General features: G+C 44.5%; 4 protein-coding genes across 13 annotated transcripts; 3 read left to right on the top strand and 1 right to left on the bottom strand.

Moving 5' to 3' along the window:
* Positions 1-26,573: 26,573 nt before the first annotated feature.
* HMGN5 (high mobility group nucleosome binding domain 5) lies at positions 26,574-35,765 on the bottom strand. The gene is made up of 6 exons (XM_075054123.1): positions 35,504-35,765; positions 33,996-34,025; positions 33,448-33,477; positions 32,466-32,516; positions 28,522-28,665; positions 26,574-27,253 (listed from the first exon to the last, which is right to left on the bottom strand). The coding sequence occupies exons 1-6, from the start codon at positions 35,516-35,518 to the stop codon at positions 27,206-27,208; spliced, it is 318 nt and encodes a 105-aa protein (XP_074910224.1). The 5' UTR covers positions 35,519-35,765; the 3' UTR covers positions 26,574-27,205.
* Positions 35,766-48,450: 12,685 nt separating this feature from the next.
* Positions 48,451-85,075, top strand: SH3BGRL (SH3 domain binding glutamate rich protein like). The gene is made up of 4 exons (XM_075054581.1): positions 48,451-48,644; positions 74,469-74,654; positions 77,935-78,015; positions 82,216-85,075. Exons 1-4 carry the CDS (start codon positions 48,600-48,602, stop codon positions 82,246-82,248), a joined length of 345 nt encoding a protein of 114 aa, XP_074910682.1. The 5' UTR covers positions 48,451-48,599; the 3' UTR covers positions 82,249-85,075.
* Positions 85,076-88,507: 3,432 nt separating this feature from the next.
* LOC142043105 (TLR adapter interacting with SLC15A4 on the lysosome-like) lies at positions 88,508-94,551 on the top strand. Of its 10 annotated transcripts, XM_075053849.1 has the most exons (4): positions 88,737-88,830; positions 89,463-89,612; positions 90,791-90,893; positions 92,830-94,551. In XM_075053849.1, the coding sequence occupies exon 4, from the start codon at positions 92,877-92,879 to the stop codon at positions 93,801-93,803; it is 927 nt and encodes a 308-aa protein (XP_074909950.1). In that variant the 5' UTR covers positions 88,737-88,830; positions 89,463-89,612; positions 90,791-90,893; positions 92,830-92,876; the 3' UTR covers positions 93,804-94,551. The 10 variants fall into 10 exon arrangements, with proteins under 10 accessions (XP_074909955.1, XP_074909951.1, XP_074909953.1 ...); XM_075053854.1 differs by lacking the exons at positions 88,737-88,830; positions 89,463-89,612 and adding an exon at positions 88,508-88,639; XM_075053850.1 differs by lacking the exon at positions 88,737-88,830 and adding an exon at positions 88,517-88,639 and having other exon boundaries at positions 89,463-90,893.
* Positions 94,552-107,112: 12,561 nt separating this feature from the next.
* LOC142043226 (sodium/hydrogen exchanger 2-like) lies at positions 107,113-137,760 on the top strand. The gene is made up of 12 exons (XM_075054128.1): positions 107,113-108,461; positions 109,442-109,905; positions 110,006-110,256; positions 115,118-115,335; positions 118,875-119,071; positions 124,028-124,117; positions 126,023-126,093; positions 127,253-127,417; positions 128,111-128,225; positions 129,550-129,684; positions 134,140-134,206; positions 136,243-137,760. Exons 1-12 carry the CDS (start codon positions 108,161-108,163, stop codon positions 136,377-136,379), a joined length of 2,211 nt encoding a protein of 736 aa, XP_074910229.1. The 5' UTR covers positions 107,113-108,160; the 3' UTR covers positions 136,380-137,760.
* The last annotated feature ends 411 nt before the right edge of the window (positions 137,761-138,171 follow it).

Genomic DNA, 138,171 nt, shown 5'->3' with positions numbered 1-138,171 from the left:
AGTTCTAGTGGCTTTTTGATAGTAACAACTCTCCCACCTTTCCAGCATTACGCAGGAGCCCCTGAAGTTACAGCACGGGTGCTTCCTGTGAGAGATACGGTGTAAAACTGCACTTCTCAAAATAAATTAGCAGCTAGGAGAAGAGCATGCTGATATTCACTACCCTTAGAGGTAATGTTTCTCCCACCTGTCTTCAGAACTGAGAATTGCAAGCTCATCTTTTTATGCATGACGGGAATGCAAAGAAAAAAACACGGGTGATGTTTTATAATATGCCCTGAAAGTACATATCAATCTTTCTGAGCTGAATAGAATTCTGTGTCAAAAGAAGACACATCACTGTAAATACTGCATATAGCACCACATCCTGGTGCATTCTAGTGCTAACAGTTACCTACTGTATTTCATCATGAATACAGTGTGTTTCCTTGGCACGTTTGGGTTGGTGCCTTACTGAATCTCTCTACTCGTGATTTGCTTTTATTTGAGCTTGGGGGTGGCAACACGTGAAGCTGCACCACCGCAATAGGCAGGATTATTCTTTCAGGGCCTATCTAGAGCCGATGGGAATTTCTACAGTAACTAAAATGGGCTCTCAAATGGAAAGCCTGGGATAGCAAATGCTCCCAAAGTAAGCTTATCTGTCCCTTGCTTGTGTCCTTCCCACATTCCGACTGGAAGCCTCGCCCCGTGCTGTTTGCCTACGTGCTTGGAAATACGCGACCTTGCTGCTCAACGCTCAGAAGCGCTCCGTGTCGCACCCTCATCGCAGCTCCCATAGATTCATGCGTCGACAAGAGAGGCGCAGCTCCGATAGATTCATGGGTCGACAAGAGAGGTGCGCGTTAGTAATCACCCAACTATTTGTTATGTATGTGTTGCAGAGTACAGGTACGATGGCTACGGCATCCTGCCTTCGGGTCAAGTACAAACAGAGCGTTAGTCATGCCCGAAACAGCCGTTGCGTAACGCTTCCCTCGGCCAGGCTCCGACAGTCGGATCGTGGCTGTGGTTTACTGCTCTGCGGTGACTCCCCAGCCTCTTCCCATGTTGCTGGTTCCCTGGCAGCTCACCTTCCTATCGTTAACATTTTCCCAGTTGCTTTGTTACTCCCCAAGGCTGCTGTCAGGACTGCGATCGACACCACTTCCCACTTCTCCCGGGTTTTCCCCTTAAGGAGTCACCTGTCTGGTGGGTAATGCCCGTCCTCGAGCGCGGCTTTCATTTCCCGGGAGCGCCGTTTCCACAGCACACTGCAGCCACACGCAGATCTTGCAGCTCCGTGACTCATCTCTTTCTGGATCCTCTGCATCCAAGAAGCAGCATGCTGGGGGATGATAGTAAATCTCCTAGTGAAAGCAGGATTTTATGGTTGTGCTTATTCATCTTTCTGCAAAGCAGAACTCTATTATGTAAATGCCAACAGAAGCAGTGGCACCGAGTAGTGAAGAAGAATGTACAAACTGGCGTGCTAATCTTCACTAATGAACAACAGAGGTATTCAGAAGCAGAGATGCTCTGAGGAAGAAGCTGGATTGTAACAGTTTCTTTCCATACTGCTCTTTAAGAAACAAATAAGTAAAAATGAAAGCCTTTCCAGGATTTTAGAAGTAGAAACCGGTGATACTCAAATACCCATCGCTTCCACCCACTTGGTGTTGTAGAAACCTCTCAGCAGTTAACAATAAACCATTTTTCAGCTTTTTGCCTCTTTCTGGTTTGCCCAGGGCTGCACTAGTGCTTGCACTCAGGGCCCTTTTCTTCCCTGGGTCACTGGCAGCCTGTACCTCCTCTGCAAAATGGTGCATCACATCCTATTGCTGTAGTTGAGAGTAAATGCAAGCCAGCGGAGTTCACCCCTGTTTAATTTGACTACAAAAGGAAATGAACTTCCCCATAGTCAGCTTGTAACACCAGGTAAATGTGTCTCTCTCATTTTATTTATCATTATGCTGTCCTGATGAGTAAAATTCTGACTTCTGCTTTAACGTAGTGTGAAAACATGACTGCAGTTTTTCACAAGCAGACAGAAATGTACAGTTGCAAATCAAAAAAAGACAGTTTAGAGTAGAATTGTGCAGGTATGCTGGGTTGTACCTGGATTGTACCTTTCCTTTTCAGTAAACGCAGGTGGGAATACGTATGTCTGAATCCATTTGCATTTAAACACTAAAGCAAGTTATGCATTTTCAGCTTTTTTTTTTGAGTCTTTTCCATGCACATTTCCCTGTACATCCTGCTCATCTTGAGCCTTTCATATGGAGCTAAATGGTGAACAAGGATAGAAATTGTTGCAGAAATTAAATCCAGTGTTTTGTTTAACTGACAGAAAAATAAGTGCTATTTAGAAGGAACTTAGGAATTGGTGCCTTGTGCTACGCAGTTGTAAGCAAAAGTCAAGGTTTACTTTAAGATGATCTCTAAATACAGCAACCTCAAAATTAAATCGTTGTATCATAGCTTATTTAGTCTAAAAAAAAAATATGAGGTGCAAAATAATTAGCAATAATTACAGTCATGGGTTTTGCTTGAGCGCAGAGCTCCTGCGTGCAAATCAACATCCTGTCTTGCGGGACAAATCTCCAAATTTCCACTCCTTCATGCAGTTTTCCCCCCCTTGATGAGAGCTGTTGAATAATAATTAAATAGCTGTTAGATATTCCACAAGATCTGCTCTAGGTTTTTTGCTATTTTTAAAAATTTAGTAATTTGCCTGCTGCATCATACCAATCTTTCCTCTAGATGGTGCCCGATACCCAAGAGTTGGGTGTAATACTATCCCATATGAAAGGCTATTGAGAAATAGTCAGGACGCCACTCTCCTTTGTTTCTAAATTCTCTCTTATAATAGTTCATCTAAGTTGATAGATTATGTGTTCTGCATGATGTAAACATGGTGTTTCTTCCTCCTGAGAATCTTAAAATGCATTCACTAGAGCCTAAAATGCCACCTGCCTGGAACAGTATCATCTGTTACTCCGTGGACCGATCCATATCTCATATTTCTTATGGCAGCCATTAACTGGTGTTAGCTGTTGATCGGCTAGACGGTATGTACATCACTGCTGCAATTGTGGGAACCGATTATTTGCCTCGTTTTCAAATAAATTAACTCTCTCTGAGTATTGTGTAAACATTCGTCTGTGTCTCTATTTTGCATAGAAATGCAAAATTTCAAATATGGATGAAATGCATATGAAAATGGGCAACAGTGATCTGTGTACCTATACGTGCATAGCTCTGTAAGCAGAAGGACAGGTAAATAATGTCGGTATTCCAGCATATATTCAGCATCGCTGAATTTCAACATTATACCTGAAAGTGCTTGTAACCCCACGAGCTGTATAAGCAGGAAGATTACTAGCAGTTGGAAGTGACAAGGTAGTTTTTGTTATTGTTGGTATTACAATTGCGGGCGGCTACTTCCCTGTCGAAGGGCCCGATTCTGACCCTGTGTCCCCAGGAGCCCCCTGGTTGGGATCGAGTTCCCTGTTCCCAACCTTTTCCAGCCGCCGAGCACGGCCCTTCGCGTGAGATGGCCGCGACCGCCGCCGTGGGGGCCGCGATGCACAAAGGGGCTCTCGCCTCAGAAATGCCACCTGATATTTCCTAGTGGGGCTAATTCAGCAACTTCAAATCTTGATAAATTTTTTCAAATAATCCTTTGATGTTTGGTTTGTGATTTGGGGGGATTTTAAGGCCCAGTCCTGCATTTTTCACTTCTGGAAGTGTCCGGTAGCCTCGCAGCCTGGGCACACGGTGTCCGACTGCGCCTGGGAATTCGTCACCTCTCTCCCCGCACAGCTGGACGTGCAAATTTTACTGGAACTCCCTCAGCTAAGTATATCATTTAAATAGAATTATGTCCCTGTGTATCCCATACCCTTTCTCTGTTAAGTTGTGAGGGGCTTTATCTGTTTTAATTCTGTTTGTCAGTTTTACAAAAATATTCGCTATTTTTGTGAAGGAGCGTGCAGGGTTTGCAAGAGTTTTTAAAAGTGCTGCTTTTTTGAAATAAAACGAAGTCTAAAAACAGTTTGAGGTATTTTTTATAATTATTGATATCTATAACATGTAGACATTGTAAATAAGCTCATTAATACTTTTTAAATACAGTCTTATAAAAAATAGAAATGAAATATGAATTACTGCATGAGGTGAGGGATTAGAAAACTATCTTGTATAAGTTTGCCCACAGGAGTGTGAGTTTATAATAAACTTTCTAAGTCACTAATAAAACTAATGCTCCAGTTTGATGATGAGGGAAATGAAATGGGCTCTGTGAGTCACGCAGTAACACCAAGATGACAAAACCAAAACCAAATCAAGGAGAAGTCGTCCCCCTTCACCTTGCTCTTTAGGTACCCCTCTCATATTCTCTTTCAGGCATCTCTTCCAAGTAAGAAAGCCCTACTCTATTCAACCCCACAAGGTGATTTTTACAGACCTCTACTCCCTCCCCTTGTGTTTTTTCCACTTTTTCTGGGTATCCATCCTGTGAAGAGAGGGTGGAAACACGTGGGCACACCACGGGCTCATGCAGTGCCATAACAGCGCTTGTTTTTATTTGTTCTCTGTGTCCTCCCTCGTAATTCCTTATGGTCTGTTTGCCTTCCAGCTGCCTCTGAGTGCTGCGCGTAGCTCTATGAAAATGTCAGCGCAGCAATGCCAAGATCTTCTCAGCGAGCGATAGTAGGTCAGAGCCCGTTCCTACGTGCTTGTAGTGATTTGCACGACTTTGCGTCCATCAAAGTTTAGTTTCGTTTGTCCTTCTAGTCCTTAAATCTCAGGCCTGATTTAGACAAGGGGTTTCAAGCTAGGGTTAAGTAGGCTGACCAGTTCACATTTGAGCACTTTTCTGGAACTCTCAAAATGCTGTCCCATACAGGAATTTTGTTCCCGTTACTTTTATTTATTCAGTTTAAAGCATCTTCTAGTGATCTTCAGCTTGAGATGACTTCTCCATCTTATACCTCATAAAGAAAGGCTTTAACGTGAAAACCTCCATAAATTCCTCTGTAGTAAACAGTGACCCACATATTTCATTTAGTACTCGTACTTCTATCATTTAGTGGACATACACATTCTCCTGTAGCCTTCCAGCTTCTTATCTTTGGGAAAGGCCTTCCCTCTTATATCCTCAGGAGTTCAGTTTTCAGAATCTCCCCTTTCTTATTTTTTTGGCCTTAACTTTTTAGGGCTTGAGATGTAGCCTGCTAGAATATGTTTTCTCTGTCATCTCCATTTGGAGATGACTTATATTCTTGGAAGGCCCCTTAAAGCTTTTCTTGATAGAAGGACTAATTTAATTTAATCTCTGGTGAAGTGTTTTTCAACACCTGCAAGTACTTGCCCTTTTGGCTGTTCCCTTTCATTTCTTTTACACCAGTAAAAGAGGTTTTTTTTAGAGTTTGTGAACTCCCCGAGTTCTGTGTGGCTGAGTGCTGGGCTGGTATCTGATGGAAAATAATACGCAAGGCCAGTAGACGTGAGGTGAAGCTGTGAAGGCAAATGGTGGCCATAAAGACAGAACTCTGTCATCGGTCTTTATTTTCCCATGGTGTTTCATTCTTATCGCTGGATTGTAATGAGATAAGCATGGAAGGCAATTGCGCAGACTGTAGAGGTGAAAAAAGGCATCTCCTGTTTATTCTCTACATTCTCCATTAAGTCTAAAGGATCCTGCCATTCTCCTGTTGAGGATACTCTTTTCTCCACGTGTTTTCTGGCGTCTCTCTGGACAACTTTCTCTCTTTGGTTTCTGTGGCAGTCTAGTAGATCTCAGTCTCTTTTTTTTTTCCTTTCTTGGCTCCTTTCTCCTCTTTGGGTGACTTAGTTTGCTACAGGTAACATCTTTCAGACCTTGGCCTTTCTTCCAAACCCTTCTTCCCATCTTGACTTTGTTGCTGCTGCCTATCAACTATACCAGCCACCCGTGCCCTTGTATTTGTGCTTTTTGTCTTTGCTGACTCTTTCTGATATACTTCTAGAGCAGCTGAGGAACATTTCCTTGGGAGATACAGTGCACCCTTAAATGGGAAAAATCCTATCGGGAGTGATGCTAACCTCTCGGCACAGGTTTTTTTTCACTGCTGGCTGAATGCATCAGGCTCGAGCAAACATCAGAGAGATGCCGGGAGCTGAGCACCGGCATAGGAATTTAAGGAGAACAGAGGCTCGTGAGATGCTTTGGTACCCTTTAAGAGTCTCATCTTTCTTACCAGCATGTGGAAAAACAACCCACGCTGCAGCACTCCCTCCCTGTCGGGAGAAGAAAGCGACAGGACAAAAACTCTTGCTGGAACTTTCCTCCCGTCCACCCTGAGGGCAGACGGCGTGAGCCACGGTCGTGTTTGGGGAGCGAGGAGGACCCGTCCTGCTGCATCAGCACCGTCCCACGGGGACGCAGGCATCCCTGAGCTGGGGACTTTGCTTTGTTCCCTGCAGCCCCACCCGCCTCCTCAGCCAAAAATGAGATTTTTCACCAACTGCGAAAGTCTCCTGCTCGTGGTTCAATATTAATTTTGGCAATTTGCACCCGGACTCTGAGGAGCTACCTTATCCAGGAATCCGTACGGCAGCCCTGAGGTCCAGCCCCATCTGGGGGGACAGAGTTTGTTTCGTTTGACAATATGGATTTAATGAACAGGCTGCCCGGCACTGGGAACCATTTCCCTCGAATAGCTGCAAAATAAATGATGGGACCTTTTCCAGTGCAATGCTGCAACCACCCAAAATACCACTATAAAATTCACAGACGCAAACCAGAGTGACTGCATTAAGCAAGGCTTAGGGGGATTATCGAATTAAATTGGTTGCCCCTTCCACCCTTCCCCCAGTCAAAGACATTAGAAATCTAAATACAAAAAAGGGTGTTAAAACAACACAATGGGCTTCGCTAAAACCTATAAAAGCAAAGAAACTCATTGTTAAGGCTGTTGCTTTATTCTAGGCTGCTATTGTGTTTAGGCACAGCGTTGTGTTTCAGAGGGTTTTCTATCGGGGAGCGGCGGAGCCGTGGGTAATCTTATGAACCGCAGAAACTGCCGCGGCTCTAATGCTCCCGGAATGGCTCTGCTTCGGTAATTCCCCCTGCGAAAGAGAGATGCAACACAACCGCGTACAGCGCAGGACCGTTGCCTCCGCCACCAAATCGTTCTGCCTGACTTTGGCACTCGTTATTTACTGCCCGCTATTCCCGGCTCCGTCCTTTTCCCAGGGACAGCAGCGTCACAAGCATCCTGCTCGTTTCGGGGAGAGTTTGTGCGATGAAAGCTTTAATCTCTGCTGGATTTATCCAGATGCATCAATCGCTGGAAGTCTTACATGGGTCTCAGGTCTTCTGCGTGCACGTAGCCTTGATTTGTTAATCTGGAAATGGTTTATTCAAAATTAAAACAAAGAGAAAAAAAAACCCCAAACAATCCTTTCAAACTGCTTTGCTTGAACGGCTTTGACTGTGCAGTGGAACAGGCGCCCAGGCTCTCAGTCACATATATGGTCTGGCACCCATGTAATAGGTTTTAGGCTAATATGTGGCACGCTGTGCCTGCTTTAATTAAATGAATTATAGCAAAAAAAGCATTTCCAATTTAAATTTAAAATTTTGAATATCTTAATGATATGATTTGTTTAAATATGTAATACATAAATATATAAAATTAAATATTCATTTCCAATACATTTGCAGAACCCATTCACCCAAGTGACCACAGTAATATTTCCTTACCAGGGAACCCCTTTTCTTTACATCTTTCTTAACGTCATTACAGACCCTTGTGTTTAAAGTCTTTATTTTAGTACAGCTCTCTTAGTAAATAAATATATTCATCAGGCTTGGGGTAAAGAAATGAGACACCTGGGTAGCAACAAATAGGATTTGCAGAGATTTTAAGCTCTTTGGGGCAAACAGGGGTTTGTACTTGCCCGCGCCAGAGCCTGGAGGAGGACCGCCGAGCACAGCGGCACCACAGCCAGATGAGTGTTGTTAATAAGTGCTAATTAGTAAAGCCACCGGGTTATCTTTGACCTTCTCAAAGTCTTATTGCGAGGGCTGGGGAGGAAGGCTAAGAAATGAGCAGAGGAACCTTTTTTTTGGTCCAAGATCTGCCCTGGTCCCGGCCATCCTCGCCCCGTGCGGCTCTTCCCTCTGAGGGTCTGGGGTCCCGTGTCCCCCCTCCTCGTGCCTCAGCAGAGAGCAGTGATGCTTCGTCGTGCAGATTGGAGCTGAAGTTTCAAGGTATTTTGCACCACCGTGGGAAGCCGCTGTCCGGGAAGGGGCTTGGGATGCTGACCGTTTGTGACAAGTCTAGCCTGGAAGAAAACCGAAACGGCAGTGGTTCAAAACCTGACTGATATTACTATGGCAACAAAATAACTCACCTTTAAATAAAATGTGCGTTGGAAAGCAACCTTACGCGCTCAGGGAACAGATAAAGAAAGATCCTATATTTTTTATATTTTTTTTTAGCTTCCTGAACTCTTGACCTATTACCAGACGCTGATGCAGATGTAAAAAAGAAATCCAGTTTCTATCAATCCGCAATGAAACGAAACTGAACGCAACCAAATCTCCAGCACTACAAGCAACTCCCCAGGGGATGCCACCAGTGTTATAAACTGGGTTAGTTTATAACCCCCCGATGCCTGAACTGCCCTTTAGCTTTATGTTCAGGGGGTGAGCGGGGTCCCACCTCGGCTCGGCTCCATCGCAGAGCGGGGCTGGCTGCGAGACCCGGGCATCCCTGAAGGAACAAAGTATTGCCTCGGCTGGATCTTCCAGCAAAGCACGTCTGTGGGAGATGGTTAACGGCCTGAGGCCGTCACCGTACCATTAACGGGAAAAGTGTGTTGTACTGGGCTGAAATAAAGCCAGAATGAGAGCAAACCCACTAATGAGGAATTTTCCTCCCAGGCTGGTGTAGAAGATCCCCTCGCTTGCTGATGGGGATGCTTTTCAATTAAGATGAAATGAAGGAAATCCCTGGGTTTTTTTAATAAGTGGACACAAGAGTGTATCCGAGCACTTTCTTTTTTGTCTTCAAATGAACTTCCCTTGCATATGCGAAGGATAGTATCTACTTCCATCTAGCGACGCTGGACACGGAGTTTTCTTTTTGCTCTTTCCCTCACCTGAGGTTTTAGGGAGGTAGTGGACCAGATGACAGTGTCACAGCAGGACAGAGAGTGACCTCGCATGTCCCCTGTGCTGAGCTGAGCCCCAGGGTCCCAGCGCGGGTGGGAGACAGCCACCAGCCCATCCCTGGGTGCACCCTTGTGCCAGCGCTCCGGACCAAACCGTAGTCGCCCACGGATCACGTGCAGATGTTGGGCTTTGAAGAGCAGCGGGTAGACAAAGCAAACTTGCGTTCTGCAATGAACTTCGCCAGTGAGGAAGAAAGCCAAAATCAAATGAAGTTTCTATCATTTCATATTTGGTTTCGATGGGTTAAATGTAAATAAATAAAGTTCATGGAAATTCATGAAACAATCCAATTACCCATTTTTTTTTTGTCTCAAAAACTCTCTGGGAAACCGATATGGTACGGAGGCTCACCAGCACAGATCTTTGTAGCAACAGAGAGGGAATAGGGAATAGATGTGCCAATACAACAGCCATAATTATTGTAGCAACCCAAAATAGGAGTATCTTGAGCGCACTCGGTGAAAGCCACAGTTAACAAGGAAGGTGAGCGTGGGAGACAGACGCTCGGCACAGCAAGAAATAGCATTTTCCTGGGGTTAGCGGATGCACGACCTCATGGCCGTACCTAGCAGCATTGCCTCGTTACGTTATCTTCACTCTGAAGTGGAAAGGGCTGTTTCTGGGGGTGAAATCGTGACCCCCCGGTCAGAGACGTGGCCCCACCAGGGATGTGCCAAGGCAGGTAATGCTGAGGACCCGCAGCTGATGGAGGAAAACGTCCTGCTGCCCAAAGGCCATTGAGCAGCCCATGGGCTAGTAAATTCAGCTCGTTATGCCAGGGCGGGCCTTGATTGTGCTAGAAATACCAGGTCTACAGTTTGTATGACATGGTGTAACTCTTCCAAACCCAAAAGAACCGCACCAAAGTCCCGTCTTGGCATCTAGCTCAACCCTAGCTTTGTGCCCGTGCATTTTGGTGTTCAACACGTGGTAGTGAGTTGGTATCTTTACGGCTCAGGAGAGGCTGATCTTACTTGTGTAGAGCATGTTGTACAAAGCCAACTTGCCAAAGGTACCTGATAAGCCGGGGAATAAAAAAGAGCAGATGTAAAGTTTTTTGTGAATTCACTGCAAATGCAGAGTTTCCAGCCCCGGAGTACAACCGAGAGGCGTGCTCCTCTTCTCGGTGGTCAATCACGGTCTTGGCTGGTTGGAGACCCAGCACAGACGTCTTCAGCTCCTGGAAATATGTGCTCCACCACCACAGCATCCCCACAGCATCACCGCAGCATCCCTGCAGCATCACCGCAGCATCACCACAATGTGACCGCAACATCACCGCAGTGGCTCAGTCCGTGCCCCTTGCGTTTTTTCCTCCTCAGAGGAGCACGTTGCGCCGACTTCAGTGATTTTCTCCTTCTTGACCCATCACCTCTTTATAAATACATGCTCTGTGTATTTATAAGATATGCCCTGTGTATTTATATATAAATATATGCTCTGTCTTTACTTTGCTTATCAGAATGCTGTGTAAGATGCTGTCAGAAACCATTCAAAAGACACAATACACTCACCGCTTCTCCCTTCACTACTGGGCCAGCTATCTTGTCAAAAAATAAATTAGTTTGCTTTGACAGTATTTATTCCTGACAAATCCACACTGCCTGCTATTTTATCATTTTATTAATCTCCAGGATCTCTGTAAGTTGACTGTTTAATATTTTTTTCCCACTACCTTCCCAGGTATCGGCGTTAGGCTGACTGCTCTGTAATTCCCCGCTCCTCGGTTTTGAAGACGGGTGCTGTGTCTGTCCACCCGAGCCCCTGGGACCTCCTTGTCACCTTCAGGTTATCGCAGATGATCACCATAGCGATGTCCCTGTCCGGGCGGCGATGCTCTCCGCTTCCCGCGCTCCTCCTCCTGCCGGTCCCAGGCAGAAGTGTTGCAGCTGCATCTCCTGATTTGCCCTCATCTTTTGTAGTCTCTGCTCCAGCTGAGATTTTAATCTCCCTCATGGGACATCTCCCATCCCAGTTTGGGAAGCCTCCCCCTGCATTCCTTCTGGAAAGTTTGCCTTTATCTCTGCAATCCTTCAGGTCATCCTGCTGCCGTCGGGCAGCTCGCTCGGCCGGTCCCCCGTGCAGACGGGATTCCCTTGCTGCCACCAGCTGTGTCCCTTCCCGATGTGAGCAATCGAGTCCCGAGGGTTTCTTACACCGGGGAAAGAAAGTGGGACAGATGCTGCGTGAGGTCCAACGCGCAAAGTCCGACATCCCTCGATGAGCATCTCTGCTCAGCATCTCTTTTCAAGCCCACGCTTTCTTCGCAAACATTTCTGCCTGTCCGTCCCCGGCTCTGCCTTCCTTCTGCAACTTCCCCAAGAGGCAGAGGGGCTCTCGGCTCCGTTCGAGCTCAGCCCCATCTCGGTGCGAGCCGGTCCCGTAGAGAAACCCAATTGCTATTTTACACCTTTCCTAAAGGAAAGGCGAGTGGCAGAAGCACCACGTTCAACAAAAAATTAATATCATCGTTAGGAATTTAGAGGGGAACTGCCCCTGATCTCTAAAACCCAAAAGGGGATGATTAAACTAATTGCTTTCCTGGCTTTGCTGGTGCAACTGCAAGCAGAGAGGAGAGCCAGGAACAAGTTGTGGGTCCTCCCCGGCCGGCAGCATCCCCGGCTGCGCTCGCTGAAGGTTTCTTCTCTTTTGTGGACATTTCTGTGGTGGATGCTGCCCGTCTTCATCGCGGAGCACACCTGGTCTGACTGCGAGGGCCAGGCTGGCAGCTGAGCTCTGCCTCAGTTTTCTGGGTCTTTTCTTATTTGTTTGGATTTTTAAAAAAATAACCTCGCGCACATTACCATTACAGGGCAGTTTTTTCAGCATAAGGATGGACAAGAAATGAGCGACTTAGCCTTCCAATGCATTTTATACCCATTTCTGAATAGCGTGATGCTAGCACCATTTTTGTGTTTAGCGTTAGCCTTAAATCACGCTTGAAATTTGGAGTTAAATCCCCTTTGTATAGTAAATAGGCTTAGTGTGGTGGTGCCAATCAGCCTGCCTGCCCCCCTCCTTTTTTTTTTTGGGAGGGGGGTATTTTTCAGGAAAAGAAAGAGCCCACTCATCTGACATAATTTGCTAAGATTCTCTACTCTAGTAACTGAAATAAATCGGGCTATTAAAACCATCATTAGGAGCAGATGTAGGCTGCTTTGGGGATAGCGAGGAGCTGCCGCTGGTTCCCCCCATCTGCCGTAGCACGCTCAGCCCCAGCCCTCGCTGCCGCTGCCCATCAGCTCTGTCTTTATTCTCCTGTATTAAAAAATCCCCATTAAAGACAGAAGTTAATATGCATTTGCTACAGAGCGAGAAAACCCTGTAGTTGCTGGTAACTAAAAGTTACTCTGACAGACGTGAGATCCTGAGTATTAATATCTGAAGCTCAAGGCAATGAGCAGGGACTAATGATTGCTAAATAATTTTCATGGACGTAGTGTTAATCTCTTTCAAACGGCCCCTAACAGCGTTTCTATGTTTGTTCGCTCCAGCCAGGTTTGTTTTGCCATCGTTTCTGCATTAAATAGGAGCAACGGGTGGAAATCCAGTGGTTTATCTGGGAATGCCAAACTCTCCCTGGCTCTTTTCATCCCACAAGCATCCCAGACGGGTTGGGACCACGGTGGTTTAACCACAGCGCTGCTGGTGAAATGTTCCCAAGTTTTCTCATAATCCTGGCCGCTTTTTAAACTGGAGCGCATAACTCCGACCGTCGCTATGTCAGGGAAACCTCAATGGGAAACGTGCCGTGGTGCGGGCAAGGCTGGAGCAGCACCGGCACCTCCTTGGTGGGTCAAACCCTGGCAGCAAACAGGAGTTGTCCTGGCGGGCTCCTCTCCTGCTTGTCAAAGGCAAAAAACATTTATAGGGTAAAACACAAGGCCATGGGAAAGCACAGCACCCCTGTGTCAGCCCTGCAGCAAGCCTTGACTAATCTGGTACCAAAAAAAAAATAAAAACAAAATAAAAATTGTCCAGCATTTCAGCTAAGAGGCAGAGATCTGGCGACGTTTGATTTTGAGATGATCCGGATGATACGCTGCAAGAGGTGGATGTTATTCTGAAAATCATACTCATCCCCGGGGACTTTGGTAATGATTCAGATGGAGAGATGTACCTGATGCTCCAGCGGGTGATGGGAGATCCGGAGCTATTTTAAGCCAAGCAGAAAGGCAGCCAGCGTTACGCAGAACCCGAGCGTTCTGGGTGTGTGTTGGGTACAGAGCATCTGACTGGAAATGCGTAAAAAAGTGCCGAAGGCTCCGCAGAGCCACGATTTTTCCTATTTGTTTGGCAAAGTTCAGCCCGTTCCTAAAATCCGAGGAAACCCCAGCACACCCTGGCAGGAATCGCCGGCAGATGCGGCCGCGTGAGCAAGCCTGCACTTTGAGTTTTTGCGGTAACGAGCCGCTGCAAAAATAAAAATATTTAAAATAATAAAGCTCTTCATCGATGCTCTGCTGCTTCACTTGGCTTCTCCCAGGGGAGAATAAGAGGATTCCTCCCGTCATCTCTCCCTCCCCAAAAAGCCACCACTCTTCCCGGCTTTCCCGTCCCCCTCCCCAGGTAGATCCAGCTCCTTTGCGGCGCTCGCTGCGCTCCTTCTCCTTCCACCGGCCTCCCCTCGCGCCTCGGGGGTTTCTCTCCTCGCAGCACCCCAGGCACGAGCACGGGTGGGTGCAGGATGGGTCCCATCGCCCTGAACACCCAGGAGTTTCCAACCCCACGGGTGCTTGCTGGAGCAGCCCAGCTCCTGCCTTTTGAAGGACTGGTCTGAACTACGGGCAGGAGCATCTCCCACGGTCGGACCGCGGTGGTGGGGGAACCGGGACTAACCCGGAGCGGGAAATTGGAGCGTCAGGATTTTTCCCAGCTGGCATTTAGGTCTCCCAAACAAGTCCGTCCTTTTTTCCCCGTCTGTTTGGTTCAGCCCCAAGGCTCGTGGGAGGGCAGCAGGGATGGAGGGGCTGCTGCAGTGTTTCTGTGCTTCCAAGGCACCCGCCGCGAGCCCCCCACCGTGCCCTTCGGCTGCAGCCCCCCGAGCAGCAGCGAGGGTCGGTGCTGGCAGCCCCGCGGCCGCTCCGGGACACCCAGCTTCCCCAGCTGGGCTCCAGGCGCTTTTGGAAGGAGAATTTTCCAAATGAGCTGGTTTGATCTCTGGGGAAGGTGTGAGGCCGAAGTTAGGGCTTGGGGCGCCGGGGGCTGCAGAAAAACTCTTCCCTTTGACTCCTCTACCACAATTGGCACTTTTATTCTGGAATACAAATGACTCTATTCCCGAGCACATACCCTGATTTTTTATTTTCTTTTTAAAGCACACCAATAATTTCTGTAGAAAATTCCTTTCCCCCCCCAAGACCGGGGGCTGCACAGCGGAACGCAGGCTGCAGGAGCCCCAGCAGGATGCGGCCATGGAGCATCTCCGTGCGGGATCCCCGGGCTGTGTCTGGCAGCAGCCCCGGCTCCATGCGGGACCTGCCCAGCTGGAGCATTCCCCTCCGCTAGACCAGCCCCGGCATTCGGAGCCAAATCGTGAGCTCCCTCCAATCGTGGATTTTAAGTTGTACTTTGGAAGAGGAAAAAAAAAAAGGAAAAAAAGTCAAATTCCCTTTTTTATTTGCTTCCTGAGCTTTGGGTATACTCTGGTGCCAGATTTTCCACAGAAAGCAAGAAGACTATAACCACAGTGTCTTTTGCAAATGGAACCAGATATCCTTAAGCAAGAACCTCCCTGAGCTTTACCGAGGAAGAGCATCGCCCTCCCGCTGCCACCCACCCTCCTCATCCTCAGCGCATCCTCGGAGCTGCACCGAGCCCCCTGCTCCATCCAGGGTTTGCAAAGCCCGGGGACCGCGCAGCTACTGCAGGCTCTGCTGGTGCTGCTGCTGCAAAAAAAGCTGTTCCCAAGGATGACACCGGAGAAAATACTTCGTTGGGCTTGGCAGGGGCTGGATGTGGGACCACGTCGCTTGTCCACCCCGCTCCGGGGTCACCGTGATGGGGAGCAGCGGCTCTGCGATGCTCCGCAGCCCGGGATGCGGGAATGCTGCGTTTTTCGAAGTGGCGATACCCAGCGACACACAGCTATCAAGTTATGGATTTTTCCCCGAGTACTCTTTTGATTACAGTGAATGAAGAACTTAAATATATTTTCATACTATTGTGTGTGCATTTCACTCTATAAATCCCGCTTTGTGAGAGCTTTGCACCCATTTCGACAGCAACAAAAATAATTTACTTCCAGCTGCTTCTTTCATAGCAAACCAAGGAACGTGGATTAAAAGAAATGAGGTTATATAGCATAACAAAGTACTCCAAAACAACTGAGGAGGAGGAAAGACAAGGTAGGGCTCTGACATTGGGCTAGTTCAAGGAGGTGCATTGAATAGTTAGGTGCCGCAACAACGCTAAATAATTGAGTATGTCACGTTTTAATGTCATCGGCACAGAGTCCAGGCGCTGCCTCTCTCCTTTCCATCAGTATTTCCTGGCAACGCCACATTTTATTTCATTTTATGCAGCCTGTGGTCATTTGGAGAACACGAAGGAGTAGCTGCCGTAGTTTCCCTGCTCCCCGGCAGCGCAGGAGGGCTGAGCGAGATGAAAATGATTTCCCAGCATTGATGTGGGGTCAGAACTGGTTCCAGCTCCGGCTCCAGCTCCGGGGCAGCCCCGCTCCCGCACCCCATCCCTGCCTGCTCTCCCCTGCAAGGACCCATCCAGGAAAAGTAATCACTTGCCTTACTTCCAGTTTTAATTACTCTCTGCTCCAGAGCTAATTAGGAGCGCGGTCCGTCCGGAGGTCGGGGACGGAGCCCTCCCTCCCGCTTCATGCCATCTGCCATTGCCATGACACTGGCTTTGCTTTTCACGCCTGGCTGGGTGCGCTGGATGCGTGGGGTAATGGGGCTATTTTTCCCCCCCTAGGTCTTTGGAAAGGAAATAATAAAAAAAAAAAAAAAAAAAGGAACGGTTCAAACTGCTGCGTGCTGCCCTTTTCCACTTTTTAAGCCTTTTAGCATACAGTTTTCCAGCAATTGGGAGGAAAATTGCCCTGAAAGAAAGAAATAAAAATCTGTCTTATTTTTTAAACAACCCCCCCCTGCACCACACAAGCAGCTGCGGAGAATTTCTCTTCCAAACGGATGATGTAATGGGCTTTGTCGGCCAATGCTGTAATGAATAAAAACCTAGACCCTAAATTCATCCAAGCTTTTGACGAGACTGGTAAGGTTCCTGGTGCAAGCCATCACCAAAATGAGCTCGAGCCGATGGTTTTGTCACACAGATCTTGACTGAAGCAAGAGGGAGAATTGAGGGTTTGGACCGGGCAATAACCAAAACCAATAACTGACCTCGGAAGGGGAGAGGAGAACCGGCGCGGGGCAGAGGCCGATGCAGCGGTGGCTGTGGGGGCACCCACCGAGGAGGGGCACGGCCCCTGGGGGCACGGACATCAAATAGGGCCTTCAGCATCCACCACAGAGTCACTTCTGCTTTAAAAAATGTCACCTACAACCACTATATATATATATATGTATATTCAATATATTATATTTATAAAATATTTTAATATCTATATGTATATTTAATATATTATATTTATAAAATATTTTTTTATCTTACATATTAAATAAAATATTGTAAATAACACCCATTGCTGCTGTACCAATGGGCACATTGTTGCTCTCCCAAGGACATCCCGGGATGCTGACGTCGGGAGACTTTGCAGCCGGCGCTGAGCATCCCGGCTTGGCTCAGGTCCCAGCTGGGGAGAAGACGGGTGCCAGCCGCGGGGAGCGAGGGCAGCACCCGGCAAGGCACGGCGATCCGTTAGGGACAGGGTTGGGAAGGAGAACCAGGGCTGGGAGCTGGAGGGGGGTTTGCTGTTCCCATGGTGCTGATGTTCCTGATGGGATGAGCTGAGGCCAAGCGGGGAACACGGAAACGTGATGCTCTGCAACGTGGGAGGGGAAATTGAAAAGGCAATTTTATTCTTTTTTTGCCCAACAAAAAGTCTGCCTAAACAAGTTCAATGGAAAATGGTCAGCGAGCGCCTGAGGTGCTCAGCGCGCAGCCCAGGCAGCTCCCGACTTGTGCAGCGTGCGGGCGCTTCTCCCAGGTCAAAACCAGGGGCGATAGCACTGAGTCATGTTTATAAAGTAATTTTAAGTCAGGACTGGAGCTTTCTAGGGATAAAAGGCGAAGCATTGCCAATCCACGTAACGCCGAGGGGTTTGTGACGCCGCGCGAGGCTCTCCAGGCGTATCTCCATCCCTGGCATAAACCCCGCTGCAAAGCCGGAGCCGCTGGAAATGAGGCACATCGTAGATTACAACTACGCGCTCTAATCAACAAGTGCACTTATTGGGGAACTTCTACAGCACATATTCCTCGTCTCTTGTCCTGAGATGGCTCGAAGCCAATTCGCGCTGCTGGCTGTCCAAACATGCATTTGGATCATTTTTAAAACATGCATCGCCTACCCCATGGCTTGTAAAAGATATATGGAGCAATTATTATCTGCTCTGTAAAATATATTTGGATTTTAGAAAACGTGCTGGTGAGATGCCTTTGTAGACCCATTTTAATTTATCGATTGGCACCGCAGCCATCGCCGACGTCCCCAGGAGCCGACCATGGCACGCAAGCAACCGCCACCGACCTCTGCACAAACTGGGTCCCCTTCTTGCAAACACCAAGCAAGACGCCTTCCAGTCATCGGCATGTGTCTCCCAACACCTTTAAACTGCTTTTTTCTGCATAACTTTTCTACCCCACATTGGTACAGACCGCAGCGGCGGCTCGGACCCAGCTCACGGCAGCCCAACGCCGGCAGGACGCCGTCCGCCCCAAATTCACCGCCGGGCTCGCAGCTGCACGCCGAGAGAGTTATGAAAGAAAGATGGTTGTTTTGTTTCGGTTGTTCGTAGCTAAGAGCACTAGGACTCCCAGTGCTTACTGCTCTGGGTTTCATTAGGCTGTGCTTGCAGGACCGTGTTCTCGTGGTATTTCAGCGCAGATCGTTTCCAGGCCAGTTTATGTAACGTCAGGCTCTTCTCGGTGCAAGAAAACCCATTAATTACAGCTTTGAATGCTCAGATACCAGACCGCGCATCTCCAGTTAGGGAGCTCAGTGCCCGCATACTTGTGTGTGTGTCCCGACTGTTCACCGTGGACGTGAAAATAGAGGCTCCTTCGCTGGAAAATGGGATGAATTTGACTTCCAAGATCAAAGGACGGCTCAGCAAGTTGGCACCTGCAGTCCATTTAAGGCCAAGATACGGATCTTTAAAATAAATTGCTAACACAAGATGAGCTATAGGCTGTCCTTTGAATGATTCCAACCCTGTTTTCATGTCAGACAGTGGAATTTCCCGTGACACAGGAGGCAGCGGGGCTGGACGTGCGAGAGACCTTTCTACAACAGCCTTTTTCTTAGTTTTTTCTCTTTCAGCTCGTGTATGGTCTCTCTGTTTTATTAGAGAAGTTTCTTGTATGCAAATCCTAGAAGATAAATAGGAGCTATACTAAATAAAAATAAATCAGCGAGTGCTATAATGGCTGTGTTATAGTGAACTGGCCCCAGCTCTGCAGCCAGAGCCCTGGGGATGGCAGAGGGTACGGTGCTACCCAAGTTTAACCAGCCAGGGCAAGACTGAGCTTTCTGCCTTGCCGTTGTCATTACAGCTGCCCACTGACTGAAAAGTCCAAGGAAGAAATTAAAACACATCTATTTATGAGACCTGGACTGTATGAGAGGTATTAGAGTTCAATCCAAAAAGGCAGCAGAACCGAACTGCCACACTTGAGGCAGAACCGGTAGATGGAGGACGATGCCGTACGACGCTGCCTAGATTACAACTAAGAGCAAATTCTAGGTGCTGCGTGGAAAACCTCTGGAAGAAGAGCGGGGCACCAGGAGGGCTTTGCTGTGCTTTGACTTCCATATCCTCCAGGGATGACCCTGCCGCCTCACCGGTCAGCTGGCCTGGTTTTCCATAGTTCTCATTATGAATTATAACTATCACCATTTATCCAGCATATCAAATTTATAGAAAGTTTTAGCAAATGAAATCCTCACCTTCATAAACTTGATGGAGAAACTTCTGTCGACTGCAGCAGAGCGATGGCCTCATGTTCATATCCACTTGGATTTCTACAAACTGCTGTTTCTTTTCCTCCAAGCTCACATACTTCAGTAAGTAGGACGTGCAAAATGAAACAAGATTACTTGCTTGCTTCTCATCCACCGCAGGACTGGCACGAGCCACCGTCCCCATCACCGCAGCAGCAGGAAAGCGTGAGCATCCCGCCGGGTACCCGCAGGTTCTGCTGCATCCCGTGGGAAAGCAGGCTGGCTGCCCAAAACTCGGCGGAGACCGGAGGATGGGGACACGCGGACCCCAAGTTTCCTCGCCGAAGAGGCGGCAGGGCAGGCAGGGACGAGCGTCCATCACCCCACAGGAGCTGCGGTACACGCTCCCGCTGCCAGTGCCGTCCCCCCCCAGCCAGCCGGTTAACCTCAAACTGACAGGGTCCTCCCTGACGATCGAGTTATGTTTTGCAGTGCACTTACACAAGAATACTCAGACATGACCACCACCTAGAGGCTAGAGCACTAAATGAAGCTAGAAAGATTTATAGCCAAGATGGGCCAAAAAGGGGGTTGGCAATATTTCATGAGCCCAAATCGAGCAACAGTGAGAGCTGGGTACCCGGACCACCTTCCTCCAACCCAGCGGTGCTCCTCACCTCAACTTCAGCCTACGCAAGAGCAGCCAACGGCAGCACCAAGCAAACCTGCCGCCCTGGGGGAACACGTTTAGGGAAGGAGTTTTGCAAAGAGCAGAAGAATGCGGTGCCCTTTTCTTGCACGGGGGCACGCATGCAGCAGCCGCATTCCTCGGCTTTGGCTGCCGAGAAGCCAAGGTCCAGCAGCACGGGGCTCGGCAGGGACACACACAGAGCAGCTCGCCAGTCCACGGTATCTCGGTTACGTCCACGCTGAAGTCACCGCTGTGTGTCTGTCCCCACCGACAGCCAGAGACACGTGCAGTTTGACAGCGGGCAATTTTTTTTCCTTTCGAGGTGCCAGGAGCGTGGCCAGAGGGGCTCCGACCAAAGGTACGTAGAAGCCCGTGTCCCCTTGCCTCCAGCTCCGGCCGGAGGTGACGGGGAAGGGCAGAGCCAAGGGACGGCTCCAGGTCCTCTCCCAGCCTCCCACGGTTTGTGACTTCGGCTCGTCCTGCACCGGGGACGCGTCTTTGTGTTTGACAGCCCCACTGGGTCGTCTTCCAAGAATTTGGCTAATCACTTACTAAACCGTTACGATTTTTGGGATCCATTTGGGCAATGAGTTCCGCGGCTTAATTACACGTTGTGTGAAATATGTTCGTTTTGCATCTGCCACTTGGTAATTTCATTTGGTGCCTCTTTGTTTGCTTTGTCTTCCAACACAAGAGCCATCGACCCCTATTCACTTTCTCTGTGTCACTGCATGAGTCTATACATCTCCCTTCTCCTTTTTTCCCCTGTCTGTCAATTCTTCGCAAGACAAAAAGAGTAATTTATGTAATTGTTGCTGATATAATGTGCTAAAACTCTCCTTTACCCTCCAACAGTTAATTACACTTGTTAATTATTTTAATTACTCCCAGGGTAATGCTCCAGGTACAGAGGAGGATCCCACTGGGCTACAGAGGCATAAACACAAGAGCAGAAAAGTCAGTGTTTACTCCAAAGAGCTACGTTGATATAACCGGTCTATAACAGCATGGGTGGTGAAACCGGAGCAGGGAAGGCTTGGCCTAGATTTGCAAATTTCTGTTTGCGGCATGGAAAGATTTATAGGAGGCGGCCTTAGGGGAAGGCAGATCCTGTAGGATTTCCCCTGGACTGGGCTGTTGAGGCTTGGAGATGCGACTCCAGCCTTTCCCTCCTGAGCAGAGATGATGCTTTCTGTGAAAAATGGAACCGCAACTTGGCGATGTAGTAACGGCCGGCACCTCTGTGATGGTAGAGACGGTTATGTGAAGGAAGAAATCAAATCAAGCAAACTTTCAGCCCAGCTGGAAAGCTGAGGCTCAGTCCTAGGCTTAGGGACAGCCTACCTCTAACTACAAGGCGTGGGCCTAGGGGAACAGTGGCCCCCGTATCAGGAAAACAAAAAAGATCATTTGTGGTCTCGCAGAGCAGCATCTGCCAGCACCCTCGTAGCCAGGATGAAATCCGAGAGTTGCCGCAATCTAAACCTTCTCCGCAGTTTCTTTTATCTTACTGGGGGAAAAACAAACAGAAGAGAACCAGAAAGCTTTGTGGCTAAGATGTCTCACATCTGGTTTTAGTTCCAAGAAATGTACTTCCACCCCCTCCCCGAATTGTTAATGTTAAACAAACAAAACCCCGGCGATTTTTCTGGGTTTTGGCTCTCAGATAACTCACAAGCAGCTTTGACTGCGAATTCCAGGCTTGTGCTACCCTTCATCCCTAATGAAAGCAACGCACCTCGCTTGGCCAGGAGGCAGGCATTTCCAAACGGCAAACCAAAAAGCCGTGCCCCGGGACTGCAGGCGGGTACTGGCACCCGCCGGCTGTGCGCTGGGGACGCCGACGCTAGGAGAAGTGGTCTTGACTGCTCTATTTTTAGGTTTCAGTGCAGCATTTTTGCCTGTGTTATTTATGCTTCCCCCCTTCTTTTAAGAACGTCTGGAAATGTTTAAGATGTGTCCGATTGTATTAACATGCCTTTGAGAGCTTTATGGTGTCAATTTTATTTCTACTCTTTTAGAAACAGGGCTTTCCAATTTGTGATTTTATTCCTTTTATATCACATAAGCACCTACTTCATTTCACTGCTTTCAGGTGTTACGTCAATCTGAAGTTCACGCTAATGCATTCGGACATCACTTACATATTTCCATTTGACATGTTTCAAGCAATTCCCCCGCTGGTGGCACAGGAGGAAGGTGGCGTTTTGTTCCTCCGAGATCCTCTCCCGCCGGCCCCTAGCTGTCCTCTTCCAGCAGCGTTGGCAGAGGTAGCTAAATCGGGGCAGATGAAGGGTGTGGGAGCAGCACACTGGTCGTCTCCCCATCGCCTCGAGTCAGCCCAAGCCCAATCCTAATCGCGCTCCTTCAAAAGCAGGGGACGGCGGCCAAATAAGACACCAACGACTCCTGTCACCCACCTCCACGCTCGCTTGCGACCAGCTCCCCTCTCTTTTGGGCACTGGGACGGTCTCTGGCCAGAAGCCACGTTAACATTGTTCTCTCAAAATGAGAGAGGCTCCTTGAAAGCCACGCAGCGGCGGGGCCCGAGGGGTGTTCTCGGCTCTCTGGAGCCCGTCCAGGGCATCAGGTTTCAGAGCAGGGGCTCCCACGCCAGCTGCATGGGGAAGGAACATCACCACTGGGACAATTAGAAAGAAGAGCCATCCGTTTCTATTCAGGGGATTCAATTTTCTTTCTACTTCATCAGATTAACACCAATGTAACTCCATTAACTACCAGGGAGTTGCTCTTGATCTGAAAATCAGACCCATCGGATTTTCTGGCTTTCGTGTGCAGTCACTTCATCCACAGGAGCGAAGGTGGATGTAGGATGTACCGACAAAAGTCCTCCTTGTATGTGGTTTGGGGGGGGTGGTGTTTTTTTTTCTTTCCCCTGTTGACCCTTTTTTTTTAAATCCCAAGGACCTCACTGTGATTTTCATTTTCTGCTTGCTGATGGCAGCCATGCTTTTTCTCTCCTGTTCCTCCCCCCATGCTGCTCCAGCACATTGCTGATGATGGACACCAGGAAGAAGTCTAGAGGTGATTCCTCTTATTTCAAACCTCACTTTCCAGGACAGTGAGCAGTGTTTTTCTAAGCCTTTCATCGTTCTGACAAAGCAATAAGTAAATGCTTGCTCAAGTTCTAGTGGAGGTCCTGTAAGAACATGCATTATTGCAAGGAATGGGAAGTCTCAGTACTTTCTCTGAAACTTTAAAGGCATCCTGAAGTTACCTCAGCTCCATGCTGCCCCAGGAGCCTGCACCCGAAGTTACATCATGAGTCATCTTAACGCACCAAGCCTGGCGAGAATGAGAAAACAAAAATCCTGGTCAAGAGCCGTGCTTTGTGCAATGATTGCTACTAAATAAAATCATTATGATGAACCTCCTTAGCAATAAGACAGGTCTGAAGCATTAACATGATCCCTTCTTCAGCGTTGCACTAAAATTGGGTCGTTGTTCACTGTCATCTCACTATATTAACCTTGACTCTACAGCTGTACGCTATCAGTGTTTCTATTTGGACAGGATAATGTGGCCCCAGACACTGATTCCCACTCAAACCACTCCACTATCCTCTTGACACCACCACACCTTCTGGGCCTGGCACTGGTCACTCAAATGCCCAACACTACTCAGCACAGCGGGACGTACCCACAGACCGCGTTCACCTTGACACACAGGTTTTCTTTGCGTGCAAGATTTAACGATTTGCAGGGTTCCTGCTAAGCAGGTAACAGCATCAGTAGTGCTCACAGTCTGCTTGTTAAACAGGATGTAAGGTTTGTCAAACTACCTCAAACAATGATGAGTATCTAAAACATTATGACCAGCAATATTGCCTCCTTCCACCAGGTTTCACTGCAAAATTCAACAGTTGTACATGTATGTTGTCCAGTAACTGAAAAGCTACACGGGCATCTCACCATTGCAAGTTGCTGCCAACCTCACTTTAAATCTCTTCCCCTAGCTAAAAATATCATTACGCCACCTCAGAACCATCACTATCTTTAGACTCATGAACCGGTTTGCCACGTCGCATCTTCTAAGGTCCTTAATTGTTATGATTAATAATGATAATCAAACTCCCGCAGCCCATTTTGCCTGCCTAGCAATTCTACGGATCTTTCATAACCAGTATCAGAATAGGCAAACACGTACTGCTTGCACCCAGAGCACCGCTGAACAGCCAGCCAAGGCTCTCAGTGAAGGCAGTTTCTCCACCTATTCCAACTAAACCTGACAGCAGGTATACCCAACTGACCAGTCACTGAGAAAGTTTTCTCCCTTCGAAAGCTCTACTTTTTGGACAACCATGAACTAAGCAAAGCTTGTGAGCTGACGTGGAGCTACCCTTTGATTCAGTGTCTAGACATCAGGACCAACAAATGAAGAGGATTTGGCAGAAGGCAGGCAATCTATTTAGTTGTGCAACTCGCTCAATACCCCATTGCTCAGAAAAGTTATGAATTTGAGCAAGGAGGTTTGTCTGAAAAGTTCTTAAGCAATTTTCTGTACTTATTTGAAACAGGAATCCGATTATAACAATAGTTATAGAATTAAGAACAACTCTCGCCCTGGCACTAGAAGAGGAAGAAATAAACAAAACCAAACACTCAATTGTATGTTTCTGTCTAACGACCTCCGTATTAAAATGGAGAAACATGACTTGACATACAGTATGACCCCAATTAGCATACGGCAGGCTGATTATACCTTGGCATATGGATGAGCCCTTTGCTAAGAAGAAAATATCAACCATATTCATAGTGGCTGCTGTTATTTAAATAACAATGCTTGAAACACTCAGTGACTAGAGGCTGAAGCCAAAGAGAAATGGTTCACATGGTACCAAGATTCGGAGAAGGAGCTCACCTTCCCTGCAGAACTAGATTTGCTATTTTAAGCCCTGTTAGAGAAACCAGGGGGGGCAGGGGGAATATGCAAGTATAAAACATTTCATTCCAATATGCATTTCCTCCCTGAAGCAGTACGGGCCCATTGGTATTTCTCATCGACTTCAAGCAGCATTCAGTCAGACCCTAAAAATGATTTTACCATGCGTCCAAAGCACGCTGCTGTGCTTGCTAGTCATCTTTCATTATTCAAAAGCAGGCTAAATTCAGTAAATAATTTTTACATGTGTCAGGATGACATTTGAACTATTGTTGGATCCTCTTCAAACTGGGGCATTCAGAATCTCTCTGGGTTTACCCCCATCTCACCACACTTCCACCAGGCAAGGGATTCCAGCTACTTCGCTCCATCAGTCTTCACTGCAGGAGAGACTATAGACTACGTCCCAAAGTCACTGTATCAAGGCTGTGTTGGAATAAGGGAATATACTGCAAAGTAAAAGGCCCCTAAATACTCCCTCACCTTTACTGCTGAGGAAGACCTAGCCCAGTTAACCCTGATGCTTTTATAGAGCAGCTCTACAGAAAGGTGGTGCAGCAGGAATAAAAAATCCCCAGCGCTTTAGGCCTTGAAAATTAAATCCACATTAAACATCATCTGGTGGCCGGTGCCCTGGGGTACTGATCCTGAAACACACATTTAATACAAGACACGATGCACTGAGATGCTGAGTTAGGTTTTGGATATGAGATAAAATATGCAAGCTCTTGGAATTCCACATTTCTGGGCTGCGAAACAATTTAATGCAAAAGATAAGGTTTCTGCATTGCAGACATTTTTCTTCTTATTAAATATATAATGTATTTGGTCATGAATGTGAAGAGACTTTATACAAAAGGAGGCTTCAAGAAGAAAACTTGAAGTGTCCTTGATAAAGCTGCATAGAATAGCTGTAGCAACAAAAATGAGGCTCGGTAAAACCAATACTAAACACCCATTTAACTACTGTCTGGTCTAGCTGTCATTTCCCAGAATAACGAAGCTTGCATTAATGGAAAGCACTTCTGTATACATACATGTTATCATTCTCGAAGAAGCTAAGCGAGTCCAAGAAAACATTTTGTGAGTAATACATGTTTAAAGAAGAAAACTATAAACAACAGTTATGGAAGTATGCACTTTAACCAGGACTATGAACATCCCTACACCAACAGAAAACTATTTTATACTATTAAGGGTTCGATGCAAACGTGGCAGTCTCTAAGCCTCTGCAATATTTCTAAGAGGAAAGAACCCCCCTCCAAATCATTATCAATTAATAGGCACATAAAAGAAAACCAGAGCATACACTTCAGAATTTATAACAACATCTGTAATGCTTAAGGCATATTGGACAACACCAAGTATCCCACCTTTACTTGAGTAAGTAACAAGAGTTTACAAGGTCAGCCTTCATCTGAAAGTGTTGGCTGAAGCTCCCAGCTGGTGTAAGCCAGCACGTTTCCTCTGAAATCATCTACTCTCATTTCGGCTGCCGAGAGGCTGGCCCATAAAGTCATTTTTGTTTACACAACTGAAGACGACAGGGGCTCAAACGCTAATCATGCTATGGCCCAAAGCTTCCTAGCTGCATAGGTTCTCTCCGCCTGAGGCCCTGAACTACTGCAACTCTTCTGGAATTTGGTAGCTTTCCAGCAGTACGTTTGCAGCACAAGCAACAAACCACAATCAGCTTTTGAGGAGTCTTTTTTATTAAGATAAATCCAGCAAAATTCCTAACAGTGGGTACATACAACCAACCTGCCCTTTTAAAAGAAATGTTTGTATTTCATTTAAAAACATGATTACACTTTTATTTATTTATTTTTTCAAAACTGACAAAATAAAATTACATTTGGGAAACAACAGATTTCCAGCTCTTAGGTTTTTCATGAAAATAGCTCACCTTCTTTATAAAAGCAACCCACAGAACCACTGGAATGTTTAACACGGTTATTTGTTTTGAGACCTCCCCACTTTAAGAAACCATACAACACATACAAGGGTAAAATTAAAATCTGAAGTCTGTAAGCATGACTTACACAAAAAGGGACACACTGACAGAAGTCAAAAGCTACCACCACTTATTCTTTCCATGTACCATACAAACTATTACAATCACAAAATTTAAAAACAATGATTTTTTTTTTTGTTTTGTTTGTTAGGGATTTAATTCCCAAGTAACCGAGATGAAGATGTTCCATAATTAAATTCATGCTAAAAAAACCTGCATTTATAAAATAGTTGATAAAAATATTCCTCTCTGTTAACAATACAGCATGGAGGTACGGATACCAAATGATGGAGATATAGGGCAGGGTTAACATTACTCGGACTTGGCTTCCTTATCATCAGATGCTTCAGCAGCTGGTGCCTATAAAAGTGTTTGGGAAGAATAGAAATATTATTCGTAATGCTAATCGGATTCCATTCCAACAAGCATCAAAGAGAGACTAGTTTGTTAGCACAGACATGGACAACATTTTGTGTAGATGGACAAGAATGCACAGCTACTACAGAAAATATCAACACAACAGCATGTCGGCTGGTAATTCTAAAAATTCAAACACAGATGAGTATTAATTGATGACCGAGTTAATTTTGGAATGTTAAGTGCCTCCAAAGAGGCTAGGGAAAGTTCAAGTCCTCATCTTCATAAGTCACAGGGAAGTGTAAGAATTACACATAAAAGCGCGATACTGGTCTACTGTCCGAACTTCAGGGAAATTGATTCTCACCTGTTTTCTATAAAAAGGTCCGCTATTACTTTTTAAGTCAACACATCAAAATTGCAAAACTCCTATCAAAGATCCTTTGAAGTACACTAGCCCCATATTAATTTTTAGCAAAGAAGCTCCTGAATTACTTTTAAAAATGAAAGAATAAACGACCCATTAACTGGATAATGATACTCAACACATGAAGAGAGATCGCCGTAAATCAAAAGTAACAGAGAACACAACAGGCTAGTCTGTGCCTACAGGGGCAAAGGGAGCCCATAGCAAACATTGCATTTCTACTACCAGCAAGGAAACTGCTAGGAAAAGGCCATCGGGAGCTGACTGAAGCTTGTAGCTAGTCCTAGAAAATGGCAGCTCTTAGGTAAGTAGCTGATACAGTAAGAACCTGTAAGAAAGAGGCTTGCAGATCAAGAGACAAGACCAAGTTTATTTTGCAGATGTCTTGTTGAACTGTTCTGAGGCGAAGAATTGTTTTAAAGAATTGTGTAAAACTTAAAACCAGATTTCTGGCACAGTACCAACCCGTGCTGAGCAGAAGAGGCAATCCAGCAGTCCAGAGAGGATATGCAAAGTCAGCTCAGGGTTGGATAGCAATCTTACTGAGCTCTATTGTTCCCCAAATATTCTGCATTGCTCTTGTGCCAACCCTGAGAGGGACACTACGATAGCACAGACCACCTGTGGAAGGGCTCTATCACATAGCAGGAATGAGTTTGAAGGAGAATGCTATTCTTTCAGGCTCTCCCTGGGAGTTGCCCTGTGCAGGTACTGCGGCTGGTCTGTCTTTACAGGATGGCAGTGAAACACACCACCTTCTGACAAGGAGGCCCAATCGTTGGCTCCTGCGGATGTATTACCAATACATCTGTGTTTATTCCCATGTTTACTGTAGCTAAAGTACCTCATTAGTTTTGGTATCTCCGTTTTCAGAGTGGTTTTCTTCTTTAGCATCCTCTTGTTTAGTTTCATCTTTGCCTTTGGCTCCTTTCTTCCCTTTTGTTGCTGCCTTTTTGTCCTCCTTTTTATCATTTGCTGCCTTTTCTTTCTGTTAAGAAAACAGACCGTGATATGGTAAACACTAATTTCCACCTCGTACATCTGCACACGGACATATTCAACTCTAAAACCGTCTACGCAACCTGCTTCTACACGCTGAACTTCCTATTGACAAAGATGAGATGAAAGTTTCCAGGGAGAAGTGCTTTCCTTCTATTCTGTCCTGAATGTGCTACTGGGAAGTGCATAATATAAAAGCAGCCATGGCTGGGGTTAAAAGAATTCCTATTTTAAATAGGCATTCAATTAAATTAGCTAAAAAATGTTGAACTGGCCTGTATTTCTGCTGTGCTGCTGAAAGGCATACCACAGAACAAAAAGAACATGTACAGCTAGTGGAAATAGCAGAATACTTCAGATGTGCTATTAATGCCTATTTAGAAAACTGTAACAAAGCTGTAGTCAAAGGACTTTCCCCCTTCCCTGCCAGAAATATTCCTTACTATAATAAACCATTTGTGTGATAGACAAGTTGAGGGCTCAACAGCATCACTTCAGTAACAACGTGAACTTTGCATGTATTATTTAAGCGCAGTTTTTTATATGTGGATCAGGCTAAACCAAAACAAAACTTGATGCTACAACTTCTGTAGTAATAGTTTTCTATATGGCAAGGTCAGACCCCCATACAGTAACAAGCATGACTCTCATTAGTTTCACTTCCAAGGATCTGCCTCTTGCTGCCAATAAGTAAGTGCACTAAGCAAACTAGCTTAGTTCCTCGCTTGATTAACCTAGTTCCAACAAAGGAACCATATATATCTGCAAAATTACTACTCACAGGTAAGTGAAGATAAACAGGTAATTACTGAAGATATCTCTCTCTCTACTCAGAAGATGGAGCTGTCTCAGTGACTAGAAGTTACAAAAGTATACTTTATTTCAACACCTTGCTTATTAGTGTACAAAATTAATTCACATTAAAAATGAGCTGCTACCTCAGGGTAAACTCAGATAGAGTATAAGGGGCAAAGTCACCTGATTCTTCAATGATACCAATGATTAAAAATTCACCAAAATTAACACCAACTCCTAAAACAATGTAGAAAATTTAAGGCAGGAGGTTAGTAAGAGAAGGAAGAGAGTCACCAGAGGAGGAAAGGGAAGAGTAAGCCTCCACTTGCTCTTTCCTCCTCTGTTGGCTGAACAGTCCTCCAACTTTCAAGAGAGGCAGCAAAAAGATAAACATCACAGTAATATCAGCACCCAAGTATTCTGGTACTGTTTGGCAGTAAGATTTAGAATTGCAATACTACTATGGTACTCATTTGCTCTCTGTCACTTGAACAGACCTCATCAGACCTTTGAAGCACATGTAAGTAGACCACTGTGAAGGGCTCCTCCAGCAGCACCAGTATGCTCCAAACTCACGAGCACAGGCGTGTTAGTCACTTGCTCTTCCAATGTAAGCCGTAAAGGATTTTTAAAGACTTGGGGTTGTTTGAAGAAGGGTATCTTTTCCCTTTACCCCATTAAAAAAAAGTCAATAAAGTATTAACAGAGCTAAAACTGTAATTCTCTGTAGCCCACTCTTTGCTGGTAAAGCCCCTCTTAAGAAAGCTTTCAAGGAGAATCCACAGAAACTGGCTTCCATGGCTGGACTGACCAGAAAGTGTCTCGCAGCACACAGCTGTGAGTGAGGATCCCGGGATCTCTGCTCTGTTCTGCAAGATCCGTGGCTTCTGGGGACAAGTGAACAGCTATTCTGTAAGGACCAAGCCCCCTTCCACAACCAAGTGAGTCCAGGGAAAAAAATACCCAAGGAGACGACATTATTTTTCAATGTCCAAGCTTCTCCCATCCTCTCAGCTAGTTCTGAGCTAACACCACTGTATTAATTTTCCTGAACAATTTTTCTATACAGATGGCAACATCAATTCAGTAATAACGTCGTGTGTTTTATAAAGTGATAAAACTTTTTTCCCAGCTCTATGTTTTTCAATATGGCCAAGTTTAGAAGGTAAAATCTATTCTGACACACAAAAAAACCATTTGAAGAACCTGAAGGTTACGTATTTGAGGGAAACCAGAATTAAAGATGCTTGCACAATGCTTATTACATCCCCCTTTGCACAGATATTGATCCAGTATTAGGAGCTCTAGAGAGCCAAAAATGCAGCTCAAGTATCCCGGCTTCAAACCAGCACCGCAGAAGCAAGAGGACCAACGCTTTCCAAGTCCAACTACGGGGCAATGTGCGGTGCAATGACCAAGGCACCGCTCCCAGCAGAACTAAACCGTGTATGATCCCAGAGGGAGGCCGCACCATACAGCTTGTGCAGGAAGGGAGCAAACTAAGTTTTGACAGTCACTTACAGTCCTTAACTTTTGAATGTTTATTTTCACAACTTTTAAGATTCGGTTAATGCAGCTTTCGTGTATAAATCCCGAGATGTTTCCATAAAAATAAAAAAGCAAACTTGAAAAAAAAGAAAATACCAACAACGTGCATCGTATGCAACTGCACTGAGCTCTGCATGGGTCATCAGCAGAGGCTGAACCCAGGACTTTTAGATCCCCAAGCCAGCTCTCTGCCACTTGGGCTGGAAGAGCAGCCACCAGCAGTAGGCTCTTCTCCTCCCAGGGGACCAGCAGACACCAGAAGGAGATGCAATCCGGAGTGTGCCAGCCGCGCGAGCACCACAGGAATGCGGAGCAGCAGGGTTCTGAGGTTCCCCTGCCGCTCCGGAATGGGATCTAGAAATCTGGCTGCATCACCAAGATGCAGATGCAAAAAGCTTGCTCTCCACACCACTGCAATTACAGAGCTGAGATGCAGGATCCCCAAACCGACAAGCAGGGTTCTCCTTCTTGTCCATTTCTCATGACATCTCTGATGCTCCATATAGAAGGACTTGGAGGTAGAATAGTTTTCATCATCTGGAAGTCTGCTGTGCCATATGCAATTGCAAGGCCTTTTAAACATACAGAAAAGAGCTCCTGGTTCCCAGCCCATCATCCCCTTCTGCAACTAAAGCATCTCTCGCACCTGTGTTTTGTCCATACGACCACCAAAACCACAACGGAAAATGTACGATTGGAACAGGTTAAAAAGACGCTAAAGTTTTGTTGTTGTTGTCTTTTTCCCCAGCTGCAAAATCCTAATACAATCTGAGTATTTACAGAGACATCTAAAAAAAACCACTGCAAACTGTGACCGCTGGGGCAGTCTGTGACAGGAAAGGGGTATAAAGAAATACCACATATGGACTGCAGAACTGTCCCCTTTTAAATTTCAGACTGTTACTCCAAAGCAAAAAGGAGCTTTAAATAGTTTCTTTTTTAACTATACTGTCAGGTATGCCAAGATTTCTGGCATTTCCAAAAATATCCAGCTTAAAGAAACGGGTACATAGAACTTTATCTCCACTGATTAAAATTTGATAAACTGATAACTAGCTGAAAAGAGTGCCTTTGAATGAAAACATAGTAAGAAACTGTAATTAAAAGCATGATTTTCAATATTGTCTCTGAGTCTCTGATCTCTATTCAAAGCATCGTTTTCCCAACAATGCATTACACAAAACTTCAGAATGGCCTTGCAAGGCAAGCAGTAAAGCCTCACCACAACTGATTTAAAATCTGTTCAGTTTCTCACACTCCTTCACTAGGAACTGGATAAAATGATCTTTACATCTTTCAGGTTCTTTTAACTCACATAATTCAATCTTAACCCTTTCAAGAAAATGATGAAAAACCAAAATGGTTAGTTGTGGATGTTTTTTTTCCCCTATAAACACCTTGAGAAAGAAAAGTATAACTTCAGTTCAAGAGATCTCGAAGACTTACCTTAGGTGCTGCCTTTTTGGGCTTTGGCTCCGGTTTAGGCGGAGCAGGTTTCTGTACAAAACATACATAAGAAACAGAGTCAGATGAATGCTATAAATGTTTTAGCAATATGCTGTTAACTTTTGAAAACTATTCAAACAAAAAATAGTTTAGAGCTGTCTGCTTCATTCTATAGTATAAAGAAGTAAACGTCAGAGACAGATCAACATGTTTCATTATCCAAACCCGCGTTTCCTCATGTATGTTACAGTGGCACAGATGCTGATAGGAGTAGTAAGTAGATCATTACTGTGTCTGGGTGTTACTGTCTGCTGTGAAGGCAAGTGTGTGTCAGAAATGAAAGGTATTAACATTTGGACATAACTCTACGTATGAATATGCATCTTAGCTTTCACTAAAATTAAATACTTTCTTTTCTAAATAGCAACCGTTATCCACTTGGCATTTCCAAGATGGCTTAAAAAAGGGCTGGGTGCACTATGTGTCTGTAGAAAAGGATGCCAAGAGCCTGTTTAAGGCTGCGACTTTGGGCTGAACCCTATTGCCCGACACAGATTTATACCCTCTAGGTCTCAGTTTACCCAACAGCTGGGCTGGCAAAATCAATGGGCAAATTACAAGTATAAGGAGAGAGCAGGCCACTTATAGACCTATGAGCAGGTACTTGTACAGAGAAGACCTACAGAGAACAAACGCATCTTGAAATCAATATTCCTTGACTCTGGATACTCATGCGTCCAGACCGCACATTAACTAACACAGCTGTTGCATCTCACATGAAACGTCTAAAAGTAAGCCTGTAATGTGTTGATACTCAAGGACCGAAAGCATAGAATGGGAATTTTACTTTTAAATATTGCAATACTCTAGCCATGCCTTTCACAATACCGGTGGGAAAAACCAAATAGTTTTTCTGTAACTGTCCCCTAGAACGTAACACCCCACGTGATGTAATATTAAGAGAGTAAATAAAGATACTTACAGCAGATAGTCTAGCTGACCTTCTCTTTGGCTATGTAAAGAAAGATGTGTCACTAAAATTCAGAGAGCATGTAAAGCAGTGCTTTCCCAGAACCACAACCCCGAATAACACGGCACGTGCACTACGCCATGAAGCCCCATACAAATTCGAGGATTTATGAAATTACGGGCATTATGGCGATGACTTCCCGGAAGTGCAGCATTGTTCCATAGTTCCCACCCTACGCTGCCGCCCTTTTACCCCACTGAGGTGGCAAGTGATATAAGTTTCTTTTACTTCCAGGAGTTGTGCCATTAAGGCTCTGCCACCGAGCCGTTGCCTGCGAGGCTCAAGGGGACACGTTCCCGTTGGATCCGATGGCCTCAGCACGGCAGAGTCGCTGCCTCCAGCCGGGACTCCCAGCGCCCACCTCAGGCGAACTGGCCCTGGGACGGGCCCGAGCACCCCAAACCCAGGCGCAGGGCCCGAGCCTGCACCCACCCCCGTGGGGGCCGCAGATCTGTGGAGCACCCTAAAAGTTCTCAGGAGGGGTGGGGACCGGCACCTACCTCCTCCTTTGCCTCGCCTTCAGCTGGAGCCTGCAAGGAAAGCCAGAGAATGAGGTGAGAAGGCGACGCCATCCTCTGGAGCCCTGCCTGAGGGGAACCCGGGGCGGCCAGCGAACCCCCAACACCACCCGGCCGACTAAAGCCGCCCCGCCCCGCTTCCCTTCATCCCCGCTCCCCCTGACCGCCCAGCGGGCCAGGATCGAGAGGGGAAACCCACGGCCTCATCACCCCCAACCCCAACCCACCCCGCCATCGCCTCACGGACTACAACTCCCACAATGCCCCGGGGCCGCCGAGGCGACGTCAGCGCGCCCGGCCGTCGCCGCCGTTTAAAAAGTTCCCGCCAATTTACCTGCCACAACAAGGTCGTCGCCGGCCCGGCGCAAGGACAATGACGGGAGACCCGGCCCCGTCACGGTAACGGCCGCCCGCGGGGCTTCGGACCGGCCCCGCCGCCCCCGGCCCCGCCGACGGCGGGGCCGGGGGCGGCGGGGCCGGTCCGAAGCCCCGCGGGCGGCTGGGGAGGGGGGAGTTTGGTGAGGAAGGAGGGGGGGGGGTGACGGCCGCGTCGCCGCCTCCTCCTCCTCCTCCTCCTCCTCTTCCTCCTCCTCAGCCGCGGGGTAGCCGGGAGCGCGGCCGTACCGAGCCTCGAAGGACCCGCGGAGGCCGGTTGCGGTCTCGGTGGCCGCGGGGTCGGGGCTTTGAGGTGTTTGGGAGGGGGGGAGGGGGGGTGTTGGAAACCCGCCGAGCTAAAGTTCCTAATTATGGTGGTGAATCCCTTCCCCGGTCTTTTTTTTTTTTTTTTTTTTTTTTCTTCCTTCAAGGACAGTTTCAAATTCTGCGCCGCCTAATGGCTCCAAATTACCATTGCACAACCATCTGGTATGACAAGAAGTGGGAGAGGGGAAAAAAAAAAAAAAAAAAAAAAAAAAAAAAAAAAGGAGAACAAAGGCAAACGCAGGAGAAAGAGGCACCGTTTAGACCCAAATCCTCCCGGGGAATGGCCCGATCCGCCTTCAAATGCTCCCGGAGGTAACCGGGAGGGTTGGAGCCGTTCGGCCCCGGGGTTTTGGGCGCTGGGCGAGCGGCAGAGCCCTCCGTGCCTAGCGCTGCCTGCCTGTGTTCTCCATAGGGGCAGCAGCAGCACTATGGCTGTTTGTAATCCAGCATGGAGACACTGCTCAGCCCTTCTCCTCGCAAACAAAACAGCCCAAAGTGAACTCACAGGCTCCCCTTGCCCGCGCCGAGCAACCCCTAAAAAAAAAAAAAAAAAACACCACACACGCCCTAACCCTCTACCCCTCCAGTCCCGGCTCCGCTTTTAGGACACGGACAAAAAATTAAAAATGCAAAAAAAAAAAAAAAAAAAAAACTCCACACACACACGCCACACACACACACGCGCGCGCGCGCGCAAAAAATTTACAGATAATTCTGCGAATGCCGCTTTGATCTCTCCCCGTCGTTCCCCATCTGTCTCCCCTATTTTTTTTTTTTTTTGCACTTACCTTTCTTTTGGGCATAGTTGCACCTTAATAGTTGATTGCAAAATATATAGATATATATATAAAAAATAAATGTAACCACCAAAAAAACTGTTTCAACCCTTCTGCAAAATTGCAAAAAAAAAAAAAAAAAAAAGAAAGATGTATAAGGGACCAAGAGTTAATTGCAGCAGAAACTGAACAAAAAAAAATCCCCCCCTCTTTATTGCAAACAGTAAAATACACCAACACGCAACCAAACTGCATGAATGGGGAGCGCGAGATGGGCCCAGCCGCCGAGTGACGGCCGCGGCGGCCAATCAGGCGGCGGGCAGAGGCCCGGGAGGCGGGGCGTGGGCGGAGGGGGGGGCGGGGCGGCGGCCGTAGCGCGAGAGACGCTCGCAGACGGAGGGACGGCGGCTTTACGCTGTCTGCGCAGCGGAGCCGGCCTAAAGCGCGCGGTGAATACGGCGCCGCCGCCGTCGCCGCGGCGGGGAGGGCGCAGCCGGCGGCCCGAGCGCGGCTCCGGGGCGGGCGACACGGAGCCAGGGCCGGGCAAACCGCCGGCCCGCCGCTCCTCCGAGCTCCTCCGCCTCGGCCGCGTCCTGCCCCGGCGGCCGCGGATCTCTCCCTCTCCTTCCACCCCGCTCCCTCCCCGCGTTCCCCCCCCTCCCCGCCCCGCCGCCAGAGGCCGGGAAAGAAACTTCCCCGAAAGTTACCACAGGGCCGCAGGACGACAACATGGCCGCCCACGGCGGCGGCTCTCCGGGCTCTCGGGCTGCAGGGGAGGGGGGGGGAAGGCCGCCATGCCGCGGGGCGTGCGTTTGCGGCCTGGCAGCCGAAGGCGGGCGGCGGGGAGAGGCCGGGACGCCGGTGGAGGGGCTGGGGGTCGCGGGGGGGGGAGAGCTGAGGCGGCCGTCACGTCCCGCCTTTGCGGTACCTGTTGGAAAGGGCCGTTAACCGCCGCGGGTTACCTCAGCCGGCGGGAGGGGGGGGGGGGGCTGCGGCCTTTGTCCTCTTCGGCCTCCCCCCGGGGTAAAAACGGGGTGCCCGTAGGGTGTAAAACTGCCTCGGAGGGGGGGGGGGGAATTTCGGGACCAGGTGGCCATTTGGGCTGTTGGAGCTCCAGCTGAAGCGCGGGAGATGTTTCTCGGAGGTGGGCCTGTGAGTTTTGAGGTAGGCCCGAAGGTGAAGCTTCGAGACTTGTTGAGGAAAACGTGGTGGTGTGTCCGTCCTCGCTAGCTACAATTTCCGCCGGGGTGTCCGCCATCTATTTCGTCTTGTTTCTTTGGGGAAAGCACAAGGCGTGCGTTAATACCACCTGTAGGACCAAAGCACTTCGCAGCTAAGACTTGCTGCTGCTCTGAGGTGTGACTATTCCTGCCAAAAGCCGGTCTAATCTCTTCCTAAAAACCTACGATAAAGCAGATTCTGCAGTCTCCCTAGACAGTCTGTTTCAGCACTCGGCTTTCCTTAAAACCACAAAGTTTTCCCCAGCATCTAAACCGTACTTTGGCTGCAAATTAAAGTTCCTTTGCCCAGTGTCTAGCAGATACAAAAAGCAATTCATAAGCATCAATTTACACTAACATTTTTAGATACTGTATCACTTCACATAATATTATCATATTCTCTCTTAAACTTTGTTTTTCTAGACTAAACAAATTCTCATAGCCCTCATGATCTCATAGGCAGTGTTTTCTAAACCTTTTACCATTTTTAGGCTGCCCCGGACTCTTCAACCTCGCATTCTTCCTTACATCTATATCCAATAATCAGGTTAATTAGGTAACCTATCTCAGCATGGCATTTGCCGACTTTGCGATAGCATCACCATGTTGGTTCAGATTCTTTTTCTGATCCCCTGTAATCCCTGGATCCCTTTCAGTGCTGCTCTCTGAACAGCTGTTCCTCCTATTCTTGACAAATTCACAGTGACTTCTCGATTTGTCACTTTTTACGTTGCCTCGTTCTCAAAGTGCTTAGATTTCAATAGTTTATTATCTTCCTGGGCTTTGGAGTTAAGCTGAGCAGTTTTCTACCCACAGGTCCATCTTTTTCCCCCTTCCTCCATCAGGTCAATGTAGAACCATCAAATGCCACGATATTTTGCTGATAAAATTCAAAAATGTCTGTGACTGGCCTCCTAAATACCAGGGGGTGCATTTTCCAGGCACTGCTGACTGCAGTGTCAATACAATTTGGTCTGTTCTTTCCTGCTACTACTACCTGTTGCTATCATCTTCCTAAAAAGGTTGTGCTTAGTAACTGGTAGCAATTGACTTTATTTGAAGGCTGAAGCAAAGAAGGCACAGCTTTTTTATTTTGTGCTTTCCTTTATTTGTTCTCCTTTTCTGTCAGTAGTAAGATTTTCTTTTGTTTTGCTCTTACTTCCAATGTGTATAAATAGAACATGTTCCTGTATGCATGGGTTTCTTTCTCTCTCATTACCTGTTAATCATGGCACCTTCAAGCTCTGCTGTATTAATCAAGATTTTAAATAGCGTTTCCAATAGTTTTCTCTGTCTTCTGAGCTAAAAATTGTCTGAAACACATTTCAGAAGCTCTTGGTCTTCTTTCAAGAGTCTCTGTCCGATAGCAGAATTTCGCCATTACCAGCAAGGTTTGTGCTTCAGTTATTTTTATCAGTTGCCTTGAAAGGTTTTGCCTGTCTCCCTGCGGTTATTGTTTCATTCTTTCTGTGTTCGGTGAGAAGTCTTTGTACATTTGTGGAAAAGGAACAGGAGTTTGTAGAAGAGTCTGTCAATATCTTCCCCTGAACAACTTGCATGACAAGCAGTTTGGTTGAAAGCTTGGATCAAAATGTGCACTGCAAATTAAGTGCAGATTTAAAATTCACTACTAATTTTTGCATTATATTTGCTATGCCTTCTTTTTCACCTTTATATTTTTTCAAACCTTTTGACTTTTCTAAAAATGTTCATTAAACCACAAACTGACTTAAATAATCATCAGTTAGAAGATCACTTCCTCTGAATAGATAGGATAAACCACTGTGAGATACTGTTATGCTGAAAGTATAAGTGGCTGTTACTGTGCTGACCAGTAGAAGATAACAGACCTGGTTGTAGCCTATAGATATTCTAAACACCCTTCCAATCAGGCCAAGTGGAAGGAGCAATTAAATATTCCTTTATGCAATAATAACTGGAAAGAATAGGAAGTCACCTATCAAACCATTGGGGAGGTGGCCATGGCTGGTTGAATTTTCTTCTAAATCACAGAAGTAGCTGTATGTTTATCTGTGACGAAAACCAAGCAGCAGGTAAAAGCAGCATTGATGTGCATGGCTGTGTGGTGAAGACCTTCTGTCCTTGCTGTTCACCTTCGGTGTTAAAGCAGAGGTGACCGTGGTTCTGCCGTCGCTAATACAGCAGCACAAATCTGATCCAGACGGGGAGCAGGCTCACTACGGTGTTAGTCACAGCACACAGTATGGAGCTTACAGTGGCTTTATGACTGTACAGTAGCTTTACATTGGGTGTGGAAAGACAAAAAGGATTTGATGACACGGTAGAATGGCATGGACTGATAGACCTAATCTGGCACATAGACTGCTGGTACAAAACTAACCAGTTAAACCTTTTGGGTAAATTAGGCCTAGGAGAATAAGTTTATTCTGGAGCATTCGTTTGTACCATGTGACCTTTTTTGGCATTTTTGCCAAAACTGGCATTTTTTTATTCAGTACAAAACCATATAAACCTGAATTTATGATATCATATCACCGGACTATGCCAAGAGTAAATCAAAGCAACAAGCCAGAAATTAATCTTTTTTGTGCTACTGTTTCCATGAGAAAATTTCATGCTAAAACTTCTATAAGCACAGGTATTCGAACCAGGATATTGGCTCTGGAGGTAAAAACATCCAGTCTACAAACAGAAACATATGACTATGTCAAAACAAAACTAACCAATGCAGCCAGCACTCTGAATAGTCAGTCTGAATGGCCCACACTAAACTTACAGAGCGATGCTCAAATGTTGAGAAATTTTTAGAGAATTGGGAAATTGCAGACAACCTAAGCACAAGAAAATACTTTCAGGCTGAAGCTATCACAGCTCGGTTTAGGTTTTGCCCCCTAATCTTTGCAAAATAGGGCAAGACTCGGTCAACTCGATTTTGATGCCTCAGTGGTCTGACCCCTGGTTGCTCTGTGTCTACTAACGAGTCACCTCAGGGATCCACAGCTCTCCAGCATCCTCCAAGGTGCTGTTAACCACATCTTGAACGTTGGGTGGTGTTCAGGATGTTTGCCAGTTCACAATACCATGTAGATATTCCTGCTGTTGCCCAAGGCAGGAACGTCCTGCAGAGGAGGGGAGCCTGTTCTTGATGTCAGAGAAGATCTGTAGTACTTGATGAATGTTTTCCTAGATCACCTTGAAATGAAGCAGATCAAGATACTCCTGAATAATGGCAAAATACACCAAAGTCGCCCTTGGGTAATTGACTTCTAGCCTTCCCCCAACAGGCAGTTGGGTATACCTTGCTTTCTCGTTCCTTTGTGCTACAATTCATGTGAGTTTTGAACATTAGGAGATTCCTTTCCACCATGGGATCTCGGGAGTCTTGCAGCTCTCACGGTCATGCTGTTCAGACCTGAGGCATTTTACTCCCTGATTCATTTGCCCGTAATGCGTAAAGACTGGGTCTTACCGAAGGTACGGTGATGATGCCGTTCTTCAACACCACTATCTGTGGAATCAGAAGGGTGGATGAGGCGCATCCACAGGTGCTGACAGCACGGCTGATGGCATGGCGAGGCTGCCATCGCTACCTTAATGAAGTCTGCTGTGACAACTTCTGCTAAACCAAAAGCAAGCGTGACACGGACTCAGGACACATTCAACTCCCAGCCTGGGTCATCTAACTGTGCAACAGCCCCATCATCATGAATTCAAAGGCAAGGGAAATGGGGGTTCTGTATGTGCTCATAGTCATGGCACATATGGCAAGTAATATTAACACATACATTGTTTTGTGGCAAAATATCACAAAACATGTTTGCATGTCATGTACCTGGCATTTAAAGTGTCCGTTGGCCTTATTTTACATAACTTTGGGGATGAGTGGGTTATCAATCTATAGAAGATGTTTGTGCTTAGTTAATTTTATAGTTTGTCTTGGGTAATTTTATGGTTCATCCTGGCTAAACATTGATTTATGTATCAAATTCAGTATTGATTGTGATGAAACATTTAGTGCTTATTAATTTGGGAACATGAGGGTGTAACCCTGTTGGTTGGTTCAGGATTCTCATTGAGTCTGTTTGTTTATCTTTACTTCAGTAAAACCTTTGGCTTAGCTACAGCTTCCTACCAAAGTAAACGCAGACTTTTAATAAACACAAAATATAGATAAGAAGAAATTTCAATCCATTGCAGTCAGACAAGCTGACTGTCAGTAGCAAGTTTGTCTTTTAGTTATTTCTTTCTTCCAGTTTTGGTTCTTTAAAAGAAGATGTAATTTGGAAAAGCAGTCAAAACTAAGACTACTACTAAAATGAAGCCAGAAAAAGCACAAAAGAAAAATGAGTAGTTTTTGCAGCTGATCAGTTGCCAACACTGTCTTTTATTTGCCTTTTCCTCCACAATTCTCACATGGCATGCACTGCTGTACAGATCTCAAATGTGTGATGACTGCCTTTACAGTAACAATTCTCTCTCTTCAAAAATACGAGGTTATAGTAGTGCACGTGAGAAGATAAAGGCACACTTGAAGGGTGGCAGCAGTCACGTGCATGGGCGAAGTGTTGCCAGCTCCTGGCCTTGCATGAAGCACTGCGTGGAGTCCTGTCCCCAAAACTGGGATACAACTTTACTGCAAGGTTGCATGGTGGCAAAAAATGCAAATGCCATACTGGGATGTGTAAAGAATATAATCTGCAAAACACGAACAACTTACAGGGAGCTACAGGCAGATTCATCTATCCAAAAGTAGATGCTTACATTTGAGTTAGTTGTCTGGACACCTTCTATACTCAGCAGAGAAAAGCAGGCACCTTTGGGGCCTGGTGTACTCCATTCTAGGACAGATGTTCAATCTGGCATTATAAACCAGAAAATACATTTCCTCACCTAACGCAAAGCAGATTATTAACGGGTTCAGTGACTTCTCAACATAGAAATAAGTAGAAATGTCTACTACCCTTGTAACATTGGATTAACTCCATCAGCTAACTTAACAGAGATGATGAAGATGAGGGGGGTGGCAAGGGCAGAGAACACAACTACAGTGGGAGATGTCCAATGTCTCAGTGTAGACCACATAGCTGTTATGTCTGAGGGTGAGTGGTTAGACACTAGTGACTTTTTATAGAGCAGCTGGTCAGGGAAGCTAAGAAAGGAGAAGCAACTCTTGATTTGGTTGAGGGCAGAGAACAGGACCTAACTAATCATTCTTTGAATCAGTGACCATTACATACTTAAGAGTCACCACTCTGATCGGAGCAACAAAAGCCAAAGAAATTCCCTGTTGTTCTTAATTTTGGAAAGGGGAACTCTGTAACAGTGAGAAGTCTTCCTGAAAAAAAGCTGAAAAGGGTAGCTGAAAGAATAAAAGGGTTTTATGCGGCATGGAGACTACTGAAATACATCACATTGGAAGCGCTGACCAAATGCGTATAACCTGTCAAAAAAGCACGTAGGAGGATCAAGCATGGCTAAAAAATCAAACATGGCTAAAAGGCAGGACATGGGAGGCTATCAGAAACAAGAAGGCATCCTTCAGAAAGTTGGATTTGTGTTTTAATGAGGAAAACAGAAAAGTTTATAAACAAGTGAAATGTAAAAATGGTTGTGTGAAAAACAGTTTGACACACAACTAGCAAAAAGACTTAAAAAGCAACAGAAGTCATTTTTCAGTCTCGTCAGGAGCAGGAAGCCTGAAAGACATTTTCTAGAACGAATCGGCTATTGAGATATAAAAGGAATATGTAGGAAAGACAATATTGGAGCAGAAAACCCAAATGAGTTTCTTGCATCTGCGTTTATTGTGGAGGAGGCTGGGGAAGTTCCCAGACAGGAACTCACAAGCTCGCCTGAGGATCTGTCTCGTGCTGAAGCATCGGTAAGGGTTAGAATAAATCGACAAAGCGAGTAATAACAAACTAACCATTGCCAGATGGTCCTCGCCGCACCCGCAGAAGTGTGTAAGCCTTCCTCTAAAGCTGCTTCCACACACAGCCTTAGGAGATGGCTGATGCTACCAGGTTTTAAAGTCTGTTCCTGGGGAGACTCGGCACCTGAGAGGGTTGTGCCCAAGTAAGCACGGTGAAGTTTTACAAAGCCATGCTACCTTTAGCACTTCTTTTTTTTTTTTAACAAGTCTTTCCAACAGCCATTTGAAGATGCTCAGAACACAAGGAGAGGGAAGGGGGAGAGCAAGCCTGTGAGCGGACCCTTTGACCCAAACTGTCTTGGTCCTAGGAAACCCCAAGCCCTTTTCAGCTGTGAATGTACTGATTATCTCCAAGTATGTAAAAACTTCTCTTCAAAAAGTGGCATGGCGGGCATGACGTACTGATTTGCAGCTCCACTCCTCCTTCTTTCAGCTTGCTCTGAGCTCACAGCAAGCAGGAACTGCAGGTTTCTTGCTGGACGGGCTCAGGGAAGGCAGGATTTAGTGTTCAGAGCACAAAGATGTGTTCTGTCCAGCCTGGGTCCTGAGTCAGTGGGACCCAGGGACCAGGCAAGGGTGTTGGCAGACTTCTGCCTTCCAGGGCAGCAACCCTCTGTGAATGCCCAGTTGAACAGACTGGCCTAAAACGGCATTAAAAGAGTGACTATTCCTGTTATTCTAGCTGAAATCCTGGTATCTGTAGTATTCCCTTCCATGTACTTCCCTCAAGTACTTCAGGATAACTAAGTGTACTCCAGGAGCATGCACAGGGCTTGTCAGAGCCAGGGCTGGCTGCTGGCTCGGAGCCAGTAGGATGGACAGTCAGTCCGGAGCACAAGGAAAAGGAGAGATTAAACCCGATGCCAGGAGCTGTGTATGGCCAACCCCTTTCTGGACAGAAGGCAGGAGAGGGATGGGAAGGTGTCAGGGGCAGGGAACGGTGACGATCCCCATGCCAGCTGCTGTAGCTGAGCCCTGTAACGCTGTCAATAATCGTGTTGCAGCCTGGCCGACTGTGTGTGCAGAAGCAGGGAGCGGGAGCAGGATCTGGGGTCTGGGCGCTGATACCCAGTGCTGGCTGAGCGGGTGATCCTGGCAAGGGCATAGTCTCTGCTGCGGTCTTACTACCAGTGCAAATGTGTTGCTGGAGCAGAAATGCAGAACCTCCAGCCCTTGGACTAGTTGGCACCTCTGGCTTCAGTTTAGTTGTTTGGTTTTTTTTAATGCGTAAGATGTACTTTGCCAAAAATAGTTGAAAGGGCTGTCCGGCCTTTGTGTTGGATAAGGCTTGGCACACCCGCCCAGATCAGTTCTGGCAGGTGGTGAGGTGCCATAGGAACAAACCCGTAAAGCCAAACAGCCGGCGCAGAGGACCCCCACGACACGCGTTTCTCAGCTGCTGCAGGGCACTGCGTGTGTACCCGAAGTCATCCTCCAGCTTGATTTCATCCAAACGCCGTGAAATGAGCCTGCTGCAAGGCTGGTCCACGGCACCAGCATGTCACAGCATGGTACCTTCTACTGGGAGAGTCTGTTTGAGAGCGCACTGCTGGTCCCAGCCAAAGCGCCCAGGCCCCAAAGTGGAGTTACGGTTCAGCATTTACAGAGCCCCAAGCAACTTTGGCCCTATAGATGCTGAACTGTCAGAACAAGACTGCGAAAATTAAAATCTAGGAAAATTGAAATCTAGGAAAATTAAAATCCCCTGTCCCCCCTTTATCTGAAAGCTGAGAATCAAACTGAAGGGTTAGGTTCTGCACCCCCCCTGCCCACAGCCCCCTCCTGCGGCACCAGCCCTGCTCCCTTTTCGCCCCAAACAAAATCCAACCTCCACAAAGGGGTCGGCAAACGCCGGGGGAACCTGTTGGCTGCAATCTTACGGTTCGCCGCCGGCTTCCCGGTTCACCGAGGGTCCCTCGTCCAGCCCTCCTCCTCCTCCTTCTCCTTCTCCCTCTCCCTCTCTCCTCCTCCTCCTCCTCCCGCGGACCCCGAAGACCCCCGGGCCGGGTCCCGCCGCGTTGCCCGCCGCGCTCCAGGAGAGGGCGCGCTCCGTTAGGCAGCGGCGGGGACCGGGCGAAGGCGGCGGCCGGCGGGGGTTTGGTCCGGTGGGGAGACCGCAGGGGCTGCGGGGCTTCGCCCTGGGCCGCCTCCTCTTCCCTCTCCGCTTCCCTCTCCCCTTCCCTCTCCGCTTTTCTTAGCCACGGTTCCCAGGGCTGCCTTCGTGATCCCAGCGAGCGTTAGTCAATCCGGGAGCGGAGACCCGTCGGCCTCGTGTTTTACGTCGCGCGGGTGCGCGTCCCTCCGTGATATTGGGTTTTAGCGCGGCTCCGTTAGTTCCGCCGTAGAGGTGATCAACGGGGCGAAAAGCAGTAACGGAGAGTGCCGCGTTCCGCGCGGTGTGGTTTGCTTCCTCACGCAACCAGCTGCCATGTGTCTTGCACAATTACTTACGAAAACAAGGAAACCCGGCCTTGCTCTGCTTCCAGATGAGGAGGAGGAGAAGCAGATCTCCTGGACTTCCCCACGCCCTTCCACAAAACATGTCGGAGCAGGGGAGCGGGGTTTCCACCCACCATAAATCAGCAGCGCGCCGGCACCGGCTGCAGCAGGACATGGCTCTTGCAGAGCATGGGCGAAGTCAGAAGACATGCTCTGAGTCACAGTTTGCCTTCTGGCTCCAATTATTGGCAAGCTTGGTAGGCTGGGATTGGAAATGAAGAATAGAGATTTCTTACGTCCTATTGAGAGCGCTGAGCTGACATTTCTCACCGATCACACGTCCCTCCATTTCGGGAGTTCAGACAGATCCAGATCATCTCCTCTAGCAATAGCACAAGCACAATCAGAGAATGAAACCTGCCACAGTCTCACGTTACTAGCCAAATATTTGTGGTTGAATTCTGGATGTATTTCTCTCCGTGGTTACAAAGAAGCTGTGGAGGAGCATTTGGAGCACATGTGCTTCCTGACCTTTTGTACAAGAGGGATTTTGCAGTTGATTACTGTAATATCTTTCATTGTGAGATTGTACTACATTTCTTTTTCTAAAATAGCTTAAATTGCCAGTACTCAGAAGCCCCCATGCTTGTCTGTGGTTTAAGAAAAAAGAAACTAGATCTTTGCCATTACCAGCAACATTTTCATCTGAAATCCCTGGATGACTTGGCAGTGGCCAAACCATTGGGCTCCCCATCGGGGAGCACTTACACTCCTGCTGCCACTGAAGTCAGTGCCAGTGCTGCTACTTACTCAATGTTGCTGCTTCATAATATATAAAATCATATAAACCAAAATTCAACTGTTTAGTTTCCCTTCTAGTGACAGTAATAAAAGATGCAGCCTGACAAGATGGCCTTGTACAAACACACGCTACAGCAAGCGCACAAAGGAATCGAGGAGACAACAGTCAGCGCTGAGAATTATATACGTACTGTTTTGTTGGCTGCACAAGAACAGGAGATTTTCCTCTTAGAGGCATAGTATCAATTTGTTAATTTTGTTGGAGGTTTTGGTCTACCTTGAGAAGGATAATTAAACACTTCACAACTGTTTAATAGTGAAAACAAAAATAATACCATGCATTTTACATGAGTAGCCTGGGAATAAAAGACATTGTGCTTTTCTGCCAACAGAGTAGAAAATTTACTATTACGAGTCAAGAAAACCTAGTCGTTTCAATAATACCCAATGCAAGTATTGCTCTTAACTTAATAAATCTTCTTTCATGAAGATAAAATGCTTTCTAAAGTGCACTTTTGAGAGTAATGATTATACCAGTTTTCTTAGTAGGCAGAAAGACGAGGTGCAGCTCACACCAGAAGAATTTCAACTCCGAGGAGCTGAAGTGCGTTACGAGGAGGAGAGGAGAGCTGGCCAGAGAGCAGGCGGCCAGCCAGCAGAATGACAAGTAGAGCCCGAAGTTCAAATACACCTATCTGTCCTCTTCTCCACCTGCATTTTTCCATTCTTTCTGATAAGCTGTGTTTTCTACCTCTAGTGTTCCTTGCCATGAATCAGATTACAGACTGGCACGTAGTGTGGTGCTTCGGAGGAAATGGGAATTATCAGTGCATTTCTCAAGCAGCTGTGAAGGGGCTGTACAAACACATTTGAAGAAACATTCCTTGAAGAATTTTAATCTCCTGGACTTAACTCGGTTTGTTTTAAAGAGATTAAAAACTACGCCATTTATTTTTATTAAAAATTGAAATTCCCTGAGCCAGGGCATTTTTATTGTGTACCATCATCCTAAATAAATTTTGGTTTATTGCTTTTTCAAAACATACATAAATCTCATGACCGTCCCAAAGATTCAGATAAGTATTGTAAGTAATATCAAAATTAGGCACATCATCCTCAAAATAGTTGTTTCCTCTTACTGTTGGAAAATCAATAAAACGAATACAGGTGACTTAATTTAATAGACTTTTTAATTCAACTGGCTTTTTTAAAAATCATGTCTGTGGTTAGAAAAAACACCTGATAATTTGAAACAGGAAGGCTTATTTTGTTTAGAAAAATCATTTCAGAAATACCCCCCCCACCTTTTTGCCAAGAGCAGAACAAACACCTTTCTTTCATCTTAGCTGGTAGGTGTTAAAATTTCACCTCGCGCTGTTTATCACCGTAATTATTTTCCATTTTCTGTGAAGTTGCTATCAGAATGTATAATAAAATATATATAAGGTAGTATTTGGAGTACCAGAGGCAAGTGGAAGACAGGTGCTGAATATAAATTTCCCTAACTAACGTGTCACCATGACTATAACAATTAAGAACTCTTCGAGGTCTCATCCGGTGGTCCTAATTAATACAGACGATGAAAGAGCGTGCCGTGGAATTGCAGTGTGTGATGGCTGGCAGCGTCCCTTCGGGCCTTTTGCGCAGACAGCCCCGGTATCCTGCATTAACCTAGCAGAGCCTGGAGTCCCCGGACACGGCACAGAGGGGCCACCTCGGCAGCGGGCAGACCTTCGGCAGCAGTGCCGATACGCGTTTCTTTGATGCTTTTATTTGTGTGGAAGATAAAATAATTATGGTAAGGCGAAGGCCTCGAGTGGATGCCCAGGCAGTCTTGTCCATTGGCATGGGCCAACACGGCACTTGGGCAGCGACTTTCACGCTGGAATAAATTTTCAAAGGAAATTCTTAATTCTAAATATCATTGCCCAGTAACATCTACCCAACCCAGGCTGCTTCTGTCACCTCTCCAAGCGGGAGCCGGGCGGGTAGGAAGCTGCAGGCTGGCTCCAGCCTCCCTGGGCTAACCCAGGTGCCGCCTGGTGCTCTCCCACCATGGGCAAAGCGAGGAACGGGGCACCCCTTCCACGGGTGAAGGAAAATGCCGTGTTTCCAGGGTGGAGGGGAGGCTGCTGAAGGGCGGGCAGCGGTAACGGCGGAGCCCGGGGACGGGTCGGTCGGCTGTGAGGGGAGGCGGCCGTGAGGGGAGGCGGCCGCTGCCATGGCGGGTCCGGCGCGGCTCCCGCCCGCCCCGAGCCGGGTCCCGCCGCCTCCCCTGCAGATGGAGGGGGACGGGGGGACGGGGGTGTCCGCCCCGCCGCTCCTCACCCCCTTCCCTGAGGCGACAGCCGCGCCCGGGCCCCCCGCATCGCCTCAGCGGGGCTTCCCGCCGCCATGGCGCTGCCGCCCCCCTCCCCCGTGTACGTCTCGCGTGGTTCGTCGAGAACTCGCCTCGCCCCTTTCTTTCTTCCCTTTTTTTTTTTTTTTTTCCTTCAAACCATTTTTCCCTCTTCCGGGCCGGGCGGCGGTGACTGCTGGGCCGGCAGCCCAGTGAGAGCGGCGAGGCGGGGCGAGGCCTCCCGCCGCCTCCCTCCCTCCCTCCCTCCCTCCCTCCCTCCCGCCGCCGCCTCAGCTCCAGCCCGCGTCTCTCCTCTCCTCACCTCGCCGTGCTGCCCGCACACACACCCACACACCCACCCGGCTCCTCATCCCGCCGCCTCCTCGACTTCCCAGCATGGTCATCAAGGTCTACATCGCCTCCTCCTCCGGCTCCACGGCGGTAAGGGGAGCCCCGGGAAAGTTGTAGCGGGAGGGAGGGCGGCGGTGCGGGGCTGGGGGAGCGGGCACCGGCGGCGGTGGTGGTGGTCTCCGGCCGGGCAGCGTGAGGAGAGGTCGGGGCAGCCGAGCTTCGCTGGACCGAGAGAAGCATCCAGGGTTTGGAGGGAGATGTGTGTGCGCTGCAGCCCGGCCGTCGAGAAGAAAATGTCATTTCCTTCGTGATTTCGCACAGCTTGTTCTGTGAGTTTCTGGGTGCTGCTCCCACGGCCGCGGCCGGGCTGGCTTCGGCGGGTCCGAGGGGTGGCACGCCTTCGTACCCCTCGTCCTGCGCTGGGATGGCAAAGCCAACAGTGTTTGGGGGTTGTTTTTTCTTTGTTGTTCTTGAAGTTGATTTCTGAATTGGGTCGCCCATCGTGTCAGTATTCGGTTTTGGTGAGTTTATTCCTCTTATCTCGAATCATTAATGGTGGCAGGCATGTGTGGCTACTGTCCGAGTAGCTGCGGTTTCTTGCCGTGTGGGAATACGGGGTTTCACTTCTGATGGCCCCAGTGTGTTGTGTAGGCAGGCTCGGTCAGAAGACTGTGTTTTCCCAAAACAAAATAATCAGTCAAAAAAACCAAAACCTGGGGGTTTGTGTCTAGGTTCAGATGTAGCTCAGAGTGGTAGTGTCCTCAAGATCATCTGATTTCTGTTTGATCTGTGTGAAAGATGCTCTGAGTCTAAAATCCAGGGGATTTTGTCACACTTAGTATGAATAGGCTGGAGACCTACAACATGCCAGAGACTTAGAAAATGCCAGCTATTGCAGTTAATCATCCGTGACTTTTACTGCAAGTAGATAAAGAGACTAAGCTGTGGCTATGCGGTGACCCTCCATGTCACTGTTAGGCTGTGTACCTCAGGTGCAGGTTCGCAAACTTTAAGAGGAAAGTGATGTACAGAAGATAAAAAAAGCCCTCACTGAATTCTCCTCTGGTTGAGTGCAGACACTGATCTAGGGTCTTCAGCAGATAAAATACCATGTTGATAGGCTTTGCCGTTGATAGCTGTGATGCTGTAACCCCTTGTTTAGCTCTAGTGACAGAGGCTGAGCCCTGTAGTGATGGAGTGCAGATGGCACAGGAGCGTGTGCCTTGGGTATCCCTGCTGTCGCTCTTTTCCTGTGTCATTTTTGTTAATCTTGATGTCAATGCTGACATCGATGTGCTGATGCTGATTGTGAAAAGCAGATGATTATCTGATGCTGATCTGGATAGTGTCTTGAAATCCTGAGTAGTTCATTCATAAGGGGGGTCCAAAGGGATTTCTGCTGGGTTTATACAAAATGATCATCTGGAAGGAAAGAAGTGGTCATTAGCAAATTGAAAAAGTAATTCTTTCTTTCTACTACAGCTGTTAATATGTTTCAAGTTGACTGATTCAGCTGCTATAGATTTTTATCAGTGACCTCTTAATGGCAGTTATTGATTCTGTCTGTGTGGTGATACTAAGCTCCAGGGGTGCAACCACTGATCTCAATCCTGACTATGTTTTCCTGTTTTTAAATTAGTTTTTTAATTATTAGCTTAGTGGTTTCTGCGATGCTGTCTCATCCTTGTGTGGATTGTAAATGTTACAAGGCTCGATTCTGACTTACTGCTGCCTTTTAGTCTCGTTTGTGCATCACTGTGGAATTTGAATATAGCGTTGGCGTAGTTGGTTTTTGTGGAATTTGAGTGTAACATGCACATAATTGCCAGTTTTATGACTTTTTTATATATATATACGTACACTCATGCCTGTGTCTAAAGCTAGCTCAAGTAATCTTGTGGTAATGAGCAGGACTTGCACGTTCTCGGTTTACTGAGTATGTTGAGGGTGTTTCTGTTGGCAGGGATCAGCCGAGTACCTCACCGGGTGGCTGTTTTCTTTCTAGTTTAAGAATTTTAATAGCTGTTTCAACCTAAAGTAAGACAGAGAGGCACCTATCCAGAGGGAACTTTGCTCGATGGGATGAGTCGTTTTCATGGGTCTTAAGCTGTTGGTGAGACAGGCTTTGCTTGGAGGACTAGAGGAGCCTTTCTGGGTGCTGAATTTGAAATAACCCACTCCAGGAATGGAAAATCCACATCAGAGGAGGTTGCTACAGAGAGATGGAACAGAGTCAAAGCTGTTTCCAGCAAAGTAACTGAACTGGCTAACATCAGCGCTGTAAGGGCTCTCACCCCTGCTAAGTCGGCTTTGTACTGTCAGTGACGCCTGGCACTGTGTTATTTTGGTTTCTAAAAGGCTAATTTGCTTGAGTAGAAGCAAACCAGAAATAAATATAAAATCTCCTCCTTCCTAGAAAACAACTGCCCTGTTTCTGTAAGTTGGCGAAGCTGTTGTGAGACTCTGGAAAGCATCATCTCCCACTGAAGGGAAAAGGGGTTTGAGATTGCTTCACACCTCTCAGCCTGGGGCTGTAAGTCTTGGAGGGTGCCCAAATTTTGTGGTCTTTTATTGGCAAAGTCATACTTTGTTATGCAGTATAATTTGCCACATCATAGTATATAAAATGTTTCCCCAAGGCACTGTTCTCCATAAAGTTTATCTTCAGTAGTATGTATCTGTGAGGAAGAAATATCGTATGAAGCTCATGTCTAAGCAAAGGCATTTTACAAGTATGTTTCAAGGGCTTTCTGGTGAAGTTCACTTACCTCCTGTGTACATGTGTCATTCAGGGTCTGGGCATGGGTGTTACAGCGGAAAGCGTGACTGCTGAGCTGCCCCTTGACAGGTTTTGCAGCACAAAGAGTTAGTGCTCGGTGTTATCTTTGGTGTGTTCCACTGGTTGCAGAGTTCTGTGTTTGTACTCGGTTATGGGGTTTGCTTTATGCTCTGTATGGTAAAGGTAAAGGTGACTTTGGTTTGGGGTGGTTCATTGCCATGGTTCTCATAAGCAGAGATAACTGAGTATACTGGAAGTTTATAATTAAGGACTCAGCCAAAGTATGATGATTGCAGTCTTGGTCTGGCCTCCTATTTGAATTTCACCCCAGAAATCATAATGTAGTAGTTACATTACCAGTTTCCTGCTGTATTTGGAAGTCTTGTACGGAAAGTTGCCCTTGCATCTTCCTCAGTGTGAATGTTGTACTGGTGAGTCGTGGGCTGGGGCAAGGATGGAGGGGGGATTGTAATTATGATGATGAGCTGCAGACACCAAATGTGGAAATATGCACGCATAGCTTCTGTCCAGGAGTCTTTCTGTGTGACATACAGTTGAAGTGAACAGTGTTACTTAGCCATGAGACAGTGTTGGAGGCTACAAGCGCAAAATGACAGATGCAAATGCCGCATTCAGAAGCACACAGGCGTTGACTCAAGCAGAGACTGTGCAGTCTGAGAGAGTGATTTGACTGTAGACTTGTATTCAGATCCTTCAAGAGACGAAAGGAGGAGAGGCCAAAGAGTAATTAGACTCTTGCTCCTGGAAGAAAAAGGATACAAGGAGGACAGAAGCTGAATTGCACAAGTCCAGACTGTGATTTTCTCCATTAGTATTTAGGTATTTTGTTGCTGTTGGGGTAAGAGATTGCCCCAGCTTTCCTGCAGCACCAGAAGCCCTTGTGTGCGTCTTCATGGAGGCAGTTGGATTACCGGTTTTATCGATCTCGTGTGGAAAGGAGCCAGCTGTTTAAATTCTTCTCGGTCTTACGAATGTGCACTTGTTGCCAACAACTGCACTGGTCTTGACTACGGACTTTGTCCGAGAAAATTGTGTTTTTTCATCTGACGTCCCCATGCAAACTCTAGGAGTATGGATGAAACCTGGAGGCTGTGGCTATGGAAGTGAGGTGCCAGCACTGGGTATGGTGGGCTGAGCTCTCCCACGTGCCACTGCCAGCACTGTGGGCTGTGGAAACTGCTGCAGGAAACTGCTGCAGCAAACCCCTGGTGTCCAGACCGCTCCTTGGAGCCAAGCACTTCGTGTCTGTGGTCTACAGCCCATGCTTCTGACTCTCCAGGCTCTCCCCCCTCGCTTGTTTTGATGACTGTGTGGGTGGTTTTCCTTCCTCGCCTCCTGCTGCGACTGCAGACATGGCAAAAATAAGAGATGATCTCCGGAATCGGTGTCAGAGTCCCATGTTCCACATCAGACTCGCCGCTGTTTAGGGATGGTTTTAGAGAGGAAAGGAAATTTTAGTTTATTTTTTCATTCGCAAAGTTAGGGATGTGGGGGGTTTCATGTTTTTCTTGTATTGTTTTCTTGCTTGGGAAAGGATCTAGGTCTTCTCCTCCCCACCCACCATGAAATGAAGAGGAAAGTGGCCTGTGGTCTGGAGAGCAAACATTTGCTCACAATTAGTCTTTTCTTTTCCCCCACGTAACCCAGCATGCACAGGAGCACTTTCTGGTGCTGCCGGGGATATATAGCCAGTGGCAAGTGCTTTCTAGAGCATTACGGGTTGCAACTGAGGGCGAACAGCTTTGCAGAAGAGTGACTGGAAATGTGCAGAGTTGCGTGTAGCCACCAGCTCTTGTCCCTGTTCAACAGCTCAGGGCTTTGGGAAGGCTGGTGAAGCCACTTCATCTTTCTGAAGCAATCTCAGGGAAGTAATACATGGAGAGGTGGAGATCGTACAAAAACAAAAAAAGTTTTGCATTTAAATCCCTCTAGGGCCTTTTTCCTCTGCTTATCACAATAAATGCAAATATTGCTGTCCTAAGATAGAATGAGTAAAGTCTGTGTGCTTTCCGTTTCTGTGGTGTTTGGCCGCTTTGAGGTTTCTGAGCGGCGGGCGCTTTGCTGCGTGAGCACCCCAGCGGTGCAGGGCTGTAGCAGGAGGTGGCTCTGTGCTGAGCCTTGCTGAGGGCAAATGCAGCTATAGCAGGGTGGTTCTCGGCATCCGACGTTTTTATCAGTGTGTATAATAAGTGTGCCTTGTTCCGCAGTCGCGTTCAAGGCTGCAAATGTGTTGTCAAAGCCCGGATGCGTGTGGTCATCTTTGTCATCCCGGAAGCCCTGAGCGGTGGCAGCAGACATTCTGGAGCTGCTAGTGAACTTCCTTGGGTCCAAATGGTGCTGCTTATCAGTGCAGTTAATACAAGAAGAAAATACTGATATGAGTCTTCTATAAATAGTCTTGTAATATGACGCAAGGTTAGATAAAACCACGTATTATGGAGAAAATAAACTGCATCTGTAGTTTTAAAAACAATCTCACGAGTGTATATGTATTTTTCTGGTACTTAGCTCATGCAGTTTATATACTGTGGGTAAAAACTGACTTGTTAGGCTTGGTATTGATTTTTAAACCTGTCTCTTGGGTAAACATAATAAGCATGAAGTACTTTTTTGGACACCCAGTGTTAACCAAACTTAATTTCTCTCAATAAAATGCTATGAATTGTTCTGAATTAGAGCTCTCGGGGTGGGAGACAAAATACGTAACACGAATCTAGCGAGGCAGTTAGCTAGGATGCATTCCATCTGCCTCATGGCTTGTTTTCTTTAAAGTCATTGTTCCAAACTCCAGATAAGTCAAATATTTTTCTTAAAATATTACATTCAAATTTTTAATAGAGCCAGAGATTAAATTAGCTGCAGTTGTTGCAATAGTTTTAATACATCAAAATAGAAAACATTCTACTGTGCTTAAATAAAAACAGTTTTCTGACAGCATGAGAAAGATGGGAAATTATACTCCACGGTTAAGGCTGGGAAAGGCTTTTTGCTGAGAGTATCTGTAGATTGTATATGCAGGTATGACTGTTTCTTTTGAGATGGTGCGTCAGGATTATGTCTTCTCATGCACTGCTTGGGGAGAAAAGGCTGACTGTGGGAAGAAGCTGAACGCCGTCAGCTTGCGCTGGCTTTGCTTGAACCCTGAACCGCAGCACTTCTCGAGATATGATCCATACAGTGTTGTGTAAGTGCTGAGCACTTTTGCCTTTTTAATAAATATTTGTAAAGTTGAGCGAGGAACTTTTCTTGTCCTGGGGCATTAAAGTTACACTCAGAAAATTCCTATAGAAGTCAGTGAACTGGTATGCCTGTAACGAGCAGAGGATGCCAAAACCAAGAGTCTCTGCAAGGTTATTCTTATTCCTCCCAGAAGAGGAGGAATTGGGGAGAGAGGAAACAAATGGAACTAAACAAACTTTGACAGATCTCAGCTGTTCAAGCTCAAAACAGAACTAAAATACTCCACTATATGATAAAAAAGAAGAGCTAAGGATGCGTCATTGTCGTAGCCAGAGATAGATGAGCTCTCCCATACGTAGCTGTTCTTCATGCTCCCCAACCCTTTGCGCTACTGCCCTGGAACCGCTGATCTTAGTTCATGGCACTAATCAGTGATCTAGAAACCTGAATCAAATCCACAACTTATATCAATATTATGCTATTCAAGAATGTTTCTACTCAAACACGAAAATACAGTGTTAATGACATTTGTTTAACCCCAGCCGTATTCAGGGGAGACCTCCAGTTTATGATTAAATTTAAAGTACTTTTGTTGGTCAGATACTTAATCAAGCCTGAAAGATTTTTAATTGTAATGCTTATCTACTATTATTTGTCCCAGAAAAAAGCCTCTGTCCAGGAGCATGTCCTTTCCAGGACAGCACTTCCAGCTGACTGTTAAGGCCCATTTTCTGAAATTCAGAAGGTAGTAAAGTGAGACCGAGGTTTAAGCCACCAGAAGAAAATGTGAAGGGTAACATCAGACTGTGGACTGACTGAAGTTAATGCTGTCTGGATACAGCTGAAGTAGTCTTTGCATCCTGACTTACAACTTCTTCCTGTTGGACTTAGTTTCCCCTGTGAGAAGTGGATGTGGTGATTTGATTTCTTCAATTAGCTATCTCAAGTTTAGTTTTATCGGGGCTATTTTTCCATGCATCAATACTGCCTTGCTTTAAATTTTAAAGGCGCTCGAGTGTAAAATTTTAACTATTACCTGTCGAGAGACTTACTGTTTGAATTGCTGTGGTGTCAGAGTGAAGAAAGGAGTCAAAGGCAGCAGTAGTTTAAAAAAGGATCTCGGGGAAACCTGGAAGTTAGGAGCTATCTTGATGTGCTGGACAAATTGATGTTATTCTTTGTTAGACTCTTTCCCAGCAGACATGGGGACAAAGACAGAATGGGGGGAAGAATCAATACTCTGTTGGAGAAGGAAGCTGTGCCTTGCAGCTGAGTTACCTGGAGCAGCCACCAGGCATACGAATAAAGAGTGATCCTTTAATATTGAATCCCTGGGCAGAAAGTTTTGGACAAGCTTTGGCCAGGTTAAAAATCTTTTTTTCATAAAGAAACTAAGCTGCTGTGGGATAACAGGAAAGGATTGGTTTTTTTCTTTTTGGCTTATGTAGTTGATTACACACCAGTTATATAAACCAGATAACAATCAAGACTTTGGAATATATAGGCAGCTTTTGCAATGTGCAGAAGACGCAAGGAGATCCTACAGAGATCTGTGCTGTGTACCCCAAGCAATCCAGAGAGAGTGAGGTGACAAGGCTGTTGGTGAAGTGAGGTTGCACAGTGTGAGAGCAGCCTGCTGTAGCTGTCCGTTTTGGGAAACTGGGAAGAAACAATCATCGTCGTGTGCAAGAGTGAGGTTTAAACTAGCCGATACTGTTTAGCAGAGAGGTCTTGGAGCCATACTAGGTAATTCTACAAAAATACCATATTAGTCGTCATAAAAAGCAAACAAAATGTCAGGAATTTTTAGGGTGGGAGAGGGCAAAGAAAAAAACCAACCCACCACCACTGTACCAATCTGTGGTGGGTCTGTATCTTTAATAGACTGGAACTGTTGTCTTTAAATGATATAAAAAAGTGAGAAAAGATACTAAATAGGGTGAGGTGATGACTGTAGGAGGAACAACCAAATGAGGTAGAATTCTGCAGTTGAGAAAGAAAGAACTGAAAAAGTATGAAATGTGATGAAATCATGTCAGGCATGGGAGAACAAATAGGAAGTGATTATTTGTAACTTCTTAATGCAACAACTCTGGGAGAGCAAGTGAGACTAGCAGGTGGCAGGTTCAGAGTAAATGGAGTACTTTGTTTGACAACATGTAGTTTAATGGAGAAGCTCACTGCCAGAGAATGTTGTGTATGGCAAAAATTGCGCAGGCCTAGGAAGCAGCGAGATGAATTAAGGGGGAAAGTCTATTAAGGGCTATTAAACATAATTACTACACCTCTGACTCAAAACTGCAGATTATTGGAGTCTGGGAAAGTATAATGTGGTGTAGCCCTCTGCGCTCAATCTGTCGGCGTTCTCTTCCCTGGGATCTGTGGCCGATGGAGACAGGGTACTGGGGTAGAAAAGTGTTGGATCTAACCCAATAAAGCTGTTCTGTTCTTGGATGAAATTGGTTCTGCTCCCAAAATGATATTAACACTTTGCATTTAAAAATTTAAGAACATGTTGTCCAGGAAAAATGTTTGATGGAAAAGAATATATGTGTGTGTTTGGGATGTATTGGTTTGTTTTTAATTTGGTGGTTATTACAAACGCCTGCAATTATAAAAGTATTAGAAGGTTCTGGACCTTTAGGTGTAATTAGAAATTTTCTCTGAAATGTAAACAGATTATGTATCTGTTTTGTATTCAGACATACCAATGCAACTGAAGTCTTACCTCTCTCTGCTTGCAAACTCTGACATGCTGTGAGAGACTGTATATATGAGAGGAACTTTTAACTATATTTGTCCCCTTTATCTTAGAAACGGGGGGGGGGGGGGGGGGCAGCAGGAGGGGGAGCAGAAGTTTATAATGATTCTTCTCTTGGTTTCCTTCTGAACAACTGCAGTTCAGTTCAGAGGCCGAGGACAAGGCTGTAAGAAATGTTGTGTGAAGCTACTTGTTATGCAGTAGTTGCTGGCAGGCTCAAAACTTTCTGTTGAGAGATAAACACTGAAATCTCAAGGTTTGGACATTGAGTAAGACTTTGCATAAGGAAGACTTGCCATTAGATCTTCTATTTTACATCTGATGAAATGCACTGTGGGATCCAGATCAGGAGTGGGATGTTAGTAACTGGGGGAGTTGGCATGAAGCAAGCCCTGCCAGGTGATACACAACCTCTCTGTTGTGCTCGGGTGTGACTGGGGAATGGTTTCCTTAATCAAAGCTGAAATGTCACTGAGTTTTCCTGGGCTCTTGGGCAGACAGGGAGATGTGAATGAGAGCTTACAGGAGCAAACATGGCTGTTCTTCATGTGTCTCATCGCTGGTCACAATCTCAGCATTTCTTACATATGAGAACCATAAGCATTTGGTGATACGGACAGCAGGTGATTCCAAACCCAACATGATTTTGCAGCACGAACAGCAGATGCTGATGTACATCATGTTTAGACCTAGGTAATAAGGTAAGTGTATCAGAAACCTCTCCTGCCTTAGGCATAGGTCAAAATAAACTGGCAAAGCCCAATGTAAACAGAAGATAGGCAGCCTCTGGGGAAATAATAATAGTTTTCACATAAACCCACATTTTTATGAGAGTAGTGGTTTCCAGGCAGGTTTAAACAGCACATCTGTATTCACCTCATGGGATCAACCTTTGGCTGTGCTAATGTCACTGGGAGTTTTGCCATGGACTACAGCAGGATGAGATTTTACTCCTTAGGAAATACTTAATGCCGCTTACCCAAGATCATTCCTGTGCACATGTTGCAAATGTACTCGGGCAGAGCAGCAGCTGCAGAGCAACTGGCAGAACGGAAGAAGAGCAGAGTAGCTACATGAATGAATTAAAAATATATCCCAAAACATTCTCACTGGACATGGATAGAAATGAAGTTCAAGTGAAGCTGATTTATGGACAATAGGTGTAAATTTATATTTTTTTTTTCCCCCTAGGGAGGAAATACAATGTGTGCGAGTAGAAATAAAAAGATAAAAAGGGGCAGGTTTGCAAACTTACTTGTTAGTGACCTGATAATCCTGATTAAGAACTGGAAATTCCTTTCCACCCTGTAATGCAGATAAGCAAGTCCCATGGTTCTGGTGGCTAAGTCCATGAAACCTTCGTACTTGAGCAGTCTTTCTTTAAATTTCTGCTTCCTTTCATCACATTAAAATGTACTGGGAGGTAGCTGTGAGAGCCTCCGTTTCACCCGCAGAGGACCAAGGTTTGAGTTGTGCGTGCTGTGAAAAAATCAAAGTAGGTCCATAAAGCTATCTCAGGGAATGTTCCTTCCAGGAATTTACACCTGTATAAACTGAGGAGCAGCTGGACAGACAGCAATGTTTTCCATGTAGTGATTTGGGACCAAAATTAGCAGCTTGGAAGGCGTTTGGATAGCCATCACCTCATGCTGCCAGCCGTCAAGCATTAGGCTGAGACTGAAGAACATCAGGGGAATGAAGCTATTTTGGCTGCTCGCCCAGGCCTGGAGAACTCCATCCTACAGCACATAAACAGCTGGGGGACTTAATATTTTAAAAAATGAAATGCAGTGCGTATTTGTCTTAGTTTCTGATGGTGGTATGCAGATGCTAACTTGCACGGAGGCAGAAGGAAGCTTGTGGTTTAAAAAAAAAAAAAGGCAGATACCATGGTGACAAAAGTGATCTTAGAAACTTAGAAAAGACAATGGGGGTTGCAAAGTGGCCTCTGGGTCATGGCTCTGTCAGTGGCAGGCGTGGGCAGCATCCAGATTAGTGCTTTTGGTCTTGGGTGGAAGGTGGCACTTCCCTTCAGGTTGCAGTAATACAGTAAGTATAGCTTGTTGATGGAAAGGACCTTACTGTGTTAGCAAATGCTCATTTTTTTTAATTCCTGCAAAGAGTGACTTCAGGATGTCTCCCAAGAAGTCCTCTTGAGAGCAAACCCCCAGGCGTTGGCCTTCCTGGCTACTGCAAGCAGAAGTTGGCCAACTCCTGTATTGCTTCAGCTACCAAAAGCATTAGAAACTGCAATGTGGCCAATTCTTGTGAGGTTTCTATTTATCTCCTTCTCTCAGTTTCTGAATTTACAATTTTTGTGCGAGTCTGCACTAAAATAAAGAGGGGATCTGGGGCCCCCAGGATGATGTACACTTGAAATGTTACCCAGGCAAAGTAACTGGTCAGAAAACTGGTGCCTATACAGACTTGTCTGCTAAATCTTTCATCTCTGGGATGTTTTGGTGTGCCTGTACTGACGCACTGTTCTATCCCAATACAGCCTGACTCTTTCTGGAAAGTGGAGGAAAATTTGTATTTAATCCATAGCTTTTCTCTTAATCCCCTTTTCATTTGTATTATGATATTTAGGTATTTTAGTTCAGGAAAAAAAGCTTTGTTCTCTTGAAAATTTCTTTGGTTTAGTTTTAGAATAGCAGTCATCAAAAAGACTCTTTTGCTGAATAATATCTGGTATATGATTTCTTCGAAGACAGAAAGTAATACAGATCAGAAGCACCTGGATTTAGCGTAGGATCCCTGAGGTCATATTATATTCTTCTTAAAGTAGTGGGTTTTTTAAAGATAATAAATGCCTGACAGTATAAAGGCAGTGAAACAGCAATTAATGCTGTAAACTTTTAGTCTTGTCAGTTAATTTAGTCTCTCTGTGTGCTAAACCATACAGGAAATAAACCTTCTTTTTATTGTAAACCACAGTAGCCTCACGAACACTTGTCTGTGCTTTTAACTCCTTACCTAACCAGAGTTCAGCTCCCATCAGACAAACAAAACAAAAAATATTTTTCCTCTCTACTCTCTTTGCCATGCAGGGCTCCTCATCGCCAGCATAAATCCACAGATTCTGAAAAATAATTACATTAGCAGCTGTTTCAATAAACCCCCCAAAGTATAGCACTCTGTGGTGTGTGTTGATCTAAGGCTATCTTTTCAGGCTGGTTCCCCAGTAAATATTGGCCAGGTGCTGTGCAGACAGTGGAGACTGGAGTTTAGGGTGGAACGAGGTGGGACCTGTTTCGTTTTAACTGACGTTACATGGCAGCCATCACTTTTCATAGGGTGTAGTTGCTGCCAGCATTTCATGGACTACTAAGACCTGTCCTGGAGCCCTCTATGAAAATGAAGATAAAGAAGGAATAATTCTTCTGGCTTTCAGAGAGAGACAGGCTGAAAAAAACGGACTCGGAACCTGACAATGGTGGTGAGGTCCAGACTTTCAAGACTAAAGCCCTTTTTAAAGCTTCTAGAGCAAGTAGTCAGGTTTTCAGTGGCACCCTCAGTGCCTTTTTCCCTTTTTTTTCTTGGCCACATTGAGAACTTTTGAATATCTAGGAATATGTCATGTTCCAGAGAGTTTTCTGCATCTCATGTGATACCAAGCCTGATTATCTTGCTGGAGATAAATGCTGTGTGTTAAATTGTGTTATAGTCAGTGCATAAAGCCTGTCTATGAGTCTGGGCTGCAGTGTATTTGGTACTGTTTGTAGAAACAACCAGAAATGATCCTTAACCCAAATAACAAAGTAAATAAGCAGTGATTTGAAAAAATAATTATTCCTGCTGACTAACAGTTTAGGAAAGGAAGCTTTGAGAGGCAAAGGGTGCATTCAAAATTGTTCAAGGAGTCTATGACAGAGGTAGTTTAGACTGAAGAACTTTTTTTTTCTTCCACATAGCAGAAGTTTCCGTTTCCTGAGACTGTTCCGTGCCTCAGATAAGAGAGTACAGCCTGATGCTGAGGCTGTAGAGACACCAGCAATATACTGAACAGTGGTGCCAGCAGAAGAGGCTGTTGCTGGAGGCTGCCCTCTGCTCAGGTCCTCTCTGAGTTGCCTGTTGTGCATCCCAGGGCTGAAGGAGGGCACGAGCACAAACAACTTCACCTTCCATCATGGCCAACCCAGCTGTCACTGCCTGGAAAAGGGGACATGAAGTGGTGACAGAGAGCCCGTGTGCTGGCTGATGGGTGGGCAGCGGGTGACTGTGGGGCTGCTCCCAGGTCTGGCAGTGGTGGGATGACATCTCCCTGTGCGGATGGACCAGGCACAGGCACTAACCTGAACAGCTTTGCTGGTGTACAAATAGGAACATTACACAAGGTTTCTTGAAGCTTGCAGTTCTCTGCTCTTCTGCCTGAGTTGTGCCAGACAACTAACTCTGCGAACTCTGCGAACGTCAGTAATGATTAATGAGGGAAAATTCAGAGCTGTGACAACAGGTTTGTCGTTAGATTTCTGCTTTCCTGCTAACCTTAAACCTTGCTCAGATAAGTAAGAGTTGCTGGAGATGTTCTGGCTGATACATCATGAATTCGTTCCAGACCCTGGGGCAGTTTTTGTTAAGCAGGCACTGGGGTTTGACCTTCCTTCTCCCTGGTAGTCTTGGAAGCCTGGTGTTCGCTTCAGGACAATGCAATGTGCCTTTGGTTCCTTTGTCTGCTTTTCCTGCTGCTCTCATGTTTGTGATGTTCAGGAATTATGTTAGTTTTATACTGGGTTTTGGGAGGAGCAGATCTGTTTGGTTTTATTTAACCTTGCTCAGAGTTTGGGTGCTGTGACGAGGCGCATGTTAGATGTCCAGGGAAATACAGCCTGCCAAGCTCCAAGTCTGCTGCAGGAAACAACTGTGCGTAATAAATGAGGAGTTCATATTCTGCTGCTGCTTATGCTTTGTTAACGGATAACCGAGATAATGGAGCCTGTATTCCCGCAGTAGGAAGCTGTCTCTCTGTTGGTTTTGGACCAGACGAGCAGTTTTCAGGCTTATGAAAGTCAAATGCCACAAAATTGACTCAGAAAATTGCCAAGGGTCAATTTATTTTGTATTGTAATGGTGGTGTTTTCCTTTTGATTATAACAATTCTGGGTGCTGCGATGGTTTGTGGACGGTGTCAGTGCACATGGTTAAAGCTATGGCTTTGCAATACATCAGTGTTTCTTTACATTCTCATCTAAAGCAGGATAAGGGGAGGCTTAGGTCTGGAAGCTTGATTTTGCAAGATACATTTATTTTGGCTAACTTCAGTAGTCTAGTCACAAAAGAAACTAGAAAAAAAACTAATACGTGAATATTTGCATTTGCAAATCCTTCCTGTTGCTGGACGAAGCAAAGGCCTGAGACAGGAATGGCCCGAGGCCACGGTTTGATATATGCTTTCAGTCGGTATTGCTGCTGGGAGAGGGAGTCCTGCATCTCCTGGCTCGTTTCCTTCCCTGCCCTGTGCCTTTCCTTGTGATGGCACAAGTATCCACATGTCAGCACAGTAAGCTGAGTTGAGGCCCCCCAAAACAATACTGCTGTGCGACGGGAAGAGTGCCTCTGGCTCAGACCTCCACATAGCTACGCCAAGGCATATGCTGGTGCAAGAACGGGTGAATACACGCTCAGAGACAAGCCTTCGGAGTTCAAGGAGAAGCTCGCTTTCCGTAACCCTGATTTATGCAGGTTGAGTATATATGGTCCCAGCAATGAGCCCTGCTTCCCCGACGGTCCCTCCTGGATAACCATCCCTGGACCCAGCACTAGCAGAGGTGAGGTCTGGGAGCAACCTGGACAGATGATGGGCAGGATTTTGATGCTTGAGGGGTCTGGGCATCTGACTTTCAAGCTGCTGCCAGCCAATGCTCAGAGGCACCAGGCTGCTTCACGTGCAAAGTTCATCCTTAATCAAACAGGGTTCCTGGTGGAGCTGTTTGCAGAAATCACATGAAGGGAGGGGAGAATCGTGTTGCTGTCACTCCTCCCAGGGCCGCAGGGGCCTGAAGACCAGCATGAGCAGAGAGTTAAGCAGTAGTCAGGCATCCCTGCTGTTTTTAAATCAAGCACAGATCCTTCCTTTTGAGAGAGGATAAGTGTAAGTCTGACACCTCTCCAGGTCTGAAACGCCTCACCCAGTGTTCAGCAGTTGGAAGCTTCATTTGCATTCCCTGTTCTTCTGTGCTCAGGCTGTTAGGTTGTCTACAAAAAGCATGCACAAAGGGAGGTTTGGTGCCTCTTCTAGCAACAGCTCTGGTGCTGCCAGCCCCTTCTTGTGACTTTAACTCCTCCCTTGCCCAGCTGCTGGGGATCTGGTGTTTTATGTGCACAGAAATACAGAATGTAAAACTGCTTCCTGCCATCCCATGAGTAAATATCTCTATTTTTTGGCTGATGATGGAAAGATATTTTAAATGTTAAAATCTTGCATTAAAATCCCTGAAAATTGAAGTTTTGGCTTTGTGGGATTGTTTGGTTTTGAAATCCAGTTGGGCATTGCTGTCACCTTTCACACAACTTAAAAAAAAGCAACAGGGGGGATCCAAACAAACAAAAAGCAAAAAGCTAATCTCTTGATGTATGGAGGGATCTGCTTTTGGAGAGGTGACTGATGGTCCCCTCAGGCACTGTACATCAGCCAGTGCAGTAATGTGCTCAGGGGTATTGGCATGCCAGTTTAAAAATCCAGATAATATATGGTAACTCTTCATGTTGTATATACATCTTTGTCTGAATCGCATGGTGGGGCGTGGGAGTTGTTCAGACATACGGTGCAGCCAAGGTTTTTTAGTTGTTGCACTTCAGTCACTAGTATCAGTCATTGGTCAGATGGAAAGATTTCTGTAGGAATGCCACTTACCTGCTGATTGAAAAGTAGTGGCGCGCAGGGTTTAGTAAATCCAGGTTACCAAGAACCATGATGTGGACTACACAGAGATCCCTGGTTTTTTCCCTCAGATTTAGAGATAGATCGCTTTCGAGTCATGTAATGTATAGTGATTCTTTTTCCCACAACAATTAAGCTGAAGTGCCACAGGTAACTAGGGAAAACCTGTCCTTAAGAAAAGCAAAACACGAGAGACATGCATGTTTATTGTAGCACAATGAATTAATCCATATTTGTGATAAAACCTTGAAATAATGTTTTGTATTACTTCAGTGCTTCTAGTCTTTTAACAGGCCATGACTACTATGGAGAAGAGTGTTGGCACCCTGACTTCTGCATAACTTTGATTTGGTAATAGTGACTCTTTCTAAGCACTTTACAGAATTAATAGAAGCATCTAAAACAGACCATAGAGGGATGTTTCTTTTTTTTTTTTGGTGAGGACACAGATATCCTGACTAAAGGCATGTTGCATATGATGTGCACAGCCATCCAGAACACTCCTGTAAGTTTTGCGCAACTGGCTAGTAGGCTTGTGGCTGAGCGGGACTCTTGGGCAAAACAATGAGGATGCTGCTGATGTGGTACGTGAGCCTTGGCATGCCAGGAAATACTAAATGAGTGACTAGAAAAAAAATATTGGGGAGCAGCCAGTAAGGAGGAGAGTTAAAGGAGAATGCACAATGTCACCCTCCTTTTCCTTGCAGCCAAAAGAGAGAAAGATTTGCCTCTGAATTTGGTGGCTTCAGTAGGAAAAGAGGTGTGTTTTCAGCTGACAGAGAACCATTTTCGTGTACTGGAACAAAATCTGAAGTTTATTAAATGGTACTTTTATACATTGTCTTCAGGTGTTGCTGATTATAAGGTCTTCTGCATGTTAGAAACCCAGTAGCACCTTAATAGTCCTTTGACAAGCAGGTATTGCAGGATGAATGGATTCACCCACCCGCCCAGTCCCCTAGTGCTTGGGTATTTGTTAAGACCAGAATTTTGCTTAAGTTATGTTAATACATTGATCCTTAAGGTGCCTTTCTAGAAAGTAAACTTAAAACACATTAAAAAGTAATCAAGGCTTCATTAGGCAGTGCTGCTACTGCTGTTTGCCAGAAGCTGAGAAGATATAAATAAGGAAATGTTACTTGTCCTCATACTTGACTAATGGGTAAAGGAATCTGCTTTTGGCCACTGCTGGAGGAAAGTAGCTAAACAGACAAACAAGTCAGTTCTGACCTATTTATGGCCTTTTAGTATCTTATTAGAATTTGACTGTAATAGAGCTTCAGTAGAATTGGCTGTATTGCATGTCTGACATGAAACTAGCGACATTCAAAAATCCTGCTGCAACATTAAACTGGAATCCTGTGTACATTTAAATGAAAGAAGCCATAACCATTTGAGTCCGAATATTTTTGACTGTTCATATCATGCAGCACTAACAGAGGTGAACTTCTTATAGATTTCGTTCTGTCAACTGCTTGTGTGATTATGCCCACAACATGATTAAGGGCTTTCTTAATGTACTCCAGCCTCGAGTTTTGCTAGCAGATGTCTACTTTAGTAGGTACCAAGTGACAAATACCCCAAATCACCATGTAGTATAGCTGTAAAGAGCCTTTGGAACCTATTTCTGAGCAGTTGCTTTCCATGACTGTTGCACTCGTGTTGCATGCTGTTCACAGCACTGCATTTACACCTCCACCTGAAGTGGTGTGACACTTAGTCCTCACCTGGATCTCCCCGGGGTGGGAAGTAACACTGTCCTATGTGCATCCAGTGGTGATGGAAACCAGGCAGTAGCTGTATTTACCCCATTACCTTTCCTAAATGCGTATCATAGTTTACAAGGTTCAAAAGTCCTTGCCTTGAGCATACACAGTGTGTGCCGTCCCACCGTTCAGGCATATACACGCGTGCACAGTGCATATACGCACATATATAGTGCAAAGGCACCATCCGGCTGGGTGCTGAGCACTGACCAAGATGAGCAGGCAGCTCAGCAGCCTTTCGGAAACAGCGAGCGTGCGTGGGTTTCTTCAACTCTTGATGCTATTTCACAGCATAAGTGAATACATGAGATCCTGTATTTAGTGTTCTCCTGTGCTTCTGAACAGAATAAGACTGAGATTAGTTTTCTAAATTAGTATCTTCCAAATGATGATTATATTACTTTATTCTTTCCTTTGGAGCAATAGAGAAAAGGGTTTTTATTTTTTCTTGACTAATTCCTTGAACTTCAATAGCAAGTTAGCGACAGAGCAATTAGGAACCTGCTCAGCAGGCTGCTTGACTGGGCTGTACCTAACAGAGGAGCCAGGCCTGTGTTACTGGCTGAACTTTCCAAAGCAGGCTAAAGGGACTAAAAGCCAAACTCCCACTGGAGGATTTTATTCTCTTTGCAGTCTGTGTCAAAGAGTAAATACAAGTGAGCGGGAGCTGGGTCCGTAAGGGCCTTGGGCTCCGTTGAGAATCCGGATCCCCAGGACTTTAGTACAGGGAGGTGACATTAACTTTCGTGTTTAGTTCTTCTGGTACAAAAAAAAACTTGTTGAATGCACTAGGGTCTTTTGTCTTCGGTTTTCTTGGTGTGGGATTTAAAAAATTTTTAGGCCTTGCATTACTGAATGAGTGCACTTATAATGGCATTATAATCCATAAGAGAAGCTTTTATTTTTGTTCTCACGAATCAGCTTTTCCATTTATGTAACTGCCTACGGTTTCTGGAGCAAGTTGTGGTCTTGTTTTGGGAAGTACAGACTCTGTCCTTTGTTCTAGCTGTATTTTTGGCTTGTGCTGCAAAATCTATCTGTGGTGTGGTACCTTATGCCTGGATAAAGCCCCACTGCAGCCAGACCATGTGCTTCCAGACATGATGCAACCTCCAAGTTAGATTTCGAAAACCTTTCAGAAGCCTGGATTTTTCCCCCAACCTTGCTCTTGAGTGGTGGTCCTTTTGCGCCCTTTCACCCCAGGACTTTTTCCTGCTTTTAAAAAGCGTCTTCCAGAACCATACGTGAGAAATGGGAATCGGGTTGCCGCTCTCGTGGCGAGCTGGAGCCCATTCCCTCCTGTCCTACGTCTCAGGCTGGCACATGGTGCTAATGTGGCCCAGGGTTGGTGGGTGCCCGGTGGCGAGAACCATGTCCAAATAAACAACCTTTAAGTTGTTGGGGGTAAACCACATCAGGATAGGGCTGCTGTAGCAGCTGAGCAGGATACATGTTGATATGCCATGGGCTTTCCCAAAGGGCCCTGGAGGGAGAGAGTAAGTACATATGGAGCCCATCTGGACGCTGCCTAATTTCTGGGGGAAAAAAAAAAAAAAAAAAAAAAAAAAAAAAAAAAAAAAAAAAAAAAAGAAGAAAGCTTTTCTAGCCTCCTGTGTTTGATTTAGGTCACATAAGTTCATGGTGGTTTTGCTGTGTTTGTCCTCAATCTCATTCCTTACAGACCAGAAACCAAGCATTGAAAGAGAGAATGATGACATTACTATGTGTAATGCTTGGCTTAAAATAGCCAGAACAAAGAAGTGGTTTGAGTTCTGTAATGATAATTGCCCAGACCTAAAAATAGGTAGATGTTCTACCAGGCAGAGAGAAGAAAGAGTGAGACACGAATCACTGGGAGACACCTGAGACAGCCTGCAAAGCTCTGATCAAGAAGGTCATTGTTGTAGGTGCCTACAAGCTTCTCACTCTTTGACCACCATTTCCAGTGGATAGTGGCCACCAGCACCACCAGAACTGGCGCCTCTGAATTTTAAGCTAATATGGAGGGTGGGGGGAAATCTGGCTTGTTCATAAAAACAACAAAACCACTTTAGACAAAAAAATGGCTCCTTGAATATTACAGTAACAGAGGCCAGGATCAAGCCTGCTCAGAGGTGTTTTGAGTCTGAAGGGAGTCCTGCTATAGTGTCCTGGGGGCAGAGAATAAGCTTAGGGGGGCCATCAGGGGGCCATCAGGAATCCATGACATTTAAATACATAGCTGAGCTGCCATGCTGTTTAACTCCTACAAATTATGTTGTACTGGGAGGCGAAATTATAAGTGTTTTGCAGCTAATTTGCAAGTATTAGCTTCTGCATTAGCAGCTCACATGAGGAAGGCATTATCATTTTAGAGATTAGATGAGAAATATTAAAAAAAAAAAGGCCAGCTTTTTTTTAATTCTAAAAAGTGGCTGTGAATTGCTATAGTGTTAGCCAGCCACAGCAGCAGAGGTGGTCAAGCCCTAAAGTCACAGTGTGCAGCTCAGCCTGCGGGACACCCTGTGGCAAGTTAATTTGTCTTGGCAGCAGCACAGCATTCCTCGTGTTGCCCTGCTCCCTCCGAAGAAAACCACTTTCTGGGTGTTTTTACCTCGGCTGCAGTGAGTGAAAGGATGGTGCTGCTGGCTGCCACCAGAGTTTGCTGAAGATTTCTTAGCTGCATTTTTCCCGTTAGCTGTTTAAATTTGAGCTTATCAATCTTCAAAAGGTACTGAACCATTTGAAGAACTGATGGTTACAAGTGTGGCTACAAACAATAGCATCATCTGGGGATTTGAACTTTTTCACCTTTCTGCACAAAGCAGATAGCCCCTGTGATTTAAAGAATTGCCCCTCTAATGATGAAACAGCTTGTTTAAAACCGTCAGTGGCTTAAAGTACAACCGCTTTAAAGATACAGTTGCTTTTCCTTATCTAGAACCCAGAAGGCTGGAACTGGAAATGGTAAAAAACCCTTTTAAAGCTGGTTTTGTCTTTAAACTAAATTGAGAAGTGTGCGAGATCTAGATCCGCTGTAAGGTGTTGCTTCTCTGCTGTCCTGGTGCTGGCTCTTGGCTGTGAAGGTGGGACAGGCAGCTCAGGCCACGTGTTCAGCAGGAGCTGGATGCAGCAAGTGATGATATGAACTGGGAAGTTCATAAGAAATCTCTTTAAAGTTCTTCTAAATCCTCACAACAATGTATGAGACATTTAATTGCATCTTTGGGGGGCGGAGTGGGGAAATCTGTGAGTTTTCCCAGACACAGAACCCACAGAAATGCTGAGGAACGGCCCATGCCGAGTGCTAGGATGGCAGAGCTGCCACCTTGTTATCATCACAGGGAAGTTTGTTGTGTGATCAAAACAGCAGTGCTCAAACTGTAAACTTACTTCGGGTTCCAGTGGTCCATAAATAGATTTCCAAAACATGTCTATTGTCCAATAAGGAATTTATTTATACACTGAAAAAATAACAAGACTTAAAAACCCCCTCTGCCAGCAGTGCAAACTAGGCTATTCTGTTGTATGTGTATGCCTGTGTATACCAAATAAGATAGAAACTTCTTTGAAGTTCATTTCAATAAAGCATTTAAAACAACTGTTTCCTTGCAGCAGGGTAGTGCTAAGAGAGGCTGGCTGTTGGACAGCCAGTTTACAGTCCTGACCAGTGCTGGGGATGGAGTATTGCCTGCTCGCTGGGCCAAGGTCCTGTAGCACCACACCTGCCTCTTTTCTGTTTGTTATCGGTCTTTTTTTTTTTCCCCAAATGAGTAAAGATTTGGAGGAGAAAAAAAATACGGAGTCTGAAATGTTGCAGCATTTTCTGGAAAGTTTTCTGCCCACTTTGGGGTTAAAGCTCCATTTTTGATGGATTGCGATTTGTTGGAAAATGTCACCTGTCTCTACTCTTGGCAGCTTTGACGTGGTTTCTCTTGCGTTACTGATGTCATCCACTGATGCAAGTTAGATCTTAGAACAGTAAATTTAACTTCTGATGTGTATTCAAGTGAGGGACAATATTTGTTCATAATCCTAAACTACTGATTTTCATAATGTTACTCAGCACATGCTCTGTTGAAAGCTTAATATTTCATGACTGGCTTGTAACTGGAAAGGAAGAGAATCTTGATACACAAGGATATCTTAAAAAAGTCTGTTGGAAGCATCATCTTCTACTGTTGCTTGTGTGGATTCTGTATGCAGAAGATTACAGCTTGGTGGTGAGACTTTGCTTAACCACCAATAACTTGCCATAAAGCTATTTCTGTCTCTGGAACAGACATTGAAAGCCAAAACTAAGTGAAAATAGATTCATTTAGTTACATGTTTCCTTTCAAGATTATCTTAGGAAGGTCAGGAAAAAGTATAATGTTTCCACTCACCTGAGTAATTTTAGATGTTTTTACCACAAGAATGCCCTGAGAAGAATGAGTCAGTGTGTTCAGGCTGAGAAACTAGGTGTGCTTTTCTGGGGATTGGGGGTAAAGGCATCTTTGGACAAAACTGGCTTTTGCAGGGACATTATTTCCCCAAGCAGGGCAGCAGTGAGCTCCAGCAGGATGTGGCCCATCCTCTCGGCAGTACTGCCTTCTGCTGCTCCCCACCCCAACCCTTCTCCTTCCATCCCTCTGTCTCCATGCCACCTCCACCCCTGGGATTTTCCCCCTGTCTCCATCCATTTTGCTCATTCCCATCTGCTCCTGCCTGCAGCCTCTTTCCTTCCTTGCAGTTGTCTCCCCATCCCTGTCCGCGATTTCTCTGTCGTTCTTGTGCTTTTGTGTCTATCCATGAGTCCTTCTGCCTCTCCGGTGCTGGTTCCTCAGCCTCAGGACCCTGCCCTAGCAGTGTTACTCTTGGCTCCCCAGCTCCTGCGCTGGCTGTAGGCACATTCCCGGCTCTCCGCTGGTGCTCTCTGCCCTGCAAAATGTGTCAGGAGCACTCAGTATAAACAAGGATTTTTGTGTTTGCAAACTGCAGTTAGCTGCAGCTAACAGGCCAAAATAGCTTTAGACATGACAGTTGTTTGCGTAGGATGAGGTGCAGTATCTGGAAAGGCGCTGGCTGGTGTCCATGCCTGGTTAGGCAACTGGGAGAGGTTTTTTTGGGAAGCGAGCGCTGCATGTTGACAGGCGCATCCTGAAGAAAGGCTCCTTGCTCCTTCCCAAACATGGACAGCAGGAACCATCTTCTAGGCTCTTGTCCTGAGGAGAGCGTGTGCCCTTTTGAGTAAGACAAAATACCCTGAAGCAGCAGCAGGCGGCTCTTGCTCTATTTTAGGCACTTCCCTCCCAGTGGTATTCCAGTGCCTGAGATTAATAGAAGTTTTCTAAATAAAATCCCATAAAATTATACTATCTGGCAGCTCGGTGTCTGTTCTCCACAGTGGTTGGTGCCATGTTTCTCTGGAGCTTTTAATGCTCTTGTGTAAGTGCTTTTCACCATGGTCAGAAGACTTGTTGAGGAGCTGGGAGGAAGACATTGCCTCTTAATCTTCCAACTTGTTTTTTTTCTTTGGCCAGAAAACTAGGGTTTCAAACTAATATTACTCATGCATCAACACCAGCTCCTTGCTTTTCTTTACAGTTCTTTAGAGAATTACCTCCTTTGACCACAGACAGACTGAGAGCAGCGCAGAGACCAAACTGCCGTGCTTGCCTTTCACATGGTGCCTTTTCTAGCAGAATAAATAAATTTCCAGCTTTGCTAGTTCTTCATAAAGAAGCAGAGAGGGTTGCCTGCTGTGATAGCCCTTCAGAGCTGTGATTGAGAACTTGGGATCCGGTTGTGCTACCTGTAGCTGAAAAAACAACGCAGAGACTGTCCTTGCTCCAGTAAGCTGGAAGAATGAGCGAAAATAGAGCAAAACAGGTGACGTGGCAGTGTACAGTGAGGTGTTTTGCATACATATGTCTAAGAGGAAAACTCTATTTAAGTTCATCACTATAAAATAATGGCAACATAGGGTAGCCGGAGGCGTTTTCTTCATGTTGAAGAAGCATCTTAATGGCTGAGATAGTCCAGCCCTGTCAGACTGGGTGCTGCATGAAAGGACTGGATATACAGAGTCTGCCTGTGAAGGGGTTGCACTGTGAGACTGATCTGAGATGCTGTGAGGAATGTGAGGATGTGTGTATGGCTAGGAGGCAATCTAATAGTAAAAATTATTTAAAAAATAAAGAGAGTTCTCAGGACATCAAAATGCTAATTACTGTCAAACTAGGAGCTCTTGTTTTACATGGCAGAGTGTATAGTCTAATAGATTGGGTAAAAACTTGGTTTTCTTCTTTTTCTTAAAAATTCTGGGGCATCTTAAGGTGTGTTCTCACTCAGCAGCAGATATTGGACAAGTTAAGGACCTGTGACTAATGAAAACTAGCTGGATCTGTAATTTACTAGTGGTGGGAAATGGTTAATTAAAACGTAAGCTCTTCAGGGAAAAAAAAATTTCCATTTATTCCCAGGTCAGTATGTTGCCTTAGATACTGACTACTGGCAGAAGAGTTTACAATTACAAAGACCTTTCCCTTATTTTAGTCCTATGGAATAGTTCATGAAGGAAGTGCTTGCTTTTTTTTTTTTTTTTGCTTTTTTTTTTGCTTTTTTCTGAGCTGTATGGCACTGTGGAGAAAAAGTTCCCCTGACTGCTCCCTCCTGCTGTGGCCCCTGTTATTAAAGGCAAGCAAAGAAATCTCTTACCGGTGGATTCGAGTCTGTTGAGGAATGTTTTTCTATACAGCCTGTAACATGAATTATTTCCTTGGGGTGGTATTAACTTGTCCATTTTTATTTATTTTTAGCCATGATGAAAATCAGCTAATGCCCAGCAATATTATTCTGTTTAAGGGTACAGTACTTGCTAATCGAGTTCAGCAGCTCCTCTGCTGACATGTTAGGAGGAATTACATTGGCTCTTGCAGCCCTGGGGCAGGCAGCTTCCCCGCTGAAGCTGGGAGCACGTTTTTCTTCCATCGGGAGAGCCAGGTTGGTCCCTTTGCAGTACACTGGACTGGATGCAGAAGGAGATCAATCTATCCATTTTCTTTTAAAAACAAACCACCCCACCCAAGATGTAGTTTAACCTGGACTGGTTCCCTGTCGTGGATTGTCACGCAGCCAGCAGCGATGGCTCCAAAGGGAGCTGCTAAAGAACGAGTCGACGGATGCTTAAAGACTGCCAAGGCATGGCCGTCTCCTCTTTGGAGACACCGTTCTCTGCTCTCCCAAACTCCACCCTTCCAGGCACCGCTTTTCCTACCGCAAGACCTCGCACCCTGCCTCCAGCTCCCGGTCCAGCTCCGTGCCCCGTGGGTTCAGGGCTGTGCGTGCCGGGGGTGCCGGCACCGTATTTGGCTCTCGGCTGGCTGTGCCCTGACCTCGGCGCTGCTGGGCCGGAGCTGCCTGTTTTCCCTTCACCGTATATGGAGAGGCTGCTCGGGGAAGCGGGTGGCTGACCTGAATTAGAAGCAGTGCAACATCTGTATGAAACGCTGCTTTTGTTGCACTGAGCTAATTAGGTTAGAGCTGGGCCTTGGACTGGTTTTGTAGTGAAGGGAGTGTTTTGAAGAGAACAAATTTCCCATTAAATCCCATTTTTTTATTGTTTGCCAGGATGCGCATGGTTGTAATTTCCTTTATGGTGGTAAAGTCATGCAGAGGAAGAACAGAGCATGAGCAGAACATCTCTGTATCAGGAAGTCAATAATTCATATATGACAGTAATAAAAACCACCTTTCCTGTAAAAAGCCAGCACAATCTTTGCCGCACGGATCCTGCTTTTCACTTGGGTGCTGTGCAAGTACACAGAGGACAGGCTGCATCAGGTGTGGGATCTCATCCAGCCTGTGCAGTCAGCCCCACGAGACTTCTCCTTAAGTTGAGCAAGGATGGGGGATGCAGGGTCGCAGCTCTCCAGAGACCATACCTGCTGCCTCTGAAACCCAGAACACGGCGGAAGAGGTTTTCTTTTTGTCCAAAGAAACATGAGCAAAAATTGCTTTGGGATCTCACTGTTAATGACGACTTCATGAGATCTCTGTTGGGAAGTCCATGCAGTGAGGTGCACAGCCTACACGAGGAGGACAAAAACCTGGACTCTGAGAAGGGTGGGTTTAACCTGTGCTTCCAGGGGCACGGAGGAAACAGGTTGTACCTCAAATGTCCCTCCAGCAAACTTCACTGCACCTGAAAAAACAGCATTCCCCTGAGTTAATTGTAAAACCCAGCCAACACAGCCTCTGTGAGGGCACTGCTTGCACCTTTGCTTTTGGTTGGAGACCTTTAAGGTTCACAACACTCACATGTATATAGGGCCAGTGTCTTTAGACTTCAGCCTGTTGAATTATGTAGGAGCCAAGTCAAGGCTCAGATATGACTCTTTAGAAGATGCTTTTTTATTCTAAGAATTTTCTTACCACTTCCATTTTCAACCTGTTTTGCACCCTCTTGTTTCTGCATTGAACCCTGGAATTGCATAATCCGCAGCAGAAAAAATGGTTTGGCTGATTTTGTTTGCTTTCTCTCCCCCCCCTCCCTCTTTTGTGACAGATTAAAAAGCAGCAGCAAGATGTGTTAGGTTTCTTGGAAGCCAACAAAATTGAATTTGAGGAAAAGGATATCGCCGCCAATGAGGAGAATCGGAAATGGATGCGCGAGAACGTCCCTGAAGACAGCCGGCCGGCAAGCGGGAACCCCCTGCCACCCCGGCTCTTCAACGACAGCCGGTACCTCGGGGTAAGGAATGGCTCCAGGTCTCCGTTGCTTCTCGTCCCAATCCTCTTACTCTCTGCCATAGTCTGTGCTTCACTGTTATATTAAGCAGGGAAGGACTTGGGCAGCTGTATGTTTAAGCATGCAAACTGTGAAGGGCGTGGAAGGTGTTAGACATTTATCTCTCTTCTTGGGCTTTTAATAGTAATTGACTCTTGAATATTCCAGTTCCATTATAAAGAAGAGATTAAAATTCAGACCTCCTGATTCCCAGATCATTGTGCTACTTGAATAAGCCTACCACCACCTTGCAGTGTATATATTATTTTTTTCCCTGTGGGTTTTTTCCCCTCTTATGGCTCTGAAAATTTACAGGGTTTTTTAATTCTCATATTCACCATGATTGTGAATTAACACTTCACAGAAATCTGGCACTGTTGCACCAACCTTATGTTCTATAGCAAGTTCAGAGAGCTGAGCTGTTCTATGTGGGGTTTGCCAATATGTGTGGAGCCCAGATCGCACTGTAGTCTGTTCATCTTCCAAAACAAGTGCTTATATGAAGTGATGTCTGCCATGATCACAAATCAGTTTTCTGATCCTTCTTGGGATCGGTTTTTGTGTACTGCTTGCAAAATGAAGGCTGTTGTGGTCCGCTTACTCCAATGCCTTGAATAGATGAAAACTCATGTTGCAAATACCATTCCTACTTGTAATTATTTTAATGCTTGACCAAAAGTAAGTTGCCCTGCAGCACTTCTGCTCAGCAGGCCATGCTTGAATGATTATTAGATTAACTGTTAATTTTATTTTTAAAATTTAGTATTTTCTGAAAAAAGGTCACAGTATGCATTCCTCTGGTGCTGTGTGTTGGTTTCAAAGTCGTTTTGCAGTTTGGTTCTGACCTGTGAAGTCTGTAAGCCAGAACCTGCCAGTTCTGGACCTTTGCAAGGCGATTCTGTGGCTACTGAAAGAATCATTCTCAATGTGCCAGGAATTTTTCTTGCTTGTAATAAAAGCGGAACTTGAAACAATATCCACAGTGAGCTAATGTACCACTTGGCTCTCAAAATGTTACTGACTGTGGTTGTGATGTGGAAAAAGGTTGGTTTTGGGAGACAAATGTAATGATCAATAGTTGTGTGCCCCTGAAAGCTGGGAAAGGGCTAGTCACAAAGAGCTGAAAATCTCTGTTCAGTTACCTGTCTTTAAAAACAAACAAACAAACAAAAGAGGCAAATATTTCTGTACCAGTAGGAAGCGCAGTTGCAACAGTATCTCCTTTCTCCCTTGGTGTACCCAGGCTTAAGGATGCAAGCTGATCACTGTGCAGTTGTCCTTTATCAGTGAAATGTTGCCAAATTTCTGCTGCATTGCTGCAGCTGTGCAGCAAAACAGGGCTTTACTATGCAGTGGTCTGGGACAGGAAGAGAAAAAGCTGTATGCACTTAGGTCTGGATGCTTGCTTATCAGAGATGCTTCTAATGTATCCCCAACTGCAGCCCACAACGGTTCTGAATACGGTAGTTTTGGGGAGAGCGGTATAGCTGCTTCAGACCAGTCCTTGCTATGGGTTTATTTCATCCCCAAAGTTTTGGTTGATGTCACTTTGAACTTTTGAAGTTCAGTGAATTTGTGTAGCTGCATTCAAATTACTACAGTTTAGCTTTCAGGAAGGTAAAAGTTAATTCCATGCCCACACACTTGAACCTCTTTATGTCTTTATCTGATTCATCTCAAGCATGAACTTCCCTGTATGTTTCATCTGATGCAGCATAACTGGCAGAGGAATGAGCAAATTGACTTTTATTGGTCTGTGCACAGCAGAAAGGCTGTAACTGTAGATGCTGTGCAAGTTGGCATGAACCTTGCTCTTTAGTCACAGGCATTCCTTTCCTGGTAGATGCTATGAAGCAGACTGCCAGACTATGCACTAGCAAGATAAACAACCCCTTTGTTATCAAGCAGTTCCAGTATTGTCAACAGAAGGGCTTCAGGGAGGATTTAACGTAATCATACACATTTTTATCAAACTAGCACCCAAATGCTGCATGTACAGATCGAACAATAATTTGACATCCCTGATGTCTAGGCAGTTTTATCCTCTGTTCCCTGTACTTTCTTCTGTTCCAGCTGCAACAGCCTCTTCTTAGAGCTGCCCCTGCTCTGAAGACGCTGCTATTTTCAAGCAGCATTTGCTATTTCTTAGGCTTTTGCCTAGCAGACAGACAGACATGCGAAGCAGCATGCCCTTAATGGCAGCTCTCTCCCTGACTTCAGCCCAAGACTGAGCCTGCTCTGAGCTGCTGTCTTGCCTTGGGTTTCTCAGCCAGGACTCCTGCATCAAAACATTCCCCAGTAAAGCTGGAAGAAGCTGGTACTGTTGCTTCAGTTAAAAAGGGAGAGAAAGAAAGTCATAGGACAGATATGTGCCGAGTTTGGAAATCGGAGCGAGGGAAGTATGTGGTAACTCGGACAGTGGTGGACTTGCACAAATCTGGGTTCATTTGGTCAGTGTTTGGCAACTGCTGTTGCTGAGACACACTGTGGGCTTTTGCTTGCTCTTTCCTAACTTAGGAGACAACTAAGCTGTGTTGTTTGTACTCTGTACAGCACTGCATTCTGCCTCAAAATCAAAAAAGGGCAGAGAAGGAAGCATTGGTATTTCTTTTATTATTTCATTGTTTTTACCTTAATTGTCCTGGGAAATGGCTGTGTGCATACTTAGAGCAACTGTAGTGCACTATGAGTACAACGAACAGTGTCACCTGATTTCCTTCATTTGTATAGACTAATCATTAATGGGAAATGTGATGGGAAAAGGTGTACTCTCAGTTTACAGGTTTAAATTTTAACTTTTAACAGGTTTAAGAGTTATGTCCGTAGTTGCACGGTTGCCATTACTAATCAGTAATTAGCAATGACAGCTGGGGATATCAGTGTTTCAGATGACAAGGTATGGGCTCAGCCCGCTCCTGCAGGAGGGACATCCATGCCAGACCAGTGACAACAACTACCTTGCTATGGAGGCTGTCCCTCTGGGAAAGGCAGAAGCACCTCACAGCAGCATCTTGTTGCTACAGATAGTGAAATTCCCAGCTTGTCGTTTTTCAGACAGTATAGTTTATGTGGTATTAGTGCTAATGATAAATATCTAAGGTGACACTCTGAATTTTGCATTCAGCCACAGGAAGCAGTTTGCTCGGTGAGGGTTGGGTAACACACCAAATTGAGCCGCGATTATTTCAGACAATTCATACTTCTCGCTTTTGTTTCCAACCCCTCCCTGACTCCCACGGTGAAGGACTATGAAGCTTTCTTTGAAGCGCGAGAGAACAATGCAGTATATGCATTTTTAGGCTTGACTGCGCCACCTGGTTCAAAGGTACGTGTGCATATTTCTTACAGTAAACCACAACCGGTATTTTACACCTTGTTCTTCTCTGCTCATAGTAGGATGTTTTTTGTGTTCTGTGATTGCCCCAGTCAATCTACCTGCTGGTCTGATACTCAGTCTCCAGAAACTAACTTTCAGGCTTCAACAACACAGCAACACACTGTTGTTACGTGCTGGTTTATTTGGAGGATGCTGTGTTCCCTGGAGGCATCTGCTTCCCCCTCCTTCTACCCAAAAAACTCAGTGTTTGGTACAGATGCTCTTTCGGTATCCTCACTGCAGAGCCACAGTGCTCTTTTTGAAGTTATTGGAAAAACTTTTGTTGCTTCGGAAAGAAGAGCTGGGTCAAGTTCTTCACTAGTAATAATTGTCTCTTACCATTGGATTTTTTTTATTTTTTTTTTATCGTACACTCTGGGAACAAATGAAAGAGTAGTTAATAGTTGCACTGAAGAATGCACAAGAAATCTAGATGAAAATAATTGTCACAAAACCAAAGAATTATTTCAATTCAGTGAAAAAAATTAATTCATGTGAAATTTTGATAAGATTTTTGTACTAGAAAATACCTTGAAACCAGAGTTATGTTTTTGAAATAATATGGTCTTGCTTCAGAGTAATTTTTTCCTCCAGCTTGTTATCTGAAGCCTTGTTTTCCTTTGCCAATTACAAACTGGGTTGCCGCTTTGTGGATGCAATGGGCTGGAATTCTCCTTTTGATTTTGATAGGATAGGACAAGCCTGCTTTATATGTTTCACTTGACAGCGGCAGGATCCTCCAGGTCACTTCCAGCTTTCTTGTTCCAGGGAATAAACACGATGGTTCCTTTCAACTTTATTCATGTAAGAGTTGAAAGTCATGCTGTGCATGTCACTAAGACACCTAATTTTAAAGGTGGATGATGATCCATCAGAAGTGAGCATTACAAGTTGTGGGTCAGACTGAAGCAGTTTTGGGAGCCAAAATAATTTCTAGCAGTATCTCCACTAATGTGAACGGTGCAGTGAGGAAAAACTCTGCCTCATACAGAGAGTTGCAGAGAGCAAAACCTGTGATATGTGCCCCAGCATCATGTGTCACTGGCATCAGAAGGCCAGCTGCACACAGTGCGATAGTCAAGTAAATCTTATTGAAGTTTCTTGGAACATCTGCACAGCGCTGTAGAAAAGAGTACGCAGGACGGAGCCAAGAAGTGAGAAAGCAGCCCTGACACCACGGGATGCAGAAAAGCCCGTGCGTTTCCCCTTGCAGCCGAGATCTGGGAAGCGCAATGGTACTGGAGAGCAGTTGCTGCCGTAATGAATCAGGTCATCTGTCTCTGTAACATTTATGAACATTGCTGCTTGCTTAACCTGCCAGGTTGCAGAAGCAGTCTGCATGGCTATTAGTTGCTCTGATTCTGTCCTAAGGGATGCTCTGATTTCGTCCTCACCTAAGGAAAAGGTGAGTTTTAAAAAGGAGAAATATAATACAGTTGTACTCTGCTGAATTTTTATATTGCTTGCTACAGCTTGGGGAGGGGCGTTTGAGCTGATGAAGATAACCTTTGCGTAAGTGACCTTGTATTTAGTGACTTTTGGTATCTGTCCCACAATTACATTATGTCAAATCAAGTTGATTGCCTGCTGCTGAGGAGGAGAAACTGATTTGTAGATGCTGAAATTGGCATTTACAGCATAGCTGCATGCAGCTTGGATATAATACTGTAGCTAATGACATTGCCTCTGCATATGTTGCTGCATAAGATGGAAGGAGTCTGGGAACAACCTGTGTGCGATTGCAAGAGAGGACCTTGACAGCAAACCTCCAGTAAATGTCATTATGAGAGATGTGGAAAGTTAGTTGACTCTGAACACAAAGGTCCGATATTAATGCTAAACAAGAAGGGCTCAGAAGTGAGCATGGGAGATGCAAGTAACTATTTACTGAGCCCTGGTGCTTTGGTTTGTGCTTTGGGCACCGAGAATACAATTGGACCTACAAACCCTGGGGAAGGTTGGCATTCAATTTATCTTAAATATCCCTACTTCAAGCAATACGGGTGGGTTTCAAAAGGAGAGGATTTTGTAAGTCAAAGGCTGTGATTAATTATTTAGGGACTGAGAGCATGCTGAGTGAGGGGCCTTGAGGGAGAAATAAGGAAAAGTATGAAAGAAGGGGTAGTGCCAAATCTGAAAAGCTGAGCCTTTCCCAGGTAATTTGCAGGACCATGCCCAAGGAAATGGATTTTGACCTTTGAGAAATAGGTTAGCATGTTCTCTGAGTTACTTGGACCCACTTTCCTGGGGATGAGGGAAATACCAGGAATCCTCTCCAGCTTACCACTGCCTGTTTTGAAGAGAAGTATTTTGTCTTGCACTTTCTGGGAAAAAAAAAAAAATAATCTAGATGTCACTTCTGTAGTGCCCATGACTGGTTAATGGAGTTGTTACAATGCCAAGGGAACCATCTCCTCTTTCTTACCGGTCAAAGAACCGTTTGTCCTTTAGAGAATATCAAACATCCTTGTTTTTTCCAGGCTTTGTAGTTCTTTTTAATCTTTCCTTCATTCTTCACCTGCCTTTTCTGCCACGAACGGATAGGATGCCCTCGCACAAGCAGCATGACTGCACAGTGACGTCCCGGTTCTGCTCTTTGACCCGTGACGTGCAGCCAGAGGAGCAGAGCGCGGTCCGGGAGCAGGGCAGACCTGAGCCAGCAGTCCAAGCGAGGCTGTTCCCACGCCCCTGAGTTAAAAGGCAGCACGATGCTAGGCGCTTGGGCAGATAGCCAGGAAAACCAGAGAGATCCACCATGTCTAAGATAAGGGAGATATGCGTGGTACTTCCTGCCCTGCAGGCTGGGGTCACCCACTGTGTCCCCTCTTTTACAAGTCTTACAGGCTTCTTGGAAATTCCCTTCTTAGTCCTTCCTCCTCTTGTTTTTTATTTGTTTAGCATACTGGCTCATGTTAACAACAATACTGTTTAGTCTGTTATCTTCAGTATTTCTCTGCAGTCACAAAAGCAAACAACTCCGTTGCATAAAAGTTGAGTTGAGCAGATGTCGAACTTTTCCCTTTAAAATAAACCATGCCGTCCACCCTGAAGTTCTGCAGTGAGAGCACTGTGCCTCTGTTCATCTTCTTGTAGACCATGTTGCTGCTAACAGGTAGTTAAATTCATCTTCAGTCGAAAGTACACTTGTAGAAACCATCTTCAGAAAAAAATTCCTTTTGCATTTCTTCTATTGTCATTTGTGACCACCTTACAAAGGCTGAAAGAAGACTGAAAAATGCACGCAATTGTTTTTCAGTGTTCCTTCTGAAACATACTGCGAATTGTTAGAGGTTAGCTGGTATGTCTGCTGAACTGCTTTAGCTGTTCCTTCACCTCAGAAGCTTCATAGGAATGTTTTCGTGTAGCCGAAGGTCCCTCGAAGAGGTGTGGGTTGGGAGCCCTGGGCATGGAGAGCGGGTCACCCAGGGAGCATGTCCCTGCTGACTCACTTCCCCTCCGGCAGCGGGGAGCTGGGATTACTCAGCAGTGCCGGTGCCAGGACAGACCTGCTGCCAGCCCCAGGACGGACCTCACGTATGGGTCTAGTGCTGGAGCAGCTCCGAGCTCTGTCGGAATAACGACTCGCAGGCTGCCCCGATCACCCTTCTGGAAGACAAAAGCTAAATGCTGGCTTTTTGTTCTTTGGTAGGGTTTAGTTCAGAAAGTAAATTGTGTCTTTGCTGAGACCTCTCTTGTTTTCCTCCCCCCAAGCCCCCTTTTGTTTTTTTGGATGTGGAGATGTTTATTAATTAAGAATTCCTTTTCCATTTAACCATAGTTCTTCAAATAATCTTTGCTCCCTAAATAGTTCTTGTGTCCTAACATGAAATGAGGGATAACTTGTTATATCTGATCTTCTTTGGTTTTAAACTTCCATGGTCAAAACTGGCTGTGGACACAGGTTGGAATATTCCTGCAGGTACTACCTGAGCTAGCTTAGAATTGGAGTTAAAGCCAGCACTGTATGGGACTTGTTTTATAATGTCGTCATAGGCAGCGAGGACTCTTTTCTTGAGTTGGGTTCAGTGCTGCTCACTTCTTAATCACGTACTGCTGCAGTTTCTGTTGTGTCATCTGCTAACACAGGTATGTGTAAGTTGTCACCTTTCATAAAGTACTAATATGTGTAATTCTTTTCTGCTATTTCAGGAAGCTGAAGCACTGGCAAAGCAGCAAGCGTGAATTTCAACTGCCTTAAATGTTCTGTAAAGGGAATTTCCACAGCTTTTTATAAAATAATACAATTGTCTCTGCTTCAAGAAATATAGATGTGATTTCTAACATTTGATTGGTGCTTGCAGCATTCACCGTACATAATACAAATTTGAACACAAGATGAAAATGTGAACATAAAGGTAGAGAGCACAGAGTGTATTATTGCAAAGTTGGAAGCATAGGAAACTGAAGCAATTGGACATGAATGATTTTCACATAGTTTAAACTGTCTTGGCAATTCGTCCATTTTGTGTGAATCTCAAGAAACTATTTTAGTACTAATAATACAGATGGGGTTATAGCTAGAGATCCAACTATTTAAAATATGGAAAACAAGCAACAGCATCTAAAACCTTATCAGATACTAACTTTAGTGCCTGAGTTGCCTCAAAAATGTTACTGAATTACACAGTAATTTTTCAGTGTCTTTTCTGGTTTCAGATGAAATTGTAGGTGGTATCGTGTAGTATAGCCATTGTAGTAACTTTTGAAAGTTGTGTTTGTTCTTTTGTAGAATGGTTATTTAAGATTTGTATTGTAACACGCTGTACAGACGATAAGAAAAAATAATAATGCCATGTATTTCTCATTTAAGTGATCAATGTGGGCTCTTTTGACAAAGAAAAAGGGATCTGGGCAATGGACAGCCTCTCCGTTGGCAAGTTAATCACACAGCTGCCTAAGCATGACGCGATTACATGTCTGCGTGCAGGATTCAGTGCACCTCAGTGACGTATGCGCTAATTCCCAGGCAACGTTGCAAATAAGCCAAAATGGCCAGAAATGGCATTTCCTTACCTGTGTAAGGGTGAAAGCCTTTAATGTATTTCTCTACAAAAATACCAGTTCACACTGCTTATAGCATTAGGCATCTTATTGCATGTTCAAGTAGTCATTAGATTCATATAGTATTTTTTCAAATGAGGAAATAAATGTTTGAATAGCAAGAACTATTGTAATTAAGCAAGACTTTTTTTTTTTTTAGGGTTTAAAACCTTTTTTTCCATTGTTATTGCTATATCATGAAGCTATTACAGGAATTGCAAATCTATTAAAGTGGCTTGTATTGGTGAAATTACTATGTGCAATATTAACCTGTCTGTTCTCCCAGTGCTCATGAGATAGTCTGTATTTCTTGGCCATGTTCTGCAAAAATACAAATAATTACAAGTGCCCTGAAGGATAAGAAACAGGTTTACAAAGTGTGTGGGTAATTTAAAATGCATTTTGCACCACATAATGTACTTATTCCCCAAAAGCATCAAAAGACAGTAAGAAAGATAATTAGTCCTTGCTGTAGTTAGAGGATCATTCTAATAGTTCTGCACACACACATTTTGATTTTCTTTGCTTTATGAAGACAGAGAAGCAGGTGGTACAGGTCAGCAAAAGGCTGCAGCATATCATCGCCTTGCGGTTATTTTACACTGATGCTGTAAAATGTATGCAGTGCTTTCTAAATACTTTCTGAAAAGGATTACAGTTCCTAGTTTGGAAGCCTGGAATTAGGAACAGGCTAAAAGTAAAAACTTACGTTTACAAAAATGTTCTGAAGTGCAGTAATTAAATACTTCCCTTACCAACATTTCTTTGGGGCTTTTTTTCTGTTCACTACAACTGATGGTTTTGTCAACATCTGTTAAAAGAGAAATGCAGCTAGTTGCTTTGGTTGGAGAGCAGCTCTGCTTCTAGACAGCTCATGATGAAACCTCCACAGATGTCCGAGTGAGCAGGATCTGGCATGGAGCCAAGCTGGTTAAAATGACATTGAATTCATGTTTTATCTTTTCTAATTTGGGCGCCTGGGAGTCAGTTTGAAGCTTGTGCTTACAAAAGCAAGCACAGTATCAAAAGGCATAGGGATAGATTAATGTTGCCTTACCTTCAAGATTAACACACGCATTTGTGCTTTTTCATTAACAGGCTTTATCAGTAATTACTGAAATTTTGTGAAACTTATTTTTAAGATCTTTTGGGGATGGAAGTTAGGTTATGTTTTAAATCCAGTGTCTGATGTTTGTTGTTCAGTATGATTTCATCTTTCTGAACAGAGGTGATTTTTCTTTCTTAATATTGGCATAATCTTTCCCTGTGTCTAAACTAGCGGTTAAATTTTGAGGAAGTATGTAAGAATACTAAGTGAAGTCTTGCAAAGAAAGTGGAATTTGACACACAAGCCACTATACTCACGCCAATTTGCTGTGTTTCCTGTGTAAGGAAAGTATGGTGTAAGTTCCATGAATTACAGTCATTATTTTGGAGAAGCCGTAATTGAAAGTTGCTGCCAAATTCTGTCGGTTCAGCGACCCAAAACATTCTGAAACGAGGTCAATCTCTGTTTCTGATGGTCAAGAAAATTGCCAAGTTTAAGAAAGCAAAGTCACTTCCCTCGTCTGGTCCCCTACCCTTGCCATATGGTAGCGTTCAAACTGTATCAGCATTCCTAAGCAAGCTCTGTTGAGACAGACTGAATTATTTCTTTGTCCAGGGAACAAGGCACCAACACAAACTGAAAAATACCGAAAATATCTCTTTGTTGTGGGACTGTGTGTAAAACTTGCATTCATTTTGATGCAGATATCTTGCATGAATTTAGGAGTGCTAGGAATCTGTTGCCTATATGCTGTTTTTCTGTTTCCCATACCTGTGTTAGGCTAATGATGGGTGCAAGAACTGAATTTGTTAATTTCTTTATTCTTTTTTTCCTATGTAGAAGGCAGGCATTGAGGACTTAACTGTATATTAACCATTCCTGTATCATTCCAATAAAATTGTTTTAGAATGCTTTCTCACACGATTGATTTGTTTGCATGTTTTGTTCACGGCTTGAAGTGGTCCCGTAAGTTGAAAGAAGTGGAGTTTTCGAATGAAAATACTGCTCTGTGAAAGTACAGGATCTGTACAACAAAGTGAACATAACGCATCCGCTGCCGCTGCATGTGAAGTCTGTTGGGTTGGATCTCACCTGTTGCAACTAATGGGTTTTAATTACTTAGGATACACCTACCCAAAACAGTCTTTGGAGGTTTGGGGGGTTTTAGGAGAGCACTGAATACGCTTCCTAATTAACCTGCTTTCCTACTCTTTCCCCAAGGCAGTTACAAATCAGAAGCGGACAGGGCAGATCAGCTTCACCCCATGCCTGTAGAGCTTGCCAAACAGTCGCAGTTGCTTTTTTTGCAATGTGTAATTAATTAGCTGTGTGCTGCTCACAGCAGGGGAACTATGTTATTTAATATTTGTGTTGCCAGAGGGCGGTGTAGGATAAATTTTTAAACTAAAACTATTCCCTTTTACCTTTTCTGTTTGCCTGGTAGACCCAGCAGGTACATTCTTTTAAGCTTTACATGCTGAAGTTTTGCACCACCTAGATGATCTTCTGTAGAGCTACAGAAGATGCATTCTCAGCCCCTAAACTGCAGTAGGATTTCCCCAAATCCCAGACTTCAATTCACATCCTTTGAAGGAAACCAGTAACTTAATTCTTTAAAGAGTGGTTTGCGAGAAGGCTGCTTGCTTGCCATTTATAGGATCAGCTTGTTTTCTGTCTGAACAACTAATGCACAGCGGAGAACCATCAGTTACATCGATGTCTTTTAATGGTGTTTATTGCTTGTCTCTCACACTTACTTGCCCTTTTTTAGTGTCTTAAGAAATAGTCCATAATGTAAGATAGGGAAAAGGGCTTTTGATGCTATTTCTAATTTACAGTGAATCTCATTTACTTTCCTGTATATACATTTCACTTGTATGACCCAGAAAAATCTCTGGTTTTCTTGTTTGTTCATAAAAAGTCTTAAAAAACCAAATTGTTATTCATTAATATAAAGCTCAATACAAATAGTTTTCAAAAATGTGCTTAAAAAAACAACTGCATGTGTGCATATAATGTTTACTTAACTTGCTGTTTCAGGTTACAATGGTGTGCACTGTAATAATAAAACTTTTCTACCAATTAATGTCAGATTTTATTCATTTCTCATTTAAGATCCTTAATCTGCATATCATGGAAAATTCTGTAAAGTCTGATATCATTCAGCTTGTGTTGCACATATTTTAAATACCAGAAATGTCTTGCAATAGAAATTTGAGGTGTGCATGGTAGAGATAGGTGCCTGCTAGTCCCTTACTGAAGGGTCTTCATTCAGAGTCAGTTCAGGTTAACTCTACAAAGACAAAGCCCAGAATGGATTAACCCGAGGTACAGTTGCAGTCAGCAGAAGTAGGTGAGTAAATGAATGGCTCCTGAGCAGCTCCATTACTGGTAAGAGACTGTGTATGTGTGTATATGTATACACTGCATACAAAGATCTGTTCTGCATCTTGGTTTTCTTTTTTTTTTTTTTTTTTTTTTTTTTAACCTGAGAAAAAGGTATTAGCTAGTCCTGTGTCCTTGGGCCCACAACTTGAGAAATGTAAGAAATGAAACTTACCAAGAACAACGTTATTAAGTTTTTGTCTAGATTCAGACTCATCAGTAACCTCTGTTAAGAACTTTATCAGACCTTTTCTCTCCTTTATTTTCCCCATTATGGTAAGAGAATTTTAATAGCCAATTTAAAAAGACACTGAGACAACTCATTACCTGGGAACAAGCCATTAAGCTTTCCTGACTTGGTGTTTTCCTCTTTTGCCAGTCTTGCTTTTTCAGGGTTTTTTGGTGATGTAAATACAAGAGTTGGAAAGTGTGTATGATAATGCCTAGAGAGAGGCATTCTGTGATCACATTTCCCTATCTCATGCCCAGCCTCTGATTTTGAGCTGATTCAAGGTGTAAGGGGAAAATGAAGGCCTTTACTTATTGCTCATTATCCACATAGCCCATTCTAGATCAGTGAATCCTATCTGAATAGATCAGGTAGCACTACCTAAACAAAATAATCCCACTCTACAAAAAAATAACTACCACGTAGTTATCTTTTAGTGAGTTCCCACACAAGCATGCCGTGATTTGTCCATATTATGTGATCGTGGTAGAATGTTTTAGATTGAAGAGTTCATTATTAATAATTTTGAAACGTTTATTATTAACAATTTTTAACTGTATTGGTAAACTTTTGGAAAAACTTTGGGAAGTGCAAAAGGATTCTGAAAGTCAACTTAAGGTGAAGTAGAAATGACCGTCTTACTACAGGAGGTGAGCACTGTGTCGCAGTAAGTACTGAGTACTCAGAGTGTTCCAGTATGCAAAATACATATATTTAGTGAGTTGCATTTGTGAAGTATCAAAATTGGTCCTATATACAGTAATTCCTTCTCTCACAGGTTTGCCTGTTGAAGACACCTTCAGGCACCTGGGAGACTTCTTCATTTTCAGCTGCTTGGAATAACATCTCAAAATCCTTAAAAAAAAAAAAAAAAAAAGGAAACAGGCACCATCATTAATACAATCTCAACTGCAATATAGTTCCCATCTGATTGAATTCCTTTTTGAGCCCTTTCCCAGCACGTAGGACAAGTTAGTTTTAGCTTGTGCAAACAGAACTTGATCGGATACACGGTTCCTAACCGCGAACGCGGCACTAAATCCACGTTAACTTTCGCCCACGGGCGGTAAACCCCAGCAACGCCACGCACCGCGGCTCCCAGCGCGGTTCGGTCCCTCTTCCCTCCGCTGAAGCCCGGTGTAAGGACAAGGCGGGGAGCGGGATGGGGCCGGGGCCGGGCCCCGCGGCTCTGCCCTTCCTCCGCCGTCCCCACCGACTACCGGGGACCGCCCGCCTCCTCCGGCCCTCGCTCACCGAGTAACTCCTCCCGCAGCCCGTTAACGGCCTGCCTCTGCCCCGCCTGCCGGCCGAGGGGCCGTCGCCTCACCCCGACCCCCCGTTTACCTACCCGGGCCCGCTCACGCCGCTGTAACGGACCGTAATGGCGCCCACCTCCCCTCAGCGGCCGCCGCCTCGCGCCGTTGCCGCGGCAACCAACCGCCACACAGCGACTGAGGCGAGCCTGCCCCGCCTTCCCCATTGGGCGTTCCTCTTGTCAGTCAGCGTGAAGGCCCGCCCCCTGCGGGCTGACGGAACCGCCGGGCGGCCTCACCCTCCGTGAGGAGAGTCCGCTGCCCGCCGCAGCGGCGAACGGCCCCGCCGTCAGGGCCCGAGCCCTCCGGGTCTTCTCCCCTTCTCTTTCCTTCTCCCCTCAGCGCTGGGGGTTCGTCCCCGGGCGCTTGAGCCTGTTGCAATGGTCCCGCCCGGCAGCTCCGGGCTCGGGGGCCTGCTCCGGGTGTCCGCTCGGGGCTGCGGGGTGAGCTCTCCTCCCACCCGGCCTCAGCCGTTGCCTTTGCTCCCCTGTGACCTCCCCGTGCCTCCTCTCCGCCGCTTCTTTAGGTTTAAAAAGTATTTCGGCCTACCCAGATAACGTGAGTGCCTGCCTGCTGCAGAGAGACCCGTGTGGGCCTGTGGCCCCCCCCGGTCAGTGTGGGCCACGGTGGGGAGGCGGGAGCTGTCGGGGGCGGGTTTGGGTTTTGTGTTTTGTTAAATCGGTCAGAAGAGGCGTCACCGAAGAGCTGGAGCGTCCGTTCGGGTGAAGGGGGAGCTGTTGGGCGAGAAGGTATTTGAAAACTCAGGGAAGTTGGGGTTGTTGAAATGAGGTACGGCTGGTTTAAATGGAAGACAGGAGACTTGCAACAGCTGTGCTTGGAAAAAAAAAACCACCCAAACGGTCAGCGTAGTCAGTTTCTATAGCACGTTTATATGCACATAAAATACATAGTCTGGGCTGAAATGAGGGACTTGGTTTATATGCTGCTGTAGCTCATGTGACATGATAATTGTGTATGGTGACACACAATGCTGTCTTATTTACTTTTTCCGTATAGGAATGGTACAGTCAAATTTATTTTTCTTTGTTTATACATTTTGCTTTAAGTTTAGCCTCGGGATTCAGATAAGTATGCTTGTCTTGCTGATTGTTTCTTCTGACTGCGGTCTGTTTTCAGCTTCTGAAATAACTTTGATTCTATCCTGTTCTGATTTTATTTTTGTAAGTATAAGGGTTTTTTTGTAAGATCTTATCGATAGAAATATATAAATTTCCTTGGATATTGCTGCATTTGACACCTGAGTACAATTGAAATGAAGGTGACTTGTTTTTAATCACTCAAGACTAATGACCTAACTTGATTTCTTCCTTTCTCTCTGTTACTTTTGTGTTTTGTTGAAACCGTCGCACAAAAAATACAGCTGCAGCTGGCACTAGTTACAAGCTCCGTGAAGGAGGCAAGGTTTAAAACTACATGGAATTTGAACCACCCTGTTTCCTGCCCTCCAAGACCGGGGGCACGAGTACTCTGTTGAAGTTACAACCACATCTACCATGGAGAAATTAGTCATGTAAGATGACTAAAATAAAGTAATTTTAAACAGCGTTTAAATATCAAATGAGTTTTATGTAAATTCAGTGGGAATAAAAATGGCTTTCATTCTGCCTCCATAAAAACTGAAGTCTTTTGTGAAATACACGTGATAAGGAGGGAACAGGAATAATTTTAAAGGGAATCCACTGGACCTTTATGGCCATAGTTACTTCAAACCTTACATTAATTCATTTCTAAGGCACATCATTATTTTACTGCCCAAACATGTTGTATGATAGGTTGCAATCAATATGTTGCTGTAATGTTATCTTTACGCTCTAGTTTTATTTTACATTTGTGTCTCGCTCCTATCATTACACTAAACAGTGTCTTTTTAAGATCATTTGTCCAGTACTTTGAGATTCAACTTCTGGGGTTTGGGGTTTGTTTTTTTTATCTTATGAGAAAAAGGAAATTTAGAAAAGGCCTCAAGAGGAAACTCTTGAAATTGTCCATGGACTGGATCTAGTGCTGGGGGAAGTGCTGTGGCTCAGTGCATGAGCTCGGTTTCAGCTGGAGCGAGAAGGACATGCTAAAAACACCATGGGGGCACCTCTGATGTGCCATTGAGACAGACGTAATTTTTGAGCCCAGAGAAAGTGGCTTTGGTCAGTGAGCGACATGATTGCCCACAGCTGTCTGATGGCTACTGCTTTCAGAGAGGCAGATTCTCATATTTGTGTTTTATAGACAAATGACGTTTCATCAAAATCTTGATGAAATGGAGTTGTCAACTACTTCCCCATCAGAAGAAGGTCACGAGACTACAAATTTAGCTGTTTGTTTCAGAAGGGGAAATGCTGTAAATCACATTGCCTCTGTAAGTTGGGTGGATGATAGAACAAAACTGAACTTCTGTAGATGGAAGCGTTTGGTGGAATTCAGTTTCAAGTTTGAACAGCCTGGTGAGGTACAGGCACTCTGATCCTTTAGTAGCCTTCGTTGTTTTTAAATGATGTGTTGTGGCAGTTAGCAACTCATCAGCATTGCACCACGGTCAGAAACATCTTGATTTTTTTTTTTTTTAACATCCTCTTTTAGAGCTACTGTCACTTTGTATTCAAAAACTGCGCACTTTTCCAGTGGGATCACTTCTGTTTTAGGAGGAGAAAATGGGGAACTAACTCGTATGTTCGTCATTTTTTTTCCACACAGACAGTAGTGAAGAAAGAGTATGTAAGAATCTATTCTCTTATAGCAGCTGTAGTAGGAGAGTTCTGGGCTATGTGATTATCTGCCTCTTACCCGACTAGGATCGGTAAGTCTGGGCTTTTTGTGCTTTTTTTTTTCCTTATGCTTTGTTCCAGAATGCAGGCACCATTTACTTTATTTGAAAGAGAGCAGTTTTGCTAAGATTACCGTATTTTAGCTCTACATTAGCACTATGAGCATTTTCAAAGCAATACAGCAACATTTTTTAGCACATAAGGATCTGGGTACCTGTGTCCTGTTTTTCAGAAGCAAATGAGGCGTGCAGCATTCCAAATTCCATTGATGTTCAGCAAGATTTAGACTGCCAAGTACTCTTGCCTCTTTTGAAAATGGCACTTGGTTTCCCAAGTCCCTTAAGTGCTTAAGAAAATGTTGTCCTGCTTTTCGCATATGTAAATGATTCTGTAGATAAAGTAAACAGTTATGCTATGTAACCAGGAGAAGGCATGGTGTACGGCCTTTCTTGTCTGCTTTGGTCTCACTTGCAGGCATATGGCAATTACAGTGTTGCCTTCAGCTTCGGGGGGGAACAGTGCCATTCAAGCTAAAAAAAGAACCCAGAAAAAATAAAAAGCAAACGGTTATACTGTAGCAGTGTGTATATTTAGGAGGGAAGTAAAAAATTTCCATCTCTCAAGTAATTGGAGTTTTAGAATAGCTTTCTGGAAGAGTACTGGGATTTAAAAAAGTGACCCAGTGTATCAAGTTTAATTTTAGAACAAGTAAGTGAGAGTATATGGTTTGGTTGCTGATAGCTAGAAGCAAATGAGTAGAGTGAGGAGGATCTTTCTGGTTGTATATCAAATATCGTATTAAATTTGCAGCGGTTTCATTGGTGTGGATAGCTGTCTAGTGACTTGCACGGCGTTACTACTGATGTAAATTGCCAGCACTGTGAAAAGTATTGAGCCTTAATTGTCCATGATATAAGTAGAATTTCTGGTGTATTTCAAACGGCATGACAGTATGTCATGTTCTTTGGGAGACTTGCTATGTGCTCTTCAGTAAAAGGGCCTCATCCCTTGCCTCTCCCCCCTATTTCAAACCATGAGCACACTAGAGGTGTGTAAAGGTAGTTGAATTATGCAGAGATTAAAAAGACATTTGAAGAACTGAGGGGTTTTCTTGTGTTCATCTTTCCCGGTCCTCCATAAGAGGAGTGGTGATGATCTTTTCCTTAGAGAGTTTAGGTCAGACTCGGCTCTAAATGGAAAGCTCCCCATTGATTTTAACAGTAGGTGAATTGAAAAGGAATGATAAGGCATCTGTAAATGTGGTACATTATCTTGAGACACGTTGGCTAGCTTTTAATTTTTCATGTGTATTTAGTAAAACTGTGGAGCTTATAGATACAGAAACGTACCACTCATCACTGTTGGGGAAGACATTAACTACTTGTATCTTTTAAAATCATCATTAAGAGGGACTCTAAAAATATTTTTAATTTGTGAACTGCATTTTGGGATGCAGTTTTATTACACTTGAAGAACTACCAGCATCTTTTGAAGCATCTTGGCACCTCATAGGAAGGCTCAGGCCAATTCAGAATCAACCTCTAAGTCTGAATTTGATCTTGATTTCCTTCTTATGTCACCTTTTAGCTCTTAGAAATTGTTGTCTCTCAGTGGAAAATGTTGATATAGACAAGTAAATAATTTTGCTGATTTTACGGCTCGTAAGTATGATCTATCTCAACTAGCCACAATGCAGAAGAGAGACCTAGGAACAGAAGTGATATCACAGATAAGAACCTGGTTAATGCTCTTCCTGTATCTTCAGAGTGGGTTTTGTTGACATGTAGAGGTTAAAACTGTAGAAAAGCATGCAGTTTACTGTTTACTAAAAATAAACATTCTAAAGAAAAAGAATATTCTAAAGAAAAATCACAGTCTTTATGAAAAGTGCATTGTTCATTTATTATTATTGTTCCTCTTTGTCCAAATAAGTTTGAGGTACTCTGCCTGTCTTTCTTTCACTCACAGGACTACATGGAACTCTGGTGATTAGACTGTTACTCACACTTGTCATCATGTTGGCAGAAGGCATCTTAACTAGACTCGTATATAAAGAAAGCTGTCATCAAGATAAGCCTCGCAAACCTCCTGCATCCAAAAAGGATAAAGAGGGAATCTGGAGACAGAAACTTGTAGACAACCCAAAAATCAAAGGCTTTGCTGATGGATATGAGAAGCAGGATGAGATCTCTGCTAGAAGTAGCAAAATGGAACATGGGAGCGGTCCTCAATGGAAATCCATAAAAGAGGTACCTGCAAAGGATCAGAAAACACTTGTTAAAGGAACTGTATCACCAGCTTTACATATCCCCAAAAGAGAACAAAATACTGAACAGGTGGACTTGTATAGATCCTGGTCATGCAACAGCATTTATCAAAACTACCCTGACTTGCATATCGGGGGAGACCATGTGGGGGACCGTATGTGTGATTCAGGTTGTGTTTTGGACCATGTGTGTGATGAACTTCCCGATGGCCCTGTTTTACTGTCCATAGATATTCCTCTAGGTCAGTTCCCTCTGTGTGAGCATCCTGAAAAGCCCAATGTAAAGTCCCTGTCTGGAGATGAAGCTGGAGAAAGGAGTAGTATCATGCTCTGTGCGGAGCCGCTTTCAAACTCTGTGCTCAACAAGTATATGGAAACAAAAGTGGCAGAGTTTTATAAACAGTTTTTTGAAGAAAATTTGACCAGGTGTGGTTCTGTAACAAACCTCCTCACTTGCAGTTTGATAAGGAATAACCTGAATCAGATAAGCTTTCAGGTATCACAGGAGCAGAATATAGAACCATCAAAAGCCAGAGAAGTGCTCTTGCACTCTTTAGCTTTGTTTAGTTTGCACAACACTACCAATAGAAATAGCTCTGAATTTAGTACTCCAGACTTACAGATCTCAAACCCAGCATGCATGAAAAAGAGCTGCAGGATGCAGTTTACATCATGACTGATCTGTTTAGCTGAAGAGATGAATATGATTCGGATACAAATATTTCATTCGAAGGATTAGGTAGGGAAATGAAAACACTTACACACTCCAGACTTTTTCAAATAAATATTTTTAAGCTTAAACCATACTTTGTCTTTGTTAGTGGAGGAAGTAAAGGTTATTGTTTTCTTTTTTTCTAATACAGAATTTGAAATTAATTTCTCTGTGAAATACTAGTCAACCGTATTTTTGCAATGTATATGTCCTTCTAAGACTCTGGCTGTATGAGTAATTGTAGTCACGTACCATTGGATTTACTCCTGCAAGAAAAATCAGTCAAGACATGTGCTGGTAAAACTTTGCTCTAAGAGACTGATCCAGCCAGCCAGTAAGTAAAAGAGTCAAATTTTCTTTGGTGGACTTTGGATTGGGCTATATAGTTGAAACCCGAGTTTTGGAAATTCGCATTCAAATTTTGCTCCTGCAAAGCTTGATCACAGTGGCTGAAAAAATATTTCTTTGGTTTGGAAATCTTGTCAGCAGATGGACGTGTTCAGGACTCTGGATTGTTTTGTATATATTATCATACACAGGAAATACATTGACATGGTACATGAATGAAGACGCTAATATTATTATTGCCTGTGTATGTTTGTACTGCATAGGTGGAGTGTGTGACAATGAAAATTAGGTGAAATAGTTGATGAAGGTTGTAAAAGTATTTAGTTTTCTGTAAAAAATAATAAATCCTTACCTTTTTGATGAAATCCACTCAGCTTTCTGTCAGTATGTTATTTTATGTACCATTTGCGGTTTTGGTAAATGCACTCTGCCTTTATTTCCTTGGAAATGAAGCACCTGCAAGCAACCTTGGTAAGCTAAGACGACTGCCACATTCCTGAAAACGTAGTGCAGGCTTTCTTCATCTTTGGAAATTTAAATGCAGATTTTGATACAGAAATTTCATTACTTAGCTTCCAAACCCATTTTCTTCCTTTTCTATTACTTCTTCTTAGTAAGTATTTCAACTGGAAATTAACCACTGTGTCACCATTGTAAAATGATAAATGAATTGGACTGTTACCTGGTCTGCAGAAGTTTTCTTCTAGTAAGGAAGCCTCTTTACTTGCATGATGACTGAGTATGGTCTGACACAGCTGCAGTTCTGGGTTTGCAATCATGAAACCTGAATCCAAAATCTAGCAACAAACTATATTTATAATACAATTCTAAGCTTTGTAATGCATACTCACGTGCTCGTTAAATCATTTTATCCAGTTCCTGATGTCACTCAATGCATAGGGATGGGATGAGTTATAAAGCAGAGCTTCTCAGTGAAACTTCCTATGAAACAACTAATGTAAACCAAAACCTTCTCTGAGACACATCTCTTAAACTCTGATGCATAATGTGCATTTTTTAAGTCTTTGTCAACCCTCTAAGAGAATGTGAAGGATCTTGTGATCTCTAGGTAATAATACATCAAATGCGTACATATTTGTGTTTTTAAATCAAGGCTCTTGACATCTTATCAGTCCTTTGAAGAGTTGTTTGCTGGGTCTCATTGGGGTTTTTTGCTCCACCCCGCTTTTTTTTTGTTTTGTTTGGTTTAAATCCAGCATCTTTAGTTGTTAGGCTTTTTTAAAAATCATCTCTGAGCTGGCATTTATAATGAAAATACCAGTAGGCATGAAAGAATGCCTCAGAACATTGAGAAGATCTGAGTTCACAAGGGATTCACCTTGAATCTCTTAATTCAAGTAATTTTGCTTATTAATTAGTTGCATTTACTGTAATAGAAGCTGTATGATGGGGCTTAGAGATAAAATTGTGCCTGTTTTGGCCTATACAGAAAAGGAAAATTGCAGAAAAAATGTATAATGGTCCCTTAATAAGCTGCGTCTTCTTGGCATGGGGCTTCTTTTGGGGGAAGAGGATGCAACCGCCGCTGTGTGCGTGATTGTGTGTGGTGTCAAACAGTCTGCTAAATATAGCAGCGTGCATAATGGAAAGGGAACTACAAAGCTTCTGTGTATCTTAAGATTTTTAACATTTTCTGATGCCTTGCAATGTCTTTAGGGTTGGTGGAACTTAACTAAAGTGCATGGCTCAATGAATCAATGTACATAATGTCTAACACACGTTTGGATGCCAGCACCTGGGTTTAATATGGTACGTATATTGAAAATTGAGATCAAACCTCAAAAGTCCGAAATGAAACATAAAACAAATAGTTGGCTGACAAGGCTACTCAATCTGATAGATTGTCTGAATGAGCCTATCTAAGCATCGAGCCAGTTCGGCATCGGAGCAGAGTGAATACCCCTGGTTTTGTGGTGTTTCACAGCTTTTTATACACTTTGACCTTGGAGCTGTAGGATGATGGACACTCTGCTTCTTTTGAATTGCCTTGAAAACTGGGTATGCCCTTCCCTCAGCTGCCTTTGAAAAGTCTATTCCTGCTCTTTGTTTCTCATCTTGAATGCCCAACTTGCAATCTTTTATGTTATTTTTGCAGGCAGTCTTCAATCTGGGGTAGACCTTTCCATGATAGCATCACCCTAATTCCACGTATGTCTCGTTAGTCTCCTTCTCAGCATTCGGAATCAAGGTAGGAGTCCTTTGGAAGAGGCCAAATGATTTCATTAAATTCTGGAGGAGTCCAGAGCGGGCAGTGCTCTAAAGTCTTCCTTGGTAGAGATGCAGAGAATAAGTTAACTGAGGGTGAGAGGAAGAATATTCCAAAGGTCATCAGTAACCAAAGGGTTTGCAATTAACTGTAGAAAAAAGTGCTCTGTGGCATTTGTGCTGCCTTGGTTTAGCCTTGGATTTCCCCTGGGATGTATTTATAGTTCAAAGTCTTGAAAGAAGTTAATTGCACAAGGTGGTTCTTCAGGAAATGTGGAAGTCAGAATTTAAAGCTGAGGTCCAGACTCTGGTTGTTTTTCTGTCCTTTCCAGCCCTGAGAAATGTGTTCAAGGAGACTCGTTCTTCTCTTCTGCTGACCTCAGAATCCTAGCCCTAGATATTTAAGTCAACTGCCGTTTCAACATTGATGTTAACAGAAGCAGCAGAAGCTCCTGAGCATCGTCAGCTGCTACAGTGCGAGAAACCCTGATGGACCTGCTTCTCCCATCACTGTTAAAGAAATGGAGGGGTGGAAGAGAATATGGAAGTGAATATTCTGTGTTTGGCAGAACCTGAGGTTACTCTGAAGCTGTGTGCATCCCATACCTTTCCAGGACTGGTTTCGGAGCCCATTTTTTAATTAGTTTGATCAAATACATGGACAATTTTAGCTAGAATGAAGAGAAAACACAACACAGCAAGCAGTGTTATGAGAAAAGCATGTTATCTGTAGCCTTTATTATAATTATAGCCTGTATTACAACCTGAGGGAGGCAAGAGGTATGTGATATAATTCATGATAGCAGCTATACCGAAACCAACCATATTATGGATGCAGGCGAAGAAAGGATATGTCTAACACCTGTAAGGATAATACATGACTTTATTGCAGGCATGCTTTGGGGGGTTGTTTTTCTAATAGAAAAGCATAAGGTGACTTAGGTTTTAGAATTTTAATAAAGAAACAGTTTGGAGGAGGGAAAATGAAAATGTATTTTCAGCTAATTTATGTAGGTACTTAGCACAGCAATGCATGTTTAAGCAGTGCAAATGAAGATGTAGATAAATGCACATTGTTAATGTACAGTACCACAGACTATATTTTGTTATTGATGCTATGCGGTTTTGCCCATGGAAGAGTATCATCTATGTACTTTTTCCACCCAGTATTTGTTACTCTGCTTTAATCCAAAATTTAAATAACTTCTCAAAATTAACTTCTCTTCGTAGGAAGAAAGAGATCTGTGGTGTTGCTGCAGAGTACATTTAAGGAAGAAAATCTGGCAATTTCTGGAAAGATGAGGCAAATACATTTATTATTCACTTAGGTATTATTTTTAGTTCGATTTTATTTTAATTGGCATGTTTCAATCCATGATATTTGGATTTATTTATATTTGAAAGATACCGAGTCATATTCTGAATTTAAGTGAGTAAAACTCCATCAGCTGCACTGAAGCTGTGCCCATTTTCACTAGCAGGAAAAATGGCTCAGTGAACTCAAACTATGTAGGGAAAATCACTTAAAAGGTGTGTTTTTCCAGACTGCTGAAGGACAGCAGATGTATTTTATTACAACTGAAAGCAGTGCCGTATTTTACAGGTCACGCACATAAGGCCAGATTCTGGCAGGCAGTTATGTTTATCCATGTGCCAGAAAAACCTGAAATTGAAGGAGAAATACTGGCAGGGAATTTTTGCTTTCATTTCCAGTTCTCATTCCGTGTTCCTACAGAGAAATGTTCATCAGGTGCTGCGACCAGGACCCTGGAGTAAACTGGGCTCTTTGAGTTAAATCTACCCCATTAACTGAGACCTATAGTCAGGATGTCATTCCCCAGCCTGTTACCTCTTGTGGGATATAAGCCCCTATAGAAGGAGACTTAATCTCCCTGGGTGCGTAAGAGGGATTTTTACATGCCAGATCAACGTTAACAATTTTTCTGATATCTATTAAATAGTCAAATGATGATATCTAGTGGTGGTTTCCTTTAGTACTTTTTAGTTCAGGATTCCTAGAGCTTTACAATCATTTTGCAAATAAATCTCAAAAGTCCACCTCTCTTTGGAGGATTATTTCCCACAAAAAGGCTGCCTAGGTGTGCAGAATAACAGCTTCCATCAACTGAGGTTTTTATATTCTGCAGATTAAAATCTAGAAAGATGGTAATGCAGTTTTCTCCTGCTAGTTTACAATTCTGATTTTTTTTTCTGTTTTGCTCCTGTTTTACATATAGGTTTCCAAAATTTAGCTATTTGATTTTAATTAAGCTTTTTTTTTTTCTTTACCAGAAGAACCTCACCACTTAATTCCTGCCTGCATCTCCTTTGAGTTAATTTATTTGTGATAACCCTATCAATCTATTGGGAATATAAATCACCTGTGTGGGTCAGCAGCCGCTGGGTAAATGAGTGCCCAGCTGCTAACAAACTCCACCACTACCACATACAACCTCCTGGCTGCCCGTGGGCTTCTCGGTGGAAATAAAAGTGTTTAGTATTGACCTACGAATCCTGAGAGGCCAAAGACCTTCCTTCTTCCCACGCTGGGGTTGCAGATATTCCCCCTTCGCTTGAGGGCTGGGCTCTGGGGAAGGTAAAAAGGCTGGAGGAATATTTGATGCAGCGGAGCAAGCCGGGATGGGGGGGATTTGTGCATCAGTCAGCAGCAGGGCTGTCTGGAGCGGAATTACTGAAAAATGTACAAAATGTGCTGGGGCTCTTTTGTGGACTGTGTCTGTTGGGACTTTATTTTGCTTGGGATGCTTGTTTGGGGCTCTCTTTCAGGGAGGAAAACGGCACTGCTGTTATGATCTTGTTAAATTGCCGTTTCTTGGAAACAATCTGGCATCTTATCGCTTTTCCTGGGGCTTTATTTGCTGATGTTTGTTTAAGTGCTGAAAGGCAGGTTGGCAAGGGGCTGAGGAACTTCACCTGGTGAACGATGACTGCAGGAGACCAGAAGAGCTGTGTCTTTAAAACCAACTGCAGAAGAAGCGCTAAGACTCACAGGGGTTTTCCGTGTCTCATTAATGCTGCTTCTCCTTGAGGGTAAGTGGAAACAGCATCTTTCCTAAATATAGCTCCAGTTATGTAAAATTGAAACATGCAGCTCTGAACTCTGTGAAACTCTGTTTTCTCTGTCCGTCAGCTAGCTGATGCTGCCTTACGTGTTTATTTTGGCAGCATCGCTGGAGCTGAATTAACCCCAAAGAGGGCTGCTAGCTTTAATTTCCCTCTGCTGTTTGTATGGGACTGGAAACACTGGCTTTGCTGTGAATGTGCAGTTCTATTCATCAAAGCTTAAGTTCTTCTAAGATACTTGGAATGGCTCTAATTGACTTCTCATGGTTTTGTATTAGGCTTTTCTGCATACTCTCAGGTCCCACCGTACCCAGCTGTAGGAAGCCCCGTAAAGTTCTAAGGCACAGCGTATGCTTAGAGCTCCCTGTGATAGAAATGCACCCACAGAATATTGCTGATGTGTAAGCTCTGACTTACTATTTATGATTCCTTGATGCTTCCCAAAAAAATTTCTTGTTTTGTGCAATAATATAATTTCTTAATGTGCTGTGTTGCTGTATTTTAGTTCTCATTTCCCCGTCTGTAGCGAGTAACAACACACTTCTGCTTTCCACTGCCAAATACGTAAGATACGCTGACCATTTATTTACTTGCTCTGTCCATTGGTCAACCATATAAAGTTGATGTTTCAATAATTAATTACTAATCTGAGATGTAACAGACATTAACAAAGAAGAGCGAGAGGAAATGCAGACTCACACCTGCTCTCACTCTTTTTGTGTACATAAACTATTGTACTGCTTTGTTTCAAATGAATAACATTTGTGAACTTAATGGAACAGAGAACATAACTGCAAACTGATTTCCAAAAAATCTTGGCTTGAGGTTTTAAATTAACAAATTTTGTTCATTCTTATTCCTCTTTCCTGTTAGTTGAATTACAAAAAACCTTTCCTGGAATAGAAAGTGAAAACATTAATGTCGCATATGCAAATATTGTGCAATTTAGGCTGTAAAATGATATGCCTGGATCTTTGCGCTGGTGGTGTTCGCATTCTCAGAAAGGCAATTGGCACAACTCCGTTTCCCTCTGCTAACCACGCACCGCTCGAGCCCAGCTATTAAACATAAAGTACAGGTCACTGATCACAGGCAATGCCATTGCATTGAAATGGCTTTTGGACAGGTTTATTGAATATTTTTATATAACAAATACATCCTGGGAAGTAGCCACCTGCTTATGTTTATTCCACAAAAAGAAACCAAAGGCTGCATTCAGCAGATAAAGGACTTCTGAGAAAGTAGGTATGTTCTAACAGTGCATCTCCAGCCCACCCTGGAGTACGTTGCAGTACGTGGGACCAGTGCGGGAGTGTCCAGAGAAAGCAACGTCATGCTCAGTAAGCCAATAAATGGGGACTGATCTCCACGCTGAGTCGAAGTCCCCAAATTAAAATATCCATGATATCACTACGGTTGGACGCGACGATCTTAAAGGTCTTTTCCAATCTAAGTGATTCTGTGATTCTAATTATACGATCTTCAGGAGCCAGGACGTGCTCACAGCTCTGTTGGAGATGAAGAATTGTTGTGCTCATCTATATTGGATCTACTACAACTTTATTACAAGACACTTACAGTCCTAAGTTTTAATGCAGGTGGCACTGCAGTTTGCTTGCTGTAAACATGCTGATCCCCAGGGTTCGTTTTCCTCGTTTGCTCTTGCTTTATTTTGGGATTACAGAACTATCATGACCATGCACCATGACAACAGTAATATTCAGCTTTTGGTTTGTCCAGGCTCATGTATTTTCCAAGTGGGTAGTTAGCATTTTGGTCAGGGGACAGGAAGAGTTGAGTAAACTGGCAGAAAATGGTGAATGAGAAGAATTTCTTCCACCTTCCCCCCCAGCTGAGGCTGTGTGTGAGTGTGAGGGAAAGGACAAAGAGCAGCAATGGAGAGGAAGCAGCTGATATGCCTCACCCTTCCCAGAAGCCAGGCCACAGCTGAAGAAAGGATGGGGGTTTGCAAAAGAAGTTGACGTGACCCACGGTTATGACCCACGCTCATCCCACCGGGGCAGGTTCCTGCAGGAGTTTGTTCCTCGCACCATGAAATACCTTCCAGTCTTGTTATGTGTAATGCTCAAGGCCAGAGCAGGAAAAGTTTTCTGCTGTGGTCTCATGAGGAGGGCTGGAAGGATCCTTGGGGGTCTTATTGGTTTGGGCTCCTAATTAATGAGAAACGACTTCCATGTCATGGTTGACTCTTCTGGTTGGACTCGGCCTCTGGGTCTCTTAGACTGTCCCACTATACAGCACTGTGACCTGGAGATTCTTTGCACAGATTTAAGGACTTCAGTTTGATCATGTAAAAAGTAATGAGTAATAAAAGTATTATTTAATGGAAGAAATCTCATCCCACCACTTGAATATGAATCTGATTTGCAATTGTGTGAATTCTGGATGTGTCTCTGGCAATTAAAAGTTTGGAGTTTAAATCAAAAAAATAGTTTTTAGATTACCAAAAAGGACAAGTACTAGTTGTTTTATTGAGGCCCCAGTTACAGGTTTCTCCAGTTATAATGATGAAGAAAAATTTTAAAGGCCATTTAGCTTCCAAGTCATTTAGGCAATTGCTCAAAGTACTCAAGCTGTTATTGTCAAAAGCAGAATCCAAACAGCAGTCAGTGCCAAAATGATTAAAGTGCTCCTCAGCCTGGAATTGCCCTATAGGAATTCTTTAAGACCAGGTTAATTAGGCAGTTGTTAAATGTAAAACTGGAATGCAGTCAGTTTGCAAGTCTGCTGCCTGAATGCTGCGTGGCAGGGAGTGTACCCAGGCTGCTGTGTTTGCAGGGAGAGCAGTATGGAAACTATAGGGAAGCGATATGGAAAAAGAGTGGCTGCAAGGCAAGGAGAACATGGATCTTTTGGATCTTCCTAATATTGATAGGGGAGGGACTATTTGTCAAGCTCTCTCCATTTAGGCAAGGTAAAACCATCAGTGATAAATCTGTGTTTTTCAAGTTGGTGAAACGTTAAGCAATGAACCACAAAATTTGCATCTAGCATCGTATACATCCTCTACAGCTCCCTGATGATGAGACAGTGTGGGCAAAGAAAATGTCTTATTCTTTTGATTTATTCTTCTTTACTCATTTCTTATCAATATTGCACTTGCTCGATGTAATTTTGTTCAAATTCTCATTAAAACCAGATTTTTGAATGAAGTCACTGATGTTAAATTAAATATATATTCTTGCCTGGGCTCTGTGGGGTGCACATGAGTTAAGCAGCACATCAATTCATCCAGCTCACTGCAGTGCAAAGTTAGTTTCTCAATATATTCATGGCCTGTGATATGCTGAGAAAAAACCCATGATATGGCTTTGAATTTTAAGGGGTTTTCCACTCCTGCTGTCCAGAATAGCTGTGAGTGCGGTCCTTCTCAGCAAGGGAAGTGGGATGAGGGGCTTGGTCTTAATTTCAGTTCCGATTATATCTTCTTGCTAAATTGCTTGTCTGTTTTACGTGTTTTCTGTGTTTGCTTGCAGGCTTGCATATGGATGGAAATATGTACTCTTCTGTCCCAGCTTTTTCAGAAAGAAGATCAGTATTTTATGCCTAGTCTTCACTGGGTATATTAAAATGTAATGGAAAATGCAGACAGTGAGGAGGAGAACCTGAAAAATAAGGTGATTATATGTGAAAATACGAGCAGTTTCCATTCTGATGGGGAAAAAAAGAGATTTTGTACATTCATAAATGGGAATGGCTTTTTCCTTCAGATTTTAGACAATGCATGTAAACAAATGGCTGTTCTTCTGATGACGGTGGGAAAAATCATATTCACATACCAATGTAGATATCATTAAAGCTTATATTTTATCTTTTCACAACGAGCTGATTAGATGGAGCGTACAGGTAACTTTTTTTTCAAAAGGACCTTTTCTATGTGTGTCCCACAGCTTTTATTGGAGAGCTGTACGTGTCAGAGTGCAGAACCAGCTCAGATGAGGATGTCTACCTGAATTTTTGCTTGGGATGAGCGGTGGAGAGGGAACCAAACAGCCATCCTGGCTTAGCTTTTTTGGAGAGGCTCCTGGATATTAATCTGCTTGTGGAGCAGGATGCTTTTAAGAAATCTGTTGGCTGCTTTGTGCAAAAAGGGAAGTTTTTCAGGGTAAACTGGAAAAAAGGTTTATTTTAAAAAGGACGGGGGGGGGAGGTGATAACACTAAAATATCATCTGGGTGATCTCTAAACAAAATTCCTAGAGTTCAGCATGGCACACTGAAGGGTTTCCCCACAGGATGCCAGGAGCTCCCACAGGGATAATCCACTGTATTAGTTCTGGGGCTGCCTGTGGTCAGAAGGTGAGTGTTCCCTGGGGCGGGGGGGGCGGGATGCAGAGATCGTTTTGCTTTTGAGAACTGTATGAAGTGAAAAATGGATTCCCACATCTTGCCTATAGTATCAAAGTCAAAAAGTCTTGGAAGTGGGTGTAGGGCATGTAAGGGATTAGATCTCCTCGTGGTTTTTGAAGAGTAGGGCATTTACAGAACTAGACTTGTCGCAGGTCTGCCAGAAGTGGTAACGCAGTCAGAACCCAAAATAATTTTTGGAAAGAAGGCGCGGAAGGGCAGTTTTGTTTTGAAGGGTGACTGGTGCGGGGGAGAGCATCCCTGTGGGGCCGCTAGGAGCCGTGGCTTGGTGGCCGTGGGGTGACCGGTGTTGCGGGGTGTTTGGGTGATGTGCAGATAGCTAGGGGGAATGCGGAGTAGCTAGGGAGCCTGCAAAGTTTGAAAGTTAACAGAGACAAGTGTGGGCTGTTTTCCAAAATCGAGTTCCCTGCTATGCACAGTCAAAAGGCACTATCCTTTAAAAGAAAACAAAAACCATACCGAGAATGGACACAATGTCTGTGCATTTAAATAATTTCTGGAAATATTAAACTTTCCTAGTACAGAAATAGAAGCAGCAGCCTTAGCCTTTCTGAGGTCAGTAAACACCACAAGTATTTATTTGAAAATCTCTTTATTCTTGGCACAGATCACGGAACCGTGGGTAGAAATGCTGTGGCCGAAGGTAGCCCTGTCCCCGCCGGCAGCAGCCGGCCCCTGGGGTTCGTGCTTTCCCGGGACGCCGCAGATCTGGCATTTCTTCTATGAAATAAGAAAGCTTTTCTTCTATGAAAGAAGAAATAATTCTGCTAGCATTACCTGAATTGCACTGAACGCTGGAAATCCTGCCATCCCTTCGCAGTGAGAGGAAGACGTCCGATGGGTTTTGAGCTTGGCAACTTTTTTGAGAGGATTATACTACATGATTCTTTGTGCTGGATGTTTCTGGGAGGCCCCGATCTGACATAGGATTTTCACTTGTTATTAACCATAAGCTGTGAAACTTTCAGTGCTTGTAGTTGAGTAAATGCTTAAATGATTTCCTGATTGGAGGCCCAAATAATATGGAAAGTCTTTGCGGTACTGTAGCTAAAAGGTGCAAGACAAATTCTTTTTCCTTCCCCCTATGTAAAGCGTGAGCTTATTCAAACTTCTCTTTTATAATTTTCAGTAGTTGATATATGAATTTCAGGAGGTGATGGAAACTGAGATTTATTTGACTTTTTTTTCTTAACTGATACATGCATTCATGGTGAAAAAGAGGAATTAGAGTATACTTGGAAGTAATTACACGTCAGGAAGGTAAGAGAAAAGGTTTCACATCTTTCCTTTCACTCTCAAAGCAAGTAAAGAAAAATAATTTGTTGCCATTGATTAAGGAGCATAAGGAGTTAAAACAATTAATTTAATGTAACATTTTCATTGCAGGAGCCTGAATTCTGGTCACTGTTACCATATCACACAGCACTCTGTTCTTCTCATAGTCCTCTTTGTTCCAGCAGGAGCAAGGTACCCGTCAATACAATTATGGGGATCAGAATCCTGCCCGAAAACCTAAAAATGTGGGAAAGCACATTACATTAGAAAAAAATGAAAGCATGTCAATAGACATATAATCAAATGGTACTCGCATTAAAAAGTGGTTCAATAATATCAATAGCCATTACAAGAGGAACAACACATATTCTGTTATCATAGAACTTTGGAAAAACATTTTGCTTTGGCTTTTTGTTTATTTATAACTAATATATAATGAACAGTGACACATATAAGAATTTAAGGGAATGAGCAAGCTTATTTATCTATAACTTCAGGGTAAAACAATTCAAAACAGAAAAATGAGGAGTTTCAAAATCCTAAAAGGAAACTTGAAGGTTCCTACCGTAATGAAATACAATGTCCAAAATATTTGCAAAGAGCCTTTTGTTTTCCTTGCGCAGGTCTAGGTCCAGCGAGCCGGTAATTAGGCTGAGAAGGGCAATGAGGCTTTTAAGGAGATGCTCGAAGCTTTGCAGGATGAAAGCCAGTTTGCAGAGAGAGGCTGCGCTGATCCAGCTGCGTGGAGCTTGTTGCGGGGTTGCGACCCTCATCACAGAAAGGAGCAGAGAAGAAAACAAGTGACACAGATTCATTAAAAACTCTGCCCAGGGTACTGGCCCAGCTCTTTTCCCCTCTGTTAACGTTTTAGATCATCTTCTTAAGAAAACGGTGTGTTTTGCTCTGCTCAGACAGAGAGGTTTGCTGAGCAGTTAAGATAAATAAGTTTGCAGGCATGTCTTTTCGCTTCACCTGTTAATTGTTGCTGAGTCCTTAAGGTCCTGATTTTATAAGTTAACTTTACTTGAAAAATGGAGCATATTTTAATGTTATCCTCTCTGTTGACCTTCCTCAGATACTGTCTCAACTCTGTTGTTTTTTTCTCTGGTTCCATTATCAAATAGATATTGATTCTATGCACAAAACCATTTTCCAGATAGCGCTGTTGAGCTCCCCGCTGCAGGTCTTTTTTGCCCTCCAAGGTGCAAACATTTTATTTTTGGCTTAAGGTAAATTTAAGCAAATCTTAACTTTCTTGCTTTTTTCCTGAGAACAGCAAAAATCAAAATGGATTGTTTGGGGGTGGAGGGGAATGAGAGGTTGGCAAAACTCCTTTTCCATGCCACCAAATGGAACAAGTCTTCAAACTCCCGAATTCAACACCAAATATTTCAGCAGAAGAGGAAATACGATGGCTTGGCATGCAAGCCCAGGCTCAGAACAGCTTCCACTGCTCTTAGCCGCGGCTAAGTAATTTCTTAATTACTTCTTAACTGCTGTTAAGAGCACTGTATTCTCCCTCCTTCAGAGGAACAAGGGATCCTGTCTCCTCCTTTTCCTCTCCTCCCCATCCCCAACCCTATGGAATTGAACTACGGAACAAGGATGTAGGAAAACTTTGTGGGATGTCTGTCCTGCAGTTTTGTTTATTTTTTAAATATACAAAGGGAGAAGTGGCACCAAGTTTAAAAAGCTTAGTTTGCTAGAAGACCGCTCTCATTAGAGGAGCGTTGCTTTGCTTTAAAGTCAGCGAGCGTGGTAAAGGCACATTACGCATTTGGATTAACCATGGTAAAACAGAAAGAAGTCACTCCTAGAGAGTATTGCTGCATTTTTCCTGTCTCCCAAAGTTTATCCTCCTCCTGCTTTACAAATCGGGTCAGAAACAGGGAGCTCCTGTGATACTGAGAAACCCAGGATCTGTGTCTGTATGATGTTGGGTTCTGACTTTACAGCAGCAAAGTGGGTCCCCAGCTTGATATTGGTAGCTCAGTTTTGGTGTCATTTAGGCAGCTGAAGACAAACAAATAGGCCATCGATCCGTCTAGCAACAGCCCGGGGCCTCTGTATTTTAATTACATGTGGTGTTCGGACCAAATTCATCTCTGTTGAAATATCATCAACTTAAATGAAACTCCACAATGGAGGATTTTTTTCCACTGTATTATTAATACATGTAACGCTGTTGCAAATAACTTTTGCTGTCTCTCCAACTTTTCTAAGCAAGCTCACTCAGTTTTTGATGCCAGTTTCAAGTACTGAAGAGAGATGAAGGTAACTTCTCCTGTTAGCCCTTATTATAGGAAGAAGCTTTAAGCAATTGCTGAAACTTATTCTTCCAGTACAGGTCACCCCTCTCCAGCACAACGCTGCAGCTCTGTATTTAGCAAAAGCAAGCTGGGTGCTTTGCTTGATTTACCAAATGGAAACTGTGATTATCAGTAATGTTGCTGCCATGTGTTCTCACTGTGGGGAGTGGAGAAATCCAGTGAAGTCCACTGTAAGATGGGTCCGTTTCTGGATGGGGCTGTTTTTGGGGGGCTTTTTTTTTTTTTTTGTGGGACCTGTGCCATCCAAGCCTGGCTGCTCTAGCAGCAGCAAAGATTTTTTTTTTTATGTTGTTGGGTTTTTTTTTTTTCCCTCCCCCTCCAAGAAGGATTTCTGAGAGACTGGAAGCCAAAACACGGCAAGGGTTAGGACTAAAATGCAACTTGCCTCTTTCTCAAGCATGCACAGGTAGGCGGTTAGTCCAAGTGCAGGTGAGGCATTTCTTCGAGGAAGCATCTGCAGGAGGAGCCTCTGCCTGTTCGGACACGTGGTGCCAAAGGGTGCGATTCTCCAGCAGGGTCTCCCAGCTGGAAACGAATGGACCAGGGAGGAGAGTCAGGGTGAGGCGGAGCAGTCGCTCCTCTCTTTGCGTTGAGCCCAGCTCCGGCGTCTCCAGCAGCGTTTCCTGACCGGTTGCCCACACCAGCAGGTACCACCGACGGCTGAATCCCGATGGTAAACAGCTTCCGAGGGCTGATGGAGGGGCAGAGACCCAGCTGCAAAGCTGCGGCTGCCGTCCTAGCTGGGTCCTTGCTCTCCTCCATCCTCCGAGCCGCCGGGGTCAGAGCCCTGCAGGGCTCCCCACCGATGCCGCCGCTGGAGGATGCGATCCCGGAGAACGCCAGCTGGGCTGCCGAGGAATCCCGGGGCAACGAGTCCTCAGAGCACGCGTTTTTCTCTCTGGATTATCAGCACGTCCAAGTTCCCTTCGAAATCACGCTCTGGATCATGCTTGCCTCCTTGGCCAAAATAGGTAAGGCATCTCGAGAGGGTGGGGAAGGACGGGGCTCTCCGTGGGGATGGCGTGGGCAGGGGTGGCTTTTTTTCCTCCAGGAATTGTGATCACTCCTGTTAAATGACTGCTATAAAAGTTATTTTACAGCATTTTTTTCTTTTGTTTTTTTTTTTTTTTTCCTTAGAAGGGAGAAGTGTCTGAGATTCATTTAGATCAGAACTTCTTTTGGATGGAAATGGTCCTTTTGTTGTGCTGTTCTGCATATTATATGATGAGATCTCAACTCTATTAATATGCATGAAGAAATGATAATGATCACAAATTTTTTTTTAATTATTATTATTATTATTCCTATTCCAGTTTGGTTTGTTTCAATTACTTTCTTGCTTTTAATAACTCACCTAGAGTACTGGTAGTGGTTGTCAGCATGTCTCTCTAACATTGGGTGTTGCACAAGGCTGCCTTGATTGGTCTTTTTTCAATGTTACCTTAGGCTTTAAGTGTTAATGATTAAATGATATTAAAAGCGGCACCATTTATAATTAATGAGAATGCATTTTCCATGATTATTTTTTTGGATGTATGGAATCTGTATTGTGTTTAAAATTAGCAGTTGCTATTTACACTAGTGCCGAAGATGGCATGCTAATTAGATTACATCATAAATAATGCTAAATACCTTTTTATTTATGCAGTTTATTTCACTTTTCTATTTGCGTATTACCTAAAAATATGTCTTTAACCTTATGCTATGATGAACTGCACTCTAAACCAACAGTAATTTTAGACAGTTTGGTTTTTTTTCAGTAATCTTTCAGATTTTCTAGCTAATTTCTTCTTGGGTGACTTCACCTTAATTGTGTGCACGCACTACTACTACTCCAAAGCACAGCCTGCTGAAGGTGGGAGCATGGGGATCTTCGCTGGTGCTCTTCAGCCAGTTTGGGCTGATGAGATAATACTTATGTGGTTTTTTTTTTCTATTCATCCCCTTCCAGGGTTTCATCTGTATAACAAGCTCCCTTCTGTCGTTCCCGAAAGCTGCTTATTGATATTTGTAGGACTCATCATGGGGGGAATCATCTACGGCTTAAACGACAAGTCGCCACCTGTTATGGACAGCGACATCTTTTTCCTCTACCTCCTGCCACCCATCGTCCTTGACGCGGGTTACTTCATGCCCAGCCGTCCCTTTTTTGAGAACATGGGCACTATCCTCCTCTACGCGGTGGTGGGGACGATATGGAACGTGTTTGGCATCGGGTTTTCCCTGTATGGGATCTGCCAGGTGAAAGCCTTTCGCCTGCAGGACGTGTCGTTGCTCCACAACCTCCTGTTCGGCAGCCTGATCGCCGCCGTGGATCCCGTGGCGGTGTTAGCGGTCTTCGAAGAGATCCACGTCAACGAAAAGCTCCACATTTTGGTCTTTGGTGAATCACTCCTGAATGACGCGGTGACGGTGGTAAGGACTAGCGTCTTTTTTTTTTTGCATATTGAACGTTCAGAGGAAGGATGGGCTGGGCTTGTTAAAGGCTGGTTTTCTCTTTCATATTTTCACCCAGGTGCTCTACAAGCTATTTCGTTCTTTCTGTGAAATGCCAACCATCAAAAGCGTGGATGTTTTTGCTGGAGTCGGAAAATTCTTTGTGGTTGCGCTAGGAGGAGTATTAGTAGGTCTGACTTTTGGGATGACCGCCGCCTTCACCACACGATTCACCAAGGATATTCGTGTCATCGAACCGCTCTTTGTCTTCCTGTACAGCTACCTTTCCTACCTCACCGCCGAAATGTTTCACCTTTCGGGGATCGTGGCGTAAGTATGTCCCAGCATCTCATCTGATATTTACTGAAAAGTATCAGAAAAAGTTTTAAAGTAGGTTTGCTTAGTTGGAAGTCTGTGTTCAGCCACAAACAACGAGTATAAATGCCTGTGGAAGAGCCGAGAGGTGTAACCCCGTTTCACACATTACATGTCAATGGTAATAGCTGTGAGTCACAAGCAATCCAGATGACTACTGCTGGGCAAGCTTCCGACGGCTGATCCGTTTATGTAGGTTATTGAGGAATGTTTATTTGAGCTCCATGGTTTTTGTTTGGAAACCCTGGATGTTCAAGCAGCAAGATGTCTAGTAGATTTGGCAGAGGCAAGAGAGGCTTTCTTGGCATATTTTGTTGTTTTCCATGTGTGGGCTAGTCAAAACTAACATTTGAAGAGCTCCAAGGAGTATTTAATGGACTCCTCAGAAAGGTTTGGTCTCAGTTTACAGCACGTCTGTTCTAGCATCTTCCTCCTCCTCTGCCCACCTTACCGACCGGCCGGCTTTGGGTGGTGGCCCCCCGGGCGTGCTGGGACAGACCTTCTGGTGACAGAGCACAGCGCGTGATGGGGTGGGAGTTGGGAATCCCCTGCAGAGCTGAAGCCTGGAAATATTCCTACTGGTTGGGAGCGGAGGGCTCTAGTGGAAACCTCTGCTTTGGAGATCCTGACTTACGGCCAGAAGTTCAGACACAGCTGATGAGTTTGGCTGGTCTCCTGAGTGAGGGTGTCATCCGTCTCCTCTCCACCTCCAGTAACGCTGGAAATGTGCTGACCAATTTCAGCCAAAGGTGTCGGAGATCAAGATTTCAAAGGTACTAAAACCAAAACTGCTTGCAGTTTACTACAGCAATTCTACATAGTCCAAAAAAAAAAAATAAAAATCTGTGAATGCAACCCAATCTGCTAAACAGCTCTGCAAATGTTTTTTAGTTAGATTTTTGAAGAACACTTTAGAGTCCTGGCAGGTTTTTTCTGTGAAGCTTTTGTACAACGAGGGTACAGCAACCTGGGGCAGACAGGGACTGCCCGGCTCTGGCAGCCGAGTCCCACGCTGCATCAGACACCATCTTGCGTATCCCCACGCAACTTTTCAGATCAGCGAACTGAAACTATTTGTTTCTTTAAATTCAGTCTTTCACTAATAGTAACTTATAGCTAATACAGTTAATTTATTTTTCTCTTTACTGGGTAGGTCATTCAATAAAATGAATAATTTGGGGCCAGATCCTTCAGTTTTAAGAGGTAATTGAGCTTCGTGCTTACCTCGTTGTGCGTTTTCCTTGCAGAGCAGGTGCTGAGGAAAAAAAATAGATACAATAGTCGTAATGGTCAAAGAAAGCTCACCTTGGGAAGCAGAGACAGATGAAAAATGGAGTGATCCAGTCCTTCAGGTTTCTGTGGGCTGATATCTCTTACATTTGGTTCTCCTACCTAAACTAAGTCAGCTGGTGCTGAGGAGCACAACCAACTATTTTATATTTTCCAAAAGACTACAAAGTGTGCTTAGACTGCATTGATGGCTACAGTGTAAACAACTGTAAATCTGATCATAATGAAGATAAACATAAAAAAAATTGTCAGGTACCAGCTAGACACAGGAGTATCTGGGAGATCTATTTTAAAACTAATGATACGTCTTTGCAAGATATAGGAATGGTTTATATCCAGATTTTGTTTCCTCAAATGGTTAATAGGAGCAATATTCTAGCATTACTGAAAACAATTCTAGCTCTGGGAATAGGTAAGAGAAAGCCTATTTATAGGAGCGTAAGACAGAACAGTGAAATAAATAGGCTGCATAATCATCATAGAGCAGAAAACATTCAATCCTAATGGTGTCTACTTCTATCAATCACAATCTACTGTACCCATTATGGAACCCATTTTCTATTCTTTTGAATAATGCATTGTTTCTAAAGCAAAACAATTGCAAAGGCAGCTGATTCCTCCACTGCTGGTCTTATAATTGCCAAATTATAAATACCTCTTTTATATATCTTGATTTCAAACAATTCAGTCATTTGTGACCAGGGAATACTGTATTATAAGAAGCAGATCTTGGCAGTTTGTTTCCTTGAAAAATAATTTGATTGCCCAAAAAATCAATTCTACATAGTCCAAAAAAAAAAAAACCAAAAAACAAAACAACAAACTGTGCATGCAACCCAATCTGCTAAACAGCTCTGCAAATGTTTTTTAGTCAGATTTTTGTTTGTTTGTTTGTTTTTTGTCCCCTTTGCCCTAGTGGCAGTGTCCATCTTTGAAGCTGTGACAGGACAGGTCAAGTTTATTCCCTCTCTGTGAATCTGGTGTGAACCCATATCCACCCTCCAATAAGTGTTCCCAAACCACAGTTCTGGAGGTCTCTTGCCCATAAATACTTGTTGGATTTCTTAGTTTCTAGCTGGAACTATTTTACCCACTATTTATTTATTGAGGCAGATACAGAAGAATTTATTATTTTCTTTTTAGTCCGTGGTTCAATCCCTGTTGCTCCTTCTGGCTCGGTGCTTTATGCAAAGTGGGTCAGTCTAAAAAGGATAAATCAAAAAAGACCAGTTTCAGAATAATTTTAAGTATTGGTGCATTTTCTTAGGAGATGAAAGATGTGAACTCAAACAACATTAGATGAAAAAGGGATTTGAATCTTGGTCTCGTACTGCTGGATAAACCAGGATCTCTTTCCCCAGGAAGAGTATCACGACTTTTCTGAGTCTGACCTTTCATATCCTGTGCCTTCACTACAAGTCCTCTCCCTGAAGCCCAGTTTTAATTTCAGACAAACCCAACCATTTCTTCCTCCTTCAAAAAAAAGTATGGGTTTTTTTGTGGCAATGGGGAAAACCAAATAACAACTATTTTTAAGTGAAAGAAATAGAAATCTGTGTATTTCTTGGGGTTTTTTTTGTTTGAATGCAAAGCCCAGTAATCAGTAACTCTCAGTGGGTGGAAGTACATATTCATTTGAAAAAGTTTTTTTTTTTTTCCTCTAATTTCTTATTTGTTGTTCCAACCAAATATCTGATAAGTATTTTCCCATAATAGCGTTGCCGATTTCCTTAGTGCTTTACATAGAGCAGAAATGAATGTAGGTGTTGTCCATTCCTTGGTGTCTCGGTCCAGCAATAGATGCTGAGTTGTGGCAGGGAAGACGTGCTAGTGATTCCCTGGTGAGCCGGGAGGAGAGGAGCCTTACTCTGCTTTTGTTAGCAGCGGTGCAGGTTAGGAGCAGCAATGCAGTGGCCGATGGTGTCTTCCTGAAATAAATAAATAGCTGTGGAGGAGAGAATCGAGGTCTTTGGTTTCATACAGGTTATAAAACCACAACCAGAGCAGAGTCAGCTCTGCCCAGCTGCAAACTGTCCTGTTTGCTGGGGCTGGGGGGCAACCTGGGTTTTTTTTCCATCAAAGCCCAAATAATGCAAAGAATCTCTTTTGTGAAATTCTGGGGTTAAATATGATGTTTTCACTGCAAAGCAGTAGTTGCATGGCTGTTTTCTGAATAGCTCTTAGCTGAGAGGATACTTTATGGATAATGTGCTGCGGAAGCCACCACCTCTCTTAAACACTTATTTGCATCTATATGGGTCATTTATGTGTCCTGGTCACGGCTGGTGTTTAAAGTCAGTCTGTCAGATCCCTGTGTACTTCTGCAAGCCAAGGATCTACTTCTCTGTGGGCTTGTCTGTGTGTGATAAAGGTAAAGAGAGTTACCAAGACGTCCCCTGTGAAAGGAATTTTTAATGCAATAAAACTCCATGTAGATGGCCTTACCAAATACCAATGGAATCAGATCTCGGAAACATAAAGCCATTTTGCTCTTGTTGGTACAATATTTAGAACAAAACCATTTCTGTCCAGGTTAAACTGTAAAAAATGGAGCTTTGACTTTTTGAGCACTCAATTGTTTTGACCTTCTAAGATTGCTGGCCTGAAAATGTATTGATTTGAAAAGCTGATGAATTAGACTAACCACATGTACCCTGTAACTTGAAGAACCAATTATCCATGAAAAATTGCAAGGCAGAAATTTTAGTGTTGCACACTTCTGAAGTGACCTTGGCTATGCAATACCTGAGGAGGTCAGATCTTCCGACTATAGCAACAGCATTTCTTGGCTCATTGTGCAGCCTTATGAGTGTGCTTGAGCATTTTATTGTCTCTTGGTTGCGTGGAGTCAATGGCTTCTAGGCTGTGCCCAAATAATATATAGTGCAAGTCAGGTCAGGCTTAGGAATACACAGTGTGAGGTACGTCATATGCTTGAGTTTCTCCAACCTAAGATTAGCTTTGGTCCCTTGGGTGAAGTGCAGCATTTGGTCTGCTCTTAAACTATACCAATTCCGAGTCCTACAAGAATCTGCTGTAGTGACCAGATATCAGCCAAACTCACAGAACTCCTATTTACGCATTTCTCAGCATGAGAAACAAGTCTCCCATTCCCTGAAATGTCTTTCTCTCATCCGGGCAAAATAGGTAATGTGGGCTCCTAAGCATGGAACTATTCAGCCCAGATGGTTGGAGTGTGGCAAAGTTAAAGAACTGAAAACAGTGTATTGTGATGGGAAGAGCTGAGTGTAGTTAATTATAGGTATTGCTGTGTGGCTATGATAAATGCAATAGAATGTGAGTTGTTTATCTGTTAAAAAGCAGATTCGGATAGTCTGGTCAACATATATGGTATCTTATTGTCCTGGTGGTCCTCCTGGTATTATTGGACTGATGTAGAAAGCGAACCACTAGCCAGTGAGATGTCTGAAAACATCTAAGACTTGATGAAGCCTATTTTTTTATAAATGACAATGCCTCGATTTTGTGTGCTTAAGTAGAAAAAATTATTGTTTCATTTTCTCAGCATCATTGCTTGTGCCATGAGCATGAAACGTTACGTGGAGGCCAACATCTCTCTGAAGTCTCACACCACAGTCAAATACTTCATGAAGATGTGGAGCAGTGTTAGTGATACCCTCATCTTCATCTTTCTTGGAGTTTCCACCATTGGAGAAAATCATGAGTGGAACTGGCCATACATTTGCTTCACTGTCATTTTCTGTCTCATTTGGAGAGCACTAGGTATGATGAAATTATAGAATTTTTTTTTAATATATATTCTTATTATTTATGGGAGTGAACAGCATGATTCCATTAAATGAGAGAATGCTCCTGTCCCCACCATCATCCTTTCCCGCTCGTTCTGTATGTGTGGTTATCCCAGATGTGAACACAAGGACTGCTGCTTCCCTCCTCCATCACTTGCTCAATAGCAAGTTTTGCATTTTACTGCAGTTTCCTGGTCTCTGCACTCACCATAGACAGCACTGGTGCCGAATAGAATTTCTCACGACATCTATTTTATTGATACCTCTGTCTTAGTCTCTCCTTTGATTGCCATGATCTCCTCTTCCATTTCAGCATATCCTCACAATAGGAGGGAGACTGTAAGTCCATAGCTTGGGATCAGAGAGCTGTGTAAAAGCATGGGGCCTCTGGCCGCATATTCTGAATTGCAGAGATTTAAGGGATTTAATTCATACTGAGTTTGTGTACAGCAGCATCCTTAAATGGGCAACTGGAGGAACCTTCAAAGAGCTGTCCCTGGAGATGCTGTTCTGCTTCACAGAAGAGCAGTAAACTGGGTAGATAAGAATTAGGACCTAAAATGTGAGGATGCTTCTGCTCCTACTCAAGAACTTCAGCTAAGGACTAAGAATGATAGAATTACACAGAATCAGGGAATTGCTGAGGTTGGCAGGGACCTCTCGAGAACATCTGGTCCAAACCCTGCTTAAGCAGGGTCATCTAGCAGGACTGTCCATATAGTTTATGGTTATCTCCATGCACGGAGACTCTACAACCTCCCTGGGAAACCTACTGCAGTGTTTGACCAACCTCACAGTAAAAAAGTGACTAAGACTTAGCGATAACAAGAAGAAAGCTTTGCATGAAAATACTTTCCTGATAATTGCGGCTAAAGATAATCTTCTTGAGATCAGTCACGATGAAAACCACTGAGTCAAAGAAAGTAAACTCAAAGTTGATAGACACTTCAAGAAATTGCTTAAATAGGATAGGCCATGATTAGCAAGACATAGCAGAATGGGTTTTATTAGCTGTTAATACATGCCAAGGTTTGTTTTAATAACTGTGCGCTATAAATGCACTTGGAAACATGCTTATTAGTTGTGCATACGTTCAAATGTTTTATTAAGATTAAGTGGTTTTCCCTTAAATTATTTGCTCACATGAAAAGAAGTTCTGAGTTTATCTTTTTTTAGTTCAAAAATTCTTCATTGCAAGACATAAGGAACATAGTAACATTGCAGAAGCAATCCGAAAATCCTCTGGCTCTCCAAACACAGCTCTTCTGATTGCATTCTCAAATTATGCAGCGCATTATTAGAGAAGGGCTCAGTGCTGCAGCCAGGAAAGAAACCCCTCTTTATATTCCAAATCCCCCTTGAATTAAATAAAAACGCACAAACCAGGGCTGAAAAATCATCTTGCATATCTGATCCTGAACAGGGTGTCCCTTTTCTGCAGCACCTTCCTGGAGAGCCGTAGGTGTGCCGGGAGGATGGAAGTCAGGCAGGGCGCTGCATGAAGCCGGGCTGGGAAACTCCTGCCTTGGAGATGGTGGTTGGGATTAAATCCTGACCTGCTCAGACCCGTCTGACAGCTCTGGATGTGCTTGAGGCACTGATCCAGAAATGGGAGGTGCCCATAGAGTTTGCTTGCAGGAATTGGGGACTTTTGGGGTTGACAGCACTGGGGTTAGTATGTAAGTTGTACCTTAGTCCTTTATTGGACCCTTGTAGTGCCCTTAAATGAGAAATGATTCTGCTGAAGCCTGGGGACTGGGATTGCTTTGCTATAAGAGGTCATCTAAAAAGCAAAATGCATTAACTGCATGACAACGCTAGTATTCTACTGTTATCCAAGCACTGGGGAGATTTCCTTCTGCTCTTTTTCAAGGTGTATCTCCAGAAGAAAATATATTCTGTTCAAAATGATTAGTTGTATGTCATCTCTTGGAGCAAACTGGCCTTGAATTAGTTTAGGGAATGCTAATAATAATTTATGAGGAAGGATTAAATTAAGAGAAAAGCCAGGATATCAGCTCAAGTAAATTTTTGTCCTTTAAATCATTGGTACTGCCTGAGCTTACAGTAGCTGAAGATGCAATCTGAGGTATGGTTTCGTTGGTTTGGGTTTTTTTTTTAAAGTTACAAAGAACCTTGAAACCAAAGTACTTCACATCTGCTGGTCTGGGCAGCAGCTCCATGGTGCTCAGGGGACGGAGAAGGTGTTGCAAGGTTCAGTTAATTGAGTTCCCTATTCCTGAACATCCACAGCTTTTTGTTTTCTTCCAACTGGTCTGATGTGCAATCAAAGTTCAGATATTTTTAGTTGTATGTGTGTGAAGATGTTTGATATGTACAAGTGCACTATTTTTGACATTTATTTCTCTTACAAACACCCTTTAGAAAAGCAATAGTGATGGACAGCTAATTCCTAGCAAAAGTCAATGACAGTCTGTGTCATCAGTTCTCAAAATGGCCATTAATCTTCAGGAAATAAGATGTTGATCATATCTGTTGGTATTAAGATCACGGCTTACTGATTTAAGGTCTGACTTTTTGTACCTTTCCGCATCTGCTTATGTATTTGCAAATGACTATAAATTACATCAATTGCTGTGTCACCTTACGTAGTCTTAAATTCACACAGTGTAAATCTTTGAGGGCAAGATTTGTGAAGAAACAACATTAATGCTGGCAGAATATACATCAAATATTTAGAGTGCCTTGGCTACTGCTTGGAAACTTTTGGAAATCGGAGGGTAACTGGTGGCTAAATTATTGCTGATGGTTTGCCTTGAGAGCGTTTATAATCCAAGCAATTCAATCATTTGTTATCATCAATTAGAATAAATCAATTCATATTTCAATTCTCAGAGTCTGGCTCTGTATCGTTATACCGGTAGATGTAAAATTTCAGCTGGCACATGACCATAGGCTTGCCCTAAAAAGTTTAATAAACTACAGTCAAAATAGAGGTGCTAATACATCCTATGCTACCAGCAGTTATTGTTTATTCAGTATTTACCTGGTGCTTAACAAGGAGTCATCAGGTAACGGGTACGGTCTGGGGAGCCCCAGTCGTGGGAGCGGGATGACATTAAAACTCCCTGGCGGAGTTCAGAGTCCTTCTGAAGGAAACTCTGGTTTCCCAGCTGGACCGTGATAAGCACAAGGCTGAGTTAAAAACCAAGAGAATTTGATACAAGATGAGCTACCTAAAATTTTGCGGTTGTACAAACCCCCAGAACTGTGGCCAGTCAATGGTGTTTGTCATCCCCCAAATCAGAAATGTGTTGGGGATTAATTTTTATCTAGACAAATCAAATGCAAACCTGTTGAACCAGGCTGTGGAAGAAAAGCCGTTCTCCAGTGGCATATTGGGAATGTACTACCTTGGGCCCTGGCCAGTTCCTCGTGGTTGGTGTTTACCAGTTTAGTGATGTTTTACCATAAAATATATCAGAAGGTTATGAGTTTTATCTAATTGCTCTTTTTGTTTGATGTGCTCCCATCTTCTTTCCTGCTTTTCAGGGGTTCTCGTGCTGACTTTCTTTGTGAATAGATTTCACGTGAACACCATCACCAGCAAAGACCAATTCATTATCGCGTACGGGGGTCTCCGAGGGGCCATTTGTTTCTCTTTGGTGTTCTTGCTTCCTGACTTTCACAGAAAGAAGCTCTTCATTGCAGCAACAACTGTTGTCATCCTCTTCACCGTGTTCGTACAGGTAAAAACAATCTTGGTGTCACCAGCAGATGTAAATAATAAGCATGATTTTTTTTCCAGACAAGTAACTAGTACTAAACCATTAGATGGATACAAGGATTTACCATTCATTGAAACATTCCCTCCATTAAGTGGTTGGCATATAAAAATTTAAAATTTTTATTGAAAGAGGCAGAAGGTGTGAGAATGTGTCACACGTTCCTGAGGTTGACTAGCAGTTGTTGACTTAAAACATCTGCTGTAGCATTTCCCCTGATAACTTTGATCTGGTCCATCCATATTTGTGTAGCAGTGGTGAAAATTGTGAAGAATGATGCTGGCATAGGTTTCCTCTCTGAAGTAGTGCTTTTATGTGTTTTATGTGAGAGCAAAGCTGACACAAATCAGCCTCTACAACCAGTTTGCTGATCGAGCAAAGTAAGAAGCAGTTGTTATCGTAGGCCTTGTCATGAAAAGAAATGCTGCCTGAGCCATGCAGTAATGAAGGTCAGTTTTCCTGATCCCCAAGGTGAGAAGATGGAAGATACTGGAGATACTCCAAACCTTCTGAACGTGGGCAGCAAGAATTTTAAAAGAGGTTTATGGTTTGGTCATCTCAGTTTCGGTAGTTCACAAGTGGGACAATTTAAAGGGGCCTAATTTTGAAGGAGTGACGACTTATCACTTTCTGAGAATGAGTTCCATTTTATTGGGGCATCCAACAGCGGAATGAACAACAGTCAGTTGTTTATCAAAATGTTTTGTATATATGCCTGAGATGTTTTCACATTCATGCAGCAAAGCAGCTGCAGTTATTTTATGATGATGCAGCAGGAAGGGGATTGCTTTAACTCTTCCACCGGAAAAAAATTTTGGGTGTGTTACTCGTTATAAAAGCAAGGAAAATCAGAAGCAAATAAAAAAGTCATAGCACGTTTTATTTATTTGCCTCTCATTTTTCTTTTGTAACCGATCCCTAAGCCCTGTTGCTACCTGCTTTTTTTTTTCTGCCCTAATGATTCTTGGGCTGTTTCCTATCCAGTGGGGAAGCTTCTGCAAGCGAGTGCAACCTGCCCACATCAGGGGGTGGCTGTGGATGTGTTAACCCCCCCACTGCCAGGGTAGGGGAGGAAGCTGGACCCTCACAGCACTGGTTGCTCTGAGATAATTGCGTTTATTGTTGAAAGCACAAATGTACTTTTTTTTTTTTTTTTTAAATCTTTTTAAAGACTGATTTCTGCTGTGGGTGTTTTTTGCAAAGCCCAATCCTCTAGAAAATGGGCTGTAGGAGCATCTGCAGCTTGAACTGCTTTTGGGGAGCCCATGGGAGGTACCACCTCTGCCCCCGCCTGCAGTTACACAGTGGGCAAGCGGGCAAGGACCCAGGCTAGCCAGACTGCAGCTGGGACAGGGGCACAACTCGGTGCTGGTATTGCTCTCCTTACTTAACATGCTTTTATTTTTCACGGATTCTGAACCAGCAGCCCCCCGGGGGTATGATGGAGAAGGGTTTTTCTCTCCATTAGGAGTTTCTGGGCGCCAGGGTGCAGCGCAGCCCTGCTCGGGAGCAGGCAGGCAGGCAGCAGCTCCCAGCATTGCCCTGACATCTACTGGTAAAAAAGTTCTTGCAGCTTTCCGTGGGATGAAGATTTTTGGCTATCTCTCCTTACTCTTCTCTGCCCAGCAGCAAGTCTGTAAGGGCGAGGCTCCTTGGGGGGTTTTCTCTGCAGGCACCCCTTTTCCTTCACCTGGCAAACGCTGGCACGTTTGAAGGAGGTCGTGGTGGAAAAATTGGGGTTGTCTGGTCCTGAGGTGAGCGAGGCTGATGTCTGTGCCAAAAAAGTTCAGAGCGGGTCTCCTCTGAACCCATCCCTAGGGCAAGTGGGATGGGGGGCTGGGAAAGATGCCATGCAGAAAAGGGATATTAATGCTCAACTCTCCTCTGTGCCCACTTGCTGAAGCAAGTGGGATGGGGGTCTGGGAAAGCCACCATAAAGAAAAAACTCCCCGGGAGCTCCTGCTCAAGGGCGTGAGGTCCGTGCGGAGCTGCTGAGCAAGGGCTGCCCACCTCCTGCCCTCGGACAGAGGGAGCAGAGCCGCTGCGGAGGCTGTGAGAGGTGGTGGGTCACGCTGAGCATCGCCCCGCAAGAGCAAGGTCCTTCCACTTGGCCTCCCCGACGCCCTCAGCTTGGGGGTGTTGGGCAAGGTGGAGGGTTGGGGTTGACTCTCCGCTTCCCCACGTCCACCTAATCCACGTCACGAGCTGAAAAAATGGTCAACGAGTCTGACGTGCCGATGGGCTCGGAGCCGAGACCCGCGGGGCAGCTGGACTGGGGGCAGTTTTCAGCATGAAAGGAGAGAGCAGGGGCCAGGGGTGGGGGGAGCGTACTTAGGTGGAGGTTGACAAGTTTTAAGATGCAAATGCGGGTCAGAAATTGAAAAGATACGGTCACTAGGCACGTCCGCTCATGCAGAGACGCTCTTGAGTCTCAGACAAAGGTTGTTCTAAGGCAGCAGCTCCATTCTGCCGAGGCTTCGGAAAATCCTTCCCAGGACCGGGAAAAGGGCTTTTGTGTAAACTCAAAGCTCGACTGGTGATGTCATCCCCATGCAAAAGGGTGAGAGTTAAACAGGGTCCCCCGTGGGTACGTGTCGGCAGGGTGACCCCTTGACCTTCAGCCATTCAGCGGGAACATAGCATCTATAAAAACAGACTTTGCTCAGGCTCCAGATACCTGCAGCATTGTGTAGCTGAGGCCACCACGAGAACGGGGGCAGAAAAAAAAGGAAACTTGCTGAAAAGCTGAACTGCAAAGATATTACTGTAGCTCAGCACAGAAAACATAGGTAAATAAAACAGAAGCAGGTATTAAGATGAACCTTCAGAAACCTGGCTTTGCAAAGGAGTCCTACAGCTTCCAAAGTCCGTGGCACTGCTGCCAGCCACATCGATGGATGCGGGATTGAAGAGTGACTATCTTTAATATCCCAGCTTCTTGCATGGTGCATGTCACGTTGGGTGGAAAGGACAAGTGAAATATTGGCTACAAAACAGCTTCCGTGGATAGTGGATTCTTTTGTTGTTGTTGTTTTGTGCGACAAGTTTTCTTTATGTTGGCAGTGATATCAATACAGGCTTCGTGGGGGGTGTCTGTGTTAAGATAGGACAGAAATTAGGGGAGAGATGATTTGGGCTCTTTTAAGCTGGTAAAGGTGAGCAAGGCATCTTGTCAGAGCACAAACCTACTTCATTTTCTTGGAAATCCTGACCATGCTGTCTGAAAAGCCTCATGCTGCACAGACTAATGACCAATGTGTAAGCAGTTGGGCTTGTCCATACATGGGTCTATCAGTACAGTACACAACCCAGGAGACTCATCTATTTTGGTCTAACTCGGTTGCATAAGGCTCTTCCCACAACAAGCCTGGTTAATAATTTTGAGAAGGTCGACTGAGCAGTTGTCAAGTCCTCAGCTCTTCCAAGCAGGCCTGGCTATGTGCCATGTAGACCAGAAAGTCCTCCAAGGAGCTGTGGGCTTGTCTGGAATGTCACAAAAAGCCCTCATTGTTCTGCCTTTCAGTGCGGTTTAAAAATGAAATACCATGTTCTCCATTTGAAGTTCACTCTCTCAGTCTATCGGCCTCTGACCCCTTCCATGAAATTGTTAGCAAATATAATAATTGCGAAGAGGATTTTTATTTTTTTTGTTTGCTGCCTACGCTGACCCATTAACTACTGGATCGCTGGCGGTAGAAAAACTTTGTGTGAGCCATGATAAAGCCATCAGCATTGGGTGATGCGCTCCAGATGAGTTATGCCTGGTGGGTGCAGGAGCATCACAGTGGACTACAGGAGTGTTGTGAAATGATAGGTGGCCTGAAATGACATGTGGGATTCCCACAATGCTCCCAAGGTCAGGAAGGGCCAAAAGAATCTAGGTGTTTCTAAATTGAGGATTCCTGGTCATAAAACTCCAAAATGCCACTTTAAAATGAAAACAAACGCAGCTGATTATCCAGTGAAGGCAAGAGACCAAACTGCATAGTCTCTACTTAATTTTTGTAATATCTGTTATTTCTGAATTTTTGAGTTTTATGTTATTTGCTCTGAATAGCGATGCATTTTTTTATTGCTATTAGTTATTAAAATGACACATTAATTGTTTCTGTAATTAAAAATGTGTTCAACTCTCCTCTGTGCCAGCATTTGTGACATTCAGAAGTCATAAACATCAAGTACTCCATCATTTTTGCTGTAAACATGTCCTAGAAAAGTCATTTCATACCAAAGCCAGACTAAGAAACGCATCACAGCAGCATTTCAGACGTTCTCTCATGAGGCTTAAAGGACATTAAAACTCTTCCCTTGACCCTTCCCACCAGGTGGATACTTTGATTAGTAAACTTAGCCACCGACTGGCCACCAAAGATCATTGGAGTAATGATCCGTGACATATAATACTCAAAAAGTTAGCAGACAAATGCTGGCGGAGGCTGCATGCTGTGAAATGTCAAGGACTATCATCGTTTCAGGCATTTGAATTTTGAACGTTTCAAGCCCCTTTCCATCTGGTAGGCTACAAGCAATAGTAAGCCACAGGCTTGACCTTGAAATTATTGGTTGGCGTTTTGTGGTCTTTGAGATGCCAGATGAGGAGAGCAGCCCTCTCTGCCTACCCCCAGCCTGAAGCCAGCATGTGAGCTCCCTTTGACAGGCTACTACCACGAGCAAACAAAATATTTGGCTTACAGTTGGGAGAACAGAGTTTCTAGCGTTGTCGAAGCTTCGCAGATTTTATCATGCTAATAAAACCGAGCAGATGAGAGGGGCCTAGCTCAAGCAGCAGGTCTTGTTCTGGCAAAGAACAAGGTAGCTGTGGCTCCTACCCACGCTGGTGATTTTTGTTCCAGTGCCGGTACCACCTAGAACATTTGGTGCAAAGAAAGGCTGATTTTTGTCTTTGTGGTTATGCTGCAGGGAATGACCATCCGTCCTCTCGTTGACTTGTTGGCTGTCAAGAGGAAAAGAGAGAGTGCTCCCACAGTGGGAGAGCAGATCCATATTCGGGTAAGTGATGCATCCATCAACACGCGGCCAGAGCTTTCCAATACGCTTTGCCGATGCGGTGTGCCTCCAGGGACTCTACAGCCCTGCAATGGTACCTGAATCCTCTGCAGGTCAGTCCCTTTCCAGTTTTAAAGTGTTATGCAACTTCCTAACCGTGGGTTATTATTTACGTTGGAATAGCACCCGTCACCACCATCTGTTTGGATATTTTTGCAAAAAAAAAAAAAAAAAAAATTTAGAAAAGGGAGGGTAAGGTTAGCACTATATTGGAGGGAACCACTAGAAGTGCCCCATCCCTGGAAGTATTCAAGGCCAGGTTGGATGGGGCTTGGAGCAACCTGGTCTGGTGGAAGGTGTCCCTGCCCAGGGCAGAGGGGTTGGAACTGGATGATCTTTAGGGTCCCTTCCAACCCAAACCGTTCCATGATTCTAAGTCCATAACCCAAAGGTGGAATTTAGTTCACCTTGCTCTAGCCATCCAAATATATGCTTTTCTAGTTATGGAGGACTTCTTCAAAGAGGGAGGCAGCTCCATGAGAAAGCAGGGTGTTCTGCGCACCTAGCTGAGGCTTTGTGTTTGCATCTGCATCCAATGTAAAATTATGTTTCTAAATCTAATTGTTTACGCCCAGTCACATTTCTGTGGGTATAGCTCCTTTGGGAATATTTTTGTCTTCTTTTTGGGTCGCTAGATATAAAGACATTAGGTCTGAGGACATTTATAAAAACTGTTTGGCATCCTCACAATTAGGTTGTATTACAGGGCTTTGTCTGAGGCTAACAGAACAGTTTAATAGGCTGAAGAGTCTTTTCCTCTCATGAACAGAGAGTATTTTCTTCTTTTGTTAGTGCGTGAATAGTAAATCATCCCTGGAAATGTATTTATTAGGAAATGTGAGCTGAAAATGGCTATGTACCAATTAAGTGAAGTAGAGAAGGTAACAATGCAGATAGTTGGAAATCAGGGACCCAGAAGCAGCTTTCTTCCTCAAATTTGTTTCTCCATCTGGATAGTCGGGACATTCTTGCTCGCAAAAGTGATGCGTGGTGGTGGTGGTGTGTGTGTCATTTGCTGGTCCTCACATCATACAGCTGCTTATAGCAACGCGAGGACTCTAAACCTGTACCAGGCTGCAGGGCCGAGTGAACCGCTCTGAAATTTTTCTGCCTCTGACCCCACAAATTTTTTTTTGAAAAATGAGAGCTGGAGGAAGCTTCAGGGACATTGGTACCTGAGTGCGGAGGGGCATTGACCTGCAGGAGAGCAGACCCCTCTCCCAGTTTAGAGGTGCCAGTAGGAGGGAAAGCAATTTGGGAAATGACAGAGATTTAACTTCCAGGTGGAAAAATCAACCTGTCTGGAATTTTTAACATAATTTTAAGCAATAATAATTTTTTTGTATAAGGCACAATATGGCCAATGATTTCATTTCGTGTGGGAAGTGTCTGGGGGAAGGCAGTATTTATTATTCAAGTCAAAGCATCATTTGTATGTTATCTACATCTATATCCTGAAGATACTGATCTCCTGAGACAAATTGGCCTCAAAACCCTCAATATGAGCATTTCCTGCTTTATCAAGGGCCAATATGCAGGACATGCAAGCCATCAGCCATCCTGTACATATCATAACGAGCAGATCCACATCCCTCAGCGATTATTCTTTGCTCGCACAGACCTGAAAGCAAGCAGCCAAACCACTTATTGTACTCCAGAACCGAGGGATACTCGCAGATGCCTGGATGGGGAATTAGCCCGACATCTCCTCTTCTTGTTTACCGGTGCTGTGTACTGAGCTGAAAGCATCTCCTGTTTTGTCTGCTGGCTTTTGATGTTTGCTGACTGAGTTCATCACGTATGCAATACATGCAACCGGTGTATAGCAAAATCCTCTCTTCTGTTTAGTTCTTGGATCATTTGCTGGCTGGCATTGAAGATATATCTGGACACTGGGGACAGTATTACTGGAAAGACAAGTAAGGATTTGCCGAAATACAACTGTGTACACGTGTAGAAAAAAATGAGGCTGGTTTCTATTCCCTAAGTTTCCACTGTGGGCAACTGAGCCTTGTTCATCCTTGTGGCACCAAGGGGCAGCTTTTCCTTGTCCAAGGCGAGACCAGGTTCTTGGGGCGCTTCCCTGCTTGCAGGTCACCTCTTGTACTTGAGCCTAAAAAGACTCCTTTCCCTTCTCCTGTTGTGTTTGTCCCTTCTTGGCCATCAAAATCTGCTGGAAATGAAAGGGCCATGCCGGCACGACACACGGCTCGCGTGGCTTCAGGCTGTCCCTGCCTGCAGCGGTGCTGCCCGTGCCCTCCTGCCCGTCTGGCCGTGTGGGAGCTGAGGACCCCAACCCAGCGTGTGCCCAAGTAACGGTACAAATATGAGCTTGCAGCACTTGGAGGGGCATCTGCTTGTCGTGGACTGACAAATTATAGAGGATCTCTACAGCTTTCCGTGGCAAAGTGCTCAATTTTCATTAAGTTCTGGTAGATTGTACACATATATTTTTTTTTTAAATACAAAAAACATAAAATATACCGATAGCAATCTCCCAGGTTTAATTCCTTGGCTGTGCAGATACAGGTGCAGCTAACTTCATGGTAAGGACTCCGATTAATGCAGCTGGCAGGGATTTTCTTAGGAATGCCAGTGCTTGGAAGTGCCACTAGAGGGTATGGGAATCGCTGCTGCTCAGGAGTGTCCTGGCTCCTCGCTAGCAGGTTTGTGAACAGTGTTTGATACCAGCTAGATCTTTCCCAAACGTTGTGCTGCTTTTGAGCAGAAAGTGAGAGGAAATGGCTCAAGAGGGAATCTGGAAGCGTTGAAAACTGTTGCGTCCCTTGGGGCTACCGCATGTGCTTGTAGCACTTATAGTAGAGTTCATGACAAATCTGGTACTTTGGGGAGTTTTTATTGTATTTGGCAAAGTTTTAATATCTTAGCTCAGGTGCCGTAGTGCAGAAATAATTGAGGACTGACCTCTGGGACTGTTACTTCCTGGAAAGAAGGTAATGGAATATAATGGAATATGGGGCAATTGTGGACTATGAACCTGCTGGCTTGCTCAGGTCCATTTAGGTGCTGGGGAGAGGTGGGAGGAGGCTAAGCATGTCCTATTTTGTTCTCAAACAGATTAGAATATTTCAACAGCAAATACCTGCAGAAGATCCTGCTTCGAGAATACGACCAGCCAAAATCAAGTATCGTGCTTCTCTACGAAAAGCTGGAGCGGAAACACGCCATCGAGCTGGCAGAAGCCGGGCAGCTGGGTCATGCTCCGTCTCATCCATCCTTGCTGTAAGTGGTCCCCTGCGGTCGTCCCCTTTCTGTCCCTCCTCCCAACCCTCCCACCGGAGGGAACAGTTATGACAGGCTTTTGCAAACTTCTCTGCCTCCTCTGCTCTTCCCTGCTGGGCTATCCCATGGGAAGGAACAACATAGCTTGGACAAATGCAAAGGAAACACTATTTAAAGATGAGTGGGCGGGTATTAAAAATGATCAGGTGGATGAGCAACCTACTGGCATTGATGAACAAACAGTTTTTGATCTTGTATGTGGAGGCTCACCTGTATTCCTCCCAGAGTTACACAGAAATGGTGCTCTGAAAAAGAGGCTTTTACACCCTTTTTTGATGGCTTTGCACCATTACGCATACTGAAGGAACCGACAGTGAGAACGAGCATCAGCTGAGACAGCAGGGTCAAATATTTGCAGGTCAGAATGGCCGTCTCTTCTCTTGCCGATGGTTCTGCCCTGCCACAGCTCCCTACAGCTCTTTTATCTACCGGGGACCACGTGGATGGCACAGCTCTGATGCAAATACCCAATGCCCCTTCCGCGGTGACCTCCATCTGCAAGGATTAGCTGTTGGTCACGTCTGGTGGTGGTGGTGGGATCCGAAAGGGCTGCCGTGAACACTGGGCTTCGGGGATGCACTGGCTGTGCTGCTGTGCATCTTCCAAAATAAGGCGTTCTCATTTTCTTTGCAGCAACAACGACAGGACTGTCAAAATAGACAAAAAATTGGAGGATGCTCTGAATCCGGATGTCCTGGAAAATATACAGGAAATATTGGCAAGGAACCTGTACCGAATAAGGAGAACGGTATAACTCTTCCCTCAATCCGTATTTTAGATGTCCAATAACAAAAGTTATCTCATTTATCCTAACAGCCTGAGCAGATGTTATGAATATTTACATAATTACTAATGATATCTCTTTGTGAGCAGAGAATAGTTGGCTGTGTGAAGCCAGATCCAGTTTCCAAGTCAGTGGCACATTTCTGTTTGCAGCATGACAGCTTTTGAAAGGTTCACCCAGTCAGCCTATAATTTCGTGAAGTATTTTAGGCATCAGTACCCAGAACCAGAAAGGAGAAAGGAGGAGCACATGGATCTTCAGGCATCAGGTTAGCAGATCCAGCAGTTGCAACAGCTCCTGGTTACCTGCAGGGCAGAGCAGGGATAGGGTTATCCCCCTAGGAGAGAGCACAGTCAGTGAGCTGCAAGTAAGAATTACTCTGCTGAGGTTTTAAAGCCGCTCGGCAGTTTTGCCATGAAACTGGTACAACTGGTAAATAACGTAGAAACCACTTGCTGTTTACAGAATAACTCATGAATAATCTGTCTGAAGCTTTACACAGCACCTAGGACTGTGCATTGTAATTGCTGTTCACATGGTGATACATGGAGCCTTATCCTTAAAACCCACCTAAGCCTTTGTTTTATGGATTACGCACGAAATACCGAGTCCTTGGGGATGCGGCTGGTGTGGGCAGCTCAGCACAGAGGGATCAACCACCCCCTCCTGTCCCTCTGCTGAGCCAAGGGAAGCAAGCAGATAAGGCTGGGAGGAAACCTATAGAAATAGTGAACAGGATGAAGATGAAGGCATACCTCCTGTTTGTGCTTACTCCTGCCTAAATCCAGCCTCACCCCTTGTAGTGACAGAGTTATCCCAACTCCCACTGATGATAGTGGGAGATTTAAGTTTGGTTGGTTTAAGGCTTCTGAAGGAGGATGTATGGTTCCTGTGGATTGCATGATTTATATAGGAAGGTGGGGCTGGTATAAAATATTGGAGTGCTGGGCAGAGGCACTGAGGCTGAAGACGCCTCGAGCAGAGTAGTTGCGCTAGGTCGGCGTGTCACTGGACTGAGAGAGATGCATCTCCGTCTCATCATTCAGTGATCGCTTGGGCGATTTTGCATAAAGAAGCGGAGTTTGGAGTCCCCATCTTCCTTCCTTGGCTCTTTCCCTCCATCCCCGCCTCTCATCCTTGGGTGGATCAGTTTATTCCCACAACTAGGCAGGGTGGCTACAGGGGGGTGAAGGACCCTGGAAGATGTGGGCGCTAACGAAGGGATGTGGCTGCGGAGGGATGGACGGTCCCACCTCCAGCAGTGGTCGTCGTCTTCTGCAACGCGCAGGGGCCGGCGTACAACAGGCACACTCTTCCCGGCGAGTCCGAGCCCGTGGAGCACGCCAAGGAGATCCTGATCCTCCGGCACAAGAGCCTGCGGGTGGAAGTGAGTGGAGGCGACACGGCCAGCTCCAGGAAAGAGGTAAGAGGGAGCAGGGAAGGCTTGGACCTGCGGAGAACCGTGCACAGGCTGCTTTCCCTCTGCATGTATAACAAGCACTAGGACTAGTGCTGTTTATTGCTGGTGGTATTTCCTTTTAAAGACAAATCTCGTTGCCTTAAATTAAAAAAAAAAAAAAAAAAAAAGTGTGTCTCAATCCTAAATTGCATTCCAGTGAGTAGGAAATACCGAGGGGAAAAAAAAAAAACCACCCAACCAACCAAACTCCTGACAAACAAACGAGCCATCTTGCGTGCAGCGCCGTTCGGTGCTTTGTGAACACAGGCTTCCATCCATGCTAGGAAAGTTATTTACTGAGCAAATGTTATTAATAGGGCTTCAGTCTGTAGATCCAGAGGTCTGGTTTTCCCATGTTTTCTTTTCTGGGAGATTTCATCGAAGGAGGGAATTTGGTTCCCCCATTGTCAGCTGTCCAGATGGACTGTAAATATTTGAAACCATTCAGTGTTTTTTTTCCCCCCAACTCTTTTTGCAGGGACAGAAACATTACTGTGAGCTTTGTTATTTATTCTGGAGGCGAGTTCTTTGTTTTTAAAAGCAGCTATGGTTCTGGGCAGACTTGAAGAAATTAAAATAGAGGGAAGTGTTGCGTACTGGATTCCTGGGAGAACCACTCTGAGTCCAAATTTACTGCTGGCACAGCTCCATGTCAGTTCCTGTTCTGAATTAGAGGAGAAACAAGGTAAATACTATGTCTGTGCTGGTGAAGACTTTTGCTGACTTCTTTGAAAAGCAGTGAGAGAAGCTGGACCAACATTTCCCTGTGGAAAGACAAAATGGTCCAGGAACGGTGCATGAGGAGCAGGCTTGGTCTTTTCAGTTTCCCCCATCCTCTGTAACTCTTACTCTGGAGGAAAAGCAATTAACCCTCTGCCCCTGTATTTTGCTCCAAACCCCCCCAGGGCAGCAGCAGTAATTGCTGAGCCGTCCCTAAATTTTACCCACTTCTCTGAATCTTAGGTTTGGATGGTTTGAGCTCGAGCACTGTCCAAGTGCAAACTGCGGTCTCTAATCTGGCCAGCAAGGCTCCATAGCTGAAGAGAACAGAATGACCTTTTAAAAAAGAAATAATTTATCCTCTTTATTTAGATAGTAATTTTCCACGACAGCACAAGAACTCGGGACTGCCGCAGGCTTTCTTCCACTCTGATTTCTTTGTTCAAATGCCAGTCATTGAAGAGCCCACCGAGAACGGCAGTAACACACCAAATGCCGCCGCTTCTCAGCCCTTCATTCACAGAAAGGTGTTCCGGCTCTTGCAAACAACTTAAAAGATTTAATTTGATCATTTACATGCTGATTGGTACTTACAATTCAAAATAGATAGGCAAGAACATGGCATGTTCCTGTAGAACATTTGGTATAATTAAACTTCAAAAGAACAACATCAAACTAGGGCTGATTTTGAGCACGACGTTACATACTTTAAGGACATTTGATTGTTAACCCTTGCACTCCTGCTTCGCCCTTCGTTGCTGCTCCCATTAGGTACTGCGGTGCATTTGGTAGGAAATTTAGCACCTTTGGGAAGACCGTTTCTCCTGTTACTTTGAATGCTTACAGCTGGCCTTTCAGAGAACGGAATTTTTTGGGGGGAATTGCAAAAGCAGTAGAATTCACTCCGTCTCTATACTGACTCCTGGATGGGGGCTAATGCCCTATGGGGGTTGTGAATGCTCCTATGGATTATACAAAATGCCAATTTGATGCTGAATACTGCTGTCTCATAGAAGTCATTTGCTGGTGCTAGTCACACCTCTTTACTGCAGGTACTTTTGCTTTGTGCCAGTCTAAGGGAAGCAGATGTAAATACAGAAAGCTGATTCCAGTGACATCTGTAAGGGTGACTCTAAGCCCAAGAAGCATCCCTCTGCACCCGAAAGGAAAAGCCAGGTGTCTTTTGTGTGATCAGCAGCTTACCTGCTAATGTTTTAGAAGAGCTGCCTCATTTTACTGTGAATAGAAATAAGGCGATACCCAAAAGTGATGGGATAATGTTCTAAAAGAGCCCTGGAATATTAACACGAGGTGGGAGGGTGGGTGAATGCTGTTACTTCACACTGTAGGAGGACAGATTGCAGAATTTGTCAGCAGAAAGAAGGAACGCTGTGCTAAAAAGTAGATTTCAGCCCATTAAAAGCAGCTTAATATTTTAAATTTTGGGGAAAAAATTAAGCCGCTCAGATTTACTTTGATGCCAAGTTGACAAGCAAATGGCATTTTCCTGTTTACAAAAAGCAACGAATGAAAAAATGTAGCTAGTTAGCATTTGAGATTTTTCTAATTGTCAGATACTCCATCTTTTGTAGTCCCAAAGGGAAGGGTTTGGCCTTCCAGATTTTGAGTCAGCAAGAAAAAACTAGATGCTCTCATGCCACCCATTTTTCTATTCTGCATTTCACCACGAGATGGAAGCATTACAACTGTGTTTGCAAACCCAACAGGAAACCAAGGAACTGCGAAACAAACTTCAAGCAAAGGGCCACTGAAACCCCTCTGGTGCTGGTGAAACGCCTGCACGTCTTCTATTGCCAGTCTATTTGAAAAAAGCTTTGGCGGTACATTCAATCAGTTAGCTGTTGCGAGCTGAGTGAATAATTAAGAAATCCCTTTGGTTCAGTAGAAACGCTGCTTTTTTCTGCTCGCTGGCTGGCTGCATATATATTTTTCTTTTTTAGTGAAGTTGGTTAGTCCTTTGCTATTAAAATATGAAGCTGTTGTAGCTCAGTTAGATTAATCTCATAATTTATTAGGTGCTGGCTGGTCTTTTCCCCCCGTATCAGTCACCACAGAATAAGGTATGGATGGAAAAGCATCTTCCTATAGGTCTGGGGCTCCACCAGGCTGGGGAAGACCCAAGAGCGAAGTTCATCTCACCCGATGGACAACCCATCTCCTTCCACAGTCGGTGCGGAGAAACCGGTGCCCTCGCCAGGACAGGCACCGGTCCGTGACTGACCCCAGGCTTCGGCCGGGGCGAATCACTTCTTCTCTCTAACCTGGGTGGCTTTAGGTGCCTTGGGGTTCTACTGCACGTGAGGTCTCTGCCTTTGCTTTCACAGTCGTGCTGCGTTAGACGCCCCTGCCAAGGAGGGGTTGCAGAGTGAATAGGGAAGGCAGAGAAAAAAGGTAAGAAAAGAACAGTCCTCATCCCTCCCGGGCCAACAGTGCAGGTTAAATGATTTACACCAGGCAGAAAAAACCTTGGCAGGCCTACGAGGTGACTTCAGATCTGAATCGTAGCCCAGGGGATTAACTCCAAGACTATCTCTTTCCAGCAGAAAGTTCGCCTTCCTCCGCCTAAGGACAAAATTCCTTCCGAAGGCTGCTGCTTCCTGGAGCTGTGCATCACGCTGGCTCTGAACACTGTCCGGATTTTGGGCTTGCCTTATTTTAGGCAAAGATCCAACACAGAGTATGCTGGCAGGGCGGTTTCTGAGACCCAGAATAGCTTTTATTTACCACCGAGCACCCAGAAAATCCTTGCACCTGTAGCCAGGCAACTTCGTCCTCTTTTCTTCTGCCAAAACACGAGTACACTCCCCCAGAAGGAGCTTATTTGGAGCTGCCTGTAAGCCATGTGCGTAAATGACATACTGCCTTTGGTAATTATGTCGGAGCCCTTTCATGGAGCATGCTCTGAGAATCGTTAAATGCCCCTGGGAATGGCTTTCCAGGGAGCCGGGCGCTGCTGCTGGAGCTGGGAAGGCATTGTTATTAAAATGGTCAATAAAAGTGCGAACAAGGGATGGAGGGCATCGGTCCTCGTTAGGGGAGGGAGGAGAACGAACCGAAACAAAACAGAAAACTAGGCTGGGAGGTGTCCAGAGTTATTTTGGCAGTCTGGGTTTCTGGATCGAGGTGCCAAATCACAGCTGCGTAAGAGACTTATTCCCAGTTTACAGAAGCACCGAACAATTCAGGCGGCATTGTGCTACCTGATTTTTTTTTTCCCCCTCTTTTTTTTTTTTTTTTTTCCTGAAGGGCGGAGATTAGCACTGGAGTGAAAGGGCAGGGAGCTCGTTAGTGCAAGCTCGTTACCTGCCTCCTTGGCCTGCAGCCAAGGTGGGGAAGAGCCAAGGTGGGAAATGTCCCTGTGCTGGGGACAGGCTTTGCCTCTGCCCCGTCCTCCCCGCTCCGGGGCTGCTCCTTCCCATCCTACCTGCCGAATCACTCCTGGAGAGCTCAGACCTCTTCCACCAACTCGAAACAAACCAGTGTCTGTAAATATTTCCTGCCATCTATTCGGTCTATTTTTAGCAATAGTTCTTTTTGTTTTTCTTGGCAAAAGTAAAACAAATGGAAACGGAGTCCTTGGGGATTGCAAATGGCTTGTTTATGAAGCAGGAGTGTCATTAACAGACTCGCTAGCGGTTTTCATAAATGCATTAAAGTACTTTTCTTCCTTAATCGCAGAAGGATGACTCCTACTCAGTGCAGGGCGTCTCCGGCCCGCAGCCCAAGCTGTGCCGTTCCTTCACCGGTAAGCTGGGGACCCGGTGGCCGCCGGTGGGGATTTCTCACCTCCCTTCCTCGCCCTGCCCCATTCCCATGGGATGACCCGGCAGGTGACAGGGGAAGGATGTGCTGAGGTCCACGGCGTGTCCGTTGCGGGGCTGGGATTTGGGAGAGAGCCACGGCGAATCCTCCTGCCCTCCCTCCCTCGCCGCGGGAAGCTTTGGGCTGCGTGTCGCAGGGACATCATTCTAACCCCGGGGGACAACGCGGCGTTCCTCAGATGAGCATCGTGACCGAGAAAGCGGAGCTGAAAGCCTTCCCGGCCCCATCCCAGCCCGACCTGAGAGGAGGTTCAGCGTGCGGTGGGATGCACGGCTGGCGGTGAAGGTGCTCCAGGCAATACCTGGGGGCAGGTGCTGGGAACCATCGCAGTGAGAAGCGTGTCCCAGTCCAGTTTGACCTCCGTATTACCCGTGTGCTGCAAGGGGTGCGTGAATTTACCCAGAGTTTTCTTGCCTCCCATATCCAGCCAGGCAAGCGTTTGAAACTGGTACCGTTCTCCATGTTCCACCAAGCGCTAAGTTGTTTGGCAGCAATTGCAGCTCATTCTGCCTTCGGTGATGCTAATGCATAGACTAAAAACTTATAAAAATGAATGATACTTCAAAACATGAAGTTTGTGCCCAAATGCTTTCCAAAAATTAAGTTCTATTTTTTTTTTTGCTTGCTAAGTATTATTAAAATGCATTTTGAGTGGCCCATTAGCAGCACTGTCTGTTTTGAATATCTGTCAGAGAAAGATCAGTGTCTCAAGACCTCATGTTTTTCTAAGCCCAAGCTCAGTTTTTAGAAAACTGAAAGCTTAGGTTTCACACTTAAAAAGAAAGGTTTAATATCAATGAAGCCTCACACAAAGTATAGCTGGTCAAAACTGTAGACAGAGTCATTTTAGTCTCTGAACCATATGAGATGTTCAGTGGGAAACTGGGCACTGAATTTTTACAATAGTTGGCACAACACCTTTTAGCACAAGCACGTCTGTAAAAGTGATGCTTGAAAAGATTCAGTGTTTGTTGGAAAAAAAAGAAAAAAATAATGTTGCCTCGCAATATGGGCTGAGATAGGTTAAGGGGCTGGGCCTAACATTAATGTGCAGAGTATTTCTTCATTACACATCTACTGGAAAAATATTTAAGAAGCAAGAAAATTTCCTTTAAATCTTTTTGTGTCCTTCTATTTCTAATGTTTTCTTCCTTTGTAATTTTCTTTAAATAGTTAACTGAAAACTTGCTAAATAAAGAGCTGTAGAATAGCTGGCGCTTTCTCTGCACAAAAGTATCTTAGTACAGGTTTGCAAGAGTAGATGGAAGGAACACAATCGTGTGGCATTCGTGTGTTGGACAACATGGACATCTGCTAGGGATGTAGCTATTTTAATCCACAGTTTATTAGAAATAGTTTAAAAAAACCTAAAAAGTTTAAACTATGTTCTTCCTGAAGAAAAAAGTAAATGTAAGCAGAGCAAAGTGATAAAATCAGTATTTTTGGATGTTTGGTTTGTTTTTTTTTTGTCCCAGGGAAAATGTGAGCACAACAGCCCCTGACATACCCTGGCAACAGGGCTGAAGGAGACTGTAACCCTTCCATCGTGATTGCATGTACATCCCCCCAGAAAAATCACTTTATGTGGCAACGTGAAATTATAGGTGCTCCAGCAGGACACCTGCATCTTGAAAAGCTGTTTTAAAGTAGTCACTGATAGGAATTTTTGTTCTGCGGAGTTGATGGTGGGGACTGACAAAAGAAGGATGATATTGATCCAGATAAGTAACATATTTCAAAGTACAAAATAGGGTTAAAATTGTCTTTTTTTTTTTTTCTTCCATTGAAACACTCATCTTTTTGTCTCCTGTTTTATCATTGAAAAGTGATCCTTGCAGTGGAATAACTCATCTCCAATGAGCGAATGGCCACCTTGGTAGCTCTCGGTATTTCTTCATTCCTGTTGACCCACAAAGGAGAACGTTTCTCATACAAGTTGGTGTTTTTCTTTTCCCACAGTGGGGAATGCAGAAAAGGTTCGGGAAGTGGAACGGAACCGGTCGAAGTCGGTGTGTGTCATCCCACCGCCGCAGCCCAGCGGTACGGCCTGGGGTGAGAAGAAAGACACGGAGAAAGAGCTGACTTTGGAGATGTAAAAGCACAAGTGATGCTGCTGGCTTCCCATCGGGGATATGACTCCATTGCGTGGATGGGTACTATACGTGTAGATAATGTATATAAGATGCATACCGAAAAGGACAGCATGGACAGGGCAAAATATTCTGAGTGGTTTGCATCGAAATGTGTGCTCTTATTGCACAATGCTGGTTTTTAATGGGAACCAAGGGAAAAGATGCACAGCCGAGCACCTGCAATGCAAGGTAATATCTGAGAGAGAATTTCTAAGAAATGTCTAGGAAAAATTTGTTCACTCTGGGAAAATTGCTGAAACTCTCTACGACTGCAAGAAAGGATGTTTTAATAAGGTGAGATATTAGATCTTCTCATTAATCAGCAGGGGTAGACTAAACAGCAGGGAACATTTAGATTATATATTAGGAAAAACTTTATAATCTCAAAAAGGGTTTTATTAGGCGATGGAACATGCCACCAGGAAAGACAGCAGAAACAGCGTAAGATCTCTTCTGCTCCTGAGGAACTGATGGGTCCTGACTATGAACATTAATCATGTGAAGTCCCAAGTTAAAGCATACAGTTAAATAAGGTGTTGTGTCTTACCAGAGGGTCTGTCCCACACCTAGACACAGTTCTTCTAATGAAAACTTATTGCAGCTGTGTTAAAAGGGGAAAATACATTCTCACTGATTTTTTTAAATTTTTTTTAAGGAATGGTTCACCTCAAAAAATAAAACGGGGACTCTCCAAACCCAGTGGTGATACCAGATGAGGGTGTCAGCCCTTAAATAGATGGGCAAGCCTTGCGATATGGCTGGTTGTTTGCAGCAAGCCTGCAAAGATTCTCTAAGCTGATCTCTGCTGCCGTAGCCGAGAGCTGCAGGGTCAGAGGAGGTTTGAGCACGTCTCCTTAGAAGATGTGGCAGAGAGAGGGACCCAAAAGGCCCCAGGAGACCACTGCCTGGTACTCTGGGGCTTTCGCTTTAACTTAAAGACACAAAATTGCATGCGTTTGCTTTGCAATGACATGGAGGTCTCATTTTCATTTGAACAAACTCCTTTACAGTTTCCTGATATAAGTTGATGTAGTCCATTTTGACTTGAAGGCCACTCTTCACTGCCCCATCACTGGAAATTCACCTCACTGCAAATGAAAATTGGACCTTTTAGCCTTTTATGTGTATTTTGAGTGTGTATATACATATATGTACATATTTATTGATTTTAGTATAAGTCCATCGTTGTCATCAGTTATTTTATTAAGATTTTGGGTTGTCTCTTACTTTAACCCATCTTGCGTGGGATTTGTCTACGCTTTGTTTAGAAAACTGCCCATCTTTGAATATGTTGTAAAACACAACATACATGAATACGTTGTAATGTACCACATTTCTCTTTCAATTAAATATGCTGTGTTATGAGATCGTCTAAGAGTTATGACCTCCTTGCATCTGCAACGCGCTCGCAGTGACGTCAGCAGTAGCTGGTGACACGCGGAGGTGTCTCTCTGGGTGTCATCGGTCCAGCACAGCAAGCCTGCTTTTTTTTGGGAGATCTGCTTTGAACAGCAGCACATTCAGCTCTGCCCCGTGCAACCCTTGCTCAGTGATCACAAGATCCCGAGCAAGGCAAGTGATTGTAACGAGTGAGAAAAATGGTCTGTTTATTGGCGTAAGCAATTGCATACAAGTGAGAGGAAAAAAACCCACCACCTGAATCTGAAGGTCCTCGGCTATCTGGAGTTGAAATGTCTGCTGTTTAGCTGCATTTTAACATCCATGGTGTTTAAAATTTCTCCTTAAGTTCTGCACA

The sequence above is a fragment of the Buteo buteo genome, chromosome 22 (genome assembly GCF_964188355.1).
Source record: "Buteo buteo chromosome 22, bButBut1.hap1.1, whole genome shotgun sequence".
NCBI classification, from domain to species: Eukaryota; Metazoa; Chordata; class Aves; order Accipitriformes; family Accipitridae; genus Buteo; species Buteo buteo.
The sequence above is the reverse complement of the archived record's forward strand: the minus strand, read 5'-3'. Positions and strand labels throughout refer to the sequence as shown.

Excerpts from the sequence above, each read along its gene's own strand:
- HMGN5 (XM_075054123.1), bottom strand. Across the intron at positions 32,517-33,447 it reads GGTCAGCTAGACTATCTGCT|AAACCTGCTCCGCCTAAACC; the intron begins GTAAGTATCTTT and ends TGTTTTGTACAG. Across the intron at positions 28,666-32,465 it reads CCAAAAAGGCAGCACCTAAG|AAAGAAAAGGCAGCAAATGA; the intron begins GTAAGTCTTCGA and ends TTTTCTTAACAG.
- SH3BGRL (XM_075054581.1), top strand. The coding sequence starts at position 48,600 with ATGGTCATCAAGGTCTACATCGCCTCCTCCTCCGGCTCCACGGCG. Across the intron at positions 74,655-77,934 it reads ACGACAGCCGGTACCTCGGG|GACTATGAAGCTTTCTTTGA; the intron begins GTAAGGAATGGC and ends CCCACGGTGAAG. Across the intron at positions 78,016-82,215 it reads CTGCGCCACCTGGTTCAAAG|GAAGCTGAAGCACTGGCAAA; the intron begins GTACGTGTGCAT and ends CTGCTATTTCAG.
- LOC142043105 (XM_075053854.1), top strand. The coding sequence starts at position 92,877 with ATGTTGGCAGAAGGCATCTTAACTAGACTCGTATATAAAGAAAGCTGT.
- LOC142043226 (XM_075054128.1), top strand. The coding sequence starts at position 108,161 with ATGGTAAACAGCTTCCGAGGGCTGATGGAGGGGCAGAGACCCAGCTGC. Across the intron at positions 108,462-109,441 it reads TGCCTCCTTGGCCAAAATAG|GGTTTCATCTGTATAACAAG; the intron begins GTAAGGCATCTC and ends ATCCCCTTCCAG. Across the intron at positions 134,207-136,242 it reads GCTGTGCCGTTCCTTCACCG|TGGGGAATGCAGAAAAGGTT; the intron begins GTAAGCTGGGGA and ends CTTTTCCCACAG.